We start from the raw sequence: 141879 nt of genomic DNA on the forward strand, positions 1-141879 counted from the left end.
GGAATTTGATTCCCAGCTCCCACAGATGACTGACACCTGCTTGTAAATCCAGATCTAGAAAAGTATGCCCCCTTCCTGCTTCAGTATGAATATGCACACGCACACACACACACACACACACACACACACACACACACACGAGAGAGAGAGAGAGAGAGAGAGAGAGAGAGAGAGAGAGAGAGAGGAGAGAAGAAGGCAGAAAAGGAGGAAAAGGATTAAATGGCAAATCTGTCAGTCTATAAGTATTTGTTGTATTATTCTTTCAGCTTTACTATAAGTCCAAAATTATATCTAAAAGGTTTTAAAAAAAATATTTTCAAAGTCTTGTTATGGAGCACTGGGCCTGACTGTGGAGCTCCTAGGGCTACCCATGCCTTTCTCTGTTTCCACACTGTAGTGTCAGTTTTCCTGAGTATCAGTGTAGCGAGGGGAAGAGCCCACATCGTCTGGCCTGGCGTGGTCCGGTCTTACCAGCTGCAGATGCTGAGAGCCCATCTCGAGGCCACTTCCCTCACACAAGGACTTAGGAAAACTGGGGAGCTTGGTAGAGCTTGCCTGTGAGCGGACACCTGACTTTCCCCCCATCTTTGCTCCAGGTTCTCTATGATTTACCGTATTTTCTAGCACTTCTCCATTTCTCCCCAGCATGACCTCCGACCTCAGGGGTACCAGGCTCCAGATAGGCGCCGTCAAGGCGCCGTCAACATTGAAAAGCCTAAAACAATGGATGTCGATACCCTGACCTGGACCTCACAAGTTACTGGAACTGTCAGTTGATGCTAACCTACAGTGACTGGGTTGGAACTGAGGTCTCCAGTCTCCGCCCCCCACTAGGGGCCACAAGCCACATGTCAATAACTCTTCTCCCCAGAACGGGGCAAAATGGAAGAGAAGCTCCCCTCTAGGTCCTTTGTGTCATCCCCCAAACCACAGGCTTTCGGACTTAGCACTGGGGCCAGACCTCCAAAGGCTTGGCCACCCCCAAAATGTTTTTTAAGCATACCTGCCCGTGCCCAAAATAATACTAGTAGAGCTCTTTTCTCCAGGGAAGAAATCATTTCCAGGCATTAGCTTCTTCGAAAGTACAGACCCCACTGTTGTATGGGTCAGGGTTCACAAACTTAGATATGTGAAAAACAGAACAGTGTCTTTGTTTTCCGTAAATGAATTCACTTTAGCTCTGAGCCGATGTTGCAGGAAGCTAGTGGGAAATTTGGCCCTGGCATTCTCTTCAGTGATAGGCAAAGGTCTGGAGGTCTTGGCAGCGGCTCTTCCACTTACCAAGAGCCTGCTTGATTGCTCAGAACTATGGCTTCTTTCAGTTTGGGGGTGCCCATAAGGGGGTGACTCACAGCTGAGATCCAAAGCTGTTTGCACCCTAGCTCAGCCCCACCACCCCCCACCCCCCCCTCTCTCTCCCTGCACCCCCTTCCCCCACCTCCTCCCTCCTCTGAAATCTGTTTTCTCTCTTCCCACAAGTCTTACTTTTCAAGCCTCCTCCCCAATCCCCTTGTTACAAGTGAGGACACTGGGCCAGGCACATGTACACATCTTTTTTGGGGGGTAGGAGGCTCTAGACAGGGTTTCTCTGTGTAGCCTTGGCTGTTCTAGACTTGCTTTGTAGACCAGGTTAGCCTCGAACTCACAGGAATCCGCCTGCCCCTGCCTCCCTGAGTGTTGGGATTACAGGCGTGCACCACCGCCCCCTCCCCATTCCTGTCTCTGGCGCACATCTTTAATCCCAGCACTTTGAAGGCAGAGGTAAACTGAGGTCAGCCTAGCCTGGTCTCATAGCAAGTTCCTAACCCACCTAAAGATCCTGCCTGAAATAAAATAGCGAGGGAACTGAGACCTAGAGGACAAGTCACACAGCAGACGGAACCTGTGATAATAAAATCTCCCCTATGAAAGCGTGTGTGCTCCTTGGGAGACTTAAATTCATCCAAAGCTCCGTGACTTCACTGTGGTTCAGGGAACTCAAAGAGGCGGCTTTATGGCCCCATGACAGGCAAGGAGGAAGTTTGGGGGCATGGGTCTTTCTAATACAGGAGACCCTCCTGATAGATCCCAGCTCTCCCACCAGCCCACCTCAGCAGATTCTGTTCCCTCCGTGGCCTCCACTGTTCGGTTTGTCTAATGGTGTCAGCTTGGATGCTCTGACTGAAGAAATTGTCTCACTCTCCCACTTCGCCAGGGGACCTCCGTAAGCAGAGAGACCGGGTAGGGTGCCCGCCAGAGAACTTGTGGTTTGGAGTAGAAACTGAGGGAAAAGAGAGGGGAGAACTCCAAGCCCTCCTCCATGAAAGCCTGAGAGACCCCGGGGCTCACTGGCCCTAGGTGGCTCTTACAGTGCCTGCCACAGGAGTGCAGTTAGAAGGAACAAAGTAGCCTGCTACCCGCTGCTGTCCCACAGCCCTCAAAACAAAAGCATCCCGAGTACTACACGTGGAGCGACTTAGACTGCATTCTCTGCCAGGGCCAGGCTTGAGTCCATCCCACAGGTTGAGAAGCACTGTAGAGTCAGCGATGGCACCTCGTCAGGTCGCCCTGAAGCTTCCTGTTTAGAGATGGTGAATACGAATACGTGCCAAGTGATGCCCGGCACTTCCCGAACCTTGGGAATGGATCTCTTCCGTTAAGCCAGCAGTCCTGCCGCCATTCTTACACTTCTGGGGCTCCCATAGCCCTCAGTCAGAAGGGAAAACCTCTACTTGGTACTGATGGTGCCCAAAGCCCGGGAATCTCTGAGTCCCCTCAGACCTTCTCTTAGTGAACCCACGCTGTGGAAGAGAGCTCCTGCTGCGTGCTCCCATATCTAAGGTTTCCGTCCCTGTACAAGTGTGCCCGCTACTCTGCGCTGGCCCACTCTTGTAGGAAATCGTCTCAGGCTGATCAAGTTTTCTCAACAGAGGCAGCATCTTTCTTGGGAACACTGCTAGCTGCTCTCCCACCCCACCCTGCCCCGCCCCCCAACCCACCACAGCCTTCTAGAGTCTTGGTCTTTCTACTGGGGGAACAAACGTTCTGCCAGGTGCTGAGGCAGGGCCAGAAGTGCTGGGGCAAAATAGGGGGTGGACTTGTTTCCTGGATGAGGAAGGCCTCCCAAGGGAGCTAACTTGATACAAAGTGATAAAGGCTGCTCTTGTAAAGCGGACAAAACCCCAGAGTAGGTCTGACTCCCTCCCACCACCACTCTGCCTGATTGTCGTCCCAGAAACTGTGCCAGCATAGAACCTTGTAATGAGTGACGTGTTTAGGATTGCACCATCTAATCCAACCCCCACTGGCCACATGCGGCCCTTGCAAAACAGTTCCTTCAAATAAAGAAAGACCAGAACTGTAAAACACACCAGAGTCCAAAGGGTAGTACAGAACACAATGTAAAATATCTCAATAATAATTTATGTTGATGGCACATAGAAATGGCTGTTTGGAATATAGTTTAAGGGAGAAAAAGGTTTTATTCTTGTTGCAGTAGTGAGAATTGAACCCAGGGCCTTAGGTAACTGGGCAATTGCCCTACAGCTAGAGTTGGATCTACACCTCCGACTCTAAAGTGTGTTATTAAAATGACTTGCTTAACATATGCTTAGCATGCTCGAGTTACTAGGTTTATCTCCTGCACTAAAACAAAGCAAAAGACTATTTCCGTTTACATTTTTTACATAGCCGTAGGAAAATCTGAAGCTACAGATGTGGCTCATGTTACACCATTTCCATTCGACAGAGGCAGACACAAGCTCCGGAGACCTTGAGTGGCAGGTCCTGCAGCATCTGCCCTAGAGTTTGTGCCCCAAAGGGACGAATGCCTTCTCCCAAGCCATGCTGGAGGACAAATGCCAGACTGTTTTGTGCTCACAGTCACCCTGCTCTTCTCCTCCCTGGCTTGTGACACTCAGTGGTACATTCTGCCTTAGTGTTGGTGCTGAGACCTGTGGGTGTTAGGAGACCCCCCCAAGACGTCCAAGTTTGGTTGATGTTGTTGACTACCCTTCCTCTCTGTCCCAGCTATAGCCAAAGGGTCTCACCTCAGGCACCAGCTGTGCCCCCCTTCCAGACAGCAACACTTGTCAGAGTCCTTGTTAACCTCCCCTGACAGGAGCGCCCTAGAAGGTGAGTGTCCACAGCCTGCTCAGCCCAGAGGGGGATATTTCCAGGTGTGCAGTAGCAAAAAGCAGCAGCTGCAGTAGCAAACATGACATTGGGAGCAAGTTATTTGTAACTGGAGTCCCAGGGACTGTTAGCTTCATGGCCACCTCACCTCCCCATCTTTCACAGAAGAAAACAAACAAACAAACAAACAAACAAAAAACAAAAAACAAACCTCCTCCAAGGCCTCGGAATTGGTGCCTCTATGAGGTATTTGGGAGGAAAGCCCTAGCCTAGACACAGATTCAATTATGCTTGGGCCCTACATGGGCCTGTGTCTCTGAGTCCCACCCTGACTATCCAGAGAGGATTTCTCTGGGTGTTGTGAGCAAGCAGAAGCTGTCTTGTCTTGTATCCCTGAAGTGTACTGAGGATCTTGATCTGCATAAAGACTCAGGACCGGGTCCCAGGTCCCTGGAGGCCAGATTTGCTGGAGGCATTTGGGATCTGGTGGGGCCATCCAAGTTGAATGGAGAAGGATCAGATTTTAGGCTGTGATTATCATATAAGGAGGCCACATTGGGTTTTAAAAATAGTTTTAAATTTAAAAAATGAATTAAGAAGAAGGACTTTTGGAGTGAGGATTCTTGGCAGCCTTGGATAATTATAAAAACCAGCTCCAATTTTCCAAGTCCTTTGCGGTGCCAAGCCTGAGGTGCCACAATCCCCAGAGAAGCTGGCTGGACAAGGTCTTTGGCACACCCATCAGAATGTGGCTATTCTGCCACCTCCAGGAGGACACCCCTGGACCCTTGTACCCCCCCTCTCTCCTTAGATCCAGGTGCAGGAGAGGGGTCCGACAGGCCCATCTCAACACCTGCTCTGCTGCTTGTCACCTCGCCTGTAAAATGGGGACAGCAGCAGTTCCCAGGCAGTAGGGAGAGGGCTGGACCTCTACCCCAGGCCCTTTCCTGCTTACAGTTCACACTTTTGCCAAAGGCACCTCCCCCTAACCAGAGATGAGATGCTGCCAGACACACCCGCAACCCTGTCTTTGCTCCTGAAACCTGGAGAAAGAAACCATCCTGAAATCAGGGTAGCCATGGCTGAGGGGCCTCCCCTGTCCTGCCCTCCCACCCTCACCCACTCTGGAGGCAGATATGCCCTGAGCTTGGGAACGGAGGTGTGACAGAGTGTCGTTGCTCTTTTTCTTTTTTTCTTTCCCTCCCTCTCTTCTTCCCTTTCTTCTTCCTCTCCCCTCTTCCTCTTTTTCCTTTCTCTCCTTCTCTCTTTTTTTTTTAAATAGCATTATGGATTGAGCCTAGGACCCATGCGTATTAGACAAGTGCTATATCTAAGCCACACTTCCAGCCTTCTTTCTGTTTTTTCAATTTTATTCTCATTTACTCTTTGGAAATTTCATACATGAATACAATGTTTCTTGCTCTCATCTGCCTCCTTCTCCCCCTGTCCAGCTCACTCCAGCTCTCCCCGGGACCCACCAAGCCATCTCACTCTAAACTTTATGTCATTATTAATAGCCCACTAAGTCCAGTGAACTTTGACTGTGTGTGATTGGATGTGGAGGCATACCAGCATACGAGCAACTGGTCGGTAACCACATCCCCAAAGGAAAATTACTTTCCCTCTCTGGTCAGCCAACAATTGTTTACAGCTTCCCAAGGAGGGATGGTGCTCTGGGGGGACCTGTCTTCTCCTCCCCAAGGAGGAATGGTCCTGAGTGGGGGGTGGGGAGGCCCCGTCTCCTCTTGATTTCCATTTGAGTGTTGCTGAGTTGCCAGGCTGCCTCTGAGCCTGCAGTCCAGGCAGGTCTTAAAGTCACTATTCTGCTTCAGTCTCTGTAGTTGTCACGACTACAGGCCCACACCACCAGCCTGGCAACCTCGCTTCTAGCCCTTCCAGAACTCAAAGCTAGAGACTCAAGGTCCAGAAGTACCCTGTGACCTGGAAGTGCCTCTCTAGTATAATAAAAATGAGAAGAGCTAGGGATATGACAAAGAGGTTACCTGTCATCAGCCTCTGCCAGCCCTGCTCTCAGCCAGCCTCTATGTACCCCTTAGCTGTCCCTCCCCAACTATGGCCAAGCTTGCACTGGTCACTACCCCGTGTCCCCCTCTATTCCCCAATCTCAGCACTGTATGCCTCTGTCCCTTTACTGTCTGCTGTGCCTTATTGGGGCCACAATGCCCACTGGGACTCTAAACCCAAATGTGAGCAGCCACAGGAGCTCCCTGGACCAGAACTGGGGCTGAGAGGAAAAGAACCTTAAGGGAACACTCACTGTCAGGTTTTTGTAAACATGAAGTTTAGAACTAGATTCTTAAAAAAGATTTATTTATTTTATTTATTGCATGAGTGCTTTATCTGCAGAAGAGGGTATCAGATTACATTACAGATGGTTGTGAGCCACCATGTGGTTGCTGAGGACTGAACTCAGGACCTCTGGAAGAGCAGGCGGCGCTCTTAACCACTGACCCATCTCTCTAGCCTCTAGAACTAGACTTTTTGTGCCATCTTAAATTTTCCTTCCAGGGCTGGTAAATATGGCTATCAACTCCTCTCAGGGTTCTGTCCTGCCCTCTCCCTGGGGCCAGTCTCTGGCCTCTTCTTCCTCACCAGTCCTCTGCTTTTCTCTGTCTCCCAGCTACTAGGCCACCACTTTCTCCCCTCGCTCTGTCCCATTTGCACATCTGGCCCTGCCCTTCCCTCCACCTCAAACTCCCTTCTGCCTTGGAACACTGACTAGAGTGACATTTCTTCACTCAAAGAGGGAGCAGCCCCTTCCTTCTGCTCCCACAGCTTCTGCCCAGTGCCTTCCTTGGCTCACTACCACCGCCACCCCCACCCCCACCCCACCCTTACCACCCAAAGCCTAGCACAGTACAGGACGGAACACAGGTACTCAGGTGGAAATTTGTTCCATGAATAAATGAGTTTATTTGTTAGTACATGAATGGACTGTTATGTAGGTGGCTTTGGTGGCTGGTTAGGAACAAAGGGAGATAGTATATAAGCTGTAGCCAGGGCCTGCCCGTGGCAGCAAACGGCTGGAGGAGGCCGCATCGCCTCCAGCATCTGGGTGCTATTTTAATGGCCTGGCAGTGAGGTGCATGTATGGCAGAGGCCTGCAGACGAGGTAATGCGGAGTGGGCAACTCTACCCACCTCTAATTATTGCTTGAGTCTTTATGGCAGAGACAGCTGCCTGCCACCGGGAGCTGAGTCTTGGCCATCACAGTGTGAGCTCCAGTTGGGGCTGCTGACACAGCCAGCAGGGAAGACGAGAGGACGTTCTAAGGGGCCTTTGGGTCTACGGGGAACAGAGGCAGCCCAGGAACTTGGACTCTGCTCAGTTCCTGTTCTTCCAGCCCCTCACCTCAGGGCAGCAGGAGGGTACCCTCTACTCAAGGGTTCCATCAAGAACCCTTCAATGTGGCCAAGGAGCAAGCCAGCTGAAGGAGGGCCTGGGGCAACCCCCGGGAGCGAGCCTCAGATGGTTTGGTGTCCGCTGACATGGAAGCCCTTGGGAAGATGGTGGCCCAGTGGCTGGCTGGGCAGGTGGGATGTTCAGGCCTGGAAGGATGCTTTGACCACTCGGCCCTTCAGAGGCTGAGGTGGCCGGAAGTTGTTCACCATATGGATCCTCTCATCGTCCTCTGAGGTGAAATGCAGGCTCCGAAATTTCTCCATCTTAAGACAAAAAGGACGATCAGGGCAGGGATGGGTGCTGCATGCTGCTCAGGAGGCGCTACCCCTGCCCTTTCTTTTCTTTTTTCGCGGGTTTCTCTATGTAGCCTTGGCTGTCCTGGACTCACTTTGTACACCAGGCTGGTCTCGAACTCACAAAGATCCACCTGCCTCTGCCTCCCAGAGCGCTGGGATGACGGGTGTGCGCCAGTCCTTTCTTTTCTGTGAGAGTCAGCCTGAGTTATCTGCTTCCTAATGGGTTCCCTGAACATGAAACTAGAAGGGCTTGTTCTAGTCTTGTCTAGCTGAGGCATTTGGGGCAAGTGCAACTTTCTGACTATAACATACTAAGAGTGATCCCAGGATCAGGCCACTTTCCTTCCTGCCACTGTTGGGTCTTAGGAACTAGCAACCAAGCTACCATTGGGTAAAGACCCTATGGTTTAGCAGTCAAAGACGGGAGGCAGATGGGAGGGCCCAGATCACATTTTGCTGGTTGGGAATCAGCCTGCCAGGCCTGAAATCTGAATGTTCTCACTCCTGGAACTCTAGGAGGACTCACCTGCCTCTCAGAGATTCTGATAGGCTCCCTGAGCACAATCCAAGTGACGCTCTCACTGAGCGGGGGCGTGGTCAGGGAGCCAGGATAGGTCCAGTAGTGCCGGCTGGTGGGCAGCAGGCACTTGGGGTTGAAGCAGCTGAATTGAGCCTTGGTGTCCTGGACAGGAGGAAGACCCAGAAATTAGCACAGGGCTCCTACCAAGATCAGCTCAGCAGCTTCCTTGCCCGTTGCTGTCAGCAGGACTTGGGCCTCTTCTTGACACGATGATGCAAATTGTGGGCAAATACCTATGACCCCCAGGTACTAGCTCCCAGCCAGGGCCAGGCCCTCTCGTTTGCGTACATGTAAAAGCTGTAGCCTCAGGGGGGCTCTCTGGTCATCGTGTCCATACCCTTGCCTTTGGATGCCCTCACTGGGGTGAGGTACTAGACCGCCATCCCTATGTCCAGATACTACCAGGTTGGATGCTAGGCACCCGTGGGGTCCTGATGAAGAAGGCCACGTTCATGGCCTGAGGAACCAACCCTCACCCTGGGCCTTAGCCAGGGGTGCCACCACAACGCAAACGCGAATGGAGCATTTCTTGAGCCAGTCTTATCCACCCTCTCTCCCTAGCCGTGCACTCCAGAGAGGAACAACAACCATACACGCACCTCCCACCCCCCTCCCCCACCCACCCCCACCCACCCATCTCACCTTAAATCGGACCATGTAGAGTGCATCGGTCAGGCGGTTCATGCTCGGGTGCTCATCTCCTGTCTGTCGGGAAGAAGACAGGATGAGCTCCTCCGCCGCCCCACCCCAAATCCCTTTCATCCCAAGACTAAGGGTACATGAGCCTCCCATGCTCTTTCCAGCCCTGGGGAGCCACCACCCACCTCCAGGAAGACACCAACCACAGCCAGGCCATCAGGGGCTGCAGCCGCCTCCCCAAAAGTGCTGTACTTCTTGGCATTCCAGTGAACCAGATGTAGCTGGAGAGGCAAGAACAAGCCAGACCGGGCTGGGGCTGAGTGTCTCCCGGAAACAGCATGGGCATGAAATCAGTCTCCCCTTGTTCCCTATGTGAGAGATGGGGCTCTAAGCCCCCTAATCTCAGGATCCTAGGGAGCCCTGGAGAACCACAGGTAGCCCCCATCCCATTCTGGGTCCTTCCTAAACTCAAGGATGCACAGTTCAGGCGTGTGGACGGCATGCAGATGGGGAAGGGGGTCATCAGTCCCAAAGGCCCTGGGTGCTCCCAGACATGTTCTCCAGAGCCCTTGGCCCAGGCATCCTTAAGCACCACCCCCACCCCCACTGTCCCATACACCCTCTTTCCCAAGGCAGCAGACAGATGCAGTGGAAAAGATCTCACCTCACTAGGGAAGGACTTGCCATCCACCGTGTGCTCCGAGCCCACGTCGTGCTTCTTGCCCCAGTGGAAGTGGAGCTGCTTGAGACGATAGGGCCCTTCCAGGGGGCCCCCAGTCACCACTGTGGGTAGAAGTGGGGTGTAGCAGTCCACATGGGAGGGCATCCAACTTGGTGAGTGGCAATGCCAGGACCCAGGCAGTCCAGGGAGGGACTGTGTGTGTGTATGCACATGTGCGCGTGGTGTTGGGGATCAAACCACCCCAGACTTTATGCATGTAAGACAATCACTTTATTGATGAGCTACTTCCCCAACCAAAGGCTCAATAATTTATATATCTATCTGGCCACCTTGGGGATTGAACTTAGGGCCTCGAATATTCAACTGAGCTATATGTCTGACCCTTTTGGACTCTTGGGGTCTTTTTTTTTTTTTTTTTTTGGTTGGTTGGTTGGTTGTTTTGTTTTTTATGGGTTTTTTTGTTTTGTTTTTTGTTTTTGTAGTTGTTGTTTTTTCCACAGACAGGGTTTCTCTGTGTTATCTTGGCTGTTCTGGCCTCACTTTGTAGACCAGGATGGCTTTGAACTCACAGAGATCCACCTACCTCTGCCTCCCAAGTGCTGGGATTAAAGGTGTGCACCACCGCGCCCGGCTCAGACTCTTGTTAAGGTAGGGTCTTGCTAAATTGCTAGGCTTACTTTAAACTTATTCTCCTGCATTAGCCTCCAGAGTAGTTAAGATTACAGGCCTAAACTACCAAACCTGGCAAAAGACCATATTTTTCATATGAAAAACTTGTAGGATAGGCCATGGGTCTGTGCCATCAATCCCGACAGTCTGGGTCAAGGATCGGGAGTTGAGGAGCCTGTTCTGATAGAACAGGGCTTTGCTCACACTCCCTGCTCCCCCTAACAGTAAGTGTCCCATTTCTGGGGCTCTGACCCAAGGCTGCATTGGAACAATTTTTTCAGTTACCTTAGTAGTTCAGAAGAGACAGAATTTGGTTTTGGATCAATTTTATCTTGTTTTTATTACTTATTTCTTTATTATTTTTATCATTATTTTTGTTTTGTTTTCTGAGACAAGGTTTCTCTGTAACCTTGGCTTTCCTAGACTTGCTTTGTAGACCAGGCTGGCCTTGAACTCACAGACATCTGCCTGTCTCTGCCTCCAAGTGCTGGGATTAAAGGAGTATGTCACCAAGTCTGGCTGTACCTATTTCATAAAGGAAGAAACTGGAGCAAGATCACAGAAGAAGGTGCTGAGCTACAGCGCAAACCCACAGCTTGCCTTCTGTGTCCCAAACCCCTATCTACCAACCAGGCTGCGTTGCTTCCCTACAACCTGGGGCCCCACCAGAACATGACCTTGTCTTAGACCAGGAGGCCAATTCCTGAGACTCCTATCTTCCCAGACAGTCTTGGGGGCCTCCCAGGGCTATTCCCTGTACAAACAGCCTCTTTAGAGGGCCCCGGCCAGGCTGATTTAGTAACTTTCTCACCTTGATAGCTGATGATCTAGGGCTACACATGAGGCCTCTTGGGACTGATAGAATTTCCACCTGAAAGAGATCTGTTGGTGGAGAGGCCCTAGCTAGGCCCGAATGTGAGCTCCTGGATCAAGTGACAACTCTAAGCTCAGAGTTCCACCAGGCCCCTTCACGATAGGTGACCAGGGCAAAGTCCAGAGGCCCATCTCGGCCTTGTATCAGAAGCAGGCTACCCAGGGCCATAGTACAGGGATCAGGACCTGAGCTTGGTGGCTCTGCACAGAACGTTAGCCTATTCTGTGGTCAGGCGACTTCTGGATCCATCTGCAAGGGTTTCCACCTGTCTAAGCTTACCTCTCCTCGAGCCCTACAGGATGGCTCCAGAGGACTGCCTCCTTCTCCTTTCTATCAGTGGTTCTCAACCTTAATAATGCTGAGGCCCTTTAATACAATTCCTCATGTTGTGGTGACCCACAACTATAAAATTATTTTTGTTGCTACTTCATAGCTGAAATTTTGCTACTATTATAAATCGTGGTATAAATATCTGTGTTTTCTGATGGTCTTAGGGTCATTCGATCCACAGTTCCAAAGGGGTCGATGCCCACAGGTTGAGAATAGCTGCTTTATATGGCTGCAGATGCCACGCTTCTCCCTGTGTGCTCTCTATGTATCTTGTGCTCTGTGGGTGAGCTCTGGAGGAACCTACAAAGGTGGTAGCAGAGCCCCATCTGTCTTCCTCTTACCACTGGACCCCTGGCTCCTCGGGCCTGGCAGGGAAGTGGAGCCTGAGCTGGGCGTCTAGTGTGAATCCTCAGACCAGTTATCCAAGTAATCAACGAAGACTGTTCCCTAGGGCCTCTGCCTCAGAATTTGCCTTGGAAATTTGGACTTTGGTTTGAGTTGAACCTTTGAAGGCTCTGGGGCTTGTTCAAACGGACAAGCATGCAAACTGCTCCTCGGTAAACTGTCACCCAGGACCATCTAGGGTTGCTTTCCCAAGGCTCTGGGTAAAAAAGACCTTTCTTAGAATTCAAAACTAGATAATACATTATCTCTCTTTCCCAAGGCTCTGCTAGGCTGACTTCTTTGAGAAGAACTATAGCTGAATCTTTTCCCCTTTCTTTACTGTTCTACCAGGGAACTCAGGGCTAAGAAACTAACATCATCTCCTTATGAAAGGCAGGGCTTTCTTTTCTCTTGATTTTTCTCTTTGACAGCTGAGCTCTCTTGAGTGCTTTCACTGAGTAGTGGGGTGAGGAAGAGTTAAAAAAAGAATTGAGCTGGGCGTGGTGGCGCACACCTTTAATCCCAGCCCTTGGGGAGGTAGAGGCTAGCGGATCACTGTGAGTTCGAGGCCAGCCTGGTCTACAAAGTGAGTCCAGGACAGCCAAGGCTACACAGAGAAACCCTGTCTCGAAAACAAGAGAGAGAGAGTGTGTGTGTTTATCTTGGAAACCTGGACTCTGGTCCTAAGGCAATGCCACAGCTTCCTGCAGGCCTCTCTCTGGTCCATGATGGTGAGGACCTTGAAGGGCATGGATAAGTTGGGCAGACCTATGAAGCTGCATCAGTCATGATCCACCTCACAAACTGCTTCTTCATACGCTGTCATCTAGATCCCCTGTCCGTGTCTGGGGCTCTGGGTGAAGACTTTTCCTAGGGTCATTATGAAGGGGTGCTTTTGTTCCTGGGGCCCTGCGAGGCTTTCTCTTCTCTGCGGAAAGAATAGGAGTTTTTGAGCATTCATTTGACAGGGTGGGGGTGAGGGTCAGTAACCCAGGCTGGCCTCAAACTCACTATGTAGCCAAGGCTAACCTTGAACGTCTATCTTCCTGCCTCCAGCTCTAATACGAGTTCTGAGATTACAGATGTGTACCACTGCGATGCTGGGCCTCAAAACCAAGGCCTTGAGCATTCTAAGCAAGTCCTGTACCAACTGAGCTGTATCCCCATCCCCAGATGGATTGACCCAGGGCCTTGAGCATGCTGGGTAAGTGTTCTACCACTGAGCCTCAGCCACGGTAATGGGTTCTTGGGAAGACTAAATAAGAGGTTGCCAGAATTCTTTCTGTTTGTTTTGTTTGAGACAGGGTTTCTCTGTGTAGCCCTGGCTGAAATTCACTCTGTAGTAGACCAAGCTGCCCTCCAACTTGGAAGACCTGCCTGCCTCTGCCTCCTGAGGGCTGGGCTTAAAGGCATGTATCACCACCACCCAACTGAGGCTGCCTGAATTCTAGAATGTACTTGGGTACCTCAGTCCCCCTCTCCTCTTCTGTTGGGGACCTGGCTTGATCGCAGGGAAGAGGCCTTGGCCCTAGGCCACAGGCAGTTCAGTGAGAGGCTAAGAGTGAAAACAAACCTGAATTGAAGCTCCTTGAGAAAGGGAAGGAAGGAGGAAGGAAGGAAGGGCGTTAGCATTTCCTGAGCATCTGTTTTATGCAGGACTACAAACATTGTTTCAGTTATCTTTCACTGCCCCCTCTTACGACCCTGGAGACTAGATCCTATTGCTCCCTTTTAGGCGATGAGAGACTGAGGTCCAGGCCTTACCACAGCTGGTGGGAGGTAGAGATTCGCTTCCCTACCACAGCAAACTGTCCCTCCTAAGACTGTCCCACCCACAGTGAGAGACCGAAGGGAATTGGTTCCAGGTTTTGCCAGAGGCCACTTACCAGTTTTGTCATCACTGTCATTGAAGTCCACCTGGACAGAGTGGCCATTGTTGGTGATGCTGAGGGACATGCAGGCTTCATAGAAAAGCTCTAATGGCTGCAGGCTGGGCGAGTACACAGCCTGGCTGGATATGATATTGATGGGTGACTGGCGGTCTCCCTGGGCAATGGGATACAGCTTGTGCCAGTTTGAAGGGCCTATAGGTAGAGAAGGGTCAAGGACTCAGGCCAGCCAAGCCGTGGGGGACACAACCCCTGACTCCTAATCCCAGCTCTGTCACTTCTTGATTCACTCTCCATCATCTTGTCTGGGAAACAGCCTCCCCAGTCCTCCTATTCCATTCCCCAGTAGGGATTAAAGTCCCAGAGAAGCACTGTAGGGCAGGGAATATCACCCAGCCATAGGCTCAGAGGTGGTACCCAAGCCCCAGCAAACACTCAGGGAGGCCCTTGGGCATCTGAAGCTGCTCTACTCTACCTGACCCTGTCAGGAATTTAGCCTCTTCCTGTACCCCGAGGAACTCAGTGCAAACTTGGCACTTGAAATAATACTAAGTTGCACCAACCTGGCTTTGGTTAGGGTTCGGGTTAGGGGATGTGTTTTCTCCTCACAATCACAACTGTATGAGGTATAAACCAGCATGATACTCATGTCATAGATGAGAAACAGAGTCCATCATGCACGTTCACACATGCCCATGTGCACCAATATAAATGCATAGCATGTGTATCGACTGCTTCTACCTGTCTTCCCCAAACGTGTGCTAACAGGTCCATATAGATCTTCCTATGTACATACATACACGCATGACTATACAGTGACCTGGGCTCACCAGACCAAGAAGATCCAAGCTCCCACAGCAACCCCCCTTAGGCCTGCTGATTACATCCGACACATACACATATGCAGCCTCACACATTAAACACCTTCTATTGGAATCCCAATGAAGGGATCACAGCAGAACACATACCCATGCACACATATACCCAAGAATGCATGTATGTACACACACACACACACACACACCTGCATGCACACCCACAGGCACCCACCACCTGCCTCCTAGAAGCTCCATCTGCAGTGGGGAGGCTCAGCATCTCTCTGGGGAACATCCTGAGATGCAGTCTATTTTTAGAGCTACAGCCTGCTGGTGCTTCTCCCCCCCCCCCCCCTTTTTTTGGCTTCTTAAGTTTTCCCGAGAAAACAGCAGCAGGTGCCGTGCCGACAGAGCTGTGTCCCCAATGGATGACTCAGAATGGTGGCCCAGCCTCACTGGGTTATTTTTGAAGCCCTGTGAGCGCTGCTGTATTTGGGCACCTCTGTCCTCTCCTTTTCCTGAGCTGGACCGCCCAGGTCTGACTGGGTGAGGGGTAGGTCCCTGAAGAGAACAAGGTGTTCAGGATGCTCCAGGCACAGAGCTAGAGGACAGGGCTAGCAGGAAGGTTAGGAGCGGGGCGCTGGGACTACGGGGGCGGCGGGGGCAGGGCGACACATAAAAGCGGATCCAGTGCATAGGGGGCGGGGAGCGGGGGGGGCGGAAGAGAAGAGATGGTCTTTTATCAACCTGGCTTTTCGCTGCCTCTATCTCTGCCTGTCTCTGTCACCTTCTTTTATCCTGAACGTCTCTGTCCAGTTTCGTATGTCCAAAGCAGAGGTTGCCCTTCCAAACCATGGTCCTTTGTATTTGGGGGACCCAGAAAGGACAGAAACTGCAGCAACTACGGGATTCCCTCTGGTCAATTGTAACTTCCTACCACAGACAATAAATTAATAGCCCAGGACGTTCACTCGCTCTCACAAAGAGACTATCCCTGGGAAAAGCGGGACTGTAGGATTAGCACCCTCTCTGGCACCTGCTCCCCACTCCACTTGCCCTGCCTGGGTTCCCCTCCTGACAGTCCGGATCCTTCTCCTGGAAATGGAGAAGCCATCCCTTGCCCCCACATCCTATCTCTTCTTGGGAAGAAACACACCCTAAGGGAGCTGACCTGCCCCAGACCCACACTCAAACTGTCTGGCTCACCAGCTTTTTTCATTCTCTGACTGCCTGGAAACTGAGGCAGAATGGAGGAGCGGTCCTCCTGGCCAGATCCAGTTCTCATGGCCCCACTCACTTGGGAGGTGCTGAAACACTGCCGGGTATAGACACCCAGACGTTCGCGTGTGTCCCCAAGTGCCCTCCCTCTTTCCTCGCGTACCAGCCTGCACCGCAGCTCGGACACACGCCACCGGGGAAACTCTCTCGCGGGGACACGGAGCTCAGCTCCCGGGAGGTCCCCGCATACCCGCTGTGAGCGCTCCTCGTAATGACACCCGCGCGTGGCGCTGCGACGCGGCCACCCCTCCTCCCGCCCCCGTCGCCCTAAGCCACCTGCAAGCGCTGCGTACGCCGGGGGGAGAAAGAGTGCGGGGCCGGGTAGGAGCCAGCTCTGCAGTCCCGCGCTGCGCGGAGGCGGCGGCAGGACACGCTCAGCCACCCTGTGGTTCGCGGGCGGGCCCGGGGCGCAGAGAGGACTTTGCGCCCGGGTCAGAGGAAGCAAGGCAGGGGTCAGGTTCTGGGGACTGCACAAGAGAGAGGTCCGGGTGGGTTCTGGAGCGTGGGGCTTGCGGGTTCCGAAAACCTGATCAGATGCGCGGGTCGCAGTGAGTCCAGCTAGGTGAGAACCAGGGGTCTGCGCCTACCATCGTCCTGGCCGTAGCCCCAACAGTGGTGACCGGTCATGCCGCTGCTGTCTCCGCGGCCGCGCACCTGCCGGATCCGCTCCGTCCGCTCGCTCCTGTCTGCGGCTCCGGCCCGGCTTGCTGCGGTTGGAGCAGCCTCTTAAAGTGGCGGCGGGCGGGAGGAGCGGTTCCCCAGGGACCCGCCCCCACCCCCCAACAGTGCAAGAGAGGCTGGTCCTGCCCTGCCCCCACCCTCCCGCTGGCCGGTGAAGTCCCAAGTCGAGGTAGGAGGTCATGGAGAGATAAGCCTATTCTCATCTCTTATCCGCTCTAGGTCTCCTTCCTTCTTTTTGCCAGCACGTGTATGAACTCTGGGACAAGAGATACCTGTTCGTGCTGAGGTCTACAGGACTTCATGGCACATCTTCCCCCCCCCCCCCCAGGCTTGACCCTGAGCAGTCAGTACCATCACTGAGGACCTTGATATTGGGTCACCAAGTCTCCTGGGGTGGAAACGAATGTTACACTGCCCACCAAGTGTCCGGGAACTGAAGCTTAGCCTGTTTTCCAGATGCTGTGGTGGGTGGCTGGGTCAAACTTTGGGTCCTCCTGTGATATAGCCACCTCTACAAGTCACAGTGCTTATACAGCTGTCTTAGAGTATGGGACGGTGTGGGGAGGCGGCAGGGAAAGGGGGACAACAGGCATTCCTTCCCAGTTTGTCTTTTTTAAGAAGCTATGAGGACAAGGGGGTCCTGTGGATATGAGGGTCGGGGCACCTTGGAGTAGGTGTGGGGAGGAGGCATAGGGTTGCCCATCTTCAAACCTTTGGCCCAAGTGCAATTAGAGCCCTGCAGCAGAAGTAGAAAGGCCTGGGAGGAAGCCAGACCCACTGAAGACATTGGATAGAATTAAGTACGAAGTCCTACCTCCCAACCTCCCTCTTATTCTCTGTAGCCTCCCCCAACACCCTTCAGGGGCTTTCTGCTAATTTTTCTAAAGCCTGTTCTTTTGTGCCTCTCCCTAACCATCAATGCACCCGCTGGGCACCTAGGCCCACCCCTTTGTAATGGAGGTACGTTAATACCTGCCCCGGGCCCCGCGGTTTCCCCATCCACCAGCCCTGGTCCTTGCTGTGCCTCCTCCTGGTATGTCTTCTGTCTTCCACCCACTGGCTCCAGTAGGCCCAATCTGATTCATCTCAGCATGTGGCCTTGTGCCAGGGATAGGGCTCCTTTCTGGCGAGGCCTCAGCAGGCAGTTTGAAGAAGATAAACAGTTGAGTGGATTGGAAGGACAAATAGTGGCACCCAGGGCCCTGTGCCTGAGAAGAGCTGATGGACTGTTTGGAGGATCTCTCTACTGGTCAGACATTAGTCAGGGCCTACTATTTTAGCTTCTGCTCTTGGTTGACCTGTGTGCCATCTACCTGGCCCCCCTGTGTGCCTGACTCTGTCTCAATTACTTCCTCCAGTTCCCCAGATAAAGACAAAGGACGGATAGCTAGTCCCTGCGGCTGACCTCAGTGTTTCACTTGTCTGTGTAAATTCACCCTGTTTTGACCCAAGAGCAGGAAGGGGCTCTCAATACAGATCTGACCTTAAGGTAGGGGTAGAAGACTTATGTTCCATATATGGGGGCCTGGTCCCCAAGATCAGCAACCATAGAGATTCCAACAATGTTTGTTTGTTTGTTTGAGACAGTTTCTCTTTGTAGCCCTGGATGTCCTGGAACTGGCTCTGTAGACCAGGCTAGACCTGAACTCAGAGCTCCACCTACCTCTGCCTCCTGAGTGCTGGGATTAAACACATGCACCATCACACCTGTCAATTCTAGTATTATTGAAGCTCTAGATCCTTCAAGTCAGAAATACCACAAGACAGTGGCCTTCAAAGGAGGTATAAAGTCCTGTCTCCTAGAGTGAACCAGATACCCGGCTCCGTAAGAGCTGCAACGCCCTTCAGGATCTTTGGATGGTACAGATTCCATTGACTGTTCCTATGCACAGAACTGAGGCCTTTTCTATATGCATTTGTAATGTTTAAAGAATAAAATTGGGTGGCTGGGTGGCTCAGCAGTGCTTGCAGAGGACCTAGGTTTGGTTCCCAGCCCCCACACGGTAGCTCACAACCCTCTCTAACTCACATTCCAGGGGAGCTGACATCCTCTTCTGACCCTTACATGCACCAGGCATGCAAGTGTGTATATACACACACACTTGGAGACAAAATGCGCATACATAGAATATGAAAATGAAGTGAAATAAAATAGTCTTTAAAAAATAAATTTGGGGATGGGGGTCTGGAGGCAAAATACTCATACACATAATATGAAAATGAAGTGAAATAAAATAGTTAAAAAAAATAAAATTGGGGGTGGGGGATTGGAGGAATAAGTCAGCTCTTAAGAACACTTGTGGCTTTTTTTTCCCCCACCTTAGCCCATCCACTTGTGGCTCTTCCAAAGAACCCAGGTTCAATACCTTACACCCACATGGTGGGATCACAAGAGTCTACAACCCCAATTCCAAGTGACCTGACACTCTCTTAAATTATTTATTTATTGTATATGAGTACTTTATCTGCAGAAGAGGGCACCAGATCACATTATAGATGGTTGTGAGCCACCATGTGGTTGCTGGGAATTGAACTCAGGACCTCTGGAAGAGCAGGCAGTGCTCTTAACCACTGAGCCATCTCTCCAGCCCGATCTGACACTGTCTTAAGGGTTCCTCAGGCACCAGACATGCAAGTGGTGCACAGACATACAGGCAGGCAAAGCACCCGTACACATAAAAATGATGTTAAAAATAAAGAATAAAACTTGAGTTCTTCACATTGATGTACATCCAGTATCACTTGCACAGTTTCCCTGGAGAGATTTATATCCCACTTTACAGATGAGGATAGCAAGGCTCAGAGAGCTTGAATGATGAGCCAAAAGAGCACAGCGAGTGACAGAGCAAAGACAAAGACGCAGGCTGGTGGGTTTCTCACTCGTGCCCTTTAGAATCACAGCAAGGGGAGGACGTGGATTTGGCATTTGTTTCTCATTTGTATAGATATATGCAAGGAGTTAAGGAAAGCAAGGGAGAGTGTTGTGCAGATTCCAGGGAGGAGACCGGAGATGGGAAGGGTAGGGAAGAATCAAAATGCAGGCGAACGAGCTCTTTATAAACTAGTCCTTTCCGCTTAAAAGGGTTAGAGCACACACAGTGCATTACAACAAGTGGAAGAGCCAATGCTCCCCCCACCCCCACCCCCACGGCCATTTCCAATAACTTCCCCCTAGTGCTGGGAAGTATAGAGATCCAATGACCTGTGCCCTTTCAAGTGAAGCCCTAGTCGCCCCAGCGGCCCTGGAGGCCCACTCAGGTCAACTTGGGGGAGACTGTCCCCCCCCCCCCATTCAGATACCTCCAGTTTTCAGTTACATGCTCTCATTAAAGTTCAATTGATTTCTCTGCTTGAGAGTTTACTCTTTGTCTCAAAGGCATCAGGGCTTCTGGCTTTCACTATTTATGGTGCAGGGGGATAACGGGTGGTGGAATGTGAGAAAGGGGTGAAGGAAGAGGGTGTGAGCAGCTTGCAAAGCCCTGCCTCACTTATCACACAACCTTGGACAGGTTTCACTTCCTTTCTCCAAAGTACAGTGTTTTTGCTCTAGAAGGGTGGGGGGGTATGGCTGTTGCCCTGACCTTGCCCATCTTTTAGGGATCTCTGTCAACATACATTGAGACAACAGACAGACATTCGGTGCTGCAACCAACACTTCTTGCTGTGTGTAGGGCTTGTGGGTCAGGCTTGAATTCTTACTTTTAGTACTAAAAAGAATTTCTCTACCAAGAAGAGACTTGATACCCTATGAGCATATACAGGGGGAAGAGGTCCCCCTCAGTCACAGTCATAGGGGAGGGGAGTAAGGGGAAAATGGGAGGGAGGGAGGAATGGGAGGATACAAGGGATGGGATAACAATTGAGATGTAATATGAATAAATTAATAAAATATATTAAAAATAGAATTTCTTAGATTTAATTCCTAGCAACACACACACACATACACGGGCACGTGCACACACATGTGCCTGCACAAATACTACATACAGTCCCACTTCAAGTTTGAATGTGTATAGATATGGTGCGAAGTAACGAGCCTGAATTGTAGACATATATAGACCAGATAGATGCTGTTCACACTCCCAGGATCACTGGCTGTGTGACCTGGACCAAATAGACCTCTTTGAGTCTGAATTTGCATTTTCTTTATTTATTAATCTATAAAGTAGGAATAGAGAGCCTAGTAGGCCAAAGGATGGTCAGATGCGATAGATGTTAATTATGTCTTCTGGTACCCAGCATACAATTCTCTCTTCCTACGGTTTCTATCCTTTCCCCCTTTGCTTAGTTTGTTGGGCACATTAAAAACCCCAAACACTTCTTTTTCAAATTATAGACTACATCTCCACCACAGAAACTTTGTTAGAATCAGGGAAGTACATGTACAAAAATTTATTTATTTACTTATTTATTTTTGGCCTTTGAGACAGGAGCTTCTCTTTGTAGCTCTGGAACTCACTCTATAGACAAGGCTGGCCTTGAACTCAGAGATCTACCTGCCTCCACCTCAGGATTAAAGGCATGTACAACCACTGCCCAGCTTTGTGTGTGTGTAGTTGTGTGTGTAGTTGTGTATACGAGGAAGGAGAGACCTGACTTCTGAAAGTTATACTTTGACCTCCACATACATGCCATGGTACATGCCCAAAAGCATGTTCACACACATAGCATACCTACAATAATAATTACAAATAATATGTGGCAATGTGTCTATCATTTATTTATTTTTATTAATTCATATTACATCTCAATGGTTATCCCATTCCTTGTATCCTCCCATTCCTCCCTCCCTCCCTATCATTTCATTTTATAATTTTATTTCTAGCCACTTATCCTAAGGAAGTCATCACACACAAAGATGAGTAAATAAGTAAGTATATATGTATACACACACACATACTATATCTGTAAACCACATGTATACCTAGTGCCCTTAAAGTCCAGAAGAGTCAGATCCCCCCATAACTGAAGTTATAGACGTCTGTGAGCCACCATGTGGGTGCTGGGAATAGAACCAGGTTCTCTGCAAGAGCAGCCAGTGCTTTTAACTGCTGGTCCATCTCTCCAGTCCCTGTAGGAAAATCAAAATCACTGTCCTGTCACTCCCCAAGTGTTAGGAGCCACAATCACCATTACAAGATGGCGCCAGTTTCCTGCTTCCTGGTTCTTCACGGCTGTCTGGCCTTGAGTGCGCCTGCGTGTGGCGCGAAACCATTCGCTAATGCGCTTGCGCAAAGCGTGTTTTACTACATGCTAATTAGGCACTTTGAGTGAGCCAATGAGGACTCGGCACGCCTCCCGAAACAGCATATAAGCAGCGGGTTTTGGGGGACTCGGGGTCCTTCGCATCTGCCATCAAAAAGAGCTGATCAATAAATGCTGTCAGAAGAATCTTGAGTGTGGCGTGCTCCTTATCGGCGAGGCTGCGCGCCGCACCCAAGCATTACCACTGCTAATATTTTAGTAAGCCTCAGGCCAGGCTTTTCTGCTATGTATGAGCAATCAAGATTATGTATATAGCCTTGTCACCAGCCTTTTGACTTACTGCCCATAAGCAAGAATGTCCCTGCTTGATTAACCTCAGAGAACTTCACACTTACCATTCATATGTTGCTCTGGTATACCATCTAGTTTTCAACACTGTAATAGCATTGCACTAAACATCCTTATACATCCATTTGTGTGTGTGTGTGTGTGTGTGTGTGTGTGTGTATGTGTGTATGTGTATTCCTTAGAATAAATGACTAGAAGTAAAATTATGAAATTAAATGATAGACAAATTGCCAAGTGTCATTTTTAATTATTTCTTATTGTGTATATGTTATGTGTGTGAGCATGCTTTTGGGTATGTGCCATGGCACACATGTGGAGGTCAAAGAACAGTTCTTGGGAGTCAGGTCTCTCTTCCACTGTTGGGTCTGGGGATCCAACTCAGGTCACAAGACTTGGAAATTACTTTTCCCTGCTGAGCCATCTTGCCAACTAAAGTAAGATAGTTTGTGTTTATTTATTTATTCGGTGGGGTTTTTTTTGTATATTTGTAAATATGTGTCTGTGTATCCAGATGCCATAGCACATGTGTGTAGGCCAGGAGACAGCTTTCAGTTCTTTTTTCCACCATGTGTGTCCTTGGCTGTCAAACGCAAGCTGTCAAGTTTTACCTGCTAAGCCATCTTTCTAACTCCTATACTTTATGGTTTTGTTTGTTTGTTTGTTTGTTTGAGACAGAGTCTCTCTATGTAACCCCGGCTGGCCTGTCACTTGTTATGTAGACCAGGCTGGTCTTGAACTCACAAAGATATGCTTACCTCTGCCTCCCAAGTGCTCACATCTAGCTCCCAACTAACATATTTTAAAGTGTAGAAAATATGGTGGGACCTGGAGAGATGGATAAGTGCCTAAGAGCATTGACTGATTCTTCAGAGGATCCAGGCTAGATTCTTTCTCACTCCTCCACCCACCCCCACCCCCTCGAAACAGGATTTCTCTCTGTGTAGCCTTGGCTGTTCTGTAACTCACTCTGTAAACTAAGCTGGCCTCGAATTCACAGAGATCCACCAGCCTCTGCCTCCTCCCTTGAGTGCTGGGATTAAAGGCGTGCGCCACCACTGCCCAGCTCCTGCCTAGACTTCTTAGAACCCACATAGTAGTTTACAACCTTCTGTGACTACAGTCCCAGGGGATCTGACGCCCTCTTCCGGCTTCTAGCAGTTCTTGCTCTCGTGCGGTGAACATAAGCCCACTCAGGCTCACACACAAAAAGGAAAGTAAATGAATGCAGTGCAAGTATTTTTCCTCTAGCCTTTCATTCAGTGCTCGTTTATCAAACACTTTGTAAACGTTACGTGCGTGGGGAGGGGGGCAGTTGTGAGGAACATGACTGTGAGCACTGTAGACCCACTGTTGCCTCAGGCTGCTCAGGAGGTTAGGGAGAGAGGCAAGCACTGGACAAGGAGCACCTGCGGGAGAGAGGCCAAGGCGGACAAGGGCAGACAGGAGAGGCTAGTAGTCAAACACCACGAGATAGAGACTTTTTCCTTTCTTGCCTGGTCTCTCACAATTTACAGGCTGTCCTCAACTTCCCCCCAAACCTATCGCTCCAATGCCTCTCAATAGAGATCAGTAAGGATGGATTGGAATAACAGGCTTGAACTGGGTCTGGCCAGAAACATCAGAGCCTTTGTTTCTAAATTGGGCTGTTTCCCTCCCCTATTCCAAGCCTATTCTCAGTGTGTAATGCAGTTGAACATGTAAAAAACAACAAAACCGTAAATATTAATCTTTCCTGCCAAACACGGTGGAAGCTTTGTTCACAAAAAGGAATAAAAATCTTTTTATCACCCTCACATTGTGAAACCTCTATGCAAATGTTTTAATCCCATTCCCCTCACATATGGGGTAAAGCTTGCTTCCACAAAGGCCCTGCTTCATTCTTTTAACTTAAGTGGCATACCTCTTCCTGATTCATTTCCTTTGCACCAATTCTTTCAAAACTAGCAAATCTGTTTTTTTTTTTTTTTTTTTTTTTGGTTGTTGTTGTTTTATCGAGACAGGGTGTCTCTGTGTAGCCTTGGCTGTTCTAGACTCACTTTGTAGACCAGGCTGGCCTTGAACTCACAGAGATCCACCTGCCTCTGCCTCCCAAGTGCTGGGATTAAAGGCGTGTGCCACCACCGCCCGGCCTAAAACTAGCAAATCTTGAGGGCTGGAGAGAAGGCTCAGCAGTGGAGAGCACCCGTTGCTCTGCAGAGGACCCAAGTTCAGTGCCCACATTGGATGGTTCACAGGCACCTTTATTGCCAACTCCAGGGGACCCCATATTTCTGGCCTACATTTCATGTGCTTACATGTGAATCCCCACACATACACACACAAGTAAGAATACTTTTCCTTAAAGGAGAGGCAGCAAGATGGCTCAGCAGGTAAAAACTCCTGCCAAACTGGAAGTCTTGGGTTTATCCTTGGAACCTGTGTTGAAGAAGAAAGGTGACTTCTGCAAGTTGTTCTCTGTCCTCCATGTGTGCATCATGACATTTGTCTTGTGCACACACACACACATACACACACACACACAAATAAATAAATAAACAAATCTAAGATTTTTTGTGAGAAATGCATGCTCTGTGGTATCTTTTTTCTTTTTACAGCAACAATTCAATCCTTCTCAAAATCGTGTACTCACAGGCAGTACAGTTCCCGCAAGCAGTTCACTTCCAATCGCATCCGATGCTTTCTTTTCCTGGTACCAGTGTGCATGAGAGGCTACGCAGTGAACTTTCACCTGGTACTTTTGACCTCCTCACATTCCCTGGGTATATTTTATCATCTCTCATGTTTCACCTGTCTTTGTGGAGGAGACAGTGTGAGCACAGTCGCACATAAAGAGCTGGGAAAGCTTCGCGCCTTCCTCTCCCATCAGTTGGGTTCCCTAGGGGCTGGGAGGGAGGTCGGGCTAGGGTGTGCCTCACCTCGGTCCTGACACTGCGCCCAGGGGAAGTGCATTTATCAACACTGCAAACGCTACTGTCAAACTGAGCCACCTCTTCTGTCCCCCACTTCCCACGCCTAGAGGGGTTGTGGGGGAGGGGATGTGCACTCATTCTGCACAGGGGGAGGGGGAGGGAATAATAATCTCAGGATGTGCAGGAGGGCCTAGCGATCATTAACCTGGAGACTCCTGTAGAGATAGGGATAGAGGAAGTAAGTCCTTATTTGTCACCAAGCCTCTTGCTACCCCAACCTCCACCCCCTCAACTTGCTCATAAACTCTTTCCTGAGCATTGGCCACCACAGGACAGTTATCCCATGTCCTGTGGATCGATGGTGGCAATTGCAGCTTTAAATTCCTCCATGTTTACAGTTAGCCCCAGCTGCTTCTCAGACCTCCCAAGCCAACTTCTCATTTGTCACAAGGGAGGTGAATACTGTTCCTTCTCGTACAAGACACCTTTCCATCCCTTCACCACAGGGAACATTCTGGGAGGAAAGCAGTCGAGGGGGGAGGGTCCCCCTCTGTCTACCCATCAGGGCAGCTTCTCTAGATAGGAGGGCCACCTTGCTAAGTAAGCTATGTCCCTCTTGGCTGGTCCTCAGGAACTACAAACTCACCCGAAAAGAGGACTGAGGTTTAACCAGAGTTTGCCCCACTGATAGGAAGCCACTGGCTTTGTAGTTCGAAACAGTCCCTCAGTGGGTAGGTTTGCTCTGTGACAGGAAGGAGGGAAGAACAGGCAAACAAGAGGAGTCATAATGAAAGCTGTTTATACAAGATCTTGTGTGAGTTTTACTCTCTATTTAAAATCTCAGTTCAAGGCCAGCATGGTGGCCCACGTCTCTAATCCCAGCACTCTGAAGGGAGGTCTTCTCTGTGAGTTCGAGGCCAGTCTGATCTACATAGCGAGTTCCAGGCCAGCCAGGGCTACACAATGAGCCTGCCTCAAACCAACCAACCAACAAAACCTCATTTTTAAAAATGGGAGGGCGAGGCATTACCATCGCACAGGTGACCAAACTGGAGGTTTGAGCGGGAAAGAGCCATTCTCGCAATCATTAAGTGATTAAAATCCAAAGCCAGCTCGAGTTAAAAAAATGGAACTCTCTGCAATTACCGCAGGTAAAGAGAAACCCCTGGAACCCGACCTGTGGTTCCCTTGGCTTCTTGGTGACGCGTGCGCAGTGCGGCGGCGGCGCCCCCTACAGGCGGCGGGCGCCGAAGGGCGCTTAGTACGCCTGCGCGCGAGCGAGTGGGTGGCGGCCTACTACGGCGGCTTTGCTGTTCGCTGGGCGAGCGCGGCCATGGCGCAGCAAGGGAAGCTGCTCAAGGAGCAGAAGTACGACCGGCAGCTGAGGTGAGCCAGGGTTTCCGAGTGAGCGAGCCGCTGGCCTTGCGGGCTCTGAGGCCGACCGGGCCTAAGCGCTTAGGCGGCGAGGGCGGCCCTCCCTCGGGCCTGACGAGGCGCAGGGCCGTGCGGGGCGTGGGGGAGCCGGCGCCCTGGGATCCGGCCACTGACCGTAAGTGCTCGGCGAAGGCAGGGCCGCCCCTTCCCGCAGGGCCGCGCCACGCTGGGCGCGCGTGGAGGTGCGCGGTGTCTCCGGGAACCCGGGCTGCGCGGGGGCGGCCGTCCTCTTTTCGTTCACGGCACGAAGGGACCGGGAGTACCCCATCCCGACCCCACGGCAGTGTGCTGTGCCCTGTCAGGTTATTGTTCTCCGCCCGCGCTGTACGGTAGAGATGCGTAATGCTACTTTCGTGTGAACAGTCCTCGTTCGTAATTACACATTTTACCGGAGACGGTTGAACGTCGGTAATTCCAGCACTTGGGAGGCAGAGGCAGGTGGATTGGATATTGGAAGCCAGCCTAGGCTACATAGAAAGACCCTGGGGACAAGGAGAGTAAAAAGAGACAGGAAGATACATTTTGCTACTACTGCCCCTACTCGCCCTCGTTTATTTTGAGAAACATAGTCTTACGCAGCCCAGGCTGGCCTTGAACTCAAGCATCTACCTTCTCAAGTGCTGAGATTGCAGATGTTCACTGCCAGGCCTGGCTCCGAAATGCGTTTTTGTCCTTCCTCCTTTTTCTTTTTCTTTTTTCTTTTCTTTTCTTTTTTTTTTCCTTTCACTCTTGAGTGGCCTGGAACTTGCTACGTAGACCAGACAGGCTCAGACTTGCAGCAGCCCCCCTGCCTCTTTGTCCTAACAGCTTAGATGACAGGTGTGGACCACCACACCCAATTGGATGGAACCCTGGACATCATGCTTGGCAAGCTGCCCCCCTCAGCCCAGAATCAATTTTTATAATGTTTATTCAACCTAGTATTCCAAAATATAACCATTTCAACATGTAATTATTGTAGAAATTACTAAGCCATTTTGTTGCTCACTGGTCTTTCACACATAATGTCTTAATTCATGCTAGCTAACATTTCTAGTCCTCAGCCATTTGTGACTACCTTAAGAACCATCATCTTCTTCATCTACTTCCCCACCCTTGGTTTGTTTTCCCTCCCCCACTCCATTCCTTATTCTATGCATTGAGCCAGTGGAGGTTATAAAAGTGCTTGCCGCTGCCTCCCCTCTCAGGTGCTCCCAAGAGAAGATACACTATGTCCCAAAGGATGGAGATTTGAATTTGTATGGGCTGCCCAGCTAATACTCTATCACAGGTTTAGTCACTTAGTTCCAAAAGCATCCTTGAAGGCAGACATTCTTTGATACAGATAGGAACACTAAGACTTGTATTTATTGGTAAAATAGATTGTCACCAGCTAAGTATAGGAGAAAAACTTGCTACTATTGGCTTGGCCTGCTTAAACTTTGTTAACCCATAACATAAAAAACAAAACAAAACAAACAAACAAACAAACCTATTGCTTTGAACTTTAAGTGAACTCAGGGAAGGAAAGACAGATGAAGAATGTTTAGTTAGATACGAGTCTTAACAGAAAAAAATGTGATCAATAATCCTGCTGTAATTCCTTAAACCTTGTTAACCCATGATATGAAAAACTACTGCTATCCAGGAGCAGTGGTACACAGTTATAATCCTAGCACTCAGGGCGGCAGAGGCAGACAGATCTCTGAGTTCGAGGCCAGCCTGGTCTACAAAGTGAGTTCAGGACAGCCAAGGCTACACAGAGAAACCCTGTCTTGAAAAACAAACAGAACAAACCAAACAAAAATTCCCCCAAAACTACTGCTTTGAATTTATAATGAGCTTGTAAAATGAGAGATAGATAATGTTTGGTTAGGAGCAAGTTTTAATAGAAAACGATGTAATCAGTAATCCTGTTGTAACTCCTTTTGTGTAAGGAATGTATCTGTTTTTGTGATAATTGCTTTTATCGCTGTGAGGTAATTTTTCTTCTTATGTAAAGAACTTTGCCTCAGGGATGTAAAAAGAACCAGAGGAAAATAAAGGTTATTGGAGCCTGCCTTGCTTCATCCACTAAGTGTGTTTGTGCGTGTCAGCTCTGGTCTCTACCTGTTAGCCACTAGTTTTTTTGAGACAGGGTTTCTCTGTGTAACAGCTCTAGCTGTCCCAGAACTTGCTCTGTAGACCAGGCTGGCCTCGAACTCACAGAGATCCATCTGCCTCTGTCTCCCAAGTGCTGGGATTATAGGCCCCTTTTAATCTTTTAATCACCTGCTGCTGTCATCAGAAGCCAGTGCCCAACCTCCGCCTGCTCGATGTCTCGCCCCAGTTTATCTCTGGAAGTCAAAGCTGGCCTGTAGTTCTTTGCCTGTGGGTGGGGCTTCATGAGATCTCACCCTTCCATGTTCACGTGTGTGCCCGTGTTGTAGTTCTTCAGGTCTTACGTGGGCAGCCACACTGTTGTGGTATCGTGGATGTACCTTCCCTGTCGTTTCTAGGAGAGTTCTTGGCTCTCTGGCTCTTAGAGTCTTTCTGTCTCCCCTCTCTTCCTTGATGCTCTCTGAGCCTTAAGTACAGAAGTTGTGTTGTAGACACATCAATCAGGGCTGGGCACTTCATAATTGTTTACTTGTTCTCTGCTTTTTGACCAGTTGTGGTTTTCCGTAATGATTTCCATCTGAGATGTTCCTTTGATGAATAGTGAGAACTCCATTTATCTGTGGGTATAACGATAGATATTTAGGCTAGAGTTAGGAATTGTGCTTGTTTTTGTTTTTTTAATTTCTTAAAGATTTATTATGAATACAGTGTTCTTCCTGCATTACCCCTGCAGGCCTGAAGAGGGCACTAGACCTCGTTATAGGTGGTTGAGGGCCACCCTGTGGTTGCTGGAATTGAGCTTAATACCTTCAGAAGAGCAGTTCGTTTCTCTTAGCCTGTAAGCCATCTTTCCAGCCCCAGAATTATGCTTGTTTAGTAAAGTGGTGGCAGCAGGTTCTTCTCTGACATCCATGACTCGCTAGCCCTGGGTAGTTGGCTAGGACTCTGGTAATATGAGTTCTCTCCTGCTGAGTGGGTGCTGAGCGGGGCCGTAAGTCCAACAGGAGAGCTCTTGGTTACCACTAATATGAGAATGCCAGTATTGCACCCTCACCTTGGTGACTCATAGGCAACAGCTGGTAGAACTGTCAGTGGCTTCTCTCCTGTGAAAGTCTGTATACCACGAAGCCGAGTCTTCTTGCGGAAGGCTTCCACCTCACACCCACCTGAGGTCCTCCGGGTCTTGTATCTGAAGTGACTCACCTTTAATGTCTCGACAGCAACCAAGGGCAACAGTAATATCTGTTATATCTTAAAGCGCTTCTGCAGAATTCAACATGAGGTGGCTTTTTTCTTTTCTTTTTCTTTTCTTTTCAGATAGTAAGAAGTTTCCTTGATAAAGTTTTTGCTCATTTTTGTAAATGTCACAGGGGAAAAATGTCTTAAGTCCAGATCTTAAGTGTATCTGATCTACATCACTTGAATAAGTGAAATTGAGAACAGACTAAGTTTTAGGTGCAAGATGGCTCTTTTATTTATTTACTTATTTTAAGGCGATAGGGCCTCACTTTGTTGTTCAGGCTGACCCTGGACTTGCTTCAGAGATTTTTCTGCTTCAGCTTCCTGAATAGCTGGGATGGCAGGTGCATGTGGCTAAGGTGTTTCTTTAATGTTGATGAGTATCTCCCTAGGCTTTCTGTTCTATAAATTACCTAGTTTGAAAGGAGTAACAGAAAAGACTAGAAAGACAAAGCTTACTAGTGCTGACTATATCGCGTAAAGTATTGTCTATCACTGTTTCCAATTATGTTGTCATATTACCCCACAAGAATATCAGTCCCTGTCCCACATGTTTGCTATGATTGTATGTGGTGTTTTATGCAAGCATGCTATAAATATCACTGTTCAAATCAAGCAATATTTTTGTGAACCTTTTAATGTTCAATTTGTGTTTTGTTTTATAGGTTGTGGGGTGATCATGGTCAAGAAGCTTTGGAATCTGCTCACGTTTGCCTAATAAATGCAACAGCTACAGGAACTGAAATTCTTAAAAACTTGGTACTGCCAGGTAATGTAATATCTGTGATTGCATTCCAGGTGACTTCTTTAAAGTTCTGGTAAAAAGTTGCGTGCTCTTGGGCTGACAAGATGGCTTAGTGGGTAGTTAGTTACTTGCTGTCAGGCCTGACAAGTTGAATTCAATCCATGGAGCCCACATGGTGAAGGAGAAAACCAATTCCCATGGGTTGGACTCTGACCTCCACATGTGTATATGGCATGTGTGCACTCCTATTCAAGTGATAAATGTAAAAGCAAACAAAAACAAAAATAAACCAAAACCTATTTTGAGTATCTTTTGTCTCCCCAGGTATTGGATCATTTACAATTATTGATGGAAATCAAGTCAGTGGAGAAGATGCCGGAAACAAGTATGTTCTGTCTTTTAACATATGAGCGTGTTAGAGAAGGCAGAGCACTCAGGGTGAGGCCTGAGTGTCATAATAATGGTGGGTAAAGGGGAAGTGCTGGGACAGCATCTGACAAGAAGGCTGTTAACAGACGGGGCTCACTGTCACTGCCTTCACTGCTGTTGGACACAGCAGTAGTCATTTCCTCTTACCTGTGAGTTCTGGGTACTTTCTAAGTCCTTGCCTTAATTCCTTAGTGTTAGTGCAAAGTAATGATTGTATAAGATTAGAAGCCGGACATGGATTCAATCCCAGCACTTGGGAGGCAGAGATCAGGAGTAGCCTGGTCTACATAGTGAGTTTTAGGACAGCCAGAGCTAAGACCTTGTCTTAAATTAAAAAAAAAAAAAAGGAATAGGAAAATGTCTTTCATTTGTATCTTTCAAGCTTAGTCTGGTATATTTATTATTGTAAGACATTGTATAAAATGCATCTTCACAGGCCATCTATGTCCTGCTCTTTTTTTTTTTTTTTTTTTTATTCAGGGTTTCTCTGTGTAACAGCCCTGACTGTAGACCAGACTGGCCTCGAACTCAGAGGTCGCCTGCCTCTGCGTCCCAAGTGCTTCGATTAAAGGCATGAACCACCACAGCTGGCTTGTCCTATTCTTTACATATATTCATATTTAGACTTTTCACAACATTTCCAATTTTGATTTCCTACTTTTTCTTTTCTAGGGTTTAGAGTTCAAGAGTCATTATATTTGTCTGTAAACATTAATTCAAGGAAAATCGGGATTCAGTTCACGTTCCCTTTGATTCTTTTCTTTGGGTCATGGTATGCTTCTGCTGTCCACAGCCCGGCTCCTCTTGGTACGTTTAGAGCCACAGAAGCCCTGTGCGTACCTGGCTGGCTGTGCGGATGCGCTAAGAATACTGCTTTTTCTTAAGGAACCATGTGCTTTTGCTACAAAGTTGTTTCCTGACTCTCGGCAGCCTCAGCTTAGGCCTTTGGGATGTGACCAGCATATGTCTGGGAGGAAGTCTGAATGAATCTTTTGTAATTTCTTGCAAAAACAAATGGTTCACTACAGCCTTTCCCAGGTGTCTGCAGAACCTCGGTTATAGCAAATGTTAATAGCTGTTAAATGGAGCACTGGATTTCACGGTCAAATGAGCTTGGGGAATGGTTCAAAGGAGGTGAAAATGTCTTTACTGTAAAACTTTATTATCGGGTACATTATGACTTTCCAAGAAGCAGATATATCATATGGTATTTCCTCTTTTTCATTCCTGGAACTCTTTTCTCTCAGAGCATTTTGTGAAGTGTGTGCCCTAGGGAACATTGATTTACTATCTTGTCTGCTTTTCCTCCTTCAGGAAAACTGTTACAATCTATTAGGAAAATAGCGTTTGTGGGCTGGGGCATAGCTCAGTGGAAAAGGACAGAGAAAAGCATGCACACGCACACACACACACACACACACACACACACACACTGTTTTTATCTTTTAAATGTGATACACACACTATTATAAATGGTGAACAACTTTTGCTTTATAGCCATATAAATCTTCACTTTTTTTTCCATCCTCTTTAGTTTTTTCCTTCAAAAAAGCAGTATTGGCAAGGTAAGCAAGCCCTGATGCTTGTGTGTAAGCATCTAACAATGCCACTAGAAAAGTTTTAACTTTAAAGACCTTATTCTCTGAGGGAAAAGTTGGCTTAGTTCATTTTCTAATCTGATAAATATTTTAGTAGTCTAAGAATTTAGAGTCCTGCCTGTGATTTTTACACTGTCCTTTATTAAAGTCTTGAGTAACATTGATGTTCAGTAGATGGAGTATTATAGGTAAGAAATTAGTAAGTGGAGCTAGTCAGAGAATTCTTATTATTTTAATACTTCAAATGAAAACCTTAGAAATCCATGTCATATTCTGAGTGGAAGTTGCACTTACACTACTGACTGGCCAGTCATCTGGGGAATTGTAGGTGTGGGTGGTTAGAGTGGGTCTGCACTTGGTCCGGTACAACCTTCCCTGCTACCTGCCATTTGCCTGATCAGGAAAGTTTAGCGCAAATAGTGTGGTCATTTAAGAGCTGCGGCAATGACAGTCTAGTTCAACCCTGATAACATTCTACCTGAGCCTCAGTTTAATACTGAGAAGTAGAACCGGGCACGGGGGTGCTTGCCTGGGTGGATCGCTGTGCGTTCGAGGCCAGCCTGGTCTATAAAGAGAGTCCAGGATAGCCAGGGCTATTACAGAGAAACCCTGTCTCAAAACAAACAAAAAAGCCAAAAAACAAACAAAAACCAAAAAGAAAAAGAAAGAAAAGAAATCTCAAAAGTAGAATTATTACATCTATGCATGGAATTTGTGAAGTTCTGCAGTGAGTTTTTCTTGATCTGTAAGTGGGAGTAGGGGTGGGACATATGGGGGTGTTTCACACCGTAGCTAAGTACTTTCTAATTCAAGTGAAATGCTTTGTTTTTGAAAAGAATCGAGCTCAAGCTGCCATGGAATTCTTACAAGAACTAAATAGCGATGTCTCTGGAAGTTTTGTTGAAGAGGTATAATACATATTACATTATTATTTCTTTGCTACAGTAGATTTTAAAAAATAATTCAAAGCCCCAAGAATTCAGAATTTTGAACTTTCATGTCACTTACATTTAGTTGGAATTTAATTTGTTGACATGTTTATTTTTTAAAAGCTTACATATTTCTGCCATGTTTAATATATGAAATTGTTGGATTTTTCCTCCTTGTCTTATTTAGAGTCCAGAAAACCTTCTAGACAATGATCCTTCATTTTTCTGTAGGTTTACTGTTGTGGTTGCAACTCAGCTTCTTGAAAGGTAGGTTTTAGATGGTAATACTTTTCTTAGTCTTTCTTGATTTGCATAGTTTTCCCTGTGTCCATCCTTTGGTATACATGTTTTGTCTGGCTTCTAAATTTCTTAAAGGAACTTTTAATTTCATGCTTTTGATGTATTCTAGCCTTGAAAGGATAGGGAAGTAAACATGAGATGTCTAGATATATTTAGTGTAGCTTAAGTGAACATTAGCTATTGCTAAGGGATGAAAAATTAATAGAAGTGGGGTATGGTGGTACACACCTGTAATCTCAGCACCCAAGAGCCAGAGATGAGAGGATCAGGCGTTTGAGGCCAGGCTGGCCTAGGCAGTAAGTTTCAGGCTGGCTTGAGCTACATAGTGAGATCTGATGTTTCTGAAACACCAAAATCAAGAAAACTAAAAACAAGTTATATAAATTGTTATAGATTACAGGAAGATTTATGGGTGTATCCATGGGTTTTACAAATGTGTCTCACTATCAGAAGTGTTCAGTGTATTCACTAACATTCTTCTTAAGACCACAGACTGAGGCTTCACATGCAACACTTTTGAGATTGCAGCCTAGTGAAATTGCTTGCTTTCCACTGTGTTCTTGCCTGTTTATGTTAGGCAGTCCCGTGGCGCATATATTCACTTGCTTATGTTCTTACTTTCCTTCCTTTTCAGTACATTACTGCGTTTAGCAGATGTCCTCTGGAATTCCCAGATCCCTCTTTTGATCTGTAGGACATATGGACTAGTTGGTTATATGAGGATTATTATTAAAGAACACCCAGGTAAAATTGTTAAGCATATGGGAGTTGCTAATGGTTGCTTGAGCAGTAATTTTAGAAACTTGGTAATTTAGAAAGTCAGTGTTAAATTACAAAATAAATTTATAGCAGTACAAGAAGTTCAAAGAGGCAATCAGACTTGACTGTTTTTAAAATGTTGTTTACATTTATATGTGTATAGATATTTTGCCGGCAAGTATGACTGTACCAAGTATGTGTGGCTGCCCGCAGAGACCAGAAGAAGACCTCGTTTCATCTAGAAGTGGAGTTATAGATGATTGAGAGCCACCATACTGGTGGTGGGTTCTCTGGAAGAGCAAACATTGCTCTTAACTACTGAGCTGTCCCTCTAGCCTGTTTGTCTGCTATTTCCTTACATAGCATTGTGACTGGATGCAGACTATAGATACAGCATACAGCTTCTTATCTTGTTAAGAGGCCCAACAGTTATGGAAATGCCTGGTTCCTTTTGCTCCCCAACCCAAAGTAGGACATTGATGGCTTCCACAGGAATGCATGGGTCACTTTGACAGAAACAACACATCAGTGGTTCTCAACCTTCCTCATGCTGTGACCCTTTTATACAGTCCCTAATGTGGTGACCCTCCCAGCCATAAAATTGCTCTGTTGCTACTTCATAGTAGCATAACTATATCTATATCTATATATCTATATATCTATATATCTATATATCATATATATATAAAACACATGAAATAAAAATAACTGTAATTTTGCTATGGTTATTAATCATAATGTAAAGTCTAATATGCAGGATGTCTGATATACCCAGGTTGAGAACCACTGCATTACACCACCATTTCCCACCTGGCTTGTGTTCCAGTCTCATACTGGCCTTAGATTTTCCCATTCCATGTCAAATTACATATGATAAGCCATGTTCCTAAGGAAACAGTGTTAAAGGAGTCCAGAGTCATTCATAGGCAAGCCTACATCAGCCCAGGGCTGATATCAGCTGTTCTATAGAGTCTTTCTTTTCTTTTTCATTTTTAAAAAGATTTATTTATTTATTATGTGTACAGTACTCTGCCTGCATGTATGCCTGCATATCAGAAGAGGGCATTAGATCACATAGATGGTTGTGAGCTGCTGTGTGGTTGTTAGGAATTGAGCTCAGGGCCTCTAGAAGAACAGTCAGTGCTATTAACCTCCAGCCCTAGGATTTATTTATTTATATATATATATTTTTTAATGACAAGGTTTCTCTATATAGCCTTGCCTGTCTTGAACTCATTTTGTAGATCAGGCTGGCCTCGAACCCACAGAAATCTGCCTGCCTCTGTGACTTTGAGATCAGCCTGGTCTACACACTGAGTTCCAGGCTAATAAAGGCTAAAATGAGACCCAGCCAAATAAAATAAAAAAAAATAAAAAAATAAAAAAATTAAAGGTTTCCAGTTTGGTATGGTGGCTCTTGCCTATAATGACAACCAGGATGATGAGACAGAATTGTCACGAGTTAAAGGATAGCCTTGGCTATAGAGTAAGAACCCCCTCCCCCGCCACTGTGTGTGTGTGTGTGTGCGCGCGCGCGCGTGCGCGCTTGCGCACGTTAAGTTCCTATAATGTTATAGATTACTAAAGAATTCAGTGTATCTTTTGGGATTGTTTGACAGTAATAGAATCTCATCCAGATAATGCACTGGAGGATCTACGACTAGATAAGCCATTTCCTGAACTGAGAGAACATTTTCAGTCTTATGATTTGGAGCATATGGAAAAAAAGGTTGGTAGTGTGTGTGCGACCTGAAGTTTAGAGGTAAACTTCTTTTTTCCCCCCTTTTGGCTTTTTGAGACAGTCAAGGAATGGTCCTGTTTGGCTTGGGGACAATGCTATGTAGATCACTTGACCCTCAGTGTGTGGCAGGCCTCTTGTCTCTCTTTCCTCCAGAGTGTTAAGACCATGTGCCATTGTACCTGGCTTCAGTGTTTGTTTGTCTGTTTGTTTTTCAAAGATTTGTTTATTTATTATTAAGAATAGTGCTCTGCCTTCATGGACACCTGCAGGCCAGAAGAGGGCAGCAGATCACTTTATAGATGGTTGTGAGCCACCATGTGGTTGGTAGGAATTGAACTCAGGACCTCTGGAAGAGTAGTCAGTGCTCTTAACTTCTGAGCCATCTCTCCAGCCCCTGTTTGTTTTTTAACCTAAGGTGTATGTACGTATATATATCAATTGAAAAAAATATTGTAAACTTTCATATTCCTGTCATCCAGATCACACTATAATATTTTTTTCAATACATTTATTTTCCCAAAACTTTAAAAAAGAACATTTGAGACAGGCTTTCATTGTGCAGCCCTGGCTGGATTAGAACTCACCAGTGGATCAGCCTAGCATCTAACTCACAGCGATCCACCTGCCTCTGCCTCCCAGGTACTGAGAAAAAGGCATGTTCCACCATACCTAGTGAAACTGGGTTTCTCTGCTTTAGTTCTGGCTGTCGTGGAACTCACTCTGTAGACCAGGCTGAGCTCGTACTCACAGATCTGCCTGCCTCTGCCTCCTGAGTGCTGGGATTAAAAGGCATATGCCACCATGCCCAGCATCTAAAATACTTTTTTTAATTGAAGAAAAAGTACATAAACTGAAATCTGCTGTGCATTGACTTATTGCAGAGGTTCTCGCCATGGGCTGTTTCTACATATGAAGTATGTAGTCAAGAAAGTACAAAGCATGTGTACTTTAAAAATGGTTTTAATTTGAGCCATACATGGTGGTCCACACCCATAATCCTGCCACTCAAGACAATGATGAGACAAGAGAATTAAAAGTTGGAGGCCAACCTGCCTTTCAAACTGAAACACACATATATGAATAGTTTAAAATTGAAGTGGATGTTTCTTGAAATTGCCTCAAAACTTAATTTCTAGAGTTTGAAAATTAACACACCAACTATATTTTATTAGAGAAGTAATTATATTTGTAACAGATTCTATAGTGAGCATGCATTCCTTTTCCACCTAACAGTTAATTAAATGCAAATATTCATTTGGTTATCAGGAAACAAAGTTCTAATTTTTCAGTCTAATATTGGTACCTGAGATTGAAAGATTTGAGCTGTTCTTTGGGGTAGTGTATCTATTTTCTTGCTGGGAAAAAAAAAAGGGATCATAGTATACCTGGCATATCAGAGTTAAAGGAAATACTGCTTCTAAAATAAACAAATTGGGATTTCAGTATATTTCATCCTGAAACTACTATGGGGAATGAATGTAAAGAAATGGCCTACAGTTACCCTTTTCAAATTAAGCAAGCCTCTGATTTCATATGCATATATGTATATGTACATATGTACATATATAATTTTAAAAATAAAATCTTACTGTAGAGAATGGAGAAAACTTTGGACACTCAACTTCTATGTGTTGAGTTTTAATAACTAGATTAAAAAATTTTTTTTTTAGTTTTCGAGACAGGATCTCTCTGTGTAGCCTTGGCTGTCCTGGACTTGCTTTGTAGACCAGGCTGGCCTTGAACTCATAGCGATCCGCCTGCCTCTGTCTCCCGAGTGCTGGGATTAAAGGTGTGCGCCACCACTGCCCGGCTTGATTTTTAAATTTTTTAATCAGTTTAGACAAATGGATGAATTCCTAAAATCAACCCGTCCTCCCCACCCCACTCCCACCCCCCCTTGTGTGTCAGTGTGTGTGTGTGTGTGTGTTTACAGAAATCTATACATGTACCTGTGGATGCCAGAGGTCAAGCTCAGGTCTCTCAGCTGCTTTCTACTTTGTTTTTTGAGACAGTGTCTTGTCACTGAGCCTGGAGCTATCTGTCCATTTAGGTTGATTGACCAGTGAGATCCAGTTCTTCCTGGCTTGACCTCCATCCAGTGAAGTTTCAGCTTGTAGCCATGCCTGGCAAGCATTTTACTCACTGAGCTACTCCACAGCCACTCAGAAATCTTCTAAAGCCGTTTTTATTAGGCCAGTCCTGTTTTTATTTCTTCATGTGTATTAGAATATAGTTGTAAATGTTGAAAACATAATGGTGTAAGTGAAGAGTTAATAATTGACTCATCTGATATCTTCAATTTGTGTCTCATTTCTAGGACCATAGCCATACACCATGGATTATAATCATAGCTAAATATTTAGCACAATGGTATAGTGAGGTATGTCCTTTTAAAAAAAAAATTGTATGTGACTATTTCCAAGATATGATAAAGGATATCTTTTGAGGGTTTTGGGAGGTTAATATTTTCCTTTATGAGGGTGTATTGCAAGTCTTAAGTTTAAATGTAGCTGTCACTCTTTCAGTGCTGATATTTTAATTAACAAATTGGGATTTCAGTAAATTTCTCCTGAAACTGCTGTGGGGTATGAATGTAAAGAAATGGCCTCCGGTTACACTTTCCAAATTATCAAGCCTTTGATTTCATATGCATATATGTATATATGCATATATTCATGTACATATAACTTTTTCAATACAATCTTACTGTAGAGAATGGGGAAAACAACTTGGACACTCAATTTCCATATGTTGAGTTTTAATAACTAGATTTTTAAATTTTTTAATCAATTTAGACAAATGGACGGATTCCTAAAAGCTATAAAGAAAAAGAAGACTTCAGAGATTTGATAAGACAAGGTAATTTTCTGCACTATCATTAATTATTTTATAAAGTTTGAAAAATAATTATTTGAAGCCAGTGCTTATTGGACTTCTCTTGTCAGACGATGCCAATATTTTAGTTTCCTCTGGGGATAAAGGAGCCATTCCTTAAAGAGATTGAGACAAGCAGATGATAGCTGTACTTCCTACTAAGGCTCAGCAGCGTGATCCTCTTCAGAGCCTGACAAGGTTTTTCTATGTTGGGAAGACAAAGTGAAAAGAGCCATGTTTGTTTACTATTTCTTATTTTAATAGGGATTTTAAGGAATGAGAATGGGGCTCCAGAAGATGAAGAGAATTTTGAAGAAGCTATTAAAAATGTGAATACAGCACTAAATACAACTAAGGTATTAAAGGAATTGCTGAAACCAGTATGATTTCTGAGATGTTTTCAGATGTAAGCGTTGATATGACAATTTAATCTAATATTGCCTAAATTTATATAGTAAGTTAGAAATAAGACCTATAACTTAGCTTGATTTAAAATAAAAAAATTAAGACAAGGTCTTTCTTTGTGGTGAGGGCTACCTTCAGATTTGCTGTATAGACTAGGCAGGCTAGTCTTGAACTTGGGATACACTTCTCCTGCCTCTGCCTCTTAACTGTTGAGATTACAAGTGTGTGCCATGCCCAAAACCTGAGTTTAATAGTAAGGTTTTGAGCCCTGCATGGTGGTGAATCCCTGTAATTCTACCACTTGGGAAGGTGAAGCAGTATCACTGGGCATTCTTGGCTGCATAGCAAGCTCAAAACCAGCTGGGGCTGTAGGAGACTTTGTTTTTTTGTTTTTTTGTTTTTTTTAAAAAAAGCTTTCTATTATCCTCATTAAAATTATGTCAGTGCTTCAGCATGTAATAGCAATAAATTATTTTTGTTTTTTTTACTTAAAGAAATATATAAATTATTTTAAGAATATGATTTATGAGTAGTTGAGAATATGGAGATAAGAATTACAAATGCTGTTTTGCTGGTCAAAAGAAGTATTATTCAAAAGTTAAATTTTGATACCCTGCATTTTCTCCTGATAGCCATAATGTAGATATAATTAGAGGTATTCTTGATGACTTGTACACTTTAGAAATTATAAGCTATGTATGGTAGTTTATACCTATAATCTTGGCACTTTGTTGGTTGCAGCAGGTAGATTATGAATCTGAGGCCTGAAGCCAGCCTGGGCCACATAGTCCATTTAAGTCCAACTTAGGATACATAGTGAAAAAAAATTGGAAAATAATTCAGACTTTTTATTTTTATGATTATTATTGTTACTACTGCTATTGTTTGGTTTTCGGTTTTTTATTTTTGAGGAACTATGGAAGATTTATAGAATTTTCCTAAGATTTATAGCCAGAATACTGCCTTTTACATTAGGAAAGCACTTACGTCATTGTAGACATTTCGAAGGCAGAGTGCATGCCTTGTAAGTCTTTCTAGTTGAGGAGCATCTTTTTTCTCAATTGGAGAGACTGGAAAATATGTATGGATAGCTATCAAATTTTACAGCTATCAAATTGTACATGTTAGATCTGTATGTTTTTACTGAATAGAAAATATAAAAATCAGCTTTAAAACCTGCTGAGTGATTCTAATGCCAGGCATGATGGCGCATGCCTGTATTCATAGCGCTGGGGAGAGGAAGGAAGGGGATCAGGACCACAGGGCTGCATAGCGAGTTCTAATCCAGCCTGGCACAAGAGACCTTGTCTCAAAAGCAAGACAGAAAACCCGTTCTAGGATGGGGGACAGTAGGTGGTCAGATATTAATGCATGAACAAAGTTAGAACAGAGAAGGCAGAATGGGTCTGGGTTAGGAAGTAGTGTTAGGGAGCCAGGAAAAGGCTTGAGTGAAGTGCCAGCCAGAGGTCAGGAGGAAGAGCCTTCCTTTTCTTTCGAGACAGGGTTTCTCTGTGTTACCCTTGCCTGTCCTGGACTCACTTTGTAGGCCAGGCTGGCCTCGAATTCACAGAGATCCCCCGCGTCTGCCTCCCGAGTGCTGGGATTACAAGTGTGCACCACCATGCCCGGCTGTGGAAGAGCTTTTCAAGCAGAGGGCAGGTGCAGAGGGCATGAAATGAGATGAAGTTCCACACTCGTTAAAGGATCATTAAGTAAATATGATTGAAGAAGAATGAACATAATAGGGAGGATGTGAGTTTAGAGAGGTAGAAAGGGCTGTATCAGTACAGAATCTTGTGGGCCATTGAGGGTTTTGCGCAGGGAAGTAGAGAGATCTGCTTGCTGATGAGACAGAAGCTCATTATATGTAGCCCTGGTTGGCCAGGGGCTCACAGAGATTTGGCTGTCTCTGCTCCTAGTGGAGCAGGGGTTACAGGCGTGCACCACCACACCTGGCCATTTCAAAGCCTCGGTGACTCTTGTGAATAGAGGGAATAGGGTTAGAAGCTGAGACACCAGTCAAGAAGCTGCCCCTAAGAACTCTATTTTGTCTGCACAGTAGTAGAATCAAAGCCTGTATTTGTAATGTTTCTATTTATGTGGTGATCTTGCAAGCAATAATATCACACACTTACTTATTTTTTGTCAGAGTGGTTGTCCCTTTGAACAGCCTGGACTTAGGGTGCATGTATTTCAGGATTTTTATAAGCTGGGAACCATGAGCAGCTTTAAACCTCGTCTTCAGATGTAACTATATAAAATGACTTGTCTGGGCTCCTCCTTCACTCCATGTATGACAGGAGAAGGTTTTCTTCCATTCTCTTTCCCCATCAAGAGTTGGATTGTAAATAAAACTAAATACATCAGAAGTTGATATTTAACTGCACTTTGAAAATATTTGAAGAAATAGCATTGAAAATAGAGGTGGATAGAGTTCTTGATGTAAGCAAGTGTTTTGTGTTCCTTTGTTAGATCCCAAGCAGTATTGAAGATATTTTTAATGATGAGTGCTGCATAAATATCACCAAACAGGTAACCACAAGAAGTAAAAGCCGAGTGCCCTCAAGTGCAGCTCAAAGTAAACACTGCTCACTGGTAGTTTTTCTTGTTCTTTTAGACTCCACCTTTTTGGATTCTAGCTCGTGCCTTAAAGGAATTCGTGGCCAAAGAGGGTCAAGGAAATTTGCCTGTTCGAGGCACAATTCCTGATATGATTGCAGATTCAAGCAAATACATAAAACTGCAGAATGTGTAAGTGACTTTTTTTTTTGTTATTGTTGTTTTGTTTGTTTTTCAAGACAGGGTTTTTCTGTGTAGCCCTGGCTATCCTGGAATTAGCTTTGTAGTCCAGGCTAGCCTTGAATTCAGCTGGTATTAAAGGCACGTACCACCATGCCCAGCTGACTGTTTTTGTTTTTTGTTTTTTGTTTTTTTTTTTTGGTTTTTCGAGACAGGGTTTCTCTGTGTAGCCTTGGCCATCCTGGACTCACTTTGTAGACCAGGCTGGCCTCGAACTCACAGCGATCCGCCTGCCTCAGCCTCCCAAGTGCTGGGAGTAAACCTGTCCTCCTTGAAGGACCCAGGACCCTGATTTCTAACAGGATCCAAGAAAATATGTTACGTGAACAATTTACCTTCTTGAAGTCAAGTCCAAGGAAAATCACATACTTCAAACCTGCCCAATAATATAAATCGTGAAAAACATTTTTTAGTGTCTAGTTATATTTGACTCTGTAAAAATGACCAGTATTAACTGGGCATGCTGGCACACACCTTTAATCCCAGGACTTGGGAGGCAGAGGCAAGCAGATCTCTGAGTTCGAGGCCAGCCTGGTCTACAAAGTGAGTGCAGGACAGTCAAGGCTACACAGAGAAACTCAAAACATAAACAATGACCAGTATTAAAGCTCAGTCTCTCTCAGGTAGTGTCATACCCTTTTGGGGTGAACATGGTACTATTGGGGATTAAACCTGGATCCTCATACACATGCTAAGCAAGAATTCTACTCTTGAGCCGTGTCCCTAAAGTCATACTAGTTTCTGTCTTCAGTTGTCCTTTCCCAAATTTTCAACATTTCAACTCCTAGACTAGAACAACAAGACAAGATTGTTAGACACTGACCGAGGTCGTGTCTGTATGACATTTGGTCCTGGAGGAAAGCACACCAGTACCTTGGATTCCTCAACACCAACAAACCCCAGTTACAAAAGAGTAACATCCATGAAGACCAACCTTACAAGTCCATGTGCATCAGGGCAAGGATCCTGGAAGATAGATTGGCGTTAATCTACAGTTACTGATGCCTTCAGTTATGAAGATTAACGGCCAGGAGAAAATGGTTCAGAATAGACTCCATGGGTGTTACCTGCGTAGATTTAAGTTGGATGCTGAGTATGATGGGAGCCTTGGTTTTAGAGGATTCCAGAAGTCTTACTGCCAGCTCTTAAAAGACCCCTAGTTAGTAAGAGGTGCTGCTGGTGGCATTTCTCTAGCATTTTTATATTTCATATGTTCCTAAATAAGTTTTTAAAATACTTGTTTACTTAAAGCTGGCTTCAGCTTTGCTAATTTTAGAAGTTTTTAATTGTAGGGTTTTTGTTGTTCTTTTTCAGTTACCGTGAGAAAGCAAAGAAAGATGCTGCTGCTGTGGGTAACCACGTTTCCAAGTTGCTGCAGTCTGTTGGCCAGGTGAGCTGTGAACACATTGCCTCTTCTCTCTCCAGGCATGGAATTTAGCCAGGGAGGGGTTGGAGATAGAAGGTGTGGCCCTGGCTTCTTGTTGTTCAGCAGAAGTGCCCACTTACATCTAATGAGAGCCTCTTGTTACAAGAGGACAGCTTGTGTTTGAAATGTTCTCCCAGCTCTTGGGAGTTAGCATCTCATCTCACAGCCATTGACTTTGTGCCATTCCCACTGCTGTCTTTTTGTGCCTGTGCTAGAGAAAAATATGCATTTATCTCTTTATAGGCACCAGAGTCCATTTCAGAGAAAGAACTAAAATTGCTTTGTAAGTCTTTTTAATTTTCTTACTTTGTTTGATAAATATATGCTACAGAGAATGTTCTTGGGAATTTTAAAAGGTTGAACTTTTTGAAGTAGGGTATGTGTGTCCTTAGGTAAATTTTTTATTTTATTTCCTTGTACTAATTCCCCAGTAAGTACAAGCGTTCTCTTTGAGTCAGTTGCAGGTTGGGGAGATAGCTCAGTGGTTAAGTGCTTGCCATGCAGACTTGAGGGCCTGAGTTCAGGTAATCTGAAGTGGTGAGTCCTGAGTTTGTATGAGACTTTGTCTCAAAAAAATAGGTGGGAAACAAATAAATACATTTTTAAAAAGAAAGAAAAAATAATACAGTGGAAATTGATAGAAGAAGACACCCAGGCCGGGCGGTGGTGGCACATGCCTTTAATCCCAGCACTCGGGAGGCAGAGGCAGGCGGATCGCTATAAGTTCGAGGCCAGCCTGGTCTACAAAGTTAGTCTAGGACAGCCAAGATTACACAGAGAAACCTTGTCTTGAAAAACCAAAAAGAAGAAGAAGAGGAGGAGGAGGAGGAGAAGAAGAAAGATGATGATGATGATGATGATGATGATGATGATGATGATCTCTGGCTACCACATGTACACTATGGGCAAGCACATCCCTGCGTATACCACACACACAAGGAAAAGTCTCATAGCGTTAGTTGCAGGGTTAGAGAGGTGGCTTGTCAGCTACACAAAGAAAGTCCCCAGAACAGATACATGGACACACAACTACGTTTTAAGCCTTTCTTACACACAAAACAGAGGATAGCCAAGGCAGGCATTGGGTCATAACATTGATACTCAATATCTAACATGGCCCACTGTGCTGTGGCCACTCACTGTTTTTAATGAATAAATGCTTCAAATTGTTTATTATTTTAAATTGTCATGTGCATGTCTGTGTATAGATGTGTACAGCTGCAGAGGTCAGTGATGTCACATCCCCTGCGCTAGTTGCAGGTAGTCATGAGGTACCTGATGTGGGCGCTGGGAGCTGGACTCATTAACAGCGAGCTCGCTTAACTGCTGTTCCATCTTGTAGCCCCAATTTCTTGTTCTTTGTTTTTTTTTTCAAGACAGAATTTCTCTGCGTAATACAATGTCTTGTTCTTTGTTTTTTTTTTCAAGACAGGATTTCTCTGCGTAATACAATGTCTTGTTCTTAAAGTGACCTATAATTTGATATATTCACCTGTCACAACCATCTTGAATTCTTTACTGTTTCTAGGCAGTAATTCTGCATTTCTTCGAGTGGTAAGATGTCGATCTTTAGCTGAAGAATATGGTTTGGATACAATCAACAAAGATGAAATTAGTAAGTATAACAACCAGATGCTAAGTTAAAACATATTAATAAAATGTGTATAATAGAGTTGAACAGATGGTGTTATAAAAATAATGTGGCCAGGCGTGGTGGCGCACGCCTTTAGTCCAGCACTTGGGAGGCAGAGGCAGGCGGATCGCTGTGAGTTTGAGGCCAGCCTGGTCTGCAGAGTGAGACCAGGACAGCCAGAGCTGTTACACAGAGAATCTCAAAAAACAGAACAAACAATAAAAATAAAATAATGTGAATATTTTATATTCTGTTTTATAGATTTACCTGAACTTTAATTTACATGTATCATACAAAAATAAATACATAAAATTGTTTTTAGATTTTTTAGTGCATTGTGTGCTGTATATAAAACTAACATTTCAGGGTGGTGGTGGTCGTGCACGCCTTTAATCTCAGCACTCAGGAGACTGAGGAAGGGGATCTCTTGAGTTTGAGGCCAGTCTGGTCTACAGAGTGAGTCCAGGATGGCCAGGGCTACATAGAGAAACCCTGTCTTGGGGGAAAAAAAAATAACTAACATCATCATGTTTCCACTTTGGTAGAGACTCCAGCTAGAAGTCCATAAGACCCCTTGGGTTACATCTTAATGTATTTCTTCTTATTTATAGTTTTATACTTTATTTTAATAAAATATTTAAATGTTTTACTAATATTGTCTTATATGTTGAAACAAGAATGAACTCAGCCTTTTGTTGTTTGTGTGCTGTAAGTTACCCAGTTCTTCGGATTTTTTCCTTTCAGTTTCTAGCATGGACAATCCAGATAATGAGATAGTCCTGTACCTGATGTTGCGGGCTGTCGATCGATTTCATAAGCAGCATGGCAGGTACCCAGGTAAGAGCAGTAGTTGATTTACAGATACGAAAAAAATCTTTTGGCTTTTTTTTTTACTGTTTGTTGGTTTTTTGTTTTTTTTTTGTTTTTTTTGGTTTTTTTTTTGAGATAGTTTGCTCTTTGTAATAGCCCTAGCTGTCCTGGAAGCTGTTTTGTCTGTTTGTTGTTGTTGTTGTTTTAAGACAGGATTTTATTTATCTCAGGCTTGCCTTGAACTTGTGGTCTGTCTTCATCAGTCTCCTAAGTACTGGGTTTACAGGAATAAACCATCAGGTTTGCTCAATAAAATCTTGAATAAATATTGGATTTGATACCAGGTGTGGTGACATATGCGTTTAATCCCAGCACTCGGGAGGTAGAAGCAGATGGATTGGAGTTTGAGGCTATCCTGGTCTATAGAGCAAGTTCCAGGGCAGCCAGGGCTATGTAGATAGAGCATGTCTTTAAAAACAAACAAACAAACAAACAAACAAAAAACCCACCCACCCCCAAAAAAAACCCAAAACCACACTTGAGGTGAATGTTAGTATTCTGTGGGTATTTATTGGAACTGTTATTTGGTTTTTAAGGCCAACTGCTTGCAACCCATTTAATTCTAAACTATTAGAGAGGAATGCTGGTTGAATATGTATAGAAGGAAATTTTTTTTCTGCTAGATGTCATATTTGACTTTTTCTTTTTTCTTTTTTGAGACAGGGCTTCTCTGTATAGCCTTGGCTATTCTAGACTCACTTTGTAGACCAGGCTGGTTTCGAACTCACAGCAATCTGCCTGCCTCTGCCTCCCAAGTGCTGGGAGTAAAGGCATGTGCCACCACACCCAGCTCCATATTAGTCTTTTATTTTAAGTCACTAACAATCTCTTGTGTCTTGCTTTTGTATTTGTCTTTTGAGACAGGACTTCATTCTATAGCTGAGGTTGCCTTTGCCCTTGCATTCACCGTAGAGCCTACACTGGCTTCAGTCTTATAGCAATCCTCTTGTCTCCATCTCCAACGTGCTAGATTACAGACGTGAGCTACCACAACCAGCTCTTTAATTTTTAAAGCCTGGCCTGTATATCACAGGCTGGCCTTGAACTCTTGATCTTGCTTCATCCTTCAGAGGACTACTTATAAATGTGTACCACCATTCCCAGCTCATGGTTTACTCCTTCCTGTAACTCACACTGAGTTTAACCTGAAGGAAAAGGGAACCCACAAGCAGTATATCAGTGACTTCTGAACTTTGAACCCATACAAGGACTTCTTCACTCAGTACCTTCTGTTGTTTGCAAAGGCAGTAATTGGAAACGTGTGTAATCTTAAACGTCCATGTTTAGCACCTGGGTATGGTCGGTCACACTACAATGCTAACATTCAGGAGGCTGAGGTAGAAAGATTGCTGTGAGACTGAGGTCAGCCTGGGCTGCAGAGGGAGACTTTGTCCCAAGCAACAAAAAAGAGAAAAATACCTTAGGACTGGCTTTAGTGGTAGAATCCCTGCTTCTACCATTCTTATAGACCTGGATTTGATTTCCTGCATGAGAAATAACAACAAAATGCTTGTTTTGTATTTTAGTTTTGCTGTTCATGAACTAAGTAATTTGTCTGTGTCTCAGCTTTTTTATCTGTAAATGGAAATAGTTGTAGCTACTTCACAGAGTTCTTATAGAATTAAATCAGTGCATAAGCAGGAGGAACTTAGGATAGTGTCCAGCACCTACTAGTGTTCAGTAAGTGTTATTTATTGTTAGGGCTTCATGTCCTCAGTGACATTTAATCACTTAGAAATGGAAATACAAGGCTGGGGAAGTAGCTTAGTTTATAGTTGTGGTGTGCATAAAGACCTAGTTTAGTGATCTCCATCACTGAAAAAGCACATGCCAGTTTTCTTATGCAGGAGGTAGAGGCAGGAGAGTCAGAAGTTCAGGGTCACCCCTGGCTACATAGCAAGTTTGAGTCGAGCGTGGATACATAAAACTCTGTTTCCAAAAATGAAGAAAATAAATACTTAAAGGATATAAGTAAAGTGTTTTCTCTTTTGTTCTTTGATCAAATAACTATTGAGTATTATGTGTTAGTCTTCTAGAACAATAGTTAACAAAGACTTTAAAAACAACAACAACAGGAACCCATCAGAGTGCTGTGATAATGTGCTGTCAGGCCTGGTTTAGGTGGTGTCTTCAGGATCAGCCCCTTTAAGCCCACACTCTACCAACTGAGCTGTACTCCACAGCTGACTAAGACTTACTGAACTTCAATTTGTGATAGATTTTTAGTGGATCTCTTTACTTATAGATTTCTTATATTTTCAAATGTTGGTTTAATGTTTTATTACTGGGTTCTTTAGTTTCATACCTTACTGTTTAGATTAGACTACATGAAACTAGATTAAGTAAAAGAGAGAGCCATTTGTTTGAATCACTTTTCTTCTTTAAAAAAGGAGGGGGGGCTGGAGAGATGGCTCAGAGGTTAAGAGCACTGTCTGTTCTTCCAAAGGTCCTAAGTTCAATTCCCAGCAACCATATGGTGGCACACAACCATCTACAATGAGATCTGGTGCCCTCTTCTGGGGTGTGGCACACATACAGGCAGAATACTGTATAATAAATAAATAAAATAAAATAAAAAATCACTGAAACAGGGTCTTTCTGCAGCCCTGGCTGTCCTGGCACTCACTGTGTAATGCAGGGTATTCTCAAACCCTCAGAGATCCGCCTGCCTTTTCCTCCTGAGTGCTGAGATTAAAGGTGCATGTTACTATGCCCAGCCCACCTCTTTATTTTTAATCAAATGTTATATATATATAATTTTTTTAGGAGTATCTAACTATCAAGTTGAAGAAGATATAGGGAAGTTGAAGTGCTGTCTTGCTGGCTTCCTTCAGGAGTACGGGTTATCTGTGACGGTGAAAGACGATTACGTCCATGAGTTGTGAGTATTCTTCAGAACATCTAGAGAAATGTTCTTCCCTGTTTGTGATAAGACTAATGAAAATCCACACCTCCATCCTTTCTTGTAGTTGCCGATACGGAGCTGCAGAGCCACACACCATTGCTGCATTCCTGGGAGGTGAGTTTCAGAGGTGAAATGACTTGTTATTATAGAATCTAGTTACTATCTGTATTAGCTTTTTGTTTTCTTAGCCATTTTAATTAGGGAGCTTAGTGAAGCAGACTGTTAGGTGTCAGTTATACTGCTCTCCATGCCCTCTGCCTTCCTGTGGTGCTGTTCATGTTAGACTGTGGAGTCTTTTGCCCTTCTGAAGCCCTTTCCATCATGAGCCTCACTTAGCTTTCTGAGCACAGGTACCCACACAGACCTTCCTTCTCCATCATGTCTTCCTGCCCTAGCAGGACTCAGAAACAAACACTAACTTGACTTAAAGATCCTGTGTGCCTTCTTTTGGTTTTTGTTTTGTTTTGTTTTGTTTTTTGTTTGTTGTTTGTTTGTTTTAATGACAGGGTTTCTCTCTGTAACAGCTCTGGCTGGCCTGGAACTCATGGAGATCTGCCTGCCTTTGCCTCCCAAGGGCTGGGATTAAAGGCATGTGCCACCACCGCCTGGCTCATGTGTGCCGCCTTTTCCCTGAGCCATACCCCAGATCTTTGTATTTCTGGGCCCAGTTCAAAACCACCATTGCTTTCATAAAAGCTCCCTTTATCTGTTTGCTCACACGGTTTCTTCTTTCCGTCAGTTACATTAGATACTCTAACTATACCATAGATGGGTACCTTATAAATATTAGAAATTTGTTATAACCATAACAAAGACTAAAGTAAGGATGCTAAAATAGGTAGGGTCTGTTGAGATCTCACTGCCTGATTCATGTATGGTAGTGTTGTTTTGTTTTAGTTTGTCCTCACATACTATAAAAAGAAATTCAAAAGAAACATGCAGGATCTCCTTTATAAGGGCATAAACTCATTCATGAGGGCTCTACTCTCTGGTTTAATCACTTTCCAGAAGCTCCACTTGCTAATGCCATTGCATTAAGCTTTTCAGTGTGTTAATGGCAGGAAAAGAGGAGCACAAACATTAATTGAATAATACCTTTTTAAAAAGGACTCTTAAGATGGGTGTGGTGGCGCACACCTTTAATCCCAGCACTCGGGAGACAGAGGCCGGTGGATTGATGTGAGTTCGAGGCCAGCGTGGTCTGCAGAGTGCATCCAGGACAGCCAGGGCTGTCTAAGCAGAGAAACCCTGTCTTGAAAAACAAAAACAAGGGCTGGAGAGATGGCTCAGTGGTTAAGAGCACTGCCTGCTCTTCCAAAGGATCTGGGTTCAATTCCCAGCACCCACGTGGCAGCTGGTGACTGTCTGTAACTCCAAGATCTGACACTTAAATAAAAATGTTTAAAAAAACAAAGACAAAACAAAAAAAAAAAACCCACTCTTCTGCTATTACTGCCAACAGCCTGCACTGTTTACTTAGGGTGCTTTCCTTTCTAGATGGTTATTTTGAAGGCAGACCCAATTTGAGTTAATGGTCAGAAAGCTAATGATGCAGACCTAAGAAAACCATATTTTAAACAAACGCAAAGTAAGCCTGATTATGCATAATTTATTTAAATAAAATCATTCTTTCGTGTCTAAATAAAATAACCTACAAATTCAAAGAAGAGGGCAAAATATTATTTATTTAGATAGGCCAGATTCTAAGAGACACAATCAGAGAGGCCTATCAAGTGTAAATGGAAAGTTTTTAAAAATGTGTTTTGTAATGATTTTGAACCTTCTCAGAGGCTTTCCCTACATAAATGTGGGCCACTCCTCTGGTACTCTTACTCCTGCTTTCCTTTTTTACTCATTCTACATACATTTTATTTTTTGTAAGCTATCCTTTCTCTTGCTGCTAAACAGAAAGACCCAAGCAGGAGATATTTTTGTCTCTTGTACTCCACTGTATCTATGGTACCTGAAAGATGATTTGGTGCATAGTAGAGTCTTAGCTCTCACAGCCTCAGTAGTTTAGAATGAAGCTGCTTCAGTGTAGAAAAGTTCCCCCCTTGGTGGAATTTTGCTGTTTCTTTTGTGTTTTGAGTACGTTATGGGAGCTTTGTGGTATTTAGTGTTTGTCCTTTCTGAAGTCCCTGGGTTTGATTTTCAGTGGACAACACACACACACAAGAGAGAGAGGGGGGCCGAGAAGGGAGAGGGGGAAAGAGAGAGATTTCTAGCAACATTGCTTTTTTTCCTTTTTTTATTATAAAGATAGAATAGATAAAGGTAGAATTCAAATGCAGTGGTCAGAGTGGGAATAGGAAATTGGCGAAGGACAGGGTAGGGGACAAAGAACAAAGCATAGTGATAGTTATGTATGGAAACGTCTCAGGGAGACCCATTTCTTTGTATGTTAATCAAAAAAGCTAAAAGAGCACACACAAAACCCTTGCATGCAACAGAAGGGTGTTCTTTGAAGAGGATCTTTATGCCTCTGTCTCCTTTCAAAAAAAAAAAAGGGAAAAAAAAAGGAAAAATTTCTTCTCAAAAATTTGCTTTTCTCCTTTTTCCTACAGGAGCTGCTGCTCAAGAAGTTATCAAAATAATTACCAAACAATTTGTAATTTTTAATAATACTTATATTTATAGTGGCATGTCACAAACTTCTGCAACTTTTCAGTTATAGAAAAGCACCATATGTAACATTGAAACTGTAAGTGTCTTCATATTGTGCTTCAGTTTGTAAAAATCTGTTAAAAGAGAGCAGTTAAATTGTTTCCTTAATAAAAGTATTTCTTCATTTGTAATGTGGTCTGTTGTTTGGGATGGTGGGGAGAAAGCAGTCATTTTCCTGAAGAATAAAAGCTAGCTCTATGTAATTTAATTGATAATACTGGTTTGCTATTTTGCAGTTACATATCATAGATATGTCTGTTTCCCTAGAAAGAGTAAAATAAATGATCTTAATGAGTATAAGACATAGATTTTAGCTGTTGACATTTTTAGTTCCTTATTTGTTAAAATAGAATTTTAAAAAGCACTTCAGGGTGTGTAGTTCTATCATAAAACAAAACCATTTCCTTGTAGTGTCATTCATTTTATATATAACTAAAGGTTTTACTACTATACCTACTTTTGAAATTTTATGGGATTGTCCCATCCATAAATTTCATTTTAACAAATAATCACATTGGAATAATAGCACTTACCAGTATGATAGATGGGAAAGAAAATTCCTCAAGATGAGCAATAGTAGCAAACTAGAAATCTAGAAATGGGAGTAGGACCCAGCTTCTGATTTCTGTATGGCTGACAGAACATGTTAATGTGACTCTCAGTGTCTGAAGGCCTGCTGTAGAATAGTTACCAAAGGCAGTCAGTCTCCTTTGAGAGAAACTGTATTTGACAAGGTGGGTGGGAGGGGTTGGTTGGAGGCTCGTAGGGATTTTATTTCTTGGATACCACTGTGTCGTTCTTGCTTGGCTGTTTGCTTTATTAAGTGACTTCCCACAGCAGGGACTGCCCTGACAGTACTTCCATCTCCTAACACTCCCAGTGGATGGATTCTGTTAGAAGCACGACATGACCATTACAACACCTTGACCACATTTAATCCTCAGAGCTGTGGTTCTTAGGTCTACACAGGGAGAAGTTGCCTTGGCCAGAACCAAAAATTATGGTTTTGGAATTCGCCCAGTGACACTGCATTTGTGTAACGACAGTATCAGTCAATAAAATGCCCAAAGCAACGGAAGAAAGCATGGCATCGGGCAAGGTCAGGAGGTAGCAAGGCCCCTTCCCAGAAGCAAATCCTAAATACTAAGGTTATATTACCCTCAAATTGTAACTTTCTCCCTCCAAAACCCACCACCAAGCACTGGCCCCCTTCTGCTGCCATGAGCTTAGGCTGGGTGTGACTGCAGGTGTCCGGCCGGAAGTCCCGCCCAGCGGATGTGGGAAACCCAGTCAGGCGTCGTCTTCGTCGTGGTCCAGGCTGCCACGCGGAAGAGCCAGCTTCTCGGCTCCAGAGTAAAGGCTACGGCCTCCGCTTCCCGGGTTTCGGGTCTTGCTGCAGCTCGGCTCAACCTTGCCTGCTGTCCTCCTGGGCAGGCGGGCTGCTGCCTCAGAGCTCTGGTGTTGGCGTGGCCCCGCTAAGCTGGCTCACCTGAGGGCATGGATTGAGCTGAGGGCAAGGACCGGCCGCAGTTGCCACAACCTGTGGGGGGAAGGGTGGTCATACCCTGATTCGTGGGGGGGCTGTGTTGAGCCACGCTGCTCCAGGGGATTGTGGTGTTGGGAAAGCGGCGGGTTCGCAGGGGATTTCGTTTGTGAGAACGAACGAGGACCGGACCACGTGCCCAACATCAACTGCCCCGCGAGCCTTGGGAAGCCACCGGGGGATTGCTCTCGAGAAGCCTGGCCCGGGGGCAGTGCATGGTGGCCCGCGGAGAGCTGTGGAGGAGACAAGCAGCCTGGGGACTTTTTAGGTGAGCCAGGCCTTGAGCCAGAGCGAGGGCGCCTTTACCTAACTCTGTGAACCCGGGCTTATCGGTGGAGGGTTGGGCCCCCGCGTCTTATCCACCCTGCAGAGCAACTGTTTCCTGTTACCCTCAGTATCTCCTGGGACCTGAGTGACTTATTTCACCGCCTCTTTATAAAGTATTATAGCAGAAAGCGGATAGTGCAAGTTACATATTTGCCCTTTTGCTCCCAGTAGAGGCTGCTTTCCACAATATAGGATTCCAAAACGGACAGCTTAAAGGTGGCAGTTAATGCTAGGATTTTCAGCTCTGCCAGACCCACCCAGGAAGATATTTTTTCTGTCATGAGGGATACATAGATTTTTTTTTTCCACAAAGCTTTTGATATGAACATTTTTAGAGTAGCAAATTTCAGGGGGTAGGCATATCGCATAATGATGGGTTCTACCTTAAGTTCCATCCCTAGGACCAGAGAGGAGCTGTGAACAATAATCAACTAGTTTTCTTATTTATTTTCTCTTCTAGTTTTTCTCGTAAAGTTTTCACTTGACCTTGTTGTTTTGGAGAGTAAATTGAATAAGGACTGACTTTTTCCCTATGAAAACACAGTAAAAATTTTTTTTCAATCTCATTGGTGATAATTTGTGTCCACAAGATTACCGAAAACATTTCATAATTGCTTTATTTGATACATACTTTTGACTTGGGAAATAAGTTTACTCTGTGTAGTCCTGGCTGTCCTGGCCTCACTTTGTCAACCACACTGGCCTCGAACTCAACAGTGATCTGCTGCCTCTGCTTCCTGAGTGCTGGGATTAATGCCTTGTACCACGATGCCTGGCGAAATGAGCTATTTTTAATTTTAAGTATAATTTTATAATTGTTGAACCTTTTGAAAATTACAACTGAGCCGGGTGCAGTGGCACGTACTTTTAACCCCAGTTTGAGGCCTGCCTGGTCTACAAATGAGTCCAGGACACCCAGGGCTATTACACAGAGCAACCCTACCTTGAAAAAAAAATTACAACTGTATAAATAATGTAATTATTTTGCCTACTGTGTGAGTCCTAGGGAATCTTCCTGTGTTTGTGAGGATTGTTTGTTTAGAGGTAGTATTTTCTTTTCTCTTCTCTCTCCATCTCCCCATCACCCTGCTCTCTTTTTTCCCAAAGTTCCTGGCTGGCCCGGGGCTTCAAACTCAAGGTCCTTCTGCTGCTCCTTTCCCTGCTGAAGATTACAGACATGTGCCATCGTGCCCACAGTATTTCGTTCTTTAATTTTTGGTTTTTTTGTTTTGTTTTTGTTTTTTTTTTTTCGAGACAGGGTTTCTCTTGTAGCCATAACTTTCTTGGACTCACTATGTAGACCAGGCAGGCCTCAAACTCACAAAGATCCTCTTGTCTCTGCCTCCTGAGTGCAGGGATTACAGGCGCCACTGTGTCCAGCTTGTTCTTTAAATTTTTCTTTTTCTTTTTTCTTTTTTTTTTTTTTTTTGTACAGCCTTGACTGTCCTAGACTCACTTTGTAGACTAGGCTGGCCTTGAACTCACAGCAATCCACCTGCCTCAGCCTCCCGAGTGCTGGGATTAAAGGCGTGCGCCACCAACACGGACTGCTTCATTAATTTGTCTCATCCTTGTGAAGGAGCTGTGCTAGTTTTCTCTGTACCATTCCAGTTTTAGTATATGTGCTTCTGAAACAAGCATACTTCCCAGACTATTTCTTAGAAGCTGATCTAACTAAAAATGCCCTCTTTTATAGATGAAATATAAGAAAAAAAGACAAACATGGAGACTGAGAATACAAAGAAAATACAAGGTGAGAAATTCATGAATCATGCAGTTGCATTAGTTTTATGTATATTATGGGTGTATAATTCTGGGTATATTTGTATGTGTGTGTGTATATATACATATATACACACACACACATACATATACACATCAGCATCTAGAAAATGAAAAAAATCATTCATCAATTTGCATATGTTATATGACAATATTTCTGACGGGACATGAGCAGACATCTTACCCCAGATAGCAACTTGCCAATAGACCAAAGTAAGGATACCACCAAATCCAGCCTGGCAAGCCAGAGAGTTTACTGGGGTTACTTACAAGGCATCTGAGTGAAGAGTTACTTACAGAAGCAGAAACGACTGAAAGGCAGCTGTATCATCAAAAGCCTAACAGCAGCACGTGTGACAGCTCATGAAAGCTGGGAAAGGAGAACACCCATCCAACGTGTAGACAGCTTAATAGATTGAGAAAGTAGCTCAGTTGGTCTCTGTCCCTTCCAGGCAGTTTAATTGGGCTAAGCCTCTTCCAAGCAATTCTTTTGGTCTGAGAGTGTTTCTCAGCAGTCCTTACCCTTTATATATGGGGAGGGCAGGGCCCAGCACATCAGGTTAATTTCAGGGACTTCCCAAAGCTTCTAAGTTGTTTACTTCGTAACTTTTAAGGAGCTTTGTCCAGAGGGTTTTTTGTTCTGTTTTGTTTTTGTTTTTTGGAGATAGGGTCTCTCTGTATAATTTTGCCTGACCTTGAACTCACTATGTAGACTAGGCTGGCTTTGAACTCACAGAAGTCCTCCTGCCTTTCCCTCCCTAGTGCTGGGATTAAAGATACGCACCACCATCCTATAATGAGCTTCCTTACAAGATGGTATGTATCAACTTGACAGAAAATAATAGACCACAGCATAGATCCTGAACACCTGCTTTGTGGCCATCATACAGTTACTAACATCAGGAAGCAGACATGGCAAAGGTGTGCTGATACTTCGAGTGCCATATGAGCCAGGCATGGTGGCTCACACCTTTAATCTGAGCACTCAGGAGGTAGAGACAGGAAGATCTCTGAGTACAATGCCAGACTAGTTTACAATATTTCTAGGCCATCCAGGACTACATAGTGAGACTCTATTTAAAATAATATAATTTTGTAAAAAGCCATATGATTGTAGATTTGTTGGCAGAATATAGAAAAATAATAGTCCCCAGACATGGTGGCTCATTTTCGTGAGGGTGCTGTCAGAAGTATAGATGAATATGTGTCTGTCTATAATGTCAAATTTGGTTTTTTATTTTGAGTCAGGCTTTCATGTAGTCTAGGCTGGCCTCAAGCTCACTATGGCACAGAATGACCTTAACCCTGATTTTCCTGTTCCCAAGTCCCCAGTGCTGGGATCCTAGGCATTTACAGTGAGTCCTGGTGCTGCTGGAGGTTAAAAACGGAGCTTTGTTTGCACTAGGCAAGCACTTTACCAACTCAACTATTTCTAAATCTCCAGAATTTATTAATAACAGTAAGTTCACAGGGTACAATGGCTTCATTGCATTGATTTACCACTTTAGTTAATAGCCTGCCCAGGAAAAACCAGGTTCTTTTATTGCAGTTTTAACTGGTAATATTGACGCTCAGATCGCACATTACCTCTCACATAGTAAATCTATTCTCTGTCTATCTGACTGATTACAAAGGGGTAAGAGGCCTCATCAGAGTGCAAGAATTTTGTTTTGTTTTTTTTTAATTTTTTGTCCTCAGTTTTTTGTTTTTGTTTTGTTTTCAAGACTGAGTTCCTCTGTGTAGCCCTGGCTGTCATGGAACTCAGCTGTGTAGACCACGATGGCCTTGAACTCAGAGGTCTGCTTGCCTTTCAAGTGCTGAGATTAAAGGCATGCGCAACCACACCAGGCTTCAAGAAGCTTTAAAGAGGGCTAAGAAGAACAAACTGGAGTGCTATATAGGGATGCAAAGACAGTGAGCATGCCTGGAGGTGTGCTGGAGACCCTGCTGCTACAGGGAGAGCCATGCCCAAGTACAGGTTTGAGGGAAACTAGGAATGACGAGGTGGAGGCAGAAGGAGCAAGAGTTCAAAGTCATACTCAGCTACACAGCAAGTTTGGGACCAGCCTGGGCCATATTGAGACCATGTCTTAAGTAAAAAGCGGATTAAAGACATGTGGAGGTTGGTGGGGTGGCTCAGTGGATAAAGATCATTAAACCAGACAGGAGTTTGTTCTCCAGGATCCGTATAGGAGAAGGAAAGATCCAACTCCCACAGGTTGTCCTCTGACCCCCACAACCCCTATATACTAATTTTTAAAATTGTTATGAATACAGTGGGTATTTTGCTTGCATGTGTATTTGAACCACTTGCATACCTAGTGCCTGAACGGATTGGAAGGCTGCATCAGATTCCCTGAACCTATAGTTACAGACAGCTGTGAGCCGCCAAGGGGATGAACACAAAACTGAATATCTGGTTTGAAAATATTTCCTTCTTGGGGTGCATGATGTAAAATTTATAGAGGATCAATAAAAAATTTTAAGTATTTCCTCCTAGGTTAAGCTGCTTTTGCATTTTGCATAGTATCTGCCCCCTCCCCCAGGGTTTCTCTGTCACCCTGGCTGTCCTGGACTCACTTTGTAGACCCGTCTGGCCTCGAACTCACAGCGCTCTGCTTGCCTCTGCCTCCCAGAGTGCTGGGATTTCAGGCTTGCACCACCCCCAGCTTCTGCTTAGTATCTTGAAATTTAAAAGTTTTACATTTTAAGCCAGGCATTATGGTGCATACCTTTAATCCCAACACTTGGGAAACAGGTAGGCAGATCTCTGCAAGTTTGAGTCCAGCCTGGTCTACATAGTGAGATCCAGGACAGTTAGAGCTACCTAGTGAGGCCCTATCTCAAACAAACAAACAAAAATTTAAAATTTTAAGTCTATTCAGTCATGTTTTCTTTTATTGCTTGGCTTTTGGTATCGTGTGCACTTTAGTTTTTATTTGCTTTTATCTTCAGGATTTGAAGGAATTAGTTTATTCATCCCCCAAAAAAGGTAAATGAATATGAAATGTGATAATTGTATATATAAGAAGGTGCTTTGGCTGAGAAGGAAAAGAGTGTGATAAGTGTTAGAGTCTGAGAAGGAAATGCTAAAGGGAATGGAGGAGTCCATCCTGCATTGTGCCAGAACTGAAAAGCACCATGCCTTGTTTGCAATTTTCTTTGTCATATTATTGATATGATATTGATATCCATACAATGTCAGCATATACAATAATCATGAATAAATGTTGGCTGTTGCCCAAAGTCAACTCAGTAATAACCTTTGTACTATGTATTGTTCCCAACAAATTACATCACAAACTGGTCACTGAAACAAATTGCTAGCTGATTTTTTATAAACAGAAGACTAAAGATCAATGTATTTCAGATTTTTGTAACATGTGCTGTTACAGTATTTTGTATCCATTTGGCCTACAAAGCAAATAACTGACACAGGGAGACTGAAACGTACTTTAAAGCTGCCAGCACTTTGCCGGGCAGAGTCTGAACTGATTCTAATCTACTCGTAAACTAAACAAACTACTTTAAACCTTATAACACACATATATTCAAAGCACTTGCCACTATGATCCCTAACCCTAACCCTGACCCGGTCCACATCAAGTTCCCACCTTCCTCCAACCTTTCAAAACCTTCCTCCATCCAACTTTTCTCCTCTCCTCCAGGAAGTCCCGCCTTCCACTTCCTGTCCTTCTGCCCAGCTGATTGGCTAAACAGTGCTTTATTGACGGTTGATACATTCATTCAGCATTCTTCCACAATTCCTCCTTTTAGTCTAATTTTTTTAAAAAAACCCTTTTACCTATACATTTATATCATTACACCAATATACAATATATATACACAAGAACCACCAAACAATCGTTATGTTATTATGTTTTGCTAACTTCAAGCCCATCAGAGACTTGAGAAGGAATAAAATTAATTAGCTGAGTAAGTAGGAAGTGCAGGTTAGCAGCTTCCAAAATGAAAAAAAAAAAAATGACAGAGACACTTTGCTACCTGAATAGTCACTCGAAACTCTTTAACATGTTGGAGCATCATCTTCAGCCTTCTGGCCCACTTTATCTGACATGTTTGTGAAGCAGAGACTATTGAGGACTTGCTTACCCTGTCTAGGCAGAGTTAGGCCGTCAACTCCACCTGCATCTAAGTTTGCCCATTTCAGGCAGAATTCTGTCTGTGGCAGACAATAAGAACATTTTTTGCCCCGGGGCAAGTTTGCCACATCTGAAGCCATCGCCATATGTAGGTTCCTCTATGCTCATTACTTTCTTTGAGGCCGGCTGGGTGTTGCCAGGAGTCAACCTGTCTCATTTTCAAAGAACCTTCAAACTAATAAAATTTCTTTAAATGCCATATTCTGTAGGTCTCTGAGGTTTTTGAAGACTTAATCTAAATATTTTACCTTATCTATCTTTAAACCTAAGATGTATAGTCTTGTGATACAGTCTTTATCACTATATCTGTGATAAAGATATAGTCTTTATTTTTAAGTTTACCCCCTTGTAAATGTTAATCCAAGACTGATGGCAAAGACGGTGAGCTGGCTCAGCTGGCAAAGATACTGCTGCCAAATCTGACAACCTGAATTTGACCTCCAGGACCACATGGTAGAAGAAAAGTGATTTCTACATATTATTCTCTCACCTCCTCATGTGCCTCCAAATAAATAAATGCAACAAAGTACTTCTAAAACAAAAATAAAAGAAATAAACACCTTAAAAAACAAGCCAGATAATATGGCACATGCCTTTAATCTAGCACTCAGGAGACAAAAGTGGGTGGAGTCTCTGAGTTCCAGGCCAGCCTGGTCTACACAGAGAAACTCTGTCTCAAAAAATATTTTTTTTTAATGTTATAGCTAGGCACATGATACACCCCTGTAATCTCAACATTTAGGGAGGTAGAGGCAGGTTGATCTCTGAGTTTGAGGCCATCCTGGTCACAAAGTGAGTCCAGAACATCCAAGGGTACATGGGAAAACCCTGTCTCAGAAAAATAAAACAACAACAGCAGCAACAACTATATATTATTTAATTTATATAGTAAAAGAGGATTTGATTTTAGTTTAATATGTTATATTGACTGATTTTCTTTCAAATATGAAATCTGCCCTGTCCCTGTATTCCTTGGATAAACCAACTTGGTCATGATGTATTGTTAATATATTGTTGGATTCAACTTACTAAAATACTTGACTAGATGTTTATATGTATGTACATGAAGGGTGTTAGTCTGTAGCTTTCTGTTCTTTCTAATGGCTTTGGTTTTGATACAAGGGTAATGCCAACCTGAAAGTAAGTTGGGAGGCTAGGCATAGTGGCGTGCCCACTTAGTGAAGAGGGCTAGGTCGGAAGGCCTTAAGCTCGAGATCAGACTAGAGTGTAGTGAGAGGTGGTTATTTTTTTATTATTGTTTGTTTTTTTGTTTTTTAATGGAGAAATAACCTTTCAGAACTATTTATTCTTTAAATGTTTGGTGGAGTTGTCAAATGAAATCACCTGAAGCTGGAGTTTTCATTATGGGAAGCTTTGTAACTATGATTTCAGCTTATTTCATAAATTCGGTATTATGTAGATAATTTGTTCTTGGGTGAGTTTAGATGATTTACATCTTGAAAGAATTTTCATCTAAGTCATTAACTCTTATATGAAACTGTGCATAATGCTGTCTTCAGAATCTGTAGTGGTTATTTATCTATAATGTCTCTATATAGCTTAGGCTGGCCTGCAACTTACCATGTAGCCCTTTAATCTGGATCAGCCTGCTAAATGCAGGCATTATAGGTGTGAGTCATCATGCCTGGCTCTGCTCTCGTCTGATATTGGTAATTTGTGTTTGTACCCATTTATCCAAATCAGTCTGGCTAGAGAATTATCAGTTTTATCAATCTTTTTAAAGAACTTTCTCTTTTTAATTTTTCTGGTTTTGTGTTTTCAAGACAGGGTTTCTCTTTGTAGCCTTGGCTGTCCTGGACTCACTTAGTAGACCAGGCTGGTCTTGAACTCACAGCAATCCGCCTACCTCTGCCTCCACTGTGCTGGGATTACAGCTGTGCAGTCACTGTACCTGGCTGTTTTTTAATTTTTAGATTTATTTTTATGTGTATAGGTGTTTTGCTTGCATGTATATCTGTGCATGCCTGATGCCTGAGTGCAGTCAAGAACCATGGACTAGAGGTACAGACAGTTCTTAACTATTGTATGGGTGCTAGGAATTGAACCCAGATCCTCTGGTGGGCAGCCGGTGCTCTTCACCATTGAGCGTCTCTCTGGTCTTGCTCTCTTCCATTTTTATGTTCCACTGACTTCAGGTTTTGTCTTCATGGTTTTGTTTTTTTTTTTTTCTTCCTTGCTTACTTTGGGCTAAGTTTGCTCGTTTTCTAGTTTCTTAAGATGGAAGCTAAGGTCATTGATTTGAAAGCCATTTTCTTTTCTAACATAGGTATTTACTACTATAAATTCCCTCATACATACTGCTTCATTAGCATCCTATAACTTCTAAATTGTATTTTCATCCAGTTTATTTAAGATATATTGCTTATTATTTTAAAAAGCAGCATTTCAAAGGTGTGTAATTATGGACTAGAATTTGAACAATTGGTCTTTGAAAGAAAACTTTGTGTTTAAAATAATAAATCTTTCTCCAGTAGAAATGAAGACTGACCTGAAGTTATTATTGGAATGTCTGAAGTATCATATGGGTGACCCTTTGTCACAAAGAGAAGTTCTGATCACTATTCATTCAGTTTGTCAACAAGACAGTAAGACATAATGATAATTAGCTTTATTCATGATGCTAATTTTTTTCTTTTCCTTTCTCTTCCTCCTCCTCTTTCCCTCCCTCCTTCTCTCCATTTTCTCTCTGTCTGTTCTTGCCTCTCCCTCTCTCTTTTCTTCATCTTATTTTGTCAAGTAGCCCAGGCTGGTCTCAAACTCTTGATCCCCCTGACAGCCTCACTAGCACTGGATTCCATGCATGTGCCACCCCCAACCCTCCACTCAGATTCCAGTTTTAATTAATATGTCAATATGCATGGTTGTTTCTCATCTACTCAGTCTATGTGTTATATTATTCACTTGATTCTTTTATTCATAACAGAATAAACAAAGTAAATATAATTTCTTGTTTTATTTGCAAATCTTACAGGTGAAGCAAGTATTTATTTCCGGGAAATTGGTGGTTTGATGTTTGTAAAAAATCTTGCAAAGTCAAGTGAGCATAGCATGGTAAAAGAAGCAGCCTTATACACATTAGGATCTATTGCAGAAGAAAATGGTAAAAAATATTTTTATGTGCTTAAAATTATTTTACATAAGTCTTTAGTTTTTTTCTCTTAATTTAAAGATGAATGTCACCACACCTGGCTTGACTCTCATTTTTCAGACTTATTTTTGTTTCCTGTGGAGGTTTTTGGGTTTTGTTGGTAGTGGTTTTCTGGGGTTTTGGGGGGTTGTTTTTGAGTCAGGGTTACTATATAGCACAGTCTGGCCTTGAATGCATAGTCCTCTTGTTTTGCTTCCTAAATTTTCATAATGCATCATTCCTAGGTTTTTTATTGAGCTTTGAAAAGACTTTTGCACCTCCAAAGTCTTAAGAAATATCATAAATATTGCTTGTCTGCTTTCCAAAGCAGATACCTGATTTTTTTTTTCTTGCTTTGTTTGTTTACTAATTTCACTTGGCCTCACTTTTCACTTCTGTTTGGTCCGACTTTCTTTTTTTTAGTTGGTTAGGACTTTATTGGCAATTCTAGAGTATTTTAATGTTTGCTTTGGAGCTTAGGCCAAGTCATTTTGATTAAGATGTTGCTGGTTTGGCACTGGCTGGCTGTCTCAGAAGGTAAAGATGCTTGCCAACAAGCCTGCAAACCTGAGTTTGATGTCTGGAACTCATGCAATGGAAAGGGAGAACCAGCTCCCTTAAGTTGCCCTCCCATCCATAAGAGTACTCTGGCATGTCTGCACATGTGGGTGGACACAGACACACAATTAAATAAATAAATGTACTTTAAAGTAGTTTTTTAATATTGCTGATTTGGTCTGTTAAGTACATATCAATTTTTCATAGATTTTATTGTCTCTAATGTATGTCAGTTAAGTGATATCTAGTTAAGAAGCATCCTCAGTTTGGCAACTTTGTGTTTTGTTCAATATATTTTTAAAATGATTTGTACTAAATATTAAAATGAAAATTGCATTTTATGTTTCAGTTTACTGTCAGCAGACTTTGTGTACTTCAGAATTATTTCAAGATTTAATCTTGCTCTTATCTAATGATGATTCAAACACAAAATTGAAAAGAATGTCTATCTATGTTCTATTGGTTCTGGTTTCAAATAATAGTAAGTACAGTCTCTTATGAATGCTAAAAACATTTTAATATGTTTTTGAAATAGTCATTAATACTTTTATTCTAGTTGTTTTTATATTAGTGTGCTTCCCCTGCCCCCATTTTTGAGACACTTTCACTATGTAGACTAGGCAGGCCTTGAACTCACTTAGATCCACCTGCTTCTGCTTTCTAAATATATTAGTAACTTTTTATATTATTAACATGTGAACGATACTATTTCTAAGGAAGGAATAGTGTACACTTAATCACTTGATATTTGTTAATTTTAACAAATAGTGATTTGTACTACTTAAGAAGTATTCAATGGATTGGTCAACTTTTTACTGAATTGGTCATTTTGTTACAAGATTTACTGTTAGTCCTCAATGGTTTTTATTTTGGAATAATTTTAAGTTTATTGAAAAGTTGATAATATAATATAAAGTGTTCGTGTGTACTTATTAGGTCTTTGCATGTATATGTATGTATATAGGCATGTGTGTACTTGGTGTTGAAGCTGGAGGTACCTACCTTCCTCAATCAGTTTTCACATGTGTGTTTTTGTTCGTTTGTTTTGTTTTGGGGACGGGTACTTCTGAATCTAGAGCTTTCCAGTTTGACTAGATTGACTGCCCAGCAAGCCTTAGGGATCAGACATAAGCTGCTGTGCCCCGCTTTTTCTTTATTTTTCACATGAGTGCTGGAGATCAGACTCAAATTCTTTTGCTGCCTCTTTACTGACTGAATCATCTCCCCAATCTCTTCATTTATTTTATTTTATTTTATTTTTTATTTTTTATTTTTTTGGTTTTTTGAGACAAGGTTTCTCTGTGTAGCCTTGGCTGTCCTAGACTCGCTTTGTAGATCAGGCTGGCCTCGAACTCACAGCGATCCGCCTGCCTCTGCCTCCCGAGTGCTGGGATTAAAGGCGTGCGCCACCACGCCCGGCCTCTTCATTTATTTTTTAGAAACTTGCTCCATTGAATTCTCCAAGTTGTTAGGTACTTGAATTACTTGTAGGTTGTTCTTTTTGTTTGTTTTTTGCTACCTTGGAAAATTTGAAAAATATTTGTATTTTTTCTACTTTGGAGATCATTTTCATATTGTAACAGAACTATAACTTAAAATAAACATTTTGTGATTTTTAGAGAAAAATGAATGCTGTAAATTACTAAGCATACTATATTTTCCACAATTAAACTAGATACAGAATTTTTAAAAGAAATTAAAATTTTATGTGTATGAATGTTTTGCCTACATGTATGTATGTGCACTATGTACATACCTGGTACCTACAGAGGCCATAAGAGGGAACTGGAGTTATAGATGGCTGTAAGCTACCATGTGGGCACTGGCATTGCTCCCAGGTCCTCTGGAAGAATAGAAAGTGCTTTTAACTGGTGAGCCATCTTTCCAGCCCCTTGATTATAGGTTTTTTTCCCGCTGTAATTCTGTATACTTTGTAATACTTTAAAGTAGCTTAAAATCTAATTAAAATACCATTTAAATGTCTTAATTCTATAACATTATTTTTAAATAAAGGTCATATTTATGTAATATGTGGCTATTTTTTAAGGGAATGGACAAACTCTTGTGAGAGAAACAGGTTGTATTGAAGTTCTGTCACAGTTGTTCAGGTAAGTAAATAAAATGTTTTATTATTTATTGTTTAGGACACTAGTGATTTATAATAATTTATTACTTATTTATATTTTTATTTATATATTTTATTACTTATTATTTATAATATTTTATTTTTAACTCAATAGGACAGTTCTTTCCAATTATGAGTTGAATTTGTCAGATAATAATGTTTTCCAGAATTATCTGTTGTGGTCTTCGGTGTGCAGTACTCTGTGTGTATGTGTCAACAATCCTCAAAATGGTAATTATTTCAACTACTTAAATACAAATATAAAAAACAATGGTGACAAATCAGATTAAAACATGGTTGACATTCTTCCTTTCAGATGTGAATCAAATACTTTGTTGTTCACTCTTTCCATATGCTAATGAATGGCTAATGAATTGCATGAAACCGGAAATCATTCGTCCTATATGTTCATTTATTGGACTTACTATTGCAAATAATAGTAAGTATTCATTATTTTCTAAGTTGCATATTAAGAAAGCTATTTCAAAACATAACAAAAAACTATTGAACTCATTTCATGTGTTTGATTCTTCTAATGTGTACCATTTTGGATCTATTTGGAGTGTTTTGTTTGTGACAGGATCTCTTCAGCCCTGGCAGGCCTAGAACTCACTAAGTGGACCAGGCTGGCCTCAGACAGACACTGACCTGCATCTGCCCTCAGTGCTTGGCTAGACTCTTGAGGACAAGAGATCGTGGATGTAGATACTACTGGGAGGGTATTGGAGAGATGGTGGCAGCAGCATGGTTGTTTCCTGGGAGGTGGGGTTGAAGAACGGTCTCCTGGAGCCCAACCAGCTTAGAGATCCCTACACAGCCGGCCTTAACCTTATGCTCCTCCCCCACCGCCCAGCTGCTGAAGATCTAAGGATGTGCCCTTGTGTCTGCACGCTGCAATACAGTTTCCCCCAGCCTTCCTAAATACTTTGATGAAACAGAGCATTGAAATAACAAAACCAAAACCCCTCAGGGTGTACACTCTGCCCAAAATGCAATTGAATTAAAAATGAAAGTCACGGGGCCCATAAGACAGCTCAGTCTGAAAGGCACTTGCCGTTCAATATAATGCAAGTCTAATGATCTGAGTTTGATTCTCAGAGCCTACATAAAGGTGCAAGGAGAGAACTGATTCCACAAAGTTGTTCTCTGACCTGTGTTTACACACAAAACATATACACACACATAAACCCTTAATAATAAATATAATTTTTATGTTTAAGTAATATTTATTCTTTGAAAAATGTAAAATATAAGAAAAATTATGAGAAAACTTTAAAAACTATCACATCGGAGTTGGGCAAGACAAACAGAAAGAAAAGGGCCCAAGAGAAGGCACAACAGCCAGAGACCCATTCGTTTGCATACTCAGGAATCCCATACAAATGCTAAACTGTAAGTCTTACCACATGGGCAGAGGACCTGGCACAGACCTGTGCAGGCCCTGTGCATGCTGCCTCAGTTTCCATGAGTTCATGTGAGCTTTGTTTGTGTTAATTTAGAGAGTGTTGTCATCTGTCCCCTCTGGCTCTTATTACTTTTTCCACTTCCTCTTAGGGGTTCCCTGAGCTCTGAGAGGGAGGAATTTGGTAAAAGCATCTCACTTATGGCTGAGTATCCAAGGTCTTTCACCTTCCGTATAGTGTCTGGCTGCAGATCTCTGTGCTGGTTCTCGTCTACCACAGGAGGAAGCTTCGCTGCTGATAGCTGGGCAGCGCACTGTTTCCCTGGTCTGAGCATAAATACAATTTTTTAAAATTAATGAGCAAAAAATCTTGAAAAGATGACTGATAACCTAATATGTGGTTATTAAAGAAGGATTGCTGAAAGTGCAGGGCTAGCCTGAGTTACATATGTAGTGAGCTTCTGGCCAGACTGGGCTGTAGTGTGATGCTCTATCTTCAATTTCCCCAGCCTACCCCTCTTCAAAAGACATAAATTGCCATGGGAAGTGGCATCATGCCAGATGTTGTCCCTAGGTTTTTTTGTTTGCTTTGTTTTTTGTTTTGTTCTGTATTTGAGACACAGTTTCTCTGTGTAGCCTTGGCTGTCTGGAATTCGCTTTGTAGACCAGGCTGGCCTCAAACTCACAGATCTGCCTGCCTCTGCCTCCCTGAGTTCTGGGATTACAGGCATGTGCCAACGCACCCGGCTTTTTAAAGGACTCTGAGATTCCATCTTTTTTTTTTTTTTTAATATTTATTTATTTTATGTATGAGTACTCTATCTGCATGTATGCCTGCATGACAGAAGAGGACATCAGATCACATTATAGATGACTGTGAGCCACCATGTGGTTTCTAGGAATTGAACTTAGGTCCTCTGGAAGAGCAGGCAGTGCTCTTAAACGGTGAGCCATCTCTCTGGGCTTCATTTTTGAAGAATGTTGTTTTTGTTTTATGAGTATGAGGCTTCAAAGCCAGACCATTTATATGTGCAGTGCCTTTGGAGACCAGAAGAGGGTGTAAATGCTTTTGCAATTGGAGTTATAGGCAGTTGTGAGCTGCCCTGTGAGTACATGAAACTGAACAAAGGTCCCCACCTTCAAGAGGAGAGAGTGGTCTTAGCCAATGAGCCATTTCTCCAGGGTTTTGTGTAGCTCAGGATGGCTTTGAACTGGTTCTTTCTCTTCCACCTCCAAAATGCTGAGATTACAGGTATGTGCCATCACACCTGTCTCTACAGTTTTGTATCAAAGAAAAAAGATTTGTAAATTAAAGCTTTATAAACACAGGAGAATTTCAGAGCCTGATAATTTTACTGGTGATTCTACCAATGATGCGAGGATAAAAATACCCCCAAAAAGTCTACATAAGTTATTCCTAGAAATATAAGTTGGAAGAAACACTTCTGAAAGCATTCTGTAAGGCTAGCATTATACCCAAGCCAAAAGAAGGCATTGCAACAAAATTATAATTAAATATCTATTATGAACATAGATATAAAAATACTATGTGTTTATAGAAGACAGAGCCTCATATAATCCAGCTTAGATTCAGCTTCTCTATGTAGTCAAGGATGGCCTTGAAGTCCTGAACTTGCTACCTTTTCCTCCCAAATGCTGAAATTACATCATGCTTGGTTTATGTGCTGCTAGGAGTTGAACCCACTGCTTTGTATATGATAGGCAAACATTCTAATCAACTCTCAGTTATAATAAGCCTTAAATGTAAAGACTTAGAACAAAACTTTAAAAAAATCAAGTCAGGATGATGCCACCAGTTTGTGTCATGATCTGTGTAGTGAATTCCCTGCCAGTCTTAATTCAAAAACGTTTTTTTTTAATTTGACCATATGGAAAAGGATAATATATTATGACCAAGTGGCCTCTGTCATAGGAGTGCAAGATTGGTTTAATATTATAGAACCAAGAACTATATGATAATCTTAATAGTCAGAGGAAAGTATTGTGTATAATGTAACATCTTTATAACAAGTCTTGGTAAACCATGAATAGAAGGAAGGGAACATACTTAATGTGATAAAAGGCTTTGTTTGTCTTAGTTAAAGTTTCTGTTGCTGCAAAGAGATACCATGACCACAGCAACTCTTTTTTATTTTATTTTATTTTATTTATTTATTTATTTATTATTATTATTTTTTGGTTTTTTGAGATAGGGTTTCTCTGTGTAGCCTTGGCTGTCCTGGACCCGCTTTGTAGACCAGGCTGGCTTCGAACTCACAGCGATCCGCCTGCCTCTGCCTCCCGAGTGCTGGGATTAAAGGCGTGCGCCACCACGCCTGGCTTTTTTTTTTTTAAAGATGTATTATTTATGTATATGAGTGCACCTGCATGCCAGAAGAGGGCATGTGAACCACCATGTGGTTGCTGGGAATTGAACTCAGGACCTTTGGAAGAGCAGACAGTGCTCTTAAGTCCTGAGCCATCTCTCCAGCTCCCCACAGCAACTCTTAAATAGGAAAACATCTAATTGGAGCTGTCCTACAGTTCAGAGAGTTAGTTCATTTTTGTCATGGTGGGAAGTGTGGTGGCAGGCAGACAGACATGGTGCTGGAGAGGGAATTGAGAGCTCTGCATTTGAACTGGCAGGCAGCAGGAAGAGAGAGTGACCCTGAAACCTCAGAGCCCACCCTCAGTGACACACTTTCTTCAACAAGGCCACACCTTCCAGTAGTGTCACTCCCAATAGGCCTATGGAGGCCATTTTCTTTCTTTTCAGATTTCTTTCTTTTTTTTAGATTTCTTTTTTTTTCTTTATTTGTTCTGGCTTCCATCTGCACTCCATGCCATGTGGTCACCCTTCCCATAAAAATAAGCAGATGGAAATTTAAAATATTCCCTTATAAGTAAAAAATATAAGACTTTTAGCTCCTTTCTAAGGAAGTGGCACAAACCTTTAATTCCAACATCGATAAAGGCAGGGAAATCAGGAGTCGAAGTTCAATCTTGGCAACATAAGGAGTTCAGTGCCACCCTGGGCTACATGAGACTGTCCCCCTGACCCCTGAAAAAGTTAATTAAATAATTAAACACAAAATACATGTTTTGGGGAAGGAGAGGTGGCTGGAGATGTAGCTTAGTTGGAAGAGTGTTGATGCTGTGTGTGTATGCGTTTTCCATTTCAGTCCCCAGCACCAAATAAGTGAACAGTGTTAAATTCTGGGTGTCGTATTATTCTAGGTAAATATCTCTTATTTATTTACATATAAAAATTAATTTTTGCTTTTAATCATCTTGACCTTTTTTTTTTTTTTCCTTTGAGACAGGGTATCTCTGTGTAGCCTGGCTGTCCTGGACGTGTTTTGTGAACCATGCTAGCTTCAAACTCACAGAGATCCGCCTGTTTCTGCCTGAGTGCTGGGATTAAAGGACTGCACCCCTGTGCCCGGCATCATCTTGGCTTTTATTTTTTATTGTTGTGTTTTTGGTTTTTCTGAGACAGGGTTTCTTTGTGTAACAGAACCCTGACTGTCATGGACTCACTTTGTAGACCAGGCTGACCTTGAACTCATAGAGATCCACCTGCCTCTGCCTCCCGAGTGCTGGGATTAAAGGTACATGCCACCACCATCTGGCTTCATCTTGACTTTTATATCATCAACTAGACTAACCTAAGAAACAGTTTTATGGCAGGATTTTACCTAGTAGCCTCATATCCATTGGTCATAAGTCTGTTTCTAGGACAGGAACTGTAGAGATACTGACTTCAGAGCCTCAGGGGGTGACACATGCCTATAATATCACTTCGGAAGAAGCAGCAAGAAAATCTTAAGGGTGAAGCCAGCTGGGGTAAATAATAAGAAAAAAAATACACACACACACACACACAAAATATATAAACATACATTTTGTATATATGTATATATCTATCACTGAATTTTTGCTCAACGATATGTTAAATTTTGTGTTCCAAGAAGCAAAAGAATTAGGTGTGGGGCTGGAGAGATGGCTCAGCGGTTAAGAGCACTGTCTGCTCTTCCAGAGGTCCTGAGTTCAATTCCCAGCAACCACATGGTGGCTCACAACCATCTATAATGTGATCTGATGCCCTCTTCTGGACTGCAGGTGTATGTTCAGGCAGAGTGTTGTATATTTTTAAAAAAGAATTAGATGTAAATAAAGGCATATTTGGCAGCCATGGTGGCATACGCCTTTAATCCCACCTCTTTGGAGGCAGAGGCAGGAGGATGTCTATGAGTTCCAGGCCAGCCTGGTCTACATAGTGAGTTCAGGACAGCCAGGGCTATATAGAGAAACCCTATTTCTTTAAAAAACAACAACAACAACAACAACAACAACAACAAAGCATATGTTTTTTTGAAACAATGAGACACATTGTCATTTGTAGAGTAAAGCAGTCTGAGATATGAGTTATGTTAGAATTAGAAAGTAGGCCACTTGCTGATTATAATACCAAGATAAATGAATGAGTCTGTCCTTTCATTGTTATCATGCTGAGTTAGGGTCCTGCTGTAAGCCCAGGCTGCCTCTGCCTCCACAGTACTAAGATGATATGGCTAGACTACTTTTCCACTCTCTACCCCTAGCTCTACTGAAATATTTGTTTAATAATTATGAAGTACAGTTTCAGAAATGAAATGAAAGATTTCCTACACAAACGAAGCACTATCCTACTATACATATAATTGTATGGTGCAAGGGAAATGTCACTATGTTTACATGTAAGGATGTGTGTGTGTATGTGTGTGTGTGTACGCATAAGTGGATGAAAGTTGAACTTTTAATTCTGTAATTTTGGGGAGTTTCAGTGTTTGAAATTAAACGTATTTAATATAGGATAATTGAATGAAACAATACACCTGTCTTTTGAGATATTCATAGTTTTGCTACTTTATTCTTCAGCCCGTGTTCAGAACTGCTTTGTGTCTGCGGGTGGACTGGATGTTTTGTCTCAAGTTCTTGTGCAACTACAGTCTGAGTCACATAATACTTTTTCCAGTGCTAAGCTTGCAGTGGCAGTGACAAGGACCCTGGATGCATGTATTACTAATAATTGTGAGTGAAAATGCTTAGTCAATTTTCTATAATTGAACTTTGTTTGAACTGAACATGGTGAATGTTGAAATGCTACATTAAATACTATTGTGAGCAAAATTTCTAGCTTCTTACAAATGGAAAGGAATCTTAGAAATTACCTATTCCAATTCCTTGCTTTACCACTGGAAGTTACACTTCCCTAAGGATGCATATCCAAGTCTTCTGACTTTAGATCTAATGAGAGAATCAAAATAAGATCTTATTGTTCTTTTTGTTTTGTTGTTTTTTGTTTGTTTTTTGAGACAGGGTTTCTCTGTGTAGCCTTTGCTATCTTGGACTCTCTTTGTAGGGTGCCTGGCCTCAAACTCACAGAGATCCGCCTACCTCTGCTGGGATTAAAGGCATGCACCACCATGCCCAGCTGATCCTATTATTCTTAAATCATTATTTCAAAAAGCTGTTTTAGCTAGATGTAGTGGTGACGCTTTTAGTTCCAGCATTTGGCAGGCAGAGGCAAGTGGATCTCCTGAGCTCCAGGACAGCCATGATAACACAGTGAGACCTTGTCTTTTTTTTTTTTTTTTTAAAGCAACTTCAATAAGTTTTAGATAACAAATAAAAAACATTGAGATATGAAAAATGGAAAACTCAATTTATAAAATTTTGAGAACAAATTTGAGCTGGAGAGAGGTGGTTCAGCAGTTAAGCGCCTTTGCTACTTTTTCAGAGGACCTGAATTTGGTTCCCAGCACCCAAGTTGGGCTGCTCACAGTGACTTGTAGCTCCAGCTCCATGGATCCAACACATTCTTCTGGCCTCCTCAGGCACCTGCACACATGGGGCATACACTTATATAGGGACACACACATATACATAAAACTTAAAAATTAAAACATGCCTCTTTGTGACAAGTGTGATGTCGGACATATTCAGGGCATAAATGAGCGACAGAACCAGAACAGGACACATCTGTTTTTGTTTGTATAAACACTTAGAAAGACAGTCTGTAAATCCTTGTAATAAGGACGTCTTTACATTCACAAGCAATCTAAAAAGTAGGTGGATGAGTTTTTAAAGATTTATTTTATGTATATGAGTGTTTTGCCTTAATGTTTGTATGTATACCATATGTGTGCCTACTGTCCGTAGATGCCACAAGAGGACATTGGGAACTGGAGATACAGGTGGTTATAAGCCACCATTGTCAGTGCTAGGAACTGAACCTGAGTCTACTTCTGTAAGCCCAGCAAAATCTCTTAACCACTGAGCATCTCTCTAGATGCCTCTAGATCTCTCTAGTAGCCCCTAGATGCCTACTTCATAGGGAGTTACTGAATACCTGCTGTGTGCTGAGTCCATAGGACAAAAATAGTTGAGATCTAGTCCCCTGAACCATGAGATGTATCAACAGGTAGAGGTGCCTGCTGCCAAGCCTGAGAACCTGGTGGGCACAGAAAACTGACCCCTGGATAAACTTGTCCTGTGATCTCTGCGTGTGTATCATGGCACATACACAAGTGCCATGCACACACAAACACATATACATGCACACACAAACACAAGTATATGTAAAAAAGATTAAATGATACCAATCCTTTGGAAATTTACAACCTTTTTGTTCATACCAGTATTACTAGACTCTGGATGAACTCTGTTAAAAGAAGGCCATGCAGGGGAGGGCATACCTATAAACCCAGCATTTAGGAAATAGAGGCAAGAGAATCAGTGTTCAGGGTTAGCCTCTGCTTAATAACAAGTTTAATGCCAGCCTGTGCTGTGTAAGACCCCATCTCACTAAAATAAATATATATCTTATGAAGTATAGCTTAACATAGTAGACTTTTTGAATCTCATCACAGCTCATCATAGGTTTATAGATCCTTCATTGCATCATTAACAGCAGCATCAATGTCAAGCAGAATTTGGTTACCTAGTAATGTCCTTACTGTCCAGTGTAGATATGAGTTGATATATAAGGTAAGAGCATGTATGTTCAACTTTTAGGAATATAGTATTAGTTCATATTTACAGCATCATGCAAAGCAACTAAGAAGAAAACAGTTTAACAAACAGCATAAAGGGCTAGGCATGATGACACACACCTGTAATCTCACCACTGGGGAGGCAGAGGTGGGCCATTTCTATGAGTTGAGGCCAGCCTGATCACGTAGAGAGCCAGGTCAGCGAGCCTTGTCTCAAAACAAGTATATACTTGTTTTGTATATACTCAAAAAGAGTATTTAATGAGGACTATAATAAGCCATTGTCTTCTTATAGTGTATTTATTTAAATTGACATATGTGTATGTGTATATGACATAAATATTAGATATATAGGCATATGATATTCTCCCTGAATAATCTCTGAAAACATATAGTACCTATATACTTAGAGAATTTAAACCTGTACTTATTTTTTCCTGTATTAAACTAACAGCTACTTTTGCAGTGGTGTTATCCAAATACCACATTGTTTCTACACTTCTGGCATTACTGCTTCATCAAAGTCTTAATTCAGGAGAAATGTTTAGCATCATACTTGCCATTGGTCACTGCACAGAGGATTGTGGTGAGTATTTGTTAGCTGAGTGTGTATTGAAACAGTGGGATGGAAACATGCTTTTGCTTCTTTCCCCTCTTACTGCTGGTGAAAGGCTTGAAATCCCACTTTTCTCAGCCATTTAAGCTTCTTATTTTCTTTCTTATAGTCTAGTCAGTCAGGCACTGAAGTTAGGCTACACCTCTTTCTCACTCCATATTTTCTTTCCATTGCCCTAGCCCATTGTCACTTTTCACCAGTACAACTGTAACAGCCACCACTTCTGCTCCTTCTTATGGCTCTCCATTCAGTTGCCTTGCCATGTCACTATACAAATCTAGTCCTGTTGTCTCACTATAAACCTTGACAAGTCACTTCTTCTAACCATCAGTGAAGACTTACAGAGGTTTTATTTCCACCCTCTATTTGCATCCCAGTCTCCCTCTGACTAACCCTTCTTTCCAAGTCTCCACTTTCCTCTCTTCTAATTATCTCCCTCCTTTCTCTCACTTTCCTACTCTTCTCCCTTCTCTTTGTGTTTCTTCTATTCTCTTCCCTCATTCTTTGTCTCCTCTATTAGTTTCTCCATTCTTTCTCCTAACCTTTAAGAGTGTTTTTATTTATGTCTATGTATATGTGTATCTCTGGATACCCACAGAAGACAAAAGAGGGAGGGTATTACATCCCCTAGAGTGACAGACGGTTGTGAACCACTTGATGTGGCTGTTGGAAACCTAACTTGGGTCCTCTGAAAGAGTAGCAAGTGCTTTTAACCACTGAATCATCTCTCCAGACCCCACTTTTAAAAAAACCAAATGAGAGCTATTAATTTACTCTTATGAAGTGTGGTACACTGTGGCTACATTTTAGAAGTCATTTATGAGACTTAGGTTACCACCTGAAAATACTTTTCAAATTCGATTTTTTATTTTAAAGTTTGAACTATGTTCATAATTATCACAGTGATGAATCATGACCTCATACCTTATACTTTATAAAAATAATCACCATTTTAATTTTTGATATTTTTTACAGAGGAAAATCAGTATGAACTTTTAAAAAGCAATGGGATTCCACTGATGATACAATCCTTAACTGAATTTAAGAATGAAGACCTAAACAAAGCTGCCACTTATGTGCTTCAAAACTGCAAAAAGATTAGTAAGTGAACCATTAATTTAGGAAAGTATCAACTAGCTTTAGGAAAATATCCTAGCCCTGGGAGGCAGAGACAGGCAGATCATTATGAGTTCAGAGCCAGTGTGGCCTACATAGGGAGTTCCAGGCCAGCCAAGGCTACATAGTAGGACTTTATCTCAAACAAACAAACAAACAAACAAACAAACCCAAAATATCTGCTGTGGGGTATATAGTGACACACCTCTTTGATTTGAGGCCCAGAGGCAGATCTTTGTGAGTTCAAGGCTAACCTGAGTTACATAGTGAGGCCCCAATCCCAGAGGAAAGAAAATAACTAAAGTTACTAAACAGAAATTTATATGTGCTCTAATACGCTATTTTAGCCTCCAAGTTATTGCGGGGTGGGTGGGGGGTTGAAAATAACATATATAACTTGGAAATGACTGTTAGGGTATTTTCAACATACTCAAGCCTATGTGGAAAAGAACATCAGGCAGCATCAGCTGAGAGAATTCACTTTGTTTATGCCTTGTGATTTATTTCTAAGTCACAAAGTACATTTGCTCATTTATTTAAACAGTGGAATTTCTGTTATATGCTAAGAATCATGCAAGGCATTGGGATTGAGGGCACAGTTATAAGGAAACTGTGTGTCCATAAGTTTAGTGTAAGTAAAGAAAGTAACTTGGGGCTGAGGAGATGGTTCAGTAGTTAAAGAGCACTGACTGCTCCCCCAGAGGTCCTAAGTTCAATTCCTAACAACCACATGGTAGCTCACAACCATCTATAGTGAGATCTGAAGCCCTCTTCTGGCGTGCAGGTGTACATGCATGCAGAGAGAGCACTGTATACACAATAAATAAATAAATAAATAAATAAATAAATAAATAAAAGATTGAGAGATTAGGTATTATTATAAATCGACATAAAGATTGTGAGGGAGTGGGTTGGGGAGACGTAGGAACCTATAGCAAAGTGATCTAACCCAGATTTAAAGCAGTTAAGATTTTGGGAGAAGGCCCAAAATCATAGGAAGAAAGTACTTCTTCAATAGAGGTATGAATCTCTAGAGTTAATCATGGCAAATAGCTGAGGCTAAGCCATAGGTCCTTGCTTAGGAGGGAGCCTGGTGTATTCACATAATTGATGAGCAGTCTAGCTGCACTCCAGAGATCTGGTAGTAGCTGTAAGATTCCTCTGTGAACAAAAAAAAAACTATGGACATAATAAATTCTTAAAAGGACAGTGTTATAGCTGGAGGTGGTGGTGCACACCTTTAATCCTAGCACTCAGGGGGTCAGAGGCAGGAGGATCACTATGAGTTTAATGCAAGCCTGATCTACAAAGTGAGTTCAGGACAGCCAAGGCTTCAGAGAAACCCTGTCTCGAAGAAAAAAAAAAGAAAGAAAGACAGTGTTGTAAACATATCTGTTTCTACTTGTTTGCTTTCTACTGTTGACCAAAAGCAACTTCAGGAGGAAAAGGTTTATTTCAGTTTATACCTTACAGTCCATCATGAAGGGAAGTAAGTACAGGAACTCAAGGCAGGAACCTGGAGACAGGAACTAAGTTAGAGATCATGAAGAGATACTGCTTACACGGCTTGGCCAGCTTGCTTTTGTATACAACCCAGGACGCCCTGCCCATGGATGGCAACTCCCTCAGTGATCTGGACCTTCCTACATCAATCATTAATCAAGAAAATATCCCACAGACTCAGACTTGTCTACAGGCAATATAGAGACGTTTTCTCATTTGAGGTTCCCTCTTCCCAGATGACTCTAACTTGTGTCAAGTGGGTGAAAAACTAACCAAAGCAATCTACTGCAGGACTAGAGATGTAGCTGTGTAATAGAGCATATGCTTAGCGTGTGATTGACTCTGACTCTAATTTTGTATGCCAAACAAACTATGTTAAAACCAGTAATCTTATATCTGGAATAATATTTTCATGTGTTATTTTCTTATAACTATGAATAGTAGAGTCTAATTTGTGACTAAGTCTGCTATGCATTCTGTCCACTTATTTTCAATACCAGCTCTTGTATATAGAGATGGGATAGGTGGAATTTGTAGTTGTCCTTTTAAGTGTGGCAATAACATTTCTAGTAATGATAAACTCATTGTCCACTTTCCCCTCCCCCAACCCGTATTTCAAAGCTGAGAAGTTATCTCTAAGTCCAGGAGAGAACTTTTTTCATGAAAACGAAGCAGAACAACTAGAGGACATGAACGAAAAGGAGAATCCTGACAAGCACTGGAAGGCAGCAAAGGGAATTGTATGCAGGATAAAACAATTTGAAAGAGAAGGGGAAAAGGTTGGTTTCTGTTTTGTTTTGTTTTGTTTTTCATTTCACAGAATATAGAACTCTGCAAATATTTTTAAACAATTGAGGTTGTCAGTAGAAATGTTTTTCTCCAGTTTTTTTTTTCTTTTTGTCTTGTTTTGTTTTTTAAGACAGGGCTTCTCTGTGTAAAAGCCCTGGCTGTCTTGGATTCACCTTGTAGAGCAGGCTGGCCTCAGTCTCAGAGATCCGCCTGCCTCTGCCTCCCGAGTGCTAGAATGAAAGGCGTGCGCCACCATGCCTGGCTCTTCAGCAGTTTAGAGCACTGACTGCTCTCCCAGAGGTCCTGACTTCAATTCCCAGCAACCACATGGCGGCTCACAACCTTCTAAAATGTGATCTGATGCCCTCTTCTGGCATGCAGATGTACATGCAGATAGAGGACTTATATATTTAATTAATTAAATGTTTAATGTAAACAAGGTTATGGTGGCACGTGCCTTTAATCCCAGCACTCAGGAGGCAGAGGCAGGCAGATCTCTGACACAGCTGTGCCCGTGTCAACAATACACATTCACTCAGGACTTCAGGACTTCTCTCCACACGCATTGTTGGAGAAGGGGTGCACACATGTAGGTATGCCTGTGGTAGTCAGAGGACACCTTTGGGTGTTTGTCCTCAAGTTCTTTCCACCTTTTGTTTGAAACAGTTTCACACTGGTTGGAATGTCACCACATACACCAGGATGGCTGGCTTAAAAATGTTCAGGAATCTGCCTCTTGTCTGACCATTACTGGGATTGAAGGTGTGCACTACCATGCCTATATTTTTATCTGGCCTATAGGGATCTGAATTCAAACCCTCATGCTTTCAAAGCACTTTATTGACTGAGCCATCCATAACTCGAGATGTAATTTTCATTGAATTCACTCGTCACCTAATTCAGTGGTTTTTAGTTAACCACATTATTTGTTCTTTTAAATTGTGATAAAATTGTATAACAATTGTTTTACTTCATTCTTATATTTTTTGAGATCAGGTCTTTATTTTGTAGCCCTTGCTGGTCTAGACCATGCCTGGCTCCATTTCAATCATTTTTAACGTACGATTATGTGATATTAAGGATTCATAATGTTGTACAACCATGTTCCCTGACCCTTGTTTCTAGATTTCCCTGTTTGTTTGAATCATGGCCTCACTCTGTGATGCTGGTTGGCCTGGAACACACAGACCAAGTCCATGGGGCCATTTTTCTGCCTCTGCCTTCTGAGTGCTGGGTTTATGGGAATGTGCCACCTGACAGAGCAGGCTGGTTGGTTTGCTGCTATTTATGTAAGACAAATGTCATATAACCTTAAACTCAGTGTGTCCTGGAAGATCCTCCTACCTCTGCCTTTCAAGCACTGGGATTACAGGCGTGTGGCACTGAGCCCTGCTTATTTTTAAATGTGCTGATTGGGGGAAATGTCTGTTGTATGTCATCATTTGAGAGATAAGAATGTTGAGAGCAATGCAGAATGGTGGCCTGGCTAGTGAAACTCCAGAGGGAACTTTGAAAGGCAAAGACTATTTAGGGCTGTTGCATCTCTGCTACTTTGAATTATGATCCTGTGGCTGTGGTCAGCTGGGACTCAAGAGTCAGCTGTGATTAACGAGAGGCAAGCAGCACTGAAGCAAAACCTTTGCTCTACTGGGATAATTAATGTTAGTTAGCTGGGCCTGAGAAAATAACAATGATTAAGAAGAGACCAGCCTCTGGAGGTGAAATCTTCTGAGAAGTTGTGTTCCGGGGCAGCCAAGGTTGGCAGTGTAGGAGTCACCCAGGTGGTTCTGGTTTGGAAGGCATGAGGGGTCATGAAAAGCAGCTGAGGCTTGTGTTGTGAGAGGCCATTGGAGAAGGCGCAGCCTCGGTAGCAGTTGAAGTCTCAGAAGTTGAGGTTTGGCACCAAGAAGAGGCTACTGGCGGGAAGTGCAGCTCAGTTGCAACAGAGACCATGGGATTTTAGTGATGCTGGTACCATGGTATGGCAACCAAGAATAGCATGGAGCCTGCCAGAGCCTGAAACACAAGCAGTGTGTGCTGCAGAGAGTGGAGCCAGAAGAGTGACCCAATCCCTTTAAAGGAGCCCAGAAAACTGTGAGTGAATCCCAGTGATTTATCTTGTTGAGGCTTGTTTACTTTGTTCAGATTGTGACTGTGCCCTGGATCTTCCCTTTTGAATAGAATAAAGTACTTAATTTTTATTTTACAGGAGCCTATGGTTGAGAGACTTTATTTTTGATTTTACAGGAGCCCACTTTTTTATTTGTTTGTTTGTTTTTGTTTTTTCCGAGACATAGTTTCTGTGTGTAGTCCTGACTGTCCTGGAACTCACACTGTAGACCAATCTGGTCTCAAACTCACAGAGATCCATCTGCCTCTGCCTCCTGAGTTCTGGAATTAAAGGCATGCTCCAGCCTTTCTGCGCTGCCTGCAGACAGGTCCATACGGTGTTGTTCTTGATTCCCAACGTAACTTAAAGGAAAGCTTACACAATGTCCGGAGCCCTTAATAATGATTTTTTAAAAAAAAATTTTTTTTTTAAAGCATGTGCCACCGCTGCCTGGCTATTTTACAGAGTTTTACAGAGAATTTGAATTTTAATAGAAACTGAATGTTTTTAAAGAGACAGTCTGTGGGGCTGGTTTATAAAATATTCTATATTGTGATATCTTTATTAATGTGTAATCTTAAGGTTGTGGTTTAACAGTGATGCATTTGTAGAAGGAATCAGTTGTCCTGGCTGGTTTTATGTCATCCTGACACAAGCTAAAATTATCAGAAAGGAGAGAGCCTCAGTTGAGAAAATGCCTCCATAAAATTGAGCTGTAGGCAAGCTTGTGGGTCATTTTATGATTGATTAATGTGGGTGGGCCATTGTGGGTGGGGCCACCCCAGGGCTGGTTGTACTAGGTGATATAAGAAAGCAGACTGAGGCCTGGAGAGATGGCTCAGAGGTTAGGAGCACTGATTGCTCTTCCAAAGGTTATGAGTTCAAATCCCAGCAACCACAGGTTGGCTCACAACCATCTATAATAAGATCTGTATACATAATAAATAAATCTTAAAAAAAAGAAAAGAAAAGAAAAGAAAGCAGACTGAGCAAGCCATGTGAAGCAAGCCAGTAAGCAGCACCCTTCTGTGACCTCTGCATCAGCTCCTGCCTCTAGAGTCCTGCTTGAGTTCCTGTGCTGACTTCCTTGGATGATGTGGAAGTATAAGCCTTTTCTTCCCCAAGTTATTTTGGTCTTGATGTTTAATCACAGCAATAATAACCCTAAGACACTACTATTGCCAAAGCATGTTCATCATTCTAAACTGAAACTCTGTGATCATTAAATAACTCCTAATTCTTTAATTGGCTAGCCCTGGTAGCCACTCTCTGACTTTCTGTCCCTACAGTTATTTTATGTACATAATATATAAATGTATATTACATATTTTTCTTTTTTGAAGTTTTGAGGATCAAACCCCTGGCTTTGCGTGCCAGTGCTGCTCTACTACTATGCTGCATCCTCAGTTTTCAAAACACACACACGGACACACACACACACACGGACACGGACAAGCATGCACTCAAATCTTGTTTAAATCTTGCTTGTACTTCTTATGAAGTAGAATTTCTGGGCCATGGTGTAATTCTATGTGCAGTTTTTGAGGAACACCACTTTGGTTTCCATAGCATGTACACCATCTTAGAGAATAGCTCTCTATGTTCTTAGTAATCTCCACTCAGGTAAAGTTGTGTTCTTGACTAAACCATAGAAAACAATTTTAGAGTGAAACTGAAGCAGAATTAGCTATCTTATTAAGTTTTACAACAAGGAGAGATGGCTGTTCCTCCCCGAGTTCAATTCCCAGCAACCGCATAGTGGCTCACATCATCTATAATGTGATCTGACGCCCTCTTCTGGTATTCAGGTGTACATGCAAACAGAACACTGTATACATAATAAATAAATAAATAATTCTTTTAAAAAAAAAGGATAGTATACACTGAAGACGTGCTAGATTCTCAAGATACATATAGCTTTCTAATTTGTGTGGGCATAAGGTTATTGTGTAATTTAAATGCTGATTTCTGTACCTCCCATATCTGGTTTCAGTCTTTGTTCTGAGAATCTCCTGTCTCAGTGTTGTGTAAACACTGCTCCCAATTGTCCCCTAGCATTCCATTAAAGCAGCTTATATATAAGCCAGTCACTGAGAGAGAATACGGCTGGACTTCTGCCAGCCAAGGGAGAAGGAGTTAGAGGAGGAAGTAGGGGATTCACCAGCCAGAGAGGTCCAAATAACATCAGGGGAAGGAGCTGGAATAAGCAAGCCACAAAGTGCTAGTATTTCTGGGATATATTCTGGAAGGAAGGAAACCAGATTAGTTTAGAGGGTTAAGAATAGAGCAGTAACTGCTCAGTTATTGTGTTGTGAAGGTTATTATTAAACAAATATGAATCTCAATTATTTGTGTGATAGCTGGGTTAAGATAGAAACTGAGAAATGAACACAATTTTATAAAAATAACTAATAAATTATACTACTAAAAGGACAAAATTTACAAGATATAAACGTTAAGTAAAGCTTAAAATTTAGGTAAAAAATAGTGAGCTAGTTTACTTAATTCTCTTATGGTAAAGAATCCCCCACCAGGCATGATGGTATACACCTGTTATCTCAGCTCTGAGGTGGAGGCAGGATGATATGTTTACAGGCAGCAGAGGTGATGAGCCACACCCAGCTGTGTTAAGAGTCTCCTGTTGTATGTGTGGTGGGTAGAGGACAGCTTTGTAAAGCTGGCTCTTTCCTTCTTCCTTTATGTGGGTTCTGGGGTTTGAGCTCAGCTCATCAGGCTTGATTAGCAAACTGTCTTTACCCACAACGCCATCTCATTGGCCTGTGTTGGAGTTTTTTCATTCATAGCCATCAGGAAAAACAAACTAGATTCTGTAGTTAAGGGCTTTCCCCCCTTTCTCATGCTCCCTTAATTTCTTCTCTCCTGCTTCATTGCTCCCCTGTGTTACAGCTTTTGATGTTATTCTTTGTGCCCAAAGCCAATCTAATCTCTTAGTGTGACCTACTTTCTCTTTTTGGAAGCTTGTATAATCCTTATCCTCAGCATAAGGATTTTATTTTGTGTTATGTTATTTTTATTCCCCTCCCATACATTTATATCCTGACCACAGATTACCCTTCCATCCTACTTTCTACTCCCTCCCTTCCCCAGCATTTTAAAATTCACATTGATGTACCTTTTAAGGGTTTGTATCTCAGGTAGTCAGTTTTGGATTCAGCTTTATCAAACCTGCATAGGTTACTCACATGTCTTTAGTTTTGAGGGTGGTTTTTTTTGTTGTTGTTTTTTGTTTTGTTTTGTTTTGTTTTTTGAAGCCTTTATGTCTTATTCCATTGCTGCCTGTTATTGTGGGTTTACTCTTTTAAAAAGTGATCTTTAGCCAGGGGTGGGGGTGCACGCCTGTAATCCCAGCACTCGGGAGGCATAGGTAGGCTGATCGCTGTGAGTTCGAGGCCAGCCTGGTCTACAAAGCGAGTCCAGGACAGCCAAGGCTACACAGAGAAACCTTGTCTCGAAAAACTTAAAAAAAAAAAAAAAAAGAGTTGCCCTGTGGCCTAGTACATGATTTTGCATGTCTTGGTTGTCATTGGTTTTGCTTCTTGCCCGTTCCCCCTCTAAATCCATTCTCCTTCGTTGTCCTTCGAGTCTAGGAGAGCTTTCAAAGATACTTTATGTGATCAACACATTAGTTTTTATTTTTTTGTGATGTATTATTGTATACTTTTTGGAAAGTATCTACCCCTTGATAATAGTTTCTTTTATTAATGGATGTAGTGTGTGTGTGTGTGTGTGTGTGTGTGTGTGTAGAAGATCCCAGATGTGGGTCCTGGGATCACACTTAGATTGTCAAGCTCAGCAGCAAGCACCTTTACCCACCTAGCTATCTCCCTGAGCCTATATAATTTTATTTGACATTTTAAGAATATTTGGTTCACTTTTACTTTATTGTTGTGAAGTTGTCATATAGCTACATTATTTTTCCTCAGGTAGTTTCACAAGTATACCAATATCATTTATTAAAGAAATTATTTTTCCTCCTAATGTAAATTATTTCTTTTACTATAAGTGTTATATTATCAAAGTTTTATATATTATTTAAAGGAACTGTAAAGCATATTACAAAGAATAACTATTGAAATTACTTACTTGCTACATTTTACATTGTAGGAAAAACAACAAAGTGGACAATATAAGGGTAATACCTCATCTGTGAAAATAAAAATGCAGACCAATTTGAAACATGTCTGTGCAGATAGTAGTGAAGGCACCAAAGCAGAAGATAAGAATACAAACCAGTCTACACAGCTCCACAATTATGAGTCCAGTGGAATCATGTCTAAAGCGTGTGCAAATGAAAACAAAATGAAGACTCTGAAAAAGAACATAAATCCAGTTAATCCTTTTTTTAGGGAAAGAGGGCAAAATAAGATTTTACATAAAGCCACTTTAAGCTGCGCTCAAAACTTAAATGAAAAAAAAACTTTTGACCAAAAGGATCCTGTTTCTCAACCAAGGTATAGTTTATGATTATGGTGCTTGCTTCTGCCCTACGTCTTTATTGTGTGCCGTGTTGTTAAGCTCTGTGGGTACAGGAATGATAAAACATGGTCTTGAAGGAGCATAAAGTAGGAATTGCTCTTGTTCCTTTTTTCAAATGTACTTAACCTTTTACAATTTCACACATATAAAATTTACTTTATCATATTTCCCCTTCAGAATTTTCATATCTCTCTCCTCCTCTTGCCAATATCTTTCTGATAAGTCCCCTTCCTCCTCCCATGCCTTTAGTGTGACGTGCTTGTGTGCCTGGCTGTCTTTACTCAGGGTTGCCTACCATAAGCATGCATGGGAAAGGGGAAAATATTGAGACAGGATCTCTTATATCTCAAGCTGGGTAAATAGCTGAGGATGACCTTGAAATTCTGATCTTCCTACCTCTACCTCCCATGCTAGGATTACAGACAAGTATAACCACACCCAGTTTTTTGCAGTGCTGGGGATTGAACCCATGACCTGCTGGTGCTGAATAAGTACTCTACCAACTGAGCTATATCCCCAGCATTAAAGTTTTAAAAAATGATCAATGAGTTAGCATGAATAGATATAGATGCTAGTTTCTCAAAGGCTTTGCACGTTATTCTCAGAGTTTGGGGATTGAAAAGAGCTGGAGAGATGGCTCAGTGGTTAAGAGCACGTTCTGCTCTTCCAGAGGTCCTGGGTTCAATTCCCACATGGTGACTCACAACTGTCTATAGTGTGACATGATGCCCTCTTCTACAGATAAAGCACTCATATACAATAAGTAAATATATTTTTTTTTAATTAAAAGAAATCTTTCAACTACCTGTGTAGCCAAGGATCACCTTAAGCTTGTCCTGCCTGTGTGTACTACCCACTTCCAGTTTATATGGTGCTGGGGATCAAAAGCCAGGGCTTCGTGCATGTTAGGTAAGCAGTCTACCTACTGAGTTACATCCCAAGCTCCTGAAGATTTTAAACTGAGTAAGATAATTGTGCTGGGTAGTTTTTTGTCTGCGTGATACACCCTAAAGTCATCTGAGTGGAGGGAGTGTCCATCTCTGTTAGATCAGGTTGCATGAGAACCTGTAGGGCATTTTCTTAACTAGGGATTGATAGGGGAGGTCCCAGCCAGCCCATTGTGGGTATTGCCATCCTGGGTTGGTGGTCTTGGAGTCTGTAAAAAAAGAAAAACAAAACAAAACAAACAAACAAACAAACAAAAACAGGCTGTGCAAGCCAGTTAGCAGCACCCCTCCATGGCCTGCCTCCAGTTACCTGCCCTGTTTGAGTTCCTGTCCTGACCTTCTTCAGTGATGGGCTGAAACACAGAAGTTTAAGTGAAATAAACCCTTTTCTCTTCAACTTGCCCTTTGGTCATGGTGTTTCATCACAGCAATAGAAACCCTAATACAATGATCAAATTTGAATTTTAGAAACTATGTTTACATAAGAAAACTTAAACTAAGCCCCTATATTTGAAATAAGAATGCAAGCATTGAACTTATCAGCAATGTGGCAAACACTTGCTTGCAATTTTACTGTATAGGGAATAGAGTGTGATAAAAATTCAATTTGGGTTTGCGTTTTTGTTGGTTTTTTTTTTTATGTTTTTATTATTCATAGACAAGGTTTCTCTATGTGTCCCTGGCCATCCTAGTACTGTTTGTAGTACTATTTGTAGACCAAGCAGGCCTCTAACTCAAAGATTCATCCTGCCTCTGCCTTCCAGTCCTGGGATTAAAAGAATGTGCCATCACTGGCTGGCTGGGTTTTTTTTTACCCTGAGACTCTGTCTCAAAACATAAAATAAACATAGATCTATAACTGTAGCTATTTCCATATTTCTCTCTCTTCTCTGTCTGTCTCTCTCTCTCTTTCCTGCCCCTCTCTCTCTTTCTTTCTCTCTCTCTCTCTCTCTCTCTCTCTCTCTCTCTCTCTGTCTCTCTTCCCCTCCTCTCCCTTCCCCTTTTTTATCCTACTGCCTCTACCTCCTGAGTGCTGGGGTTAAAGTGTGTTCCACACCCAGTTTATGTGGTGCTGGGGATTAAACCCAGGGCTTCATGGTAGGCAGACACTTTACCAGCTGAGCTGCATTCTTAATCCATCTTTTCTTTTAAATATTTTTCCCTGTCTTTGTCTTGTTTTTAGAACTCTGGCTCTTATTCATTTATCTGTTTCCCACACACTTTGTTATATGCTAGGTATCAAACTCAAGGCCCCAGCACCACATGAATTGGGTGTGGTAACGCACACCTTAATCCCAGCACTCAGGAAGTAGAGGCAGAAGGATAAAAAAAAAATTCAAAGTCCCCCTCTAATACCGAGCAAGTTTAAGGCCAGGCCTTACAGTACTTCTCTCACGTCCTCTTTCACTCTCTAGAGGCTTGTTCACTTCTACAAACAAGGCTATGACTATTGCAGACCCTGACTTTGACCAAATTTGTGTAGCAATCAGCTTTCTGACATTATAACAAAATACCCAAGGCAATTAACTTTTAAAAGGAAAAGGCTTATTTTTTTATAAGTTTTTAAAAAAGATTTATTTATTTATTGCATATGAGTGGTTTATCTGCAGAAGAGGGCATCAGGTCCCTTATAGATGGTTGTGAGCCACCATGTGGTTGCTGGGAATTGTTCAGTACCTCTGGAAGAGCAGGCAGCGCTCTTAACCACTGAGCCAACTCTCCAGCCTGAAAAGGTTTATTTTGACTCATGGTTCTGGAAGTTAAAGTCTGAAATAGTGGGCTAAGTACTCTTTGCTCTAGGATCTCTAGCAAGGGCAGCACAACATGACAGTAGCATCTGTTGGAGCAAACCAATTACCTCATAAGCCGAGAAACTAGGTGGGGAGGCAGACAAACCAGGGTCCCACAGTCCCCTTCAAGGTTGTATAGCTGGTGATCTTAAGACCTTGTGTAAGAGCTGGGCAGCAGTGGCGCACACCTTTAATCCCAGCACAGGGGCGCAGGGGCAGGTGGATGTCTGTGAGTTCAAGGTCAACCTGGTCTATAATGCTAGTCCAGAACAGCCAGGTCTACACAGAGAAATGCTGTCTCAGGAAGGAAAAAAAAAGACCTTGTATAAGGCCCACCTCCTAAAGATCTGAAAATAGACATCTAATAACGAAGTATCATTTTCTTTTAGTGACCATGTTGTTAATCATCTGACTCACACTGTCAAAGATAGAAAGCAGCTAGTGCCAGAAACAGGTATGATTTACAGTGCCGCTGATTTGATTGTTCAAGAGATGGGTATTAGATGGCTAAAACTCAAATGTAAATTGGTATATCTACTCTGGATAAGCCATGCTTTTGACTCTGGCACATATGCCTTTATTACCATTTCCTCATATCCAGAATCCTTCTCTTCGTCCACTAACATGACTGGATATGCAGTAGTGAGAGAAAATGCATGAAAATCTGAGACTTAATCAATCTTATAAATGTCAAAACCTTTTAATTAAACAAAAAATCTTACATTTTGCATTTTCAGATCCATTTACATTGTGTTTAGACATAATAGATAAAGAAGTTGGTTTTCAAGCAACTGACAGCTGTTTCAGAATGTTGAAAAATAGGTGCTCAGGTAAATATTTTTAATTATAATAACTTCATAATTGAATCCATATCTGCTATTAGTTAACTAGAATTTATAACACTTCTTCCTTAGTGATTTAAGTTCATCTCATTTGAATAAATGACAACTGAATTTTGAATGAAAGCATTCCAGTCAGCATTCTTTATTTTGCTTTATGCCATGCCCACATGAGTAAATGCAGTTAAAACATTGATTCTTTATTGTTTTGTTTTTGTCACGACACCATCTATAACTTTAAATGAACATGATAAAGATGTTTTCAGGCATAGAGAAATATTTACTCTGTATTATACTCTAAACAGGTATTAAATAATCTATATATACTTTTATATTTGAAATAAATCTATTAATGTTCCTAGTGTTACATGCCCCACTACTGATTTTTTTTCTGTAAGGTCTCATTGGCCAACCCCAATCTTTCTCTTCCTTCCACACCTACCATCTCCCTTTGGATGACGATACTCGTCTCTGTTCTGATGCCTATGTGTAGCCATAATGGAATCCCATGTCCTCTTTCTTCTGTGTCATATGACTGTGGACTCTTTTCTGCAGCCCCTGCCTTTAAATCAGCACACCCCTTTTCCAGTTACTTAAGAACCTGAGGCAGAGCTGGGCAGTGCGCACACCTTTAATGCCAGCACTGGAGAGGCAGTTTGAGGCCAGCTTGGTTTAAAGAATGACAAAAATCCTGTCCCAAAAAGCCAAGAGAAAGACCAGTCCTGCTTTCCTTTTAAAGCTATAGGCCAAGAGAGAAAGTCTCTGGGCTTTTGAAACCTCAAAGCCCACCCTGCCTGTGACACACTTCCTCCAGCAAGGCCACACCTAACCCTCCTCTAGTAGTGCCACTCCCTGTGACTAAGCCTTCAAATGTATGAGCCTATGGGGCCATTTTTATTCAAACAACCACAGACAGCATTTATGAAAAATGTGGTTTAACCTTGTTTCTTTTTATCTGCTTTTGAGACACTGTAATCCAGGCTGGCTTGGAACCCACTCTGTAGCCTAGGCTAGCCTGAGATGCAGCTGTGAGCCAGCACTCTATAGTCAAGGCTGGCCTTCAATTCAGCCGTCAAGCCACCACTCGTGGATTAACCTAATGTTTCAGTGCTGAAACTACGGCCTCCTTGATTGAGGTAGTTCATGTCAAGTAGGTGCTGATTGTTGTACTTTCTGAATAAATTTCACAGTATTTATAGTTCATTGCAGAATGCCTAGGCAGATAGTTCAGCCTATTACATCCATTTGCCCTACCTGAACCATGCTTATTTTTCCTTATCTTAAAAAAATCCAAATACTTGGTACAATTTGCTTTCATTTTAAATCTACTCCTTTTAAGAGGGAGAAAAGAAGGGAAGGAGGGGGAGAGAGAGGGGTGGGTGTGGGTGTTTTGCTTACATGTGTGCCTGTGCATCACTGTACCTATGCCCAAGGAGGCCAGCCAGAACAGAGTATCAGTCACCCCAGAACTGGAGTTAGAGACTGTTGTGAGCTGTCATGTTGGTGCTGGGAATTGAACCCAGGTCCTCTGGAAAAGGATCTCAACAACTTAGCCATCTCCCCAGCCCTGAGAGGGATCTTCTGAGATGAGGTTTGATTGTGTAGCCCTAGCTGACCTTGAATTTGCTGTGTAGACCAGACTTGACCTGAGTTTTCAGCAGTCTTCTGCCTCTCCAAGTGCTGGGGTTATCAGCATGCATGACCATGCCAGGGCATCCTTCTCCTTGTTATTGGTGACTCTCCTTGACTCCTTCTCTCTCAGTACACACGTTCCTCTGATTCCCTAAGCCAGGCAGGAGTCCTCTTGTCTACTCCCACACACTCTAACAATTCCTGGGGAGTGAGCCTAGGACCTCACACACACTAGACAAGTGTTCTACTACTGCTGTGAGCTTTATCTGCCCCTCTTCTCTTTCTTGCTAGTCTACCTATGTTCATATGTTAAAGGTACATAAAGCCTCACTTTCCCTCTAAACCCAGTTAATTAACTAATTTAGTTATTTTTGTCATTCTACTGAACTTTAAATGTTAGTTTACCTGGAGGCTTCCACCTAAAACTGGTGACTTACTCATTATTAACTCATTCATTTTTTTTTTAGGTTATTGGCATAAGGTCTCACTTTATAGCTTTGTTATCAGTGGCCAGGGTTATCAGGTTCTTGACCTCTTATCAAAGCATTGAAAGTAAAGGCTCACATAGTTGTACAAAAGTAACAAGGTAACTTTATTAAGAGCCCATCAGGGGCCTGGAGAGATGGCTCAGAGGTTAAGAGCACTGACTGCTCTTCCAAAGGTAATGAGTTCAATTCCCAGCAACCACATGGTGGCTCACAACCATCTATGATGAGATCTAGTGTCCTCTTCTGGCCTGTAGGCAGGATATTGTATACATAATAAATCTTTAAAAAAAAAAAAGAGCCCATCAGTAGTATAGATTAGAGGGGGTAGAGACTGACAGTGGGCTACGCTCGTTAGAGTACTTCAGAGCTCATGATATATGGATGTAATTATTATTTGGAGCTCAAGAAAAGGAGAAGGTTAGTTGTTACAGGTGAAGCATGAACACTTCTCTGCTTTGATTGATAGGTTAGGTCATGTAATCATCCTCCTGTGTATGTCCCTCCCCATAATGTGTCTGCTTTTAATCATGTGCCTACTAAATTATGCATAGGCAAAGGATGGCAAATAGGGAATTCTTCGTAAAAGTTTATTTGAGAACCATTTGTCTCTACCGCACATGCACCCAAAACGAGTTCAGGCCTGCATCCTCATATTCAGATGCACTGGGAATATATTTCAATAGAAACTGTCTATTTACACTTAGGAACGTGGTTAAGAACCATAATGCTCTAGGAGAGGACCCGAGTTTAGTTTCTAACATCCACTGCTCACAACCCCCTGTAATGCTAGCTCCAAGGGATCGGGCACTCTTTTCTGGCTTCGATGGCTGTCTTAGTTACCCTTCTGTTGTGGTGGTGAGACAATATGACTGAAGTAACTTATAAAGAAAGTATTTGTAATCTGAATAAATTACTTAAAATTTAAAAATGAAGAAAAATAAAGTATTTAATTGAGACCTTGTTACAGTTTCAGAGAAAAAAAGAGAACAAGACTGGGCCTGGCATGGGCTTTTGAAACCGCCAGAGGCAGCCCACCCCCAGTGACACAGCTCCTCCAGCAAGGCCAACCCTCCTAATCCTTCCTAAACAGCCCACCAACTGGGGAACAAACATTTAAGTATGTAAGCCTTCGGGAGTCATGCACCTACATGTGCAACACACACACACACACTCACTCACTCACTCTTCAATTTCTAGCACCAACATGGCTGCTCCCAGCCATCTATAAATCCAATTCTGACATCCTTGGGCACTACATATAGTTGGCATACAGATACATATGCAGGCAAAACTCCCTTATACAGATTTTAAAATATAATAATAATACCTGCCTAGGTTTTATTGTTAAGGAAGGAGAAACGTTCCCCATTGGTCAGAGAGAGAGAGAGAGAGGTGTATGTCTGATGAGTGTGTAGGATCCAAGATTCTTTAGTGCGTTGTTCAGCGAGGGTTGTCTGTGTATAATATATATATAGGTAAAAGAACTAGGCTGCTGTATTAGTTTCTGTTGCTGTGATAAAACACCGTGTCCAAAGCAACTTATAGAAGGAAGGGTTTGTCTTATGGTTCTAGAGGAAGAAGAGTCCATCATGGCAGGGAGGCATGGCAGCAAGTAGCAGGCATGGTAGTAGGAGCAGGACGCTGAGGATCAGACCTTCAACCACAGACATAAAACAGAATGAACTGAAAATAGAGCATAGCTACACAGTCTCAAAGCTTACCCCTAGTGAGGTGCTTCTCCAGCAATGCTGCACTACTGCAACCTCTCCAAGCCACACCATCAACAGGGAACCGATTATTCAAATACCTGAGGCTATGCCGGGGAGAGGAGCCACCACAGCTGCCAAATGCATTAGAAGAGGAGATTACTGGGCTGGAGAGATGGCTCAGGGATTAAGAGCACTGTTTTTCTAAAAGTCCTGAGTTCAGTTTCCAGCAACCACATGGTAGCTCACAATCATCTATAATGAGATCTGGTGCCCTCTTCTGACGTGCAGCCATACATGCAGGCAGAACACTATATAAATACATACATACATACATACGTACATACATACATACATATTAAAAAAGATTGTTCATGATCCAAATCCATACAGTCTCAGGTTACTAAAATTGCCCTAGTGCTTGCCTGCCTCAGCTCTGTTGGGCCTCAAACATGTGATCCTCTTGCATCTGCCTAGAGTGCTGGAATTACAGATGTGCATTACTATACCTAGCTAAAACCAGCGGCTTAAGAAAATTCTTTGTAAGAAAATATTTATTTTCACAAATATATGTGTGTGTTCTTATATGGGTTCATGTATCTCATATGTGTACAGCAGTCCTTGGAGTTCAGAGGGCATAGATCCCCTGGAACTGGGGTTGCAGGCAGTTGTTAGCCCCCATATGGGTAGTAGGAATCAAACCAAAGTCCTCTGCAAGAATAGCAAGTACTCTTGGCCACCCAACAGGATCTCCCACTCCATAAAATCTTATCTCCCTTAGTTTCTCTGTGTTTAGGAATATTATTTCTTGAAACATTTTCCTCTCAGAAATCCAAAGCCATAGTTCCCAGGTTGTCCATGTAGGTCCCCAGGAACTCTGGAGTGAGTTTATAAGGGTACCTACTATACAATATATTTTTTTTTTTTAGTTTAATGGAAATACAGTATTCAACATCTGTTGTATACCACACTTCTAACTCAATGTAGATCACAGTTTCAACACTGAAAGCATTAGATTGTACCACCTTCATCATATTAATGCCACTTGATAAAATTGTAGGGTGTTTTTGAAAGATGGGATATTTATATAATACGTATGCTGGCTGGAATTCATGGGCCTAAGTGATCCTTCCAGCTCAGCCTCCACTTCCCAAAAGGCTGGGGAGTATAGGTCCCACTGGCAGTGACACAGTGACACACTGTGTCTTGCCTGAAAACGTGTTCTTTTTTTGCTGTTGTTTTGAGACAGAGTTTCTCTGTGTAGCCCTGGCTGTCGTGCTACTCTCTCTGTAGACAAGGCTGGCCTCAAACTCATTTTGTCTGCCTCTGCCTCCTGAGTGTTGACATTAAAGGTGTGTGCCATCATCACCCAGCTCTGATAATATATTCTTATGAAGCTGGGCTTTAGAAAATTTTATGATAAAAAGTAAGGGCCACATAAAGTATCCATGTGGAAAAGGAAATGAGGGTGATAGTATGTAGCAGTTTATAGCTTTATTACAAAACTGAGAAGTTGTGTTGTCTCGGTTGCTGTTCTATTGCTGTAAAGAAACACTATACCAAGGTAGCTCTTAAGAAAGAAAGAAAGGAGCGGGTCATAGTGGCACACACCTTTAATCCCAGCACTGGGGAGGCAGAGGCAGGTGTATCACTGTGATCAAGACTAGCCTGGTCTACAAGGTGAGTCCAGGACAGCCATGGCTACACAGAGAAACCCTGTCTCGAAAAAATAAAAAAACAAAAAAGAAAAACACTAGAACCAAGGCAACTTACAGAAATAAGGCTCCAAAGAAATAGGAGTCCATCACCATCGCCTCCATGTGAGCTAAGAGCTCACATTGTGAAGCACAAGAAGGAAGCAAACAGAACGCACTGGAAATGGCACCAGTCTTTAAACTGTCAGAGCCCATCTCCAGTGACACAGGTCCTGAACTTTCTCAAACAGCACCACCAGCTGGGACCAAGTGTTCAAGTGCCTGAGACTATGGGGACCTTTCAGTCAAACCACCACAACTTCTTAGTTGTCTTCCCTTCATGGCTCAAAAACAAAGCAGTGTAGATGTGTTCTGTTTCTTTTTCCTTTTTTGTTTATTGGGGACAGAGCCTCCTGTAGATGAGATTGGCCTCCAGTTCACCACGCAAGCAAGTGTAGCCATGAACTGCCCTTCTGCCTCTACCTCCTAAAGGCTGGGATACAGATGTGTGCTCCGTTTTATGCTGTGCTAGGGGTTTAACCCAGAGCTCTGTGCATGTTAGGCAGATAGTCTACCAGCTGAGCTAATCTGAGCCCTTTCCTTTTCCTTGTCAGCGCTGAGAGTTGAGCCCAGGGCTTTGTTCATGCTAGATGAGCACGATACGCTGACCTGGAGTCGCTGTTTCACTTTTTTGAGACAGGTTTCACCAAACTGCCCAAGCTAGCCTTGAGTTTGCAAACCCCCTGCCCTCTTGTCCTGCCCTCCTAAGTACTTAGGATTATAGGTATGTGTCACCACAGTGGGTTGGGTGCTTTTCTTTTGTGTGGCCATAACTGTTCATACCTCTGCCCAAACACTTACTTCTTTGTATTTATTTTATTTACTCTCGGCAATGACTTGAGGTTTCTTGAAATACTTAAAAACTCCTAATTTCCCTTTAGTTATCATCATAGAGGTTATCTGATTTCAGAGTTACTAGTATATAATATTGTAACATCTGTATATCAACTTAATTTGTTTTCTTTTCAGGTTGCATAGTAGTAAGAAAACTCAACAGCCGAAATTATAGCAAGCGTTTGCACTCTTGTGCACACCCATGTGATCATCATAAAGTCATCATGGAAGCTGAAGACAAATATAAAAGTGAACTAAGGAGAGCATTTATCTGTGAAAAACGTAATTAATTCAGCAACTTTAACTAATTATGACTATACATTCTGAACTATCATCTAAAATATTATGTTTGTTGACTAGAGTATAAAATAATGTTGAAAAGAAAAACCTTTCTCTAGCTAACCAGTAATTTAAGATGTACTAGAGTAGATTTAATCTGTAGTGGCTTAAAAATTCTTCCTAAACTGGGCATGGTAGCACACACCTATATTCTCAGCCTTTTGGTGTGGTGACACATGTCTTTTATCTCAGTACTCAGGAGGCAGAGGCAGAGGCAGGCAGATCCCTGAGTTCAAGGCCAGCCCAGTTCACATAGTTAGTTCCTGGACAATCAAGGCTACCTTGTGAAACATTGTCTTGAAAAACAAAACAAAAAACAAAAAAAGAGATGGAGCTGGGGAGACAGCTACCCAGTTAAGAGCACTGGCTGTTCTTATAGACGACCAGGTTTGGTTCCAACACCCACACGGCGGCTCACAATCATCTCTAATTCCAATTCCAGAGAATCTAATGTCCAGTCCATCTTCTTCAGGCTTCTACAGCCACCAGGCACAAATGTGGCATACATGCAGGCCTAACAGTCAAACACAATAAGAAATATAATAAATAAACTCACTTAGAGTTCACTTTAGGATTCCTACTGAAGAGGGTAATAAGTATGCACTAATAGAACTGATATGTAACTACTTAGATTACTATTCTAATACTAAATGCTTTCTATGTTTTTCAGAAATTTTGCTGACCCCCCGTAGAAGAAGACCATTTAGTAAAGAACCTCCTGCTTCTGAAGGACTAAGTGAATATATTTAATATTTAAATGAGTTTAAATTTGACATACTCCTGAAAAGAAGAGAAAGCTGAGTTAATTATTTAAAATGATAACCCTTGGCTTATATGAGCTTATACCTACTGAATAGAGACACCTTCTTCCCCCTTCATGGTGCTTGTTTACTTGTTGCTGCTACCTGGGGAAGGCGCTCTAGGAAACTGACATTTCTTTTTATTTTTTATTTTACTTTATTTTATTGGTTTTTCAAGACAGAGTTTCTCTGTGTAGCTTTGACTGTCCTGGACTCACTTTGTAGACCAGACTAGCCTTGAACTCACAGCGATCCACCTGTGTCTGCCTCCCGAGTGCTGGGATTAAAGGCCACCACTGCCCAGCCTGACATTTCTTTTTATATGTGCGCAGTATGTGTGCACGGCCCTTGGAGGCCGTAGAGGGCATCCTATCCCCTGGAATTGGAGTTGTAGATGGCTGTAAGCTGTGCTGTGTGTGTGTGTGGTGATTGAACTCCAGCCCTTTGGTGCTCTTAACTGTTGAGCTATCTCTCCCGCCCTGACATTTATTAATTTATAAATATCTGCTAGATGTTAGGTGTTTATAGATATTATTTCCTTTACTTATGTTAATAACCAGCTGGTAAATCACAGAACTTCAAATGCAAGACATCTAGAAATGCTTGCTGTATTCTGTCGTCAAGCAAATTATTCTGTATATGAGTACTTCAGAGAGACTTTACAGAAGGCTTCTTTCATAACTATAGTATTTTAAATGATAAAAATTGAAGAGACAAATAGAATAAACCTTAATTTCCTGCTTACAAATAAAAATCCTTAAGTTAGCTTATAGAAATTTTTATTTTGTTTTTCGGTTTGGTTTTGGGAGGGGTGGTTTGTTTGTTTGTTTGTTTTAGAGACGGTGTTTCTCTGTGTAGCCTTGGTTGTCCTGGACTCACTTTGTAGACCAGGCTGGCCCCTGCCTCCTATGCTGGGATTAAGGGAGTGTGTCACCATGCCCTGTTGTTTTTGTCTTTCAAGACAAAGTTTCTCTCTGTGTACCTTTGGCTGTTCTAGATCTAACTCTGTAGACCAGGCTGACCTGCCTCTGCCTCCTGAGTGCTGGGATTGAAGGTGTGTGCTACCACCAGGTGGCAGCTTAGAGAAATTTTAAGGAGTGAGGAGATGAGTCAGTTGTTGAAATGCTTGCTGTACAGGCACAAGGACCTGAGTTTAAATCTCTAGCACCCATATACATGCTGGGCCTGGTGGCACACCTATAATCCCAGTGCTGGAGAGCAGAGACAGGCAGATTCCCAAACTGGCAGGCCATCCAGTCCTGCCAATGCCTGAGTTGCAGGTTTAGTGAGAGAACCTGTCTAAAAAAATCGAGGTGGCAAATGATAAGAGGAGGAAACCCAGCATTGACCTCTGGTTTCCATTCACACTGCTTGATTGATTATATATTAACTTAACCATAAGATTAATGTGTCTCTGGCTTTTCACCATTCCAGTCTATCAAAGAGATTTTTAAGAACATTATTATTTTCTTCTAATCCTGGGAAGCTAATACCTTCAGGTTAAGAACATGGCAGTGGGGTCCATTACTTGTCAGTGTCATCTGGAAACTAGTAGTATAAATGGAACCACTCTGTTGTTTATTACAGACTTCTGGGCTACATATATCCAGCAAGCATTTTACTTGGTTATTTCTATTGCCAAACCTTGAAAGCTACTTAAAATTCACCTTATACAGCCTGTGTCCTTTCTACATTAGAAGACCTTCTGGGGAAGCAGCACAGCAGATGAGTTGCTTACTGTTCTTGCCCAGGACATAGGTGTATCGTAACCACCTGCCACTCAGGTTCCAGGGGATGCAGTGCCCACTAGCCTCTGAGGGGACCTGCACTCGTGGATGAACATAAGTCACATAGGCTCACACATATACATATATACATATACATATACATATACAAATCTTTTACAGTTAATTCATGTCGAAACAAGTGTAGTAGTATATTCCCACCATCCCAGCCCCCAAGGAGGCAACATTGCTGAAGAAGGATTGCTGACGTTCAAGACTAACATGGTCTACATAGCAAGTTCCAGGCCAGCCAGGACACACAGTAAGGTCCTGTCTCAAAAAATAAAACATTAAACCAATAAAAAGTTATTTATGTAAGTTAAAATTAAGTACACTGCCACTCTAAGATCCCCCATAGCTCAGTCTCCAATTGCTATGATAACAGATATGGAACACTATTACTGGCAGGAAATGACTATTTTTCCAAGTGATATTTTCTGTGGTATCTATTACAAAATGGGAATTTTGTCCCATACAGACATGTTACACTTAGAAATTTTGTTCTTAGCCAGGCATGATGTACATGCCTTTATCTCAGCACTTCGGAGGCAGAGGCAGGCAGATCTCTGAGTTCAAGGCCAACCTAGTCTACAAAGTAAGTTTCAGGACAGCCAGGGCTACACAGAGAAACTTTGTCTTGAAAAACCAAGAAACAAACAAAAATGTGTTCTTGGCAAGGACTTGACATCAAATTATTAACAGATTTTTTTCCAGTAACATGTCTTCAAATATATAACAACTAAAAATTAGTCTATAATTAATTTACATTTAAAAATAATCAGTGAGCCTCATGAAAATGAGCATAATTATGATTATGCATTAATTATACAGAAGCGTCCAAAATACTGTTAAATGGCATTCAGCTATTTTTTATAATTTAGACTTAGTTAACTAAAAACACACAGTTAATAATTTGGCCTGCGTTGTTAGAATTTAACTCTTAATCTCTTTTAAATCAATCCCTGTTGCTCATTTTCTTCTGTTCTTCTGCAACACATAGATGATAAGAATAGCACCGAGGCTGGGTGCCTGTGACTCATGCCTCTAATCCCAGCACTAAGGAAGCTAAGGCAGAAGGCTCACAAGTTTGAGGCAAGTGTGAGCTATATAGCAAGACTTCTAAAAGCCTAATGATAATTTGATAATAATAGACAATAAATGTTTTAAAATTGTACCCAGAAGGCCATGGAGTGAAGCTTTGAAGGGCAGAGTCTTCTTCAAAGCTACCCAGTTCTCTGCTGTAGAATTTGTAAGTTGGGGAAATGACAGCCATAGTGGAAATGGGGGGGCGGGGGGCGGGGCTTCTGTGAACAACTCAAAGCCCTCAGTCTCCTAAAAGTTATAACCTACCTACTTCTGATTATAAGGAGAATACATTTATAAAGTGATGCTTCAAAGGAACTTAGATAACCATAGTTTTCTAGCATTCCCCAAAATACAGAGTAACTTCATATATGAGTTTTGAGGCAGTTGTAGCAATAACAACTTTTTCTCTTAGTAAGTATTGGTGATTGCCTGCTATCTCTGAGACACTATGATGAGCCTGGGGAATACAGATAACAAAGCTGCTCAGAGCCTCTCCCTCATGGAGCTTGCATTTATATGTCAGCTACGAAGTAATAACACCGACTGCTCAGCTTCTGCTGAGAAGGTGTTCTCTTGTTTTACGCTTACCTTAGGGAGGTGGACAGCCAGCCAGCAGTGTTGGCTTATAAGGGTGAAATTTTACACATCCATTCCTTCTAAAGTAAGTAGCAGCCTTAAGTAGGAATGCAAAAGCACTTCTCTCTGGCATCTGCCTCCAAGGGCTTACAAGTAATTAATGAACTACAGAAATGAAGGACATCTGTGTCCTGGGGCTCGAGAGAGAGACCAGCAGTAGACATGCTCACAACCAAGCCTGACGACCTGAGTTTGATCCTTAGAGCCCATAGCAAAGTGGAAGAAAAGACTGACTCCACAAACTTGTTCTCCAACCTCCACATGCATCCCATCACACGAGTATGTCCATACAGATAAGCACACAGTAATAATAAAACTATTTCCTAGTAGCAGCTACAGAAGAGAATTGAAATAACTGTTTACCAACTGTGTATTCTTTCTGTTATAGACACTGTTCATCAACAACCAGATACTCAAAAACCTCTGGGTTTGGAGGCACAGTCCTGTAACACCAGCATTCCAGAGGCCAAGGAAAGACGATTCCAAGCGCCTGGCCAGTGTGGACTGCATAGTGAGTTTGAGGCAAGCCTGGGCTACATAGGAAAAGCCTGTCTCAAAAAAAGAAAAAGAAAGAAAAGAAAAGAAAGCCTACAGACTTCTCTTACCATTATGTGACCTGTTTTGCTTTTTCATTTTGATAAGCTCAGCACCCTTATAGATTTAACATGTGTTTTGTTTATTAAGTGAACTTTAAAAACCTCTTATTCTTAAAAAAAATGAGAACTGGTATTCAAAATAACAGATGTTGGTATTCTTCTCTGAAGTTATGGAGCCTTTGAGAAGACTGTCTGTAAGACAGTGAAGCTGTTTGCTAGCCATCCTCTGAGCAGTGCTGCATTAAAATCTAATGTTTATAAACTTGCTTTTCGATTGACAAGTGTGAGTATTATTTCAATGGATTAAGTTATAATGTTAAAAAGAATCACACTACAGCACCTAACTTAGTAGTCTTTTAAAATGAAGTGAATTTCCATTTGATAAGTGTCCCGGGCATCAAACTGGCTTATTCTGTAGTTTATATCCATAGAATAACCTACACATTTATTTGAGCCTTAAGATTTCTTGTTTTGGCAAATATTAATATGTTCTACAATTCATTCATTTCAGAACAAAGAAGAATTCGTAAAAACTTTACCAAAGAAGAAGTAAATTACCTTTTCCATGGAGTTAAAAAAATGGGAAATCACTGGAATTCAATTTTGTGGTCTTTCCCCTTTCAGAAAGGACGAAGGGCTGTAGACCTTGCTCACAAATACCACAAGCTCATCAGAGGCCCCAGCTGTGCAGCTCTGTGACTGGAGGATTTCTTAGAAGATAAAAATCCTTAACTAAAAAAAAAAAAAAAAAATCCTTAACTCTTATGAGATGGGAATGATGAAACAGAGATAGTTTTTTTGTTTTGTTTTTGTTTTTTGTTTGTTTGTTTTTTGAGACAGAGTTTCACTGTGTTGTAGTGATAGTTTAGGTTAAATGATTTTTGTCTTTTTTTTTTTTTCTTCCTTGTGTCTCACAGGGCCCCAGCCTGGGGACACAGCCCCCGCCCCAACATCACTTAACATTACATTGCCACAAATACTATGAGACTTTTGCAATTCAGTATTTTTGCATAGTATCAAAGTCCACTTTAGAACTCAAAAAGTTTCTCAAGCCGCTCAACTAAGGCACTAAGCAAACAAATAAACATTTGACATTTTGTTAACTAAAATGACTCCTCCTTTTATTTTTCTTTTCTTTCTTTCTTTCTTTTTTTTTTTTTTTTTTTTTTTTTTTTTTTTTTTTGGTTTTTTTGAGACAGGGTTTTTCTGTGTAACCCTGGCTGTCCTGGACTCACTTTGTTTGACCAACTTGACCTCAGACTCACAGAGATCTGCCTGCCTCTGCTTCCCTGGTGCTGGGATTAAAGGCCACACCATCACCACCCGGCTATGATTCCTCTTCTAAAGGTTAATTATGACGTTGTATTGGCACTCCCATATTCTGTGATCAGATTCTTCTCTTTTTGCTCTGTTTACTTGTATTACTTGTTTATTTATCCATTACATCATTGATTTATTATGTTTGTGGGCACAGGAGTGCCACAGGGCACATGTGTAGGTCAGAGAAAACAACTTGCAGAAGTTATTTTTCCTTCTACTAGGGGGTCCTAGAAGTTGAACTCAGTATGTCAGGATAGGCAGCAAATCCCGTCCTCACCAAGCCATCTTGCTGGCCCCTGCTTTAGTTGCTTTACAGTCTCTCATGTCTGCCTCCTGTCCTTGCAATTTTTTCCCTTTATGTTAATGGGCCTCAGCTACTTCATGCTGTAGCAGAACAGGGTCATATCCTCTGATGAGCTTAGTCACTGCTGGACATATTACTGCCTATTTGTAATGTATAGCCTGAGAAGGGACTCAATTTCTCTCCTCGACCCAAATTTATTAACTTAATTTTGATGTCTTTTGACATTTTATGTGACTAACTTCACAATCATAGCTAATATAGTTAAACTTTTTACATTATAGTTGGAGTAATTTTGAAATAATTCCTATCCTATTGGGTTTGTTTGTGATATGGTCTTATGTAGCCCAGGCTGGCCATGTACTCAGTATATAGCTTAGGATGACCTTTGGTTTTGTTCAGCTGATGACCCTAAAGCACTGTGCTTGCTAGTCAAGTATTCTGCTGACTTACAGCCCCAGCCCTTGTTTTGTTATTGAGACAGTATCTCACTATGTACCACAGGCTGGTTTTGAACTCATATCCCCTTTCGTTAGCTTCACAAGTGCTGGAATTACAAGTTTCTGTCACCATGCCCAGTTTGTGGGATGCTCAGAGCACAGCTCTGCACCAGCGCTCTGCCAACTGAGTGGTATCTCCAGCCCATGGTGTGGTTCTGTTTTTAAAGCCTGCTGTAAGAGCACCTGTTAATTTCTCATTTTGTTAGGTTTAGTCTGTGCTGTTTGTCCTCCAGTAGTTTGGGGACCACTTCTGTTTCTGCTGATGTGAGTGTGCTGCTGCATTCTTCTCCAAGGCGCACGTGCACCTGCATGGGCGATGGCAGTCCTGAGCATCTCTGGTTGCCCCTTCCCTCCACCCCAGGCCAGCCACCTCTTTGTTTTTCAGACATGGTCTCATGCAGACCAGACTAGCCTTGAATTCAGGCTGGCAAATTATATGCCTATTGTTGTATCCTGTAATTTATGCTAATCACTGTCCTTTTCATCTGAAACCCACTTAGGCAATGGCTTTTCCTGCCATATCACATTTCCTTATGACATTTATCAGTGCCTTGGAAAGTTAGCCAGAGCCCTCAGGTAGAGGTCATCCATGAAGCTGCCCCTCGTACACACAAGCACAGCTTTCTTCTCTCCATTACTTCTCTTTCACAGTGCTTGACCCTTTCACATCCAGTCTCTCCATTGAAGAAAAGCAGTTAACAGCCTCTTCTTCTGGTCTCAACTGTTCACTTCCTAAAAAACAGCATAAAAAAGAAACTTGGTGAAGCAAAGCCAAAGAGCATTGTTAACTGTGGTAAAAATCATTCACAATTAAGTAGAATCTACAAAGGAGAGGAAAAACAACATTCCTAGCATTTGTGGTTAACTTTCAATAGTTCTTGAGAATTATGCCAAGTTCACTATATAATAGTTTTAAGAATAATGAACATGGGCTGGAGAGATGGCTCAGTGGTAAAGAGCAGTGAGTACTCTTCCAAAGGACCCGGGTTCAGTTCCCAGTACCCACATGGCAGCACACAACCATCTGTAACTCCAGTTCCACCCTCTTCTGCCCGCCACAGGCATTTTACACACAATTTGTGTGCAATATGCATGCAGGCAAAATGCCTAGACACACTTAAAAAGTAAATTTAACAAACAAAAGAGTAATGAGCACGAGTGGGAGGGACAAGATGCTACCTCTAGGCCTGGGCCCTGGTGCTGTGAGATGCTACCTCCAGGCCTGGGCCCTGGTGCTGTGAGATGCTACCTCTAGGCCTAGGCCCTGGGGCTGTGAGATGCTACCTCTAGGCCTGGGCCCTGGTGCTGTGAGATGCTACCTCCAGGCCTGGGCCCTGGTGCTGTGAGATGCTACCTCTAGGCCTGGGCCCTGGTGCTGTGAGATGCTACCTCCAGGCCTGGGCCCTGGGGCTGTAAGATGCTACCTCTAGGCCTAGGCCTTGGGGCTGTGAGATGCTACCTCTAGGCCTGGGCCCTGGGGCTGTGAGATGCTACCTCCAGGCCTGGGCCCTGGGGCTGTGAGATGCTACCTCTAGGCCTGGGCCCTGGGGCTGTGAGATGCTACCTCTAGGCCTGGGCCCTGGGGCTGTGAGATGCTACCTCCAGGCCTGGGCCCTGGGGCTGTGAGATGCTACCTCTAGGCCTGGGCCCTGGGGCTGTGAGATGCTACCTCTAGGCCTAGGCCTTGGGGCTGTGAGATGCTACCTCTAGGCCTGGGCCCTGGGGCTGTGAGATGCTACCTCTAGGCCTGGGCCCTGGGGCTGTGAGATGCTACCTCTAGGCCTAGGCCTTGGGGCTGTGAGATGCTACCTCTAGGCCTGGGCCCTGGGGCTGTGAGATGCTACCTCCAGGCCTGGGCCCTGGGGCTGTGAGATGCTACCTCTAGGCCTAGGCCTTGGGGCTGTGAGATGCTACCTCTAGGCCTGGGCCCTGGGGCTGTGAGATGCTACCTCCAGGCCTGGGCCCTGGGGCTGTGAGATGCTACCTCCAGGCCTGGGCCCTGGGGCTGTGAGATGCTACCTCTAGGCCTGGGCCCTGGGGCTGTGAGATGCTACCTCTAGCGCTGGGCCTTGGGGCTGTGCTTTGAGACAGGGTGTCTTAAGAGTTTTTGTTGCTGTGAGGAAACACTATGACCAAAAAGCACATTGGGGAGGAGAGGATTTATCTGGCTTATACCTCCAGATCATAGTCCATCATTAGAGGAAGTCAGGACAAGAACTCAAGCAGGCCTGGAACCTGGAGGCAGGAGCGGATGCCGAGGCCATGGAGCGGTGCTGCTTACTCACTTGCTCAGCTTTCTTACAGAGCCCAGGACAACCAGCCCAGGGATGACACCACCCACAGTGGCCGACCCTCCCCAGTTGATCAGTAATTGAGAAAATGCCTTAGAGATGGGTCTCATGGAGGTATTTCCTCCACTGATGCTCCTTCCTCTTTGATGACTCTAGCTTGGGTCAAGTTGGCAGCCAGTACACAGGCTCTCACTATGTAACCCTGGCTATCCTGGAATTTGCTATGCAGACCAGGGTGTCTTCAGACTTACAAAGATCCTCCTGCCTCTGCCTCTGCCTCCCAAGTGCTGGTATTAAAGGCGTGTGCCACCACATCTAACTTTTTTCCCAAGCAGGGTCTGAGCTCATGCTCAGTAAGACAACTTTAACTTCTGATCCCCCTGCCGCCAGCTTCCCATTCCTGGGATGACAGGCATGAAAACGCATGCCCAGTCAGGTTTTGTGGAGCTTCGATCATGCCAGGCTACATCCCAACCCAGTTTCTTTTAAACTTCTGAGCTGTAGTTTCCTCGCCTCTCTTATCAAGCCGTAAGCTCAATGAGATAGCTTGTGAGACATAAATGGGCTGTTTAGCGCAAGTTCTCTCCAAAGCTTGGGCTTGCAGCGTCTGGGCCTGCAGGGGTCGCCAGCGAGCCCTCGGTCGGGCGGCGCCCCCGGCTCCACCTCCCGCGTAAGGCTGTCCCGCTCGCTGCCTGACCGAGCACCGACCCTCGCTGCGGCTGTCCGGTGACCCGCAGATGCACGCGGACATCGCCGGCGCGTCGGGACGCGCTGGATAGCGAGGCTTCTGTGGCGTTGCGGGCGAGCGGCGCGGGCCGGCCGGGGTCCTTGCGGGTCCTCGGCGGGCCCGGAGGAGGGCCCTCTTTGTGGCTGCAGTTGGCAAGATGGCGCCGGTGGGGGTGGAGAAGAAGCTGCTGCTGGGCCCCAACGGGCCGGCGGTGGCGGCCGCCGGCGACCTGACCAGTGAAGAAGAGGAAGGCCAGAGTCTATGGTGAGAGGCGTAAGGAGCCGCGGATGGCGCGGCCGGGCAGGGAGCGGGCCAGAGCAGGCAGGACCGTGGGCAGACATTGACGGGCAGTGGCGGGCCGAGCGGTCCTGGGCGGTCCCGCGCTGACCACTCTTGTCATTGTCGCCGCAGGTCTTCAATCTTGAGCGAAGTGTCCACCCGGGCCAGGTCCAAGCTGCCGTCCGGCAAGAACATTCTGGTGTTCGGTGAGCAGTCGGGTACCTGCCTTGGGGCGCCGGGGTGGACCGGGCGGCGCCCCTCCCACAGGTTCCAGCCTTCTCCACCTGCTTGTCACTTGCTTTCCCGGGAGGGCAGGCTGAGAGTCTCCAAGCCCGCACATCTACTGACCCCCTAGAATGCAGCTCCGTTTGGAGTCCAGTGGTGTGGCGTGGGCTTGTGACACATTCCTTCAATCATTTGGCTGAGCCCTCAGCCTTGACTCCGATCATCGCTTAGCCTTGTGCTCACCAAGTTAAGGGTGTGGAGAAAGGGAAAAGAGGATGTGCAGGCTGGCTGGAGAAGATGGAACTGGGTGACCTGGGCAGGGAACCGAGGACATGGACTAAGCCTTTCTTCAATCCTCATGAGCAGTTCAGCAGAGGCATAAGGGACTCCCCAAAGGCAGCGGACCTCGGGAGTCAGCCCCAGGAACTTGCTTGGATTACTCCTGCCCTCACTGCTAAGTTGCCAAGTCAGTCATTTCACCTCTGTAGCTTAGAGTCGTCTCATACAAATGAAAGGGATTAGGTGCCTTACCTGCAAAGCTGTTTGTGGAGTTGGAGCTGAGGGCTGAGCAGCAGGACAGCATAGACTGTCTTAGGCACTCAGAAAGAATGCCAGCCTCGCAGAGGCAGATGTGTGGCACTTGCACTGCGTCTTTCCTGTCAAGAGCAGACTGTTGTGGGCGCATCACACTGCTTGGTGTGTTGAAGGAGAACATGCCGAGTTGGGCGTTTCGAAAGGTGATTGTCTAGATGCGAGCATATCTGGATAACAAGAGGCTAAAGAGTTTGGGCACTGTTAGACGGTTTTTTGTTTTTGTTTTTAGTAGAGAGTAAGATAAGCTGAGGTCAGACCGTGAAAGGCTGAAGGATTAAATCTTCTTTCCTGAAGACTCCTGATTTTCACAGGTGTTTTGTTTTGTGTTTTTATCTTCCACCCTTCCCCAAGCCTTATGGAAATAACTGCACAGTGGTTCCCCTGTGTTTCTCTCATGCTAGGGATGGCTACTGCAGTAGGTTATAGCCAGATGTGTGCTTCAGGGATGGAGCTCAGGCTTCAGAGTGCTAGGATGAGCAGGTGCTGACATCAGGCTGACCAGCAGTCACCATGGTCCAGGCAGATTGTGGCCAGCATTAAAAGCTGAGGCTGCCGGGCGTGGTGACACAGGCCTTTAATCCCAGCACTTGGGAGGCAGAGGCAGGCAGGTTGCTGTACGTTCGAGGCCACCCTGGTCTACAGAGCGAGTCCAGCACAGTCAAGGCTACACAGAGAAACCCTGTCTTGAAAAACAACAAAAGCTGAGGCGTTGTGGAGGAGAGAGAGTCTTTGTGGACTGCTCTCTGTTTCTTATGTTCTCCAGGTCCATGTTACTGAGTCCAAGGATGCCCAGTGATGTTTGGGAATGGTGGTTCTGTTTCACACTTGGGGGGGGTGTCCTGTGGGGGAGGGTGTTGGAGGTGGATAGTCTGAGGAAGATGAGGAAGCACTTGGTGCTGAGACTATATTTAGGAGTTTTGCTTAGGTCAATAATTATTTTCCCCCAGTTTCCAAGCCTTTAGGGTGCTTGTGAAGTTGTCTTAAAATCAAAGGTATGTAAATAATACTTAGAAGCCTTGTGGTTATGAGGCAGAATCAGGTTTTTATTTCAGCGAGCCTAGACTTTTGGGAGTTAGTTGTGTTTTTGAAGAGTTCTTGCTTTTACTGTGGCAGAAATTCATTTTGTGAGAAAGCAGCCCCATGTTTCACTTTTCTGGGTATCTGTCTTAGAAACTGTAGGAAGAGCTGGTGGCTTTGCCTCATCCCTTCCCTTGTGAAGTGAAGAGAATTGCAGTAGAGGGGCCTTTGGGATCTTGGGTGGGCTGCCTTGGCCCCTCCCCAGTGACTCTTAGCGCAGATCTACTTTGTTCATAAGAGCGGATGAGACCCTAGCAGCACAGGCTTGCTGAGATTCCCAGTTGCTCCTTACTGTGTGATGTCACCACTGGCCGTCTTTGCCTAGAATGATGCATAGTATACTTTTGTCTTCTTGCAAATGTCATTTGTAGGTGAAGATGGGTCTGGTAAAACAACTCTTATGACCAAACTACAAGGAGCAGAACACGGCAAAAAAGGAAGAGGCTTGGAGTACCTGTACCTCAGCGTTCATGATGAGGACCGTGATGGTGAGTGACATGGTGCTCCATCGGAAAGGTAACGTGGGACTCTGATTCCTGCGCATCCAGGCACCCTCAGCTTTCTGTGAGAACCAACGAGAGTAGGTGACAGGCACGTCATTTGCAGGACTTTATTCGCTGTTTCTTTGTTTGTTTGTTTGAGACAGGGTCATTATGTGGCCCTGGCTGTCCTGGAACTCACTATGTAGACCAAGCTGGCCTTGAACTCTCAGAGATGTTACTCTGTAATGACTCCTTTATAATTTTTCAGGTTTTTTTTTCCAGCTTTTTCAACGACTGCAGAATAATTATCAGTGTCTAGGTGTTTTCTTCTGTAGTCTAAGGATAAAGTGTATTGTTTAATTTTTGCTCCTCATGTATGCCTTTATCCATATAAATTCTAATGATCATAATGTAAGCTGGGATTAAAGGAGTACCCGGCAGGACCTATTTTTACTTTCTTCTAAATTTTTATCTGTGTGTGTGTGTGTGTGTGTGTGTGTGTGTGTGTATGTATGTATGTATGTATGTGTAGTTTATGCCCAGGAATGTTCACTGAGACCAGAGGAAAATACAAGGTTTCCGGTGCTGTTGCACCTCACCTTACTCATTTGAGACAGGGTCTCTAACTCAACCTGGGACTGGGCTAGATGCCGTCAAGCCCCAGCAATCTTCTCTCTCCACTGCCACCACACTGGGGTTTACAGGGTTGTGTGGCTTGTTTTAGTAGTGCTGGAGATAGGAACTCAAGTCTGTATATGAGTGTAGCAAGTACCCTTTACCCACCCAGCCATCTCTCCAAGCTCCGCGCTTTATTCCTAGTGAGGAATATTGCAAAAGTGAGGGTCGGGGCTGTTAAGGGCGCCTGTTGTTAGCCTGTATATTGAGGTACTAAAAATAAAGTTTTGCCCTTACATAACAGTTCTTATTTTTTTCTTTTTAAAGACTTGAAAGAAATGTCTAGCAAACTGATGTGGCATAATGTTGCTCTGCCTGGTTTGTGGGAAATCGTAAATCGGTGTGTCTTGGCACCAGTGTGGAGCACAGTGTTAGGAGTCTGTGGTCTTAGAGGTGCTAGTAGCCTGCATTTCTTTTTGTGAAAGGACTAGAGGGTCAGAATTCTAAGCCCGTTAGTTCCTTGTCTCTAAAATATGGATAAAGTCATGCTTTCTGCCTGCATGGTTGTTACAACACTTAGCGCACAATAAACAAAAGACTTTGAGAGTCTTAAAGTTGTGAGGTGAGTAGACGAAGTCTTGTTGGTGACGGCTGCTCTGTAATGACTCCCCTATAATGGTTCAGGTTCTGTGTTCCGCTTCTTTAGTGACTGGAGTAGTTATCAGTGCCTGGGTCTGTCTGTCCCATAAGAAAGTTTATAGTCTAAGGAGGAAGTGCGTCACTTAATTTTCATTCTTTGTTTGCTCTGTCCATTTAAGTCCTAGTGGTGATGATGTTAGGGTGATTTTATAAAGTTTGCGTACTTGCTTATTGCTGAGTTGAAGAAGGTGAACTGGAAGCGTCCAACACTGCAGTTCTGCTGTCTCTAAGAGCTGGTGGGTACACTACGTGGATAAGGGCTCGTCCTAGAGCTTGGCCCCTCTGTTTGCTAGCTTAGCTCTCCAGGCACGGTATCCCTCCTCCTTGACTGTGCCCTCAGTGGTCAGGAAAAGAAGGCAGGACATAGGCCTGACGTCGAGGCCTCGGTCTTCTTTCAGAAGAATGAGCACTGAATGTCTGTCTAGACCCACCAGACTCTGCACTTGTGTGACTGAGCTGCTAGAGCAAGCCTAGGGGACCTTGAGCGTTTCCGTCTTTTGCTTCCTGCCTTCGCAGGCCACCATGGTTTCTGTGGGAAGACCTTGGGCTTGGGAGCCAGACAGAACTGGTTCAGAAAATGCCACTCCTGTGTTCAGCAGTTATGTGACGTCTGGTTACTGACTTAACCCACGTCCATTTCCTCATGAGAAAGAGGATGATGGGACGTTTTGCAAGTGGCCGAAGTGTGGGAGTGCGAGAGGAGCACTAGAGAACTGGTGGAAACTTCCGTACCCTTGTCAAAGGGCAGATGTGGCGTGGATTCTCTGACTCTCTTTATCCTCTGGTGTTTCCCAGACTGAGGCACATTCAGGACAGAGTCCCAGTAGCTGCAGTTACTTGACTTTGAGTTGAAGTTTTTGCTAACATCAAGTTCAGATTCCTCTCAGGGTACTATGAAAGCGTTTTCCTTTCTGCATTTATAGGACTTTGGGTTGCCCTTCCCTGAGGTTAATTACACATCTTTCAGCCCTGGTCTGTAATTGTGGGATATGACTGGGTTGTAAGCACACATTTCCCAGGCAATCACCTGCGAAAGAAAATAGTCTCTGGCTGTACCTGGGTTGTAGTAGCACAGTACATGTCAAAGGACACCACCTCTCAGATAATCTGTCTAATGCTGCACGGGCTGTGTGATCCCCATGTGAGGGAGTTATATATAGTTGTCCTGGCAAGAAAGCTGAAGAAAGAAACTGAGCTTGCTGACGAGTGTCACGTAAACCTCAGATTTTGAGTACAGAATGTCTTTGGAGTTGATTCACTGACCCAAATATACATACATACATACATATTTTTTAAAGATTTATTTATTATTATGTGTACAGAGTTCTGCCTGCGTGTACACCTGCGGGCCAGAGGAGGGCATCAGATCACATTATAGATGGTTGTGAGCCACCATGTGGTTGCTGGGAATTGAACTCATGACCTCTGAAAGAGCGGACAGTGCTCTTAACCTCTGAGCCATCTCTTCAGCCCCACGCTGACCCAAACAAAAAACACTAAAATATTCTGGAGTTTCAGGGCCAGTGAGGTAGCTCAGCCGATAAAGTCACTTGCTGCCAAAAAAGCCTGAGGTTGATCCCTCCCTGAGAACCACATAATGGAAGAAGAGACCTTCCAGAGGTCCCAACCTAGCTCTGGGTCAGGTGCCTCACAGTGTTTATAACTTCAGCTTCAGGAGTTCCAAGGCCTCGATCTAGTCCCTGAGAGCTCCTACATGCCTGTGTAATGCTATATATATATATAGCATTAAAAATAAGAAATCTCAAATAAAAAATAATTTAAAGTTTTTCAAGACGGGTTTTGATGTGTGGCCTTGGCTGTCCTGGACTCGCTTTGTAGACCAGGCTGGCCTCAAACTCAGAGCGATCCTCTTGCCTCTGTCTCCCAATTGCTGGGATTAAAGGCGTGCACTACCACGCCCGGCCCCAAGAAAGGTAGATTTTAAAAGTGTATGTTGGGGGGCTAGAGAGATGGCTCAGAGGTTAAGAGTACTGGCTGTTCTTCCAGAGGTCCTAAGTTCAATTCCCAGCAACCACATGGTGGCTCACAACCATTATAATGAGATTTGGTCCCCTCTTCTGGCCTACAGGCACACATTCAGGCAGAAAATTGTGTACATAGTAAATAAATAATTTTTTTTAAAAAGTAAATGTTGGAAAATAAGTTAATGATATTTTGATGTTAGGAATTCCCTCTCGTAAGGTACTTTTACAGAAAGAATAATTCTCAAGGAATATGTTTGAAATTTTCTAAAAATATCCCCTTAATTTAGAGAATTATCTCTGTAGTTGAATTATCATCGTTACTAATTTTTGGTATATTTTATTTCAGCTGATTCTTAAGCTTTCCCTTGAGTCTACTTGGACTATTTTCAAGCTAATATTAGACATTAATACTATTTCATTTGTAAATACCTCCATAAGTATACCTAAAAGATAAAGAAGCTTGGAATATAAAACTTATTATCCCAACAGAATGACTACAGTTGCTTAGTGTGACACACACAAAAGGGTGTGTTTAGTCAGCTTGTTCACCGACTCACAGACTCCTGGTATTTTAGGACAGTAGCATATTTAGACTGAGGGACAGTCCATCAATAAACATTTGTGTCCTTTGGTTGTTATTGAAAGCTAATTACTTTGACTCCATTCTTTAGAGTTTGTGGAATTCTTAGTTATAGAGTCTGTCCTGTGCGTGATAATCTAAACTCTGAAAAGCCTAGGTAGTTTGTTCTGTACTAGGCCAGTTTGCTGGCCACTGGGTATTTGGCTCTGCTGGACTATGGTTTCTGTGTGAATTCATTTCCTTAGTGCCACTGTTCTCACAGCTGTTGGGTGATGATGCCGCTTCATTTCTCTTCCAGATCACACCCGCTGCAACGTGTGGATTTTAGACGGAGACCTCTACCACAAAGGCCTGCTGAAGTTTGCAGTTTCAGCCGAGTCTCTGCCGGAGACCCTGGTCATCTTTGTTGCTGACATGTCTAGACCTTGGACTGTAATGGAATCTCTAGAGAAATGGGCTAGTGTTTTACGTGAGCACATTGACAAGATGAAAATTCCACCAGAGGAAATGAGGAATCTGGAACGGAAATGTGAGTAAAATTCACTAGCCTCTTTGGATTATTGGAGCCATCTTCTTTTTCAGCTGAGAGGGTTTACTTGGCATGGAAATTGCTTTTGTTTCTAAATACTTCTTTCAGTTATTGGAATTCAGTCATCAAGAATAACTTGGAGGGCTGGAGAGATGGATCAGTAGGTAAGAGAACTTGGTGCTCCTTCAGAGGACCCAGGCTCAGGTCCCCCGACCGTTATTAGGCAGCTCACAACTGCCTGGAACTCCCATTTCCCGGAGATCTAGTCACCGGCTTTCAGACAGTCAAGCACTCAAGCTCATGCGCACACAAACACAAACAAATAAATACATTTAAAATAAAATATAGGCTTGATGTGGTGGTGCACGCCTTTAATCCTAGTACTGGTAGGCAGAGGCAGGTGGATCTCTGTGACCAGCCTGATCTATATAGCAGATTCCAGGACAGTCACATAGAGAGACCGTGTATCTAGATAGATAGATAGATAGATATAGATACATAATTTTACTTTATTTATTTATCTTTAGAAAAAGAGTTTGCTTTGTCATGGCTTATGGTTTCAGAGGTCTCGGTCCATGGTCACTTGCCTGGTTTTGGACCTATGATGAGGCCATCCATCATTGTAGAAGGGAGACAAAGCTGGCTAGAAAAGGGGAAAGGAAGGCCTTCAAAGGCGTGCCTGCTGCGCCTCCTCCCTTCAGGTCGGCCCCCTTCTAATAACCATTCACTTAAGGGTACGTGAGTAGAAATACACTGAGGACGTAGTGCCTTCTCTATCCAGTCATACCTCAGTAGTGCCACCAACTAGGGACAGTCTTTGGAGACATTTTTCATCCAAACCCCATGCCCATGTTTCTGGAATACCACGGAGATCCCATGTCTGCTCTTGTTGACAGGCTTAATAAAAACCCTAAAGAAGAGAAATCTTTGCTTTCTGGCTAGTTTATTTTGGAATCTAGCAAATTACATTCAGGAATAGGAAGACTTTTTTTTTTTTTTTTTTTAGGACGGGTCATTAACATACAATAAAAGTTATTTTAGGGTTAAAGACATAGGAATCCTTCTGAGAACAAAGAACTTTCAAATTATAGGAAGTTTGGTGGGTTTTTGAGTGTGGTTCAGAAGCTTGTTTTTCTTCCTTTTCTTCTGTGCAGTTACATCAGCTTCTGTCCCCTTGCCAGGGATATGGGAGGGGCAGGGAGTGGAACCGGCAGCCGCAGCGTCTTGGCCAGTGCAAGCTTCGCTGCCCTGGCCGAGTGCCATGGGGTGACATCACTCCCTTTGGTGAATTGACAAGGGCTCTGGAGCATGGCACATAGTATCTGCACACTCACGGGCAGGAAGGTTCTGAAATTTTGATAGTGGTTTTTCAGATGGAATTCCCTACTGTGTGTCTTCCTGTTGCACACTTCATTGTGCCCCGGCCCGTCATTAACTACACAGGTTCCTGCTTCCTTGGTTGTATGTGCGCTTCTTGGCTCATCCACATGTGGGCGTCGTGATTGTCATGCAGGTCAGCTCATCTCTCCTCAACCACTGACCTCTTTAGATAATGCCTCTTTTTCTTACCAAACAGAGATGCCAAAGACAGCTCAGCAGAGTGGTTCTGAGGCTGTTTCTAGGCACTGTACACGGCTTCCCACCCAGGCTGGTGAGCTAAGTGCCGCAGACATCAGTTGTGTGAACTCATTTTCTTGGGTTGATAACCTTAAAAAGAATTATTAAAATAGAAAAAGCCACATGGGCCACGAGTACCACTCTTTCTCAGGTAAGGAGAGTGGTAGGTGCTGGTGTGTTCTAGGTGCTAGGCTGCAGCAGACAGGATGGCTTCCCTATTCTTGGAGCTTGTGGAAGAGACACTGAATTAATTTTATGGTCTTAGTCACTGGTGTCGGTGTCACTGAAGAGTACATTCAGCAACATATGGCAGAAAACCAGACTGAGGTTTATTTCTCCTGGAAACGAAATCTAGAGCAGGCAGTTTACAGCTAGGGAGCATCCCTGGGGGGGCAGCTCGGGAGTCCTGCTTCCTTTGTGCTTTACCGCTTTGTTGTTTCAATGGTGTGGCTCGTTCCCCCCTTGACAACTAGAACTTGAGCAATGTCTGTGTTCCACACAGCAGCCTGGAGAGAAGCAGACAGTGCTGAGGTGCACATGCCTGCTCTCTTCTAAGAGGCCGAGAATGCAGTCTTATTTTAAGAGTGTGTGCACTTGCACGTGCATGTGCAACATGACAGGTTGAACTCTGTTTCACAGTGAGCACTTTTACTGCTGACTCCCCCTTGCCAGTCCAAAAAGTGTCGGTCTTCTGTGTGGCTGTGTGTTTGGAGCACCAGAGCTCTGCTGGGTTAGGGGAAGAGGCAGCGCTCGGGCTGCCTTCACTCTGCCAGCTCTGGGTCGCAGTGGCTGATCACAAGGCAGTTCCACATCAGATAGGCTGGAACAGAAGGCACCGGACTGTGAGGCAGTACCCACAGTATTCTAAAGGGAGCTGGAGGGTGCCTGGCGATTGTGAACCATGTCTGCGTCTGAGGGTCTCTGTTTTCACTGTTTGGAATGGTAGCCATGCCTTTGTGCTTCATGTTGAAGGAGTGCCTTTGTTCATGTTGGTTTCAGCTTACCGTATTTTGCGGGCTGTAAGACGCACCTGACCATAAGTCAGTTTTTAGAGCATTAAAACAAGAAAAACAATAAAAACAGCAATCAGACCAAAAGTGCACACTAATTTCCTCCCCCCACACACACACTTTTGTGGGGGAACATGTGTCTTACGGGCTGAAAAATACGGTACTTTTAGGGAAGTAGTTGTTCATATTCTTGTTCAGAGGACTACTGCATTCCAGATTAACTAGACTCTTTATTACAGTCTAGTAATAAGTTTATTTTGTTTTTAATCACAGGGGCCGTGAATGCAGGTGTCAGGTCCTCAAGGAGCTGGCGTTACAGGAGGTTGTTAGACAGTGCTGCAAGTGAACTCGGCCCCTGTGGGAGCAGGACCGGCTCTTAACTCCTGAGCACCTCTCCAGCTCCCTTTAGTATTGTTTTCAACTGTGGGTACTGCCTCACAGTCCGGTGCCTTCTGTTCCAGCCTATCTGATGTGGAACTGCCTTGTGATCAGCCACTGTGACCCAGAGCTGGCAGAGTGAAGGCAGCCCCGAGCGCTGCCGGGAAGGGGTGCTTGTCTGTAGGTATGGTGTACTGGTTACCCTTGGACAAAGAGCATAAAGAAGGGGTTTTTGGCCCTGCTCTGTTTTGTTTGGCTGTTTGAGGAAATATAGTCCACTGTGGCAAGATACCATGATGGCTGGGACATAGGCTGCTGTTGTCACGGTACATCTGCAGTCAGTAAGCAGAGTACTAGTGCCCAGCTGTTCTTCTCCTTTTTTAAAATTTAGTCTAGGAGCAGAGGCTGTGGGGTGGCATAAATAAACAATAAACTGTTCTGGAAACACCCTTCCAGGCACACCCAGAGGTGTGTCTCCTAAGTGATTTTTATTTATTTTTTATTGTAGGCTCTCTGTGTCGTTCCTGGAATTCACTATGTAGATTGGGCTGGCCTGGAACTTACAGAGATCAGCCTATGGGTCTTGACTCCTATGGCCTGCATATCAAATATTTACATTATGAGTCACAACAACAAAATTACAGATATGAAGTAGCAATGAAAGTAATTTTATGGGGCTGGAGAGATGGCTCAGAGGTTAGGAGCACTGGCTGCTCTTCCAAAGGTCTTGAGTTCAAGTCCCAGCAACCACATTATGACTCACAACCATCTATAATGAGATCTGGTGCCCTCTTCTGGCCTGCAAATGTACATGCAGGCAGAACACTGTATGCATAATACATAAATACATCTTTAAAGAAAAGAATTTTATGGGTGAGGGTCACCGTAGCAAGAGGAAGTACATTAAAGGGTCGCAGCATTAGGAAGGTTGAGAACCACTGGTTTAAAGTAACTAGTTTCCCTCAGGACTTGTAGGCTACTTTCACATTTGACAGTGCAGAACACTGAGCTGGAAGGCTCCTGGAATAGGTGGTCTGGCTGCTCCACCACCTCCTTTCCCCTTGTAGCTTAGCTCACCTGTATCTTGCTCTGGGCTCTGCCTTGCTCCCTGTTGGGAAAGCCCTGCACATAGGCCTTCTGTGTTCTTGGGCAATTAGATCTCACCCAGACAATTAACCACTGCATTTTTCATTGATTTGACTAGTAAAGGAATCTTTAATTCCTCTAAGCTCCTTCAACAACATCAAATGTTCTGGTTATGACCAAGCTGGAGTGGAGATTACCCTGGTAGATTTCTCTCTGTTGACAGTGAAGTTACATGCACCTACTTAGTGCATTGTGTTAAGCTTGGCCTTTGTGGGAGGTTAGTTGAGGAAACAAAGGAGGGATAAAGAGATGGTGCAGTCTGTAAAGTGCTGGCGATGAAGCATGAGGACCAAAGATCAGTCCCCAGTGCCCATGTGAGGGCTACGTGCGGCAGCACACTATAATCCCAGCACTGGCGGGGAGACAGGAAGGTTCCCAGGCCAGCCGTTCAGCTTAATTGATGAGCCCCAGGCTCAGTGAGAGACCCTGTCCCAGAAAAAGAAGGTGAAGAGCAATTAAGATACCCAGGATTGAGCTTTGATCCACTCTCAAGCACTTGTGTGTATGTACGCATGCACACACGCGCACGCACACACACACACCAGGATTATCTAGCAGTGATTTCAGAGGTTGCATGTACTAGTGGCTCGCTTTGTCGCTTTGGGGGAGAAAAGTTGCTCACCTGCTGGTAGATGGATAACAAAGAGAAAAGATGGCTGAGGATGTAGCCTGGTTGATGGATGCTTGTCCAGTGTGCATGAAGCCCTAGGTTCAGCACTGCAGAAACTGGGCGTAGTAGCTCATGCTTGCAATCCCAGCACTAGGGAGGTAGAGGCAGGGAGATCAGAAGTGTAAGGACATCCTCAGCTACATAGTGAGTTTGAGGTCAGCCTAGACTACATGAGAGTACACACACATCATGGGGGAGGTGGGGAAGGGAGAGAGGAAAATGAGAACAAGCCACAGCGTATCCTTCAAAGGCACACCCTTAATCGCCTGCTTCTTTATATAAGCCTGGACCCCCAAAAGCCCATTCTTCTGGGAACTCATGCATGAGTTAATCCATTGATAAAATTGATGCTTTCTTACTCTAGTCACGTCTCAAAAGTCCCACCAGCTGGGAGCCTTCAGCACATGAGTCTTTTGGGGACCCTTCATATCCAAACCACAACAGGTGCTTAGCTTTTCATTGACCCAGTATTGCTTGGAAGACTGTGAGCGCCTTGGCCATGCCAGGAGCATGGACAGCAGTAAACTAAAACTCTCAACTTTAAAGATGTTGGAGCCTGTTCTGTGGGTGTAGAGGAGAGTGCGCGTCATCTTCTTGATCTCCCACAGTGATTGTTTGTTTGTTTGTGGGTGGGTGTTCTACACCATATGTGTGCAGTGCCCTTGGAGACTAGAAGAGGGTATCAGATCCTCTGTATCTGCAATTACAGATAGTTATTAGTCTTTGTGTATGTGCTGGGACGCAAACCTGGGTCCTGAAAGAGCTAACTCGTATCTCCAGTCCCCCACCCTGATGGTTTTGATGAAAGAATAACAACAGGCCTTAGGCCCTTTTCAGTCCTGCTGGGTTTATTAGAAAAATAGAGCTGCCTATTGACTCCTGAGCCTGGAGGGACTTTACCCACCACATGAAGATCTAGGTGTAGCAACTCACAGCTGTAATCCTAACACACTCAGGGGGCAGACGGAGGGTCAGGGTAATTGCTGCAAGTTCAAGGCCAGTCTGGTCTACATGATGAGTTCCAGGCCAGCCACAGATACTTAGTGAGCCTCTTTTCAAATACAAAGCAAAACAAGACAAAGCCCATCTTCAAACCTTGCAGTGCCCAGGCACAGGTTCTAGTCTGCAGGCCTTGTGGGCATTCACTTGGCTTAACTACAGCCCTTGGCTGCTCTACCTAAGAGCCCTTTTGTTTCTGTAGCAGTCTGTTTGTCTTTAAGTGTCCTTCTTGCACATATATGTATGCGTACTGCTCATGCGGCCAGAAGACCGTACTGGATTCTCTGAAACTGGAGTTACAGGTGGTTCTGAGTTTCCACGTGGGTGCAGAACTGAAACTGAGTCTTTTGCCAGATCAGGTCTCTTAGCCATTGCCCCAGCTCTGTAAGGACCCTGTCACCAAGATAACAAATGTGTGTGCCAAGATGCAGGCGTGTCACTCCTGTTGTGTTAGGCGCAGATAGGCCATGCACACTGCGTGTGTAACTCAAGGTCCCCTAAGAACAGAGACGAGGATGGAATGTGGCTGGTGCTGGGCAGTCTCAGGCTCATTGCTTCCCCCACTGTGTGGAAGTGCATGCTCTTCTGGAATTCAGTGTGTAGGCATTTAATACGCTTTTCTTATGAAGACCCTGACAAGTTGTGTTACTGCAGTTTCTCATGGTCTCCTATAATGAAGTAATGGTGCAGCTGTCTGGTACTGTGAGAAATGTACAATGTATAAGAAAAGTATATGTGGGGGAATTGTTGGTGGGTGTGTGGCCTTTGTTTTGTTTTATTTTTGGTGGTTTTTATAATAGAAGGTAATATGAACTTAAGAACTTTAAAAGCTTGGGCTGGAGCTCCATGGTTGACTGCTTGCCTAGCACATGGGAAAGTCTGAAGCTTGAGCCACAGCACTATTTTTTAAAAACAGAACTTTAAAAGCCTGTTTAGGAGTTGCATGAAACTGAAGATGTCAAGGCGGTCTGCTGCTCTTGCGGTCCACACATGGTAGCTGTGAGAGCTGGTGTTTTGTATCATGGTCCCTGACCTAAAGCTGCAGCCCTGCCATGCATAGGTGCTTTTGTTTCATATTTGGTACTACCTTCCCCCCCCTTAATTTTCTAAAGCTAAGGTGTATTTTTATTTGTGTCTGTATAACCTTTCTCTTTTCCCCTGTAGTTATGAAAGATTTTCAAGATTATATCGAGCCTGAAGAGGGATGTCAGGGTTCCCCACAAAGAAGAGGGCCCCTGACTTCTGGCTCAGACGAAGACAGTGTTGCCCTCCCCCTGGGTGACAATGTGCTGACTCACAACCTAGGGATCCCAGTGTTGGTGGTGTGCACAAAGGTGTGTCCAGAGAACTGTAAGCTTGGCTGGGTTTGGCCAGTGAACAATCACCATCTGAGGGAAAGTTTTGTAAGCTTTGATAAAGTTTTTCTCAAGGGAGAACTGGGCTTATTCAGCATTCACTAAGGTACATGGAGTGTGTCAGGGTAAACATACTGTCGTTGTGTGCTGCTGCAAATTGGCATCACTTAGCTTGGAAAGCCCTGCTGACTTCATGGGTAACTCAAGTGAAAGCAGGTCTCTTAAGGCTCCAGTTTATCTGGTGCAGACTGATGGTAAAAACAGAATGATGAAGTAGAAATAGAAATTAAGCTTAGGCCGGGCACAGTAGTACACACCTTTAATTCAATTCCAGCACTCAGGGAGGCAGAGGCAGATGGATCTCTGAGTTTGTGGCCAGTCTGGTCTACAGAGGGAGTCCAGAAGAGCCAAGGTTTCACAAAGAAATCTGTCTTAAAAGAGAAAGAAAGAAAGAAAAAGAAATTAAGCTTAATTTTAGAGAAAATATGTCTCTTACATAAGAAGGAAGAAAGTAGCTTTTAAAATATTTTGGATTTCAAGCCAGGCATGGTGGCACAGGCCTTTAATCCCAGTGCTCGGGAGGCAGAGGCAGGCAGATCTCTATGAGTTCAAGGCCAGCCTGGTCTACAAAGCAAGTCCAGGACAGCCAAGGCTACACAGAGAAACCTTGTCTTGAAAAACCAAATAAATAAATAAGTAAAACAAGATATTTTGGATTTCAAAAGTGCTTTATTTCTAGTAAAAAAAACACCTTGTTGCCCAGTTACAGGTTCTGCCAGTTTCATGCTGTTCTTGAGATAGAGGCCTGTGAAGTGCAGTGTACAGCAGTGTGAGAAGTGCAGTGCACAGCAGGGTGAGGAGTGCAGTGCACAGCAGGGTGAGGAGTGCAGTACACAGCAGGGTGAGGAGTGCAGTGCGCAGCAGGGTGAGGAGTGCAGTGCGCAGCAGGGTGAGGAGTGCAATGCGCAGCAGGGTGAGGAGTGCAGTGCACAGCAGGGTGAGGAGTGCAGTGCACAGCAGGGTGAGGAGTGCAGTGCGCAGCAGGGTGAGGAGTGCAGTGCGCAGCAGGGTGAGGAGTGCAGTGCACAGCAGGGTGAGGAGTGCAGTGCGCAGCAGGGTGAGGAGTGCAGTGCGCAGCAGGGTGAGGAGTGCAGTGCGCTGCAATGTGAAGGGGCCTCTCCCAATGTGACCTCATTTGATGTTGAAAACGATTATGAGGCTCTTGTTCCTTTGACCTTATTATACCTAGACCCCTGCCGGGGTGTTTCTTTAGAAATTCTTGTTTCTGAAGAAATTCCTGTTTATCTTCAGCAGGCAGGACAGCAGAGCGCTAACACTCCTTGGTTTTGTCTCCCCTGCAGTGTGATGCAGTGAGCATACTGGAGAAAGAGCACGATTACAGGGACGAGCACTTGGACTTCATCCAGTCACACCTGCGGAGATTCTGCCTGCAGTGTATCCTTGGGGTGCTGTGTCGGGCCTCTGAGCACAGGCTTTCCTCCAAAGGGGGTGCCTGCAAAGCCCCTCCTGAGCACAGAGTAGTCCTTTAGTTATTTTTTTTTTTCTTTTTTCTTTGGGGGTAGGGTATATGCGTGTAGAAGTCGGAGGAAAACTTGGAAAATCAGTTCTCTTCTTCCATCATGTGGGTTACAGGCCAAATTTAGGTTGTCAGGCATGTAGTAAGCACCTTTACTCAATCACTAAGCCATCTTGCCTGCCTCACAGGGCAAGTTTTTGCCATGATAAGACAAAAATATAGTCTTTCTATTTTATATTTTTGTTCTGTTGGAATTTTGGAGTTTCATACATACTAATTTAGGCATGTCTTTGGTTTGGTTTTACTGTACTATGTAGGCTGGCCTGCAGCTTGTGATCCTATACCTCAGCTTCCTGAGTGCTTGCATTAGAAGCATGCCCAACTTAGTTGGTTTTTTTTCTCTCTCTTTTTTTTTTAGATTTATTTATTTATTATTTATATAGTAGTCTGTCTGGATGTGATTCAACAGTCCAAAAGAGGGCACCAGATCTCATTATAGATGGTTGTGAGCCACCAAGTGGTTGCTGGGAATTGAACTCAGGACCTTTGGAAGAACAGCCAGTGCTCTTAACCTCTGAGCCCTCTCTCCAGCCCCTTTTTTCTTTTTTTTTAAGGCTGTACTTTTGATAGGCTTTTGTATTAAGAAACTGATATTGACCCCTTTGTTACCCAGTACATTGATTGTACCTGGAAATCTTATTAAACTTTGCTCTTTATTTAGAGAGGTATAATTAACAGTATGGTTACTGGTCTAGATGCTAGAGGTGCTTCCCATGTTTTGTGCTACCCAGGAAAAAGATGCCATGTCAGCTGCATTTTGAGGGTTCTGTATAAATCTGACAGTAGTTGGAATGTTAGTTCCACACCCTGGAGTATGGCTGACAGGTACCTCCTTTGAGCCTTTGTTGGCACTGCCCCTGCCTGCCTCTGTGCTGAGGATACTGTTCCACTGATTTTGCTTCCCAGGAAGCAGCCTCAGGAATGGACAGCAGTCTAAGTGTCAAAAAAAGAGAAACAGCCGCACCCTACTGTAGCCTCAGCATGCTTGAGGTATTTATTTATCGCAGGTCCTCTGCTCCTATTCCTTTGTCGTGTTTAAATCTTGCATGCTTTGTTCGTATGCGGATAAACAACAGATCACCTAATACTTGAAAGGTTATGCTTATGTGTGACTGGATTTTGCCTCTCAGTAAATTGGTTTTCCTTAAGCAGATTGATTAGATGGAGCTGCCTTGATTTACACCTCAGTGAAGGAAGAGAAAAACCTTGACTTGCTGTATAAGTATATTGTTCATAAAACATACGGCTTCCACTTTACCATCCCTGCCTTAGTTGTGGAAAAGGACGCAGTATTTATGTGAGTTCTTTGGAGGTGGTGGCAGTTAAGCCCTTCTCTTTATACTATATTTGCTACTCATGTGCATTTCAGTGCAGCGCGTCTGTCTGGAAGAGCACTGGGGCTGGGCCTGACAGACGCTGGATAGGTGCCGCTCTCCCTCTGCTCCTTCTGCATTGACTCATTTGGCTTAAGGGAAGTGGGTAGTGCGGTCAGAATTTGCATTCCTTCATGGAAAGAACATCATCATGGTGTAAAGAAGCCATTTTGTACACTTCCTGTCTGCTCTGGTAAAGCCCTGGCTGTGGAGAGAATTGGAGTATGGAGACTCAGTCTGGGGGTCTTTGGTGGCTATGTAAAAGCATCTGGTGACTGCCTTTGACGTGGTAACTGCGAGCATCCCTCAGTATCCCTGTCCGTGTGCGCTTCAGCTCTGCTCAGTACTCTGTGGCATTTGCATCCGGGATTGGTCATCCTGCCAGAGACTTAGCAAGCCTGGTTTCCAGAGTTGGTGTCTTTTCTCTCAGCTGAGAATCATATTTCTGTATACACACATGACGGTATTACTTTAGCAGATTAAGCTGTGGTCTTACTTTAGCAGATTGATAAGCTTTGAGAGACTCTGGACTTGACAGTTACATTTGTCCATTCAGCAAGCTTTCCATGGCACCTCCTAGGTACCCAGGGTTTCTGCTGAAATGAATGAGATTCTGTCCTGTTACAGCACAGAAACAGACTTGTTCTGAAGAGGAGGGGGCAGCAGTGGGCTAGGGGAGTGGGGGCCAGAAGGCTGTGCTGCTGGAAGATGAGTGCTCTCTCGGGCAGACCAGCAGGACCCGGCCAAGAGCATCTGTGAAAGGCCGAAAGTCGGAGAGCCAGGTGCTTCCTGGAAGCTCAGCAGGGTGCCTCCTGCGTGTTTGAGGAGAATCTCACTCAGAAGGTTCATACTGTAGCTCTGAAGATCACCCAGAATGATCAGACAGGCACTAAAGCAGAAACTCCACAAGCAGTGTGCTTTTGTAACCACATAGTCCTGAGAAGCGGGGGTTCTGGCTGCACTTAGGGCTAGTGTGGCATGGAGAAACTTCTTGAGGCTGATAGTATCTCGGCTTTGTCCAGTTCCTTTTTACTGTTGTGTCTATTGGTAGTTGGCTGTGTAAGAATTAGTAAAGTCAGCAAAGCTGTTTGAGAGAAGCATCCTGCATGGGCACCTCTTGGGCGAATGAGAGGGTTGTGAGAACAGTCCGTTGTCTTTTTACTTTTTTAATGTAGAGCTTCTTGAGCTCAGGAGTGTGTCATGTAGCTGGACAGTGTGGCTGCTACCTTTAAGAGTACGAAGTGGGACCCTTGATCAAACCTCGATTCTTCCTGCCCTGTAATGTTGAACTGTGCAACACCCACATAGGAATTTAAGGCCTCCTGTGTCTTTTGCCAGGGATTGGGGGCGGGGGGCGGCAAGAGTAGGATAGTTATAGACCATAGCTTTCCCCTTGGGCTCAAGGTACATCTTCCATGCCAGCAAAATTAATGAACTGTCCGTAAGATAATTGCTATAAGGAAAGGTCCTCTCTGGACCTCTCTGCTTTGTGCTTTGTTGGTCTAACCAGACTCCCACTCTGCCCTTATCCTTACAGGTAGAGTTGGGAGTTCCCGAGCCCTCCCATGGGGGCAGTGGCTCACGTTGGCTTCTTAGGTCTAGCATCCCTGAGTCTCTGGAACAGGATGTATCACACTGATCTGATGGAATATGTCTACTATACATTTTGGCTTACGTACCCAAAGCTATAAGACACTGACACCATCTCCAGACTTAGAGCTGTAGGAAAGGACCTCACCCAGGACTATCTTGCAGCCTGAAGTGTGTTTCAGATTTACATGGGAGGGCAGTCCCAGGCAAAGCAAGCTAATCTGTTCCTCCTTGCCTTTAGACCTGCAGGCTGGGACAATGAAAAGAAAATAGCTATTTTACATGAAAATTTTACAACCGTGAAGCCAGAAGATGCATATGAAGATTTTATTGTAAAGCCTCCTGTGAGAAAGGTACCTTTAGTTAGTCCCCTGAAGGCCTTATTTAGGTGGTCTTAAGTCATGAAAATGAGATCTGGTGTTACAGAAATGGCTCACAGTACAAAGTGTGAGTGATGGGATGGCCATGTCATTGAGGTCACATTTCCTGTTATGTCCCAACAGTGCTCCCAGCGCTTCTGAATTATTTTTGCTAGATCCCCTCCCTCTGGGGTCTCCTGCTTGAAGACCACAGTCTGGGAGGTACTGGTTAGGACCTACAAGACTTAAAACCATGAAAATGAAGTGGCTATACCATGGCTAGTTCTGGGAAAGGGTCTAGACCAAGTTAGAACAATATAACCAGTCTCAAGAAGGACGCCCCAAACCCATGTGGAGGCCCAGACCAAGATTCTTGTAGTATGAATTTTGACAGGCATTTGAGAGATTCTGTTGCTTGTGGCCACAAACATGTGTTGTTTTCCCAGCTGGTCCATGACAAAGAATTGGCAGCAGAGGATGAGCAGGTGTTCCTGATGAAACAGCAGGTAAGTGGTCTTCCCTTGCGTGGAATGCCATTCTGGAGGAGGATCGGGGCTGTGTATTGAACAGCTTGCAGAGGTTTGGAGGCTAAGGCGAGGTCTCCTCATCCCAGCTTTTCCTATGGGGTGGGATTGGAGCACCTGCCTCATGAGTCCTGCTTGCATTGCACATGATGCTGCAGGGATAGGCTTGGTATGCTTTAATGTGCCCCAGGAAGATGCTCAGGCTTACTTCTTGAATTGACAGTTTACCAAATGACCTGGCTTGGCTTCCATTTTTTCCACAGTGTATAAAGCAGATAATGGGCTGTGCTAGTACAAGTCTTTAATCCCAGCACTTGGGAGGCAGAGGCAGGTGGATTGCTGAGTTGGTCTGAGACAGCCAGGGTGGTTACAGAGAGAAACCCTATCTCGAGAAACATACATACATACATGTATGCATGCAGGTAGTGAGCATTTTGTAGGTGAGGAGAGCAATTTCCCCAGGCTCTTAGCTGAATTTTGGTTTTGGTTTGCACTTTTCTTTTGTTTGTTTGATTTTTGTTTTGTTTTGTTTTTTGAGATAGGCTTTCTCTGTGTGACCTTGGCTGTCCTGGACTCATTTTGTAGACCAGGCTGGCTTCGAACGCACATTGATCCGCCTGCTACTGCCTCCTAAGTGCTGGGATTAAAGGTGTGCACTACCATCGCCCAGCTTGGTTTGCTTTTTTTTTTTTTTAAAGATTTATTTTACTTATTATTTATACAGTATTGTGCTCACATGTGTGCCTGCATGCCAGAAGAGGGCACCAGATCTCATTACAGGTGGTTATGAGCCACCATGTGGTTGCTGGGAATTGAACTCATGATTTTGGGAAGAACAATCAGTGCTCTTAACCCTTGCTTGAGCCATCTCTCCAGCCCTTGGTTTGCTTTTTTAAAAGACAAGGTCTCATATATCCCATGTTGGCCTTGACTATGCAGCCAAGGATGGCGTTGAATTTCTGATCCCCTGCCTTTAGCTCTCATCGCTGGGATCACAGGCATGTGTCACCATGCCTGTGATTTTTTTTTTTTTAATTTTATGCAGTGCTGGGAATCTAATTCAGCGTTCTGCATGCTAGACAAATACTCTACCAACTGACTTATATCCTCGGCCCCGGACTGACTGTTCAAATACAATATTTTATTACTTTTAAAAAGAATTTTATGCATCTAGGCAGTGTATTTTTGTGACATTTACCCTTGACTTCTTCCAGGTCCACCCTGATTCCTCCTAAGGTGACAGTTGTGAACCCGAACCCGGTCCTAACATTCTTTCTGACCCAAATTGTTATTAGGCATGTGCCATCTCCTACGGGTTTAGCCTGGTCCTGTTACAGTGTTTTCCCAACTCTTTCCCTTTTCTATGGCCTGCTTATTTCCTTAGCTTCAAAATTGGTTACTAGGGTGTCTCTCTGTATGCCAAATACTGGATTTAGGTTACTTTGCATTTATAGTGTAAAACATGGCTCTTTGTTGGCGCCTTATAGTAGAGTCGTTGGATTCAACGCTTTCTTCAGACCTCAGTTTGTGTTACAGGCCTCCGTTAATGGCCAGTTTGTCCCTCTCTTTGCAGTCACTCCTTGCCAAGCAGCCTGCCACGCCCACAAGAACCTCCGTGAGTACCTTACACCAAGGAGAAGGTCATGGCCCAGTGTCATGGATGCCTTCTCACTTTACAACATTATTTGTAATAGTCTATGTGTGTGGGTGCTTTTATATTTTAAAGTGAATTGTTCTCCCTAAAAGCCCACAGCCAGAAATACAATAAAATCTCAGAAATGTTTGATAAAAGACTACAACTGAGAATCAGTATGCTTTTAATTCTTTGCTCAGGAGACTGAGGCATAGAAAGGGACTGAGCTGGGAGCAAACCACCACCATACTTCAGAGATGCAAAAACTTGCTGATTTTGAATTGTGTGTTTTGTGTTACTGTTTTATGCCTATGTGTGACGTGGGCTGGTTTTGGACTTAGGAATCCCCTGCCAGAGGACCCTCAGGCTCTCCAAGGACACAGGGTCGGGGTGGACCAGCTAGTGTGCCAAGCGCCTCCCCAGGAACATCAGTAAAGAAGCCAGATCCAAACATCAAAAGTATGTATGCTTCTTTGGAGGAAGAGTTTAGTCCACAGGGCATACTACTGCGGTAGTCAATGGCTTTCAGGTGGAGGTTTGGGAAAGCTAGGCTGTTGGTTTTCCAGCAGGGGTTAAGCATGTAAGACCTCAGAACCTGCAGGTGCCTTGAGGAAAGATATAGCTTAGGAAGTCACTGTACAGTGTGTATCTCAAATTTGTCTTTTATTTCTTAGGTTTGTACTAATACTGTTTATGTATTGGCTATTTTGTGTTATCCCAGTGCTTAATGATACCCAAAGATACTGTAGTAAGCCATCAGAACAAAATTCTGTAAACCCTTGAATGTGCAGTGAGCATCTTCTGCTTTGGATATAAGCTTTTCATAATAAGCTGTGAGTCTTACAGGCTTGTAAAACTGAAAGGCACTGCACCACGGACACAGAAAGGACAAAACCAAAGATTTCTCTGTGGCCCTCAAAAGTGTGAAATGTATGCATGTTTCCATTGGTAATCTTATCACCGTCCAGTTAGCCTCAGCTCACAGTGACCACAGCAAACATGGTCAGTGAGCCAGGAAGCTGATGGCCGCAGATGTTTAGTTTCAAGCTAAGAACCCCATTTTTTTCTGTTCGAATGATGTTGTGTTGCTTTTCTTTGTGTTTGTGTCCATTAGATAATGCAGCAAGTGAAGGGGTATTGGCCAGCTTCTTCAATAGTCTGTTGAGTAAAAAAACAGGCTCTCCTGGAAGTCCTAGTGCTGGTGGAGTGCAGAGCACAGCCAAGAAGTCAGGTACAGAGGGGCCTCAGAGCTTTCGATCCCTTAATGAACAGTGCTGACAAACGGAGGTGGGGGACTGGGGGAGCGGTGCAGACGGCAGTGGTTGCCTTCACCTGCCTGTAAATCTTCAGTGGTTGCCTTCACCTGCCTGTACATCTTCAGTGTTCTGACCAGCTTGGACAGCACTGAGCCTTGTGCTGGCTTTCTTGGCACATTTACATTTAAAGTGTGATTTATAGTACATTCAGACTATTGAGTAAATCAGCATAAGGGCTAAGTGCCTGTTGTCCTTATCTGAAAACCCTTACAACTGGAAGTTATCGTGGGGTGTGCTATTGACAGTTACTTAATTTTGTGATACTTAAGACTTTTTATTTGCTTGGGGCTGGAGAGATGACGGCTCAGTGGCTAAGATCACTTGCCGTGCCAGGCACAGTGGTGCATACCTTTAATCCCAGCACTTGGGAGGCAGAGGCAGGAGAATCACTGAGTTTGAGGCCAGCTTGGCCTACAAAATGAGTCCAGGACTGCCAAGGCTACACAGAGAAACCTGCCCCCCCTCAAAAAAAAAAAAAAGATGACTTGCTGTTCTTACAGAGGATCCAGGTTCTCAACTAGCCTTAACGCCAATTCTGGGGGATCTGCCACCTTCTTCTTACCTCTGTGGGCGTCAGGCATGCAATTGATGCACGGACATAACAGGCAGGTGTAATACTCACGCACATAACATCAAATACACAAGTCTGGGAGAAAAAATGGTTTTATTTGCTTCACTGTCCCTAATATTAGAGGGAGCTGGAGCCCCTGAACCTGCAACGTCTCCCTGTAGGACCCGTCTGTGGTGGGTTCCGGTTAGGCTGGTAGGACGAACTAGTCTGGCACTTGAGCCAGGTGGGATTCGCATACTTCTTTAGCTAGAGTACATTCGTTTCGCTTCTGTGGGGCCAGGGTCAAGCCGAGGAGTTGACAAGCAGTAGACTGTGTTTTGGGCTTGCCTTTGTGCGTTTAGGGACAAGCCTATGCTGGCTTCAGCTCACTGTCTGCCTTGAACTAGTGATCCTATTACATGCAGCACAACACCTCACGTATAAAGGGCATATTAGGCATATGTTAATTCAGTGTTTCTCTAATCGATTTTTCCAAAATAGATGAAGATGTTAGAAAATATTTTTGTCCTTAGGACAGTCTGGACCTCCAGCAACTTACACGTTCCTAGAGATCCAAGAATCTGATCTGGGCCTTGACCTAGTGTTTGTCCCTTATCAGAGCTAGGAGTCATTATCTCGGCCCCAGATAGTGTTTGACAACAGGAATAGGAGCATTAGCATTGTGCAGGGTGGACTGCCTGGCCTCCATCTCTTGTAAAACATGGTATTTCCATGTGAATCAGTTTAAACTAAATTAAATCACTTTATGGCTTAGGTATTTTAGTTTTTTGGGAATCAAGCCCTGAATGTTAATGCAAATACTTTGCCACAGCTACATCAGGCACCACTTAGTCAGTCTGAGATACGTAGTTGGAAATAAAGCCCGAATGCCTGTCTGGAAAAGAACGTAGTTTACTTCATGCCTGAAACTCAGATAGTGACTCCAGGGAGATGGTGGAGAAAATACACAGTGGTTAGGGATGGGGGTGAAGGCGTTCAGAAAGGCCCCTTGAGTTTGGCACAAAGGCATCCACACCCCTGCCTGAAGGCAGCTGCAGAGGTGGTGGACCACAGATCTGTGATGCTGGCATTAACTGGGTTAGGGTCTGTTCCATTATCCTTGGTGAAAAGGCTTTGTTCATTTTTGAGAATGCTGTCACAAGGAATTTTCTATGTTAGCCCAGGTTGTCCTGAACTAGCTTTGTAGATCAAGCTGGCTTCAAACTCGGAGATCCACTTACCTCTGCTCCTGAGTGCTGGGATTAAAAGGATGCATCACTACCCCTGGGCTGTCAGTATGACTTTAAATGCTTCTTTTAGAAATATCTTTTCTTGAGCCAGGTGGTGGTGGTGCATGCCTCTAATCCTCAGAAGGCAGAGGCAGGTGGATCTCTGAGTTTTGATGCCAGCTCGGTCTAACAGAGTAAGTTCCAGGACAGCCAGGGCTATACAGAGAAACTCTGCCTTGCAAAAAAATTTTTTTTCTCACACTACTGTTTCCCTTTCTCTCTGTGTTCCATTTTCTTTTTTAAGGACAAAAGCCTGTGCTGTCAAACGTTCAGGAAGAACTGGATAGAATGACTCGAAAGCCAGACTCCATGGTTACAAACTCTTCAACAGAAAATGAAGCCTGACCCTCCTCCAAAAGTGCATATGTCAAATGACCAAATAACTATGTATATTCATCTGATAAGACCAGGATTTTTCTGATATGGCACATGCCATCAGTTTTTGGGGGTTGGGGAGATGAACTTTAAAAAATATATATATACTTCATTGGCTTGTCCGAGTGTGAAACGCACATTTAGGAAGGTTACATGTCAGGCCCCTTGTGAGGGATGTCCCTTGGACTCTTGGGCTGCGGCTCTCCTGTGGGAAGCAAGCGCAGCTGGGCTTCTTGTAGAATGGAGAAAGGAGGCCCACTTGCTATCAGGGTGAAGCAAAGGAGACTAGGAAGTCATTGATCAGACGGTGGTTAGTGTGACCAGTTGTGTGATGGCAGATGCACTTGTTCTTGGGAAGCGGATTAGGTAGCAGAAAGTCCAGGAAAGAGAAGAGTTGAGGGATGAGAGAAGTGCTGGTGGGGAGGCTGGACGGCGAGGGGCGTGGAGCAGTGAGCTGAGCGCCATTAGTGAGTATGTGCACGGTAGAAGCCAAATAGCATCGCTCAAGACCTAACGTTACAAGCATTCCCAAAGTACGCGCTAACCAGCATGGGACTCGGGCTTGATCTGAAGGCATCTTTAACTTACGGGAAGTGTGTTTTATGTGGAGTTCCCGAGTGAGGTGGAGCTGACTCGAGCAGTGGGGAGGGTAGTGGCCCAGGGCCCACAGGCTGGTCTAGGCCATATGCTTTTGTCCTTGGAGAGATGCTAGGCTGTGCATATGTAACCTGGGCAGGCAGCCGCTGTGGGTTAAGTCAACAGAAAATTATATATTTTAAATAGTTCCACCTTTGTTTTTTATTATTATTATTATTATTATTATTATTTTTAACTACCACAGGCTGGCCAACTAATAGAAAATGGGTGATTGCTCTCTCATTTTACCATATTGGCAAAGTGCTGTAGAAGGTTCGGGGGAAGTAATGTCACTGTATTCTGGTTACCTGGCTTGTGCCACTTCCTGCCTTAGAGTCTGTGGTAACCTTCACTGACACAGAAAGCTTCTTTTGTAGCTGTTGGATCATTGCTGTCAGACCAACAAGTGTGTGCTTTACATCAGAAATGGAAGTGGTAGCCTTATGTTCTCATAAATGTGGCACTTCTTTCTTATGGAAGTGAGAGTTTGATGTGTCTTCCATTAGGGGCATTTTCATGCACATTGTCATGTCACGCCACCACTCTGAGAATGACTTCTGTGGATCTGAAATAGCACTTTGAGTTTTCTATGTAACCCCGCACATGTAAATGCAAACACTACCATGACTTTAATGTATAAAATATTTGTTGTCCAAACCAAGGGGAAAACCACAGTTCACTTCCGTGGAGTTTACTTTTTTTTTTTATATGAATGTTTGTTATGTTGTGTCTCGGAATAATGTCCCTAATGTCATTACTTTACGTGCATACCAGATTTGACTAACCACTAATGTAGTCTTGGGCGTGAGCTAACATCTAGTCATATGACGAGGCTCCTCGGCTGTCTAGAGTTGCCTTGTAAAGGTCTGAACACTGTTAAGGAGAAAACTGGGTGCTTACTTGCCTCTCTAACGACAAAAAGATGTTTACTTGGCGGCTTTAGGTTTACAAGATCGCTGGTGAACAATCAGTCTGTCTGGCAGGAAGGTCTGCCCGCAAACGTCACAGGGAACCAATTGGCTCTGGGCACTTGTCCAAGCAGCCTCATTTAAGGCATCAAGATCATAGAACCCTTTGGCAGAAATGGTTCTAAGTTCTGGTTGTTTTTTTTTTTTTTTTTTTTTTTTTTGGTTCTAGTCTCCTTAGTTCTTTAGGCAACAAATTGTTCTCGTTATGCCATTTTTTCAGACATTGTGGCTCATGGATGCTAATAGATTTGGTTCTACATTCCCGGCCACAGGTGTAACAACTGTCGGTGGACGCCTTATCGTTGTTTGCTCCTCGGAGCACCCCACTGCTGCCACTCCCTGCTGACCCCCTCGTTGCCGCTGCGAGCAGCCCTAAAAGGTTTAAAGGGCCAAGCGGCCCCGCTTGTGCCGGTTTTTACTGTTGAAATATATTATTTTTTCTTTTTTAAATCATTTTTTGTTGTTATTTGGGGTTTTTTGGTTTTTTTGTTTTAAACATGCATTGTGTCGATGACAGTAAACTGACTGGAGTGAAAGTTGTGATGAGGTGACCTGTAGACGCCGTGTGGCCACACTAAAGGGAGGGCATTTAATCTCTAGCAGCCAGGGCAGAACAAGTGACCTCAGAAACAAGAAATTCTTAGAAAGACACATGCCTAATAGTGATGCAAAATTTAAAATGCATCATTTGAAAGATTAAGCAAGCACTTTTTGTGTTGATTTCAAATATGCTAAAACCAACCACTGAAATGCAGGGGCCTGGTCCCGTGATGGTTTCCTGCAGACCACTGTTAATCCTCTGACACGGATGCTCCTAGCTTCAGAAGAAACTGATGCACATTACCATGTGCTCGAAGTTGCCAAAGTCTACCAGCTTTGGGGAGCTTCAGGGTTCATCTGTGGTTTGAGGAGATGAGGTAATTTTTGTTATTTTAGGATTCTCAAGCATTGGAACCAAAGGCCAAATAGTGAACAGCCTTTACTTTTTAAAGTAAAATTAATTTTACTTGCAGAATACACTTGTATGGTAGACTATAAAAGACAATTTTATGACTATTTATACACATTGTAGTGATTACCTCTGTTTGTCTCTAAATGGATAATTTTAAATAAGCCCAACCTAAAAGTTATAGCCTAGTAAGGGCTGAGGATTGGTCTTTCCTAAAACTCCAACAACATGCTGCTAGATTATCTTATTTTATTCGCTTTTTTTTTTTTTTTTAAATACAGGGAGGGTTTCTCTGTGTAGCCCTGGCTGTTCTGGAACTCACCTGTAGACCAGGCTAGCCTGCAGAGATCCACCTGCCCCTGCCTCCCAAGTGCTGGGTTTAGAGTGTGCTACCATGCCCGGCTGCACTTTTTTTTTTTTTTCATTCTAAAACCAGTATTTAAACTGTAAAGACTGTTTTCTTGCTAAAGTTGAAAGTGACTGCTCTGTACATCATGACCTTAACAATGTGGATGCTGTAAGTGAACGTTCACTGTTGTCTCTCTGCTAAGTTTATTGGTGTTTTTAACTTACAATTAGGACTACAGATGATGTCCCACTAGCCTCAGTCCAGGGTGTGGCTCTGTCGGGGTGCAGTATGCAGTCATGTGGAACCTTGCTTTCTAGCGCTGGGGGAAAGATGTCTAATTACTGCCTTCAATAAACATGAACCCAGACTGCTAACAGGTTTTGGTGACTTTGTTTTTGATACATTTTTTGATACATTACTTCATCATGTGGAGGTATGTGGCAGTTACATGGCAGGTGTAGCGGCTGAAGTGTGAGCCTTGGGCTGCCATGAAGCTGGACAGCCGAGTTCAAAGCCCAGGACCTACATGGTGGAAGGAGACAAGCAAGTCCTTGAAGGTATTCTGTGACCACAGACAGTAAGAGAAACTTTTTTTTTTTTAATAAGAAAACCCGGGCACGGTGTGGTGCATGCCTTTAATCCCAGCACTCGGGAGGCAGAGGCAGGCAGATTGGGTCGCTGTGAGTTCAAGGCCAGCCTGGTCTACAAAGCAAATCTAGAACAGCCAAGGCTACACAGAGAAACCCTGTCTCAAAAAACCAACAAACCAAAAAAAAAAAAAAAAAAAAAAAAAACCCCAAAAAACCAAAAACCCAACCAAACAAACAAACAAACGCAAAAACTAAAAAACAATTCTTTTGGCAGGAGAGATGGCTTAAAGATTAAGAGCAGTGACTGCTTTTCCAAAGGTCATGAGTTCAGTTCCCAGCAACCACGTGGTGGCTCACAACCATCTATAATGAGATCTGGTGCCCTCTTCTGGCTTGTAGGCAGAATACTGTATACATAATAAATCTTAAAAAGGAAAAGGAAACCCAAGCATTTTTATTATGTACCTCTCTTACTTGAAGTAATTAGAAGTTAGGGGCTGAAGAAATGGCTCTGAGGTTAAGAGTGCCCTCTGCTCCGCCAGGCTCCAGAGAACTGAGCTCAGCCCCCAGGACTCACATCAGGCAGCTCACAGCGTGTGTCACTCCAGCTCCAGGGATCTGGCAGGTACCCCACAGACACACAAGTAAAAAGTAAATCTTTTTTAAAATCAAAAAATTTTTTTTCCTTTTTGGTTTTTCTTTTATTCCTCTGTTTTTTCACGACAGAGTTGCTCTGTGTAGCCTCGGCTGCCCAGGACTTGCTTTGTAGACCAGACTGGCCTCAAACTCACTCCTGCCTCTGCCTCCCTGAGTGCTGGTGTGCACCACCTTTCCTGGCCTTTTTTTTTTTTTTTTTTTTTTTTTTTTTTTTTTTTGAGACAGGGTTTCTCTGTGTAGTCTTGGCTGTCCTGGACTCGCTTTGTAGACCAGGCTGGCCTCGAACTCACAGTGATCCGCCTGCCTCTGCCAACCTAGTGCTGGGATTAAAGGCATGCGCCACCATGCCCGGCCCTATTTTGTTTTTTTTAATACGGAGCCTGCCATCTAGCTCTGGGTAGCCTGGACCTTTATGCCTACCAGGCTGACCTCACTTATGGCAATCCTCCTGCCTCTGCTTCCTAAGCATTGGGTTGATAGCATGACTAACCAACAATCAGAAACTCTGATAAAAGACATTTTAAAGCTATCCTTTCATGGTTGTGGCATATGGAGGCTTTGTGTGTTGCTGCATGTTCCTTTCCTATTCTGAAGTGCACTGAGTGACTTCTCATGCTTGATTTAAGGGTGTTGAGGGGAGCCAGGCATTGGTGGTGCATGCCTGTAATCCCAGCACTCAGGGAGGCAGTGGCAGGTGGATCTCTGTGAGTTCAAGGCCAGCCTGATCTATAAATCTAGTTCAGGACAGCCAAGGCTACACAGAGAAACCCTGTCTCCAAAACAAAAGACTGTTGAGGTTTTACAGAGAAACTTTACAGCGATGTTATAGGCCTTTCACTGATTTATTTGTCCAGGGTTGTTTTCCTTCCTTCCTTCCTTCCTTTCTTTCTTTCTTTCTTTCTTTCTTTCTTTCTTTCTTTCTTTCTTTAAGATTTACTCAGGTGGGCTGGAGAGATGGCTCAAAGGTTAAGAGCACCACTTCCAAAGGTCCTGAGTTCAATTTCCCACCAACTACATAGTGGCTTATAACCACCTATAATGAGATCTGTTGTCTTCTCGCCTGTAGGCTCACATGCCGGCAGAATACTGTATAAATAATAAATAAATCTTTCTAAAGTAATAAAAAGATTTATTTTTATTATTTTAATTATTGGGGGAGTAATGTGCACATGAGTGCAAATGTCCACAGAGGTCAGAGGTGTGACTCCCATGGGTTACAGGCATTTGTAAGCCATCTGAAAATCAAAATCAGGTCTTCAGGAAGAGCAGCAAATGCTCTTAATTACTGAACCATATCTTCAGTCCCTGGTACTCTTCTTTGAGATGGTCTCAGAAGAGCCCTGCCTGTTCTGGAGTTCAGAGATGCCTGCCCCTGCATCCTGAGTGCTGGGATTAAAGGTGTGCCCCACCTTGCCTGGCCCAGGGATTTAAAAAAAAACAACCAAAAAAAACCCCATTTTTTTTTAGTTGTTTTGTTTTTGTTGTATGTGTGTGTGTGTTGATATATATTTGTGTACCACCTATGCCCTGGTCCCCACAGAGGCTAGAAACAGTATTGGATCCCCTAGATTTGGAGTTAATAGCCAGTTGTAAGCCACCGTGTGGGTGTAAACCAAACCCTAGTTCCCTGCAAAAGCAGTGCTGAGCCATTTCCAGCCTCTAGTTACCATTGATTGGGTGGGTGGGTACAGTGTTTTGTTGAGGGGTTCGGCGTTGGGGGGTGGGGGATAAGTAGCCCTGTATAGCCTGGCATTCAAAATGTTTATCTTAACCTCCCTGAATGCTGGGATCATAGGTGTGCACCACCACCCTTGCTTAAATAAGCAGCATACAGTAAAATCTAAGGAATTGGATTTACACTGACTTGGAGCTGATTGGAATTTGACTCCCAACATCCATATATTGAGGGCTCACAACAGCCTGTAACTTCAGCTCTAGGGGAATCTGACACCTCTAGCCTCCATGGATGCCTGCACTCTCACTTACATACCCACACACACTCCTATAATTAGAAATAAACACTGGGGGCACACTCCTTTAGTTAGCACTCCGGAGGCAGAGACAGGTGGATCTGTGAGTTCGAGGCCAGCCTGGTCCATAGAGTGAGTTCCAGGACAGCCAAGGCCACACAGTGAAACTGTCTCCAAGAACCCAAAATGAATGAATAAACATTTTAAAAGGAAGTTGGGTTCTTTATTGAAATACATGAATTGTGGAATTTTGCTTTGTTTTTGAGCAGACTGAACAGATTTATTAAGGAAAAGCAAGAAGAGAAGCAAGAGTGAGGGGTTTTAAGGGAGAAGTGCCCCTGCCACCCTTGGTTTTCACACAGTGTCGTGAAGCCTGCCAGCTTAAACTCTTTGTCCTTCTGCCTCCAGCTCCCTGGTTCTGTGACCCAGCAAGCCCCACTCATAGATCATAGTTCTGAGTGTTGAAGTCTTAACCTAAACTTTGCTCCTCAAGTTTTTATTTGAAAAATTACAAACCTAAGAAAAGTTTAAAAGAAGTGCATTGAATACACCTACTCTTTTGTAAAGACTCACACTTGAAGATATGATCTCATCCTGTAATTTAGGCTGACCTCGAGACTCCTGCCTCTGCTTCCTAAGCTTTGCAATTGCTGGCATGAGTCATGACGCCTTGCCTTGGTTTTATCTGTTTTTTTTTTGTTTGTTTTTTGTTTTTTTTTTTTTGTCATTTGTTTGTTTGCTTGCTTCTTGTTGTTGTTGTTTTTCGAGACAGGGTTTCTCTATGTTATCTTGGCTGTCCTGGACACGCTTTGTAGACCAGGCTGGTCTCGAACTCACAGCGATCCACCTGCCTCTGCCTCCCGAGTGCTGGTATTAAAGGTGTGTGCCACCACTATCCGGCTAAAGTTTTATCTGGTTTTAACTGCCATACGCACCTGCTTCCTCCTCCCTCTAGCTCACCTTTTGGTACATACTCTTTTTTCAAGACAGGGTTTCCCTGGGTATCTTTCCCTGTCCTGGACTCGCTTTGTAGACCAATCTGGCCTTGAACTCCTAGCAATCCACCTGCCTCTGCCTCTCCAGTTCTGGATTACAGGTGTGTGTCACCATGCCCAGCCGTTGATACATACTCTCGTGCATCTTTTCACATAGGTGTTTTGTTTTTGTTTTTTGAGACAGGGTTTCTCTGTGTAGCCATGGCTGTCCTGGATTGCTTTGTAGACCAGGCTGGCCTTGAACTCACAGCGCCTCTGTCTTCCAAGTGCTGGGATTAAAGGTGTGTGCCACCATGCCTGGCCTTCACATAGGTTTTTAAGGTTACTAGTGGAGTTTACTTTTAGAGAGCTTACCTACTGTATGCAAAGTCCTTGGTTCAGCTTCTGGTACCACACACAGACACAAAATCTTGACAATATTTCACTCTTGAAATGACTAATCCAGACTAGTTAGAGAACTGTGGCTTAAACTTTCCACACATAACCCCTTGTTCTTGATTTAAAAAAAAATTTAGTTATTTATTAATGAGGTGTTTTGGTTTTGCTTTGTTTTGGTTTGGTTTTTTTGTTTTTGTTTTTTTGAGACAGGGTTTCTCTGTGTAGCCCTGGCTGTCCTGGACTCACTTTGTAGACCAGGCTGGCCTCGAACTCACAGCGATCCACCTGCCTCTGCCTCCCAAGTGCTGGGGTAAAAGGCATGCGCCACCACTGCCCAGTTTATTATCAAGTGTTTTGACCGCATGTATGCCTGCAGGCCAGAAGAGGGCACCAGATCTTATTATAGATGGTTGTGAGCCACTATGTGGTTGCTGGAAATTGAACTCAGGATCTTTGGAAGAACTGACAGTGCTCTTAACTTCTGAATCATCTCTCCAGACCTTGTGCTTGAATTTCTAAAAAGCAATCCACTAGTCCATGGCGATGGTACATCCCTGCCGGTCTATACAGCACTTGTGATACAGAGACTGATCGGTAGTTAATAGTCAAGGTTAAGTCAAGGTCAGGTTATGAGAACTAGCCCCCCCCCAGGAACAGAAAAAAAATTGTATCTATATAATTTATCGTTTATTAACTATGAAAACAGTTTTCATATTACTGCAGTGATTTGCTTTGTTTTTTTTTTTTAACCTAAATTGGGAAACTTCATACCTCACAGGCCATTCCCTGCCTTCATAAAGGAGGGTGAAGTGTCTTTCCAGTCATGAGTTCTGGAGGAGGCTCATGTGTGCCTGACGTGGTTAGGGTTTCCGGCGTAGTGATTCTGAAAGCAGTTTTTCATTTAATATGGCCGTAGCAGCCTCTTCCGCAACCCCACTCCATTTGTAGCATATGGTCTGTAGTTTAAGGAGATAGAGGTCAAGAGGGAGGGCTGTGCCTCAGCCTTTACCCTTACGTCCCACCACATTCCTTCAGCATGCGACGGTAGGCAGCAGGAGGGATATAAAGTGCTCTCCTCTGATGGCCTGGTTCTTCTGGTGAGTCAGAGATCGAAACTGGGAGATGAGTGACGGCAAAGGGGACAACACAGCTCAGACCCCAGGAAAGAAGGCTCCACTCAGGTGGTTTGTGTTCAGCCAGGCCTGGGCACCAGTGAGAAGCTCAGGGTTCAGAAGGGAGATGAGCACCCTTTGCAAGGCTTTGCTATGTGCACCACGTGTGTATCTGGAGCCCACAAAAGTCAGAAGGGGGCTTTGGAGCTCTGGGACTGGAGTTACAGATAGTTGGGAGCCTCCATGTGGATGCTGGGATTCAAACCTGCTCCTCCAGAGGAGAAACAAGTCAACATGACTGTCCAATCATGAGCTGATCAAGGGCAACAATGACAGACAAGCCAAAGCGCATGGGTCAGGGAGGTGGGGGTGCGGATAAGGGGGGCCTGATGACAACGACCTGACACCATGAGGCCTCAAACTAAGGAATGCTGAAAGCACAATTGGTCATCCAATACCAAATGGTCAGCCCTGAAAATGTACAAGTGAAGCCGGGCGGTGGTGGCGCCCGCCTTTAATCCCAGCACTCAGGAGGCAGAGGCAGGCGGATTGCTGTGAGTTCGAGGCCAGCCTGGTCTACAAAGTGAGTCCAGGACAGCCAGAGCTACACAGAGAAACCCTGTCTAGAAAAACAAAACAGGAAAGAAAGAAAGAAAAAATGTACAAGTGATATAGAGACTGGGCAGGTGGTATTTAGGAATATGTATGTATACACATGTATGCATGCAATAACTAATGAAAAAAGAGGCCGTGAATTTGAAAGGGATCCATGTGGAAGAGCTTGGAGGGAGGAAAGGGGAGGGGAAGTGATATAATTGCAAAAATAAAAGAACCTAATGAGCAGGAAAAGATTCAGTGTGTAAGAGCACAATTGCATGTTCATGAGGCCTAGTATTTGGAGTCACCACCAATGTCTGTAACTCCAGCCCTGAGAGCCCTCTGCTGACCTCCCATTGCACATGAGTGCGCACCTGCACATGACTGCACACCTGCACATGAGTGCGCACCTGCACATGAGTGCACACCTGCACATGACTGCACACCTGCACATGACTGCGCACCTGCACATGAGTGCACACCTGCACATGAGTGCACACCTGCACATGACTGCACACCTGCACATGACTGCACACCTGCACATGACTGCACACCTGCACATGACTGCACACCTGCATATGAGTGCGCACCTGCACATGACTGCACACCTGCACATGACTGCACACCTGCATATGAGTGCGCACCTGCACATGACTGCACACCTGCACGAGTGTGCACCTGCACATGAGTGCGTACCCGCACATGAGTGCATATGCTCATATACACACATACAAAATGGAAAATTTTTAAAATGTTAAAAACTAAAATGTTTTGGCCTGGAATGAGTCAGACACCTATAATCCTAGCACTTGGGAAGCTGGATCAGGAGATCAAGGGCTTCCTCAGCCACACAGCAAGTTTGAGACCACCCATGGCTATATGAGACCTTATCTGAAAACAACAACCACCACTACACAACTTAGTTCCTTTGTGGCCATGTCTGACTGCAGCAGGAGAGTCTTAAGTTCAAAGCTTGCCTGAGATACAGAGGGAGTTCACGGCCAACATGGGCAGTTTTTAATTTAGTGAAGCCCTGTCTCAAAATTTAAAAAAAAAAAAAAAAAAAGGGAGGGGAGGGATGACTGGAGAGATGGCTGGTTCCAAGCCCTTGTTCTTGCAGGGAACCTGGGTTCAGTTCCCAGCACCCACATGGTACAGTCACCTGTAACTCCAGTTCCATGGCATCAGATACCAGCTTCTGACTGCCAGAGACACCCAGTACACACAGTGCACACATATGCATGCAGGTAAAACATACAACACATAAAATAAATCTTAAAAATATGTTACTCAGCCAGGCAGTGGTGGCGTATGCCTCTAATTCCAGCAATTATGAGGCAGAGGCAGGGGGATCTCTGTGAGTTTGAGGCCAGTCTGGTCTACAAAGCAAGTCCAGGACAGCCAAGGCTACACAGAGAAAACCTGTCTTGAAAAACCAAAAAAAGAAAAGAAAATGTTACTTAGCCAGGTGGTGGAGGCGCGTGCCTTTAATCCCAGCACTCAGGAGGCAGAGGCAGGGGGATCTCTGTGAGTATGAGGCCAGGCTGGTCTACAGAGTGAACTTCAGGACAGCTAAGGCTACATACAGCAAAGCCTTGACTCAAAACAAAAGGAAACAAAGCAAAAATATGTTAATCACTAGAGATATAAGGCCCTGGTGAGAACTTATCTAGCTGTTTTTGTTTTTTTTTCCTGTGACTGCTAATAGAACCTATTTCTTGTGTAGAACAGAATTCAAATTCCTAAAAGACCAGAGTTTTAGAAAGGCAAACACATTTAGACTTATGTTTTAGGAGGAACTCAACAACTTAAAATTCCGTTCCTTTTTAAGGCAGTAATTTATGTTAAAAAGTGGGGGTGCCTCCGTGCATCTGTCAGCAGCTTGTGTCACATTACTATGTTCTTGATATTTTAAATACTTGGCACAATTGTACTGTGAACCCATTCCTGACCTATTGAAACTTATCTGCCAAACACTAGCCTGAAATTTTACTTCTTGGGTGTTTATAGGAAGTGAGAAATAGCTACACATAAACAGTGTAATAGTTTAAATCCTGACCACAGAAAATGCGTGCATCTTGTGAAGGTGTATTAAAGGGTTTTGTGTCCTGAGAGAACACCTCCCTTCCAACCAGCCTAAAGGGGATTAACAAACACTGTGGCATGGTTTGTTCTGCAGCAGCTCTCTTAGGACAGCCCAGGAATAAAAACCTACAATCCTAACTGGACAGTTGCTTTTCCTGTTTGCTAGACTCAAGCCTACTCCTCCCCAAGTGTGTTCTGGAAGGCCTCAAGCGGGTTTGGAGGACTCCATGTTTAACCAGCATTAAACAGGACTTTGTTTAGATTTGGTTGGCGACTGGGTAGCATGACGGTTCAGAGCAGCCTGAGTGTAGTGTTTCCCCTGTAACCTCCAGGTCCATAGGATAGGCTACGTGTGCTCCCAGAACATTCACATGCACAGTGCCAAGGCTCCTGCTGGGCCTGTGGTCCTCAGATGTTTGGAATTTGGACTGCGTTGGTGCACTTTCCATGTCTCCCTGTCTTCTTTCCTCCCCCTTCTCATTTGTGATGATTAAGACAGCCTTGAGTTTCTGCCCCAGGAGCGGGGCGTTAATGTGGTGCCCACCAGGAGCTCTGTCCTAGGCACAGAGGAAAGTGAAGTAAACATCCCACCCCCCCCCACACACACCCCCTTCCCACCCGGCCTGTGGGAAACATCAGCCAACACAAGTCTCCATTCAGCTGCCCTGCCAGCTGGTTCCACTGCACTCAGAGCTTAATGAGATGCAGCTAGCTTGG

At 43.7% G+C, this 141879-nt stretch overlaps 4 protein-coding genes across 15 annotated transcripts; 3 read left to right on the forward strand and 1 right to left on the reverse strand.

Moving 5' to 3' along the window:
* Nucleotides 1–7019: 7019 nt before the first annotated feature.
* Nucleotides 7020–16743, reverse strand: CA7 (carbonic anhydrase 7). Of its 6 annotated transcripts, none has more exons than XM_084757887.1 (7): nt 16560–16740; nt 13877–14074; nt 9716–9834; nt 9237–9332; nt 9055–9117; nt 8359–8514; nt 7020–7799 (listed from the first exon to the last, which is right to left on the reverse strand). In XM_084757887.1, exons 1-7 carry the CDS (start codon nt 16597–16599, stop codon nt 7677–7679), a joined length of 795 nt encoding a protein of 264 aa, XP_084614013.1. In that variant the 5' UTR covers nt 16600–16740; the 3' UTR covers nt 7020–7676. The 6 variants fall into 6 exon arrangements, with proteins under 6 accessions (XP_084614013.1, XP_084614017.1, XP_084614015.1 ...); XM_084757891.1 differs by lacking the exon at nt 16560–16740 and adding an exon at nt 16499–16518; XM_084757889.1 differs by lacking the exon at nt 16560–16740 and adding an exon at nt 16249–16413.
* Nucleotides 16744–26358: 9615 nt separating this feature from the next.
* NAE1 (NEDD8 activating enzyme E1 subunit 1) lies at nt 26359–52075 on the forward strand. 3 transcript variants are annotated; one of them, XM_084756777.1, is made up of 20 exons: nt 26359–26501; nt 30533–30636; nt 30937–30997; nt 32576–32606; nt 33476–33547; nt 33756–33835; nt 34503–34612; nt 36247–36356; nt 38686–38748; nt 39164–39227; nt 39507–39598; nt 42120–42179; nt 42265–42398; nt 43761–43836; nt 44116–44155; nt 45401–45487; nt 46250–46342; nt 49142–49256; nt 49345–49394; nt 51845–52075. In XM_084756777.1, the coding sequence occupies exons 1-20, from the start codon at nt 26449–26451 to the stop codon at nt 51952–51954; spliced, it is 1605 nt and encodes a 534-aa protein (XP_084612903.1). In that variant the 5' UTR covers nt 26359–26448; the 3' UTR covers nt 51955–52075. The 3 variants fall into 3 exon arrangements, with proteins under 3 accessions (XP_084612903.1, XP_084612905.1, XP_084612904.1); XM_084756779.1 differs by lacking the exon at nt 26359–26501 and adding an exon at nt 26832–26851; XM_084756778.1 differs by lacking the exons at nt 26359–26501; nt 30533–30636; nt 30937–30997 and adding an exon at nt 31716–31848.
* Nucleotides 52076–53589: 1514 nt separating this feature from the next.
* Nucleotides 53590–100944, forward strand: TERB1 (telomere repeat binding bouquet formation protein 1). 4 transcript variants are annotated; one of them, XM_084756776.1, is made up of 20 exons: nt 53590–53755; nt 55511–55567; nt 56359–56412; nt 62252–62365; nt 62752–62880; nt 63815–63946; nt 65513–65573; nt 65706–65821; nt 65907–66029; nt 71913–72065; nt 74484–74615; nt 75621–75746; nt 77886–78043; nt 84289–84635; nt 87787–87851; nt 88135–88227; nt 94786–94932; nt 95660–95725; nt 99684–99806; nt 100403–100944. In XM_084756776.1, the coding sequence occupies exons 4-20, from the start codon at nt 62257–62259 to the stop codon at nt 100588–100590; spliced, it is 2268 nt and encodes a 755-aa protein (XP_084612902.1). In that variant the 5' UTR covers nt 53590–53755; nt 55511–55567; nt 56359–56412; nt 62252–62256; the 3' UTR covers nt 100591–100944. The 4 variants fall into 4 exon arrangements, with proteins under 4 accessions (XP_084612902.1, XP_084612900.1, XP_084612901.1 ...); XM_084756774.1 differs by lacking the exon at nt 56359–56412; XM_084756775.1 differs by lacking the exon at nt 56359–56412 and having other exon boundaries at nt 62255–62365.
* A 4028-nt stretch (nt 100945–104972) lies between these two features.
* On the forward strand, nt 104973–131186 carry DYNC1LI2 (dynein cytoplasmic 1 light intermediate chain 2). 2 transcript variants are annotated; one of them, XM_084756780.1, is made up of 13 exons: nt 104974–105294; nt 105442–105515; nt 107577–107693; nt 111865–112095; nt 119080–119249; nt 120632–120725; nt 122029–122164; nt 124072–124183; nt 124636–124695; nt 126287–126328; nt 126688–126805; nt 127461–127577; nt 129746–131186. In XM_084756780.1, exons 1-13 carry the CDS (start codon nt 105188–105190, stop codon nt 129844–129846), a joined length of 1479 nt encoding a protein of 492 aa, XP_084612906.1. In that variant the 5' UTR covers nt 104974–105187; the 3' UTR covers nt 129847–131186. The 2 variants fall into 2 exon arrangements, with proteins under 2 accessions (XP_084612907.1, XP_084612906.1); XM_084756781.1 differs by lacking the exon at nt 126287–126328 and having other exon boundaries at nt 104973–105294.
* Nucleotides 131187–141879: the final 10693 nt, after the last annotated feature.

This window comes from Acomys minous (genome assembly GCF_964271855.1).
Source record: "Acomys minous genome assembly, chromosome: 14".
NCBI classification, from domain to species: domain Eukaryota; kingdom Metazoa; phylum Chordata; class Mammalia; order Rodentia; family Muridae; genus Acomys; species Acomys minous.

Excerpts from the sequence above, each read along its gene's own strand:
- CA7 (XM_084757887.1), bottom strand. The coding sequence starts at position 16,599 with ATGACCGGTCACCACTGTTGGGGCTACGGCCAGGACGATG. Across the intron at positions 14,075-16,559 it reads GGGCTACGGCCAGGACGATG|GCCCTTCAAACTGGCACAAG; the intron begins GTAGGCGCAGAC and ends CTCTACCTATAG. Across the intron at positions 9,118-9,236 it reads TGGTTGGTGTCTTCCTGGAG|ACAGGAGATGAGCACCCGAG; the intron begins GTGGGTGGTGGC and ends TCTTCCCGACAG.
- NAE1 (XM_084756777.1), top strand. The coding sequence starts at position 26,449 with ATGGCGCAGCAAGGGAAGCTGCTCAAGGAGCAGAAGTACGACCGGCAG. Across the intron at positions 38,749-39,163 it reads TAGCACAATGGTATAGTGAG|ACAAATGGACGGATTCCTAA; the intron begins GTATGTCCTTTT and ends TAATCAATTTAG. Across the intron at positions 39,228-39,506 it reads CAGAGATTTGATAAGACAAG|GGATTTTAAGGAATGAGAAT; the intron begins GTAATTTTCTGC and ends TTATTTTAATAG.
- TERB1 (XM_084756773.1), top strand. The coding sequence starts at position 57,517 with ATGCCTGGAGGTGTGCTGGAGACCCTGCTGCTACAGGGAGAGCCATGC. Across the intron at positions 57,575-62,254 it reads AGAGCCATGCCCAAGTACAG|AAATGAAGACTGACCTGAAG; the intron begins GTTTGAGGGAAA and ends TTTCTCCAGTAG. Across the intron at positions 66,030-71,912 it reads ACTTACTATTGCAAATAATA|CCCGTGTTCAGAACTGCTTT; the intron begins GTAAGTATTCAT and ends TTTATTCTTCAG.
- DYNC1LI2 (XM_084756780.1), top strand. The coding sequence starts at position 105,188 with ATGGCGCCGGTGGGGGTGGAGAAGAAGCTGCTGCTGGGCCCCAACGGG. Across the intron at positions 112,096-119,079 it reads GAGGAATCTGGAACGGAAAT|TTATGAAAGATTTTCAAGAT; the intron begins GTGAGTAAAATT and ends TTTCCCCTGTAG. Across the intron at positions 126,806-127,460 it reads GCCAGATCCAAACATCAAAA|ATAATGCAGCAAGTGAAGGG; the intron begins GTATGTATGCTT and ends TGTGTCCATTAG.